Below are 144,179 nucleotides of genomic sequence, written 5' to 3' on the forward strand. Positions count from 1 at the left end.
GGCCCCACACAGAGTTCAGCTACAAAGGGACAGCCCTGGGAACAGGCCCAGCTGTGGAACCTTCTGCAGGAGAATGGCGGTCAGGGCAAGGACCGATGCCCTCAGGCACAGAAGGGCGGGGCAAGCATCAAGTGACATCAGGCAGCAAAACAACAAAGAGGAAGGCATCAAAATTGTGAGCGTGACATCTCTGTCCAAAGGAAACCCGTCCCTCGAGCCACCAACCAGTGCCCCAAGGACAGTGCCGCAAGGTCAGACGGCGCCACAGTGTCAAATGGCGCCACAAGCACAGACGGTCCCACAGAGTCAGACGGCGCCACAAGCACAGACGGTACCACAGACACGTGAGTCTTTTTGTACAAAAACTAGTCTACATATGGCCAATGAATTAACGCACATTATAGGTAATTTACAAACTGCAAAATTGGAAAAGAACTACCCAAATGCCCTGCAGTGTCGCCCCCCCCCCCCCCCCTTATTTTTGCTCCGTTGCACCATATTTTACAGGGAAGCCCTGGGAATTACTAGACCGATTTTCATGGTTGCAAAAGCTTGCTCCGGCCAATGGGAGGAGATGTGCAGATCGTAGCCGGTCCTTACTTTGCACTTTATGTGGTTTGCAAATCATCCTTGTTGCATAAACCAATCCAGGAAAGTACGTTCAGATGCAGCATGGCTGTTTTAGGCCACTCTCCCAGCTCTAAACTGGTATACTCCCCAAGATTTGCCTCACCCTAGTGACATACATTCTTTATTGTGCATGCTTAGTGATTAGCTACTGTCCACACCATTACCATAACCGTGGGTCCCCTCTGCACTGAAAATTGGGCCCTCACACAGTCCTAACTGGGGTCATTGTAGACTCTGGGGACGATTTACTTAAGCTTTTAAAGATGAAGAGTGATGATGTTGCCCATAGCACCAATCAAGTTCTGTCTATCTTTTCTAGGATACAATAGGGAAATGATAGCTAGTTTATGATTGGATGCTATGGTCAACAGCAGCACATTTCATTTTTAGAAGCTTTGGAAATCTCCCCCTTGGTCTGCTGTCCCTGTCATCAGGCCACCAAGACAATGATCCCAACAGAATAATGATTGGCACTTTCAGCTGGAGTTGAGATTGGGCCCTACTTCCAGCCTCTAGAGCTAAGAGGGGGTGGGGTGGATGTATTTGTGAAATTATCCTATACAATGTAATGTCCGCTGACGGACTCTCTCTGCCTATTAGAAGCCTGCACGGTGCGTCCGGCCCAGCATCCCACAGTGAATGGGCCACGTCCCAGCCCCGCTCAGCCAACTCTTCATTATCAGTTGCATGGGAGGGCGAGGACGCCCCTCCCCAACGCTAAGAAACCCAGCACTGCTGGTCACCAAGAAGATAGTGGACAGAGCCATCAGCTTGCAGAAGAGGGTAACAAGTTAGCAGTCCCAGCTGTGGGCACTTTATAACTTACGATAGAGGACGCATGTAATATATATAATAATTTATCCCGTTGGTTTACTAACAGGTGATATCTCAAAACGGAGTTCAGCTTCTGAATCACGGAGGACAATACCCGCTTCCTGCTACCGGCCAACATGCTGCCAGACCGGTGGCCAAACCAAGCACTCAGGTATGGGGGAATAGCGAGGCCACTGACTCTGTGGGCAGTGGGGCACCTTCACTGTGAGCTGAGGTTACCCAGCGTGTACTAGGGCCAGATACCCCAAAACGTCCTCCCATTGCCAACATTACATGAGGAGTAACCTGTGGCCAGGGGAGCGGTAACTGCTGACCTAATATGAGAAATGCAGCTGTCGGAGACATGTAGGGGCTGACACAGGATTAAACGTATACATGTCTGCATAGGGTATCCCATGTGTACACGCACTGTGATTCTCTGGAGATGGGCGCACAGAAGTTTCAGCCGAGTAGCAATCATTTGCCACAATAAAAATTGGTGTATCTCTTTAACAAAATATAGAACCATTGCAAGTGCCCCCTTGGTAGTACCGAGCATGCCCACATATGGGCGTCTGGAGAAGCATACAGCACTGAATGTCGTCCAGTATGTGCATTTTTATTTTCCATGTGCCCTTATTTTGAGCAAACTGCGCTCATTTTACTTCCAGATCCACATCGGGTTCTTACTCCTTTGCTACAGCTGTTACTTCTTTATTTTTAGGCTGTATTAATATTAGTGGGTAACTGCAAATTGTCATTGTTATCCAATACCCACCTCTACTGCCTCTGCACATAATTCTGAGGGTTCCATACCAGGGGCTCAGCAGTGCCGGAGAGCTCACTCAGAGCAATGATGCTTTTTGTCCCAACGTCGGCAACCAGAAACCATTTTTCTCTATCGTCCTAGTGGATGCTGGGGTTCCTGAAAGGACCATGGGGAATAGCGGCTCCGCAGGAGACAGGGCACAAAAAGTAAAGCTTTTTCCGATCAGGTGGTGTGCACTGGCTCCTCCCCCTATGACCCTCCTCCAGACTCCAGTTAGATTTTTGTGCCCGGCCGAGAAGGGTGCAATCTAGGTGGCTCTCCTAAAGAGCTGCTTAGAAAAAGTTTAGCTAGGTTTTTTATTTTACTGTGATTCCTGCTGGCAACAGGATCACTGCAGCGAGGGACTGAGGGGAGAAGGAGTCAACTCACCTGCGTGCAGGATGGATTGGCTTCTTGGCTACTGGACATCAAGCTCCAGAGGGACGATCACAGGTACAGCCTGGATGGTCACCGGAGCCACGCCGCCGGCCCCCTTGCAGATGCTGAAATCAGAAGAGGTCCAGAATCGGCGGCTGAAGACTCCTGCAGTCTTCAAAAGGTAGCGCACAGCACTGCAGCTGTGCGCCATTTTCCTCTCAGCACACTTCACACGGCAGTCACTGAGGGTGCAGGGCGCTGGGAGGGGGGCGCCCTGGGAGGCAAATGATTACCTATAAAGGCTAAAAATACCTCACATATAGCCCTAGAGGCTATATGGAGATATTTAACCCCTGCCTAATGTTTCTAAATAGCGGGAGACGAGCCCGCCAGAAAAGGGGCGGGGCCTATCTCCCCAGCACACGGCGCCATTTCCTCTCACAGCTCCGCTGGTCAGGACGGCTCCCAAGTCTCTCCCCTGCACTGCACTACAGAAACAGGGTAAAACAGAGAGGGGGGGGCACATTTATGGCGATATTTTGATATAACAAAGCAGCTATAAGGGAGCACTTATTATAAGGCTATCCCCGATATATATATAGCGCTTTTGGTGTGTGCTGGCAAACTCTCCCTCTGTCTCCCCAAAGGGCTAGTGGGTCCTGTCTTCGTTAGGAGCATTCCCTGTGTGTCTGCTGTGTGTCGGTACGTGTGTGTCGACATGTATGAGGACGATATTGGTGTGGAGGCGGAGCAATTGCCAAATATGAGGATGTCACCCCCTAGGGAGTCGACACCAGAATGGATGCCTTTATTTATGGAACTACGGGATAGTGTCAACACGCTAAAGCAGTCGTTTGACGACATGAGGCGGCCGGACAATCAATTAGTGCCTGTCCAGGCGACTCAAACACCGTCAGGGGCTGTGAAACGCCCTTTGCCTCAGTCGGTCGACACAGACCCAGACACAGGCGATGACTCCAGTGGTGACGGTGACGAATCAACCGTATTTTCCAGTAGGGCCACACGTTATATGATTTTGGCAATGAAGGAGGCGTTACATTTAGCTGATACTACAGGTACCACTAAACAGGGTATTATGTGGGGTATGAAAAAACTACCTATAGTTTTTCCTGAATCAGAAGAATTAAATGATGTGTGTAATGAAGCGTGGGTTGCCCCTGATAAAAAGCTGATAATTTCAAAGAAATTATTGGCATTATACCCTCTTCCGCCAGAGGTTAGGGAGCGCTGGGAAACACCTCCTAGGGTGGACAAGGCGCTAACACGCTTATCTAAACAAGTGGCGTTACCCTCTCCTGAGACGGCCGCACTTAAAGATCCATCAGATAGGAGGATGGAAAATATCCAAAAAAGTATATACACACATGCAGGTGTTATACTACGACCAGCTGTAGCGACTGCCTGGATGGGCAGTGCTGGGGTAGTTTGGTCAGAGTCCCTGATTGAAAATATTGATACCCTGGACAGGGACAATATTTTACTGTCGTTAGAACAAATAAAGGATGCATTTCTTTATATGCGTGATGCACAGAGGGATATCTGCACACTGGCATCACGGGTAAGTGCTATGTCCATTTCGGCCAGAAGAGCTTTATGGACGCGACAGTGGACAGGCGATGCGGATTCAAAACGGCATATGGAAGTTTTGCCGTATAAAGGGGAGGAGTTATTTGGAGTCGGTCTATCAGATTTGGTGGCCACGGCTACAGCCGGGAAATCCACTTTTCTACCTCAAGTCACTCCCCAACAGAAAAAGGCACCGACTTTTCAACCGCAGCCCTTTCGTTCCTTTAAAAATAAGAGAGCAAAGGGCTATTCATATCTGCCACGAGGCAAAGGTCGAGGGAAGAGACAGCAACACGCAGCTCCTTCCCAGGAACAGAAGCCCTCCCCGGCTTCTACAAAAGCCTCAGCATGACGCTGGGGCTTCTCAAGCGGACTCGGGGACGGTGGGCGGTCGTCTCAAAAATTACAGCGCGCAGTGGGCTCACTCGCAGGTAGATCCCTGGATCCTGCAGATAATATCTCAAGGGTACAGGTTGGAATTAGAGACAGATCCACCTCGCCGTTTCCTGAAGTCTGCGTTACCAACGTCCCCCTCCGAAAGGGAGACTGTTTTGGAAGCCATTCACAAGCTGTACTCTCAGCAGGTGATAGTCAAGGTACCTCTTCTACAACAAGGGAAGGGGTATTACTCCACTCTTTTTGTGGTACCGAAGCCGGATGGCTCGGTAAGGCCTATTCTAAATCTGAAGTCCTTGAACCTGTACATAAAGAAGTTCAAGTTCAAAATGGAGTCACTCAGAGCAGTGATAGCGAACCTGGAAGAGGGGGACTTTATGGTATCCTTGGACATCAAGGATGCGTATCTCCACGTTCCAATTTACCCCTCACACCAGGGGTACCTCAGGTTCGTTGTACAAAACTGTCACTATCAGTTTCAGACGCTGCCGTTCGGATTGTCCACGGCACCTCGGATCTTTACAAAGGTAATGGCCGAGATGATGATTCTTCTTCGAAGAAAAGGCGTATTAATTATCCCATACTTGGACGATCTCCTAATAAGGGCGAGGTCCAGAGAACAGCTAGAGATGGGATTAGCACTGTCTCAAGAAGTGCTAAAACAGCACGGGTGGATTCTGAATATTCCAAAATCCCAGTTAATGCCGACAACTCGTCTGCTGTTCCTAGGGATGATTCTGGACACGGTTCAGAAAAAGGTTTTTCTCCCGGAGGAAAAAGCCAAGGAGTTATCCGAGCTTGTCAGGAACCTCCTAAAACCAGGAAAGGTGTCTGTACGTCAATGCACAAGAGTCCTGGGAAAAATGGTGGCTTCTTACGAAGCAATTCCATTCGGCAGATTCCACGCAAGAATTTTCCAAAGGGATCTGTTGGACAAATGGTCAGGGTCGCATCTTCAGATGCACCTACGGATAACCCTGTCTCCAAGGACAAGGGTGTCTCTTCTGTGGTGGTTGCAGAGTCCTCATCTATTGGAGGGCCGCAGATTCGGCATACAGGATTGGATCCTGGTGACCACGGACGCCAGCCTGAGAGGCTGGGGAGCAGTCACACAAGGAAGAAACTTCCAGGGAGTATGGACGAGCCTGGAAACGTCTCTTCACATAAACATTCTGGAACTAAGAGCAATATACAATGCTCTAAGCCAGGCAGAACCTCTGCTTCAGGGAAAACCGGTGTTGATCCAGTCGGACAACATCACGGCAGTCGCCCATGTGAACAGACAGGGCGGCACAAGAAGCAGGAGTGCAATGGCAGAAGCTGCAAGGATTCTTCGCTGGGCAGAGAATCATGTGATAGCACTGTCAGCAGTGTTCATCCCGGGAGTGGACAACTGGGAAGCAGACTTCCTCAGCAGACACGATCTTCACCCGGGAGAGTGGGGACTTCATCCAGAAGTCTTCCACATGCTGGTAACCCGTTGGGAAAGACCAATGGTGGACATGATGGCGTCTCGCCTCAACAAAAAACTGGACAGGTATTGCGCCAGGTCAAGAGATCCGCAGGCAATAGCTGTGGACGCGCTGGTAACGCCTTGGGTGTACCAGTCGGTGTATGTGTTTCCTCCTCTGCCTCTCATACCAAAAGTATTGAGAATTATACGGCAAAGAGGCGTAAGAACGATACTAGTGGTTCCGGATTGGCCAAGAAGGACTTGGTACCCGGAACTTCAAGAGATGATCACGGAAGATCCGTGGCCTCTACCTCTAAGGAGGGACTTGCTTCAGCAGGGTCCCTGTCTGTTTCAAGACTTACCGCGGCTGCGTTTGACGGCATGGCGGTTGAACGCCGGATCCTAATGGAAAAAGGCATGCCGGAAGAAGTCATTCCTACTTTGATTAAAGCAAGGAAAGAAGTAACCGTGCAACATTATCACCGAATTTGGCGAAAATATGTTGCGTGGTGCGAAGATCGGAGTGCTCCGACGGAGGAATTTCAACTGGGTCGATTCCTACATTTCCTGCAATCAGGATTGTCTATGGGTCTCAAATTGGGATCTATTAAGGTTCAAATTTCGGCCCTGTCGATTTTCTTTCAAAAAGAATTGGCTTCAGTCCCTGAAGTCCAGACCTTTGTTAAGGGAGTGCTGCATATACAGCCCCCTGTGGTGCCTCCAGTGGCACCGTGGGATCTCAATGTAGTTTTGGATTTTCTAAAATCTCATTGGTTTGAACCACTAAATAAGGTGGATTTGAAATATCTCACTTGGAAAGTGACCATGCTTCTAGCCCTGGCTTCTGCCAGGAGAGTGTCAGAATTGGCAGCTTTATCTTACAAAAGCCCATATCTGATTTTCCATTCGGACAGGGCAGAACTGCGGACTCGTCCGCATTTTCTCCCTAAGGTGGTGTCAGCATTTCATCTGAACCAGCCTATTGTAGTGCCTGCGGCTACAAGTGACTTGGAGGACTCCAAGTTACTGGACGTTGTCAGAGCATTAAAAATATATATTGCAAGAACAGCTGGAGTCAGAAAATCTGACTCGTTGTTTATATTGTATGCACCCAACAAGATGGGTGCTCCTGCGTCTAAGCAGACGATTGCTCGTTGGATCTGTAGCACAATCCAACTTGCACATTCTGTGGCAGGCCTGCCACAGCCTAAATCTGTAAAGGCCCACTCCACAAGGAAGGTGGGCTCATCTTGGGCGGCTGCCCGAGGGGTCTCGGCATTACAACTTTGCCGAGCAGCTACGTGGTCAGGGGAGAACACGTTTGTAAAATTTTACAAATTTGATACTCTGGCTAAGGAGGACCTGGAGTTCTCTCATTCGGTGTTGCAGAGTCATCCGCACTCTCCCGCCCGTTTGGGAGCTTTGGTATAATCCCCATGGTCCTTTCAGGAACCCCAGCATCCACTAGGACAATAGAGAAAATAAGATTTTACTTACCGATAAATCTATTTCTCGGAGTCCGTAGTGGATGCTGGGCGCCCATCCCAAGTGCGGATTATCTGCATAAATTGTACATAGTTATTGTTAACTAATTCGGGTTATTGTTGAAGGAAGCCATCTTTCAGAGGCTCCGCTGTTATCATACTGTTAACTGGGTTTAGATCACAAGTTGTACGGTGTGATTGGTGTGGCTGGTATGAGTCTTACCCGGGATTCAAAATCCTCCCTTATTGTGTACGCTCGTCCGGGCACAGTACCTAACTGGAGTCTGGAGGAGGGTCATAGGGGGAGGAGCCAGTGCACACCACCTGATCGGAAAAAGCTTTACTTTTTGTGCCCTGTCTCCTGCGGAGCCGCTATTCCCCATGGTCCTTTCAGGAACCCCAGCATCCACTACGGACTCCGAGAAATAGATTTATCGGTAAGTAAAATCTTATTTTATGTCAAGTAGCACTGTGGGGCAGATTTATTAAGCCTGGTGAAGTGATAAAGTGGAAGGTGATAACGCACCAGCCAATCAGCTTCTGACTTCCACGTTCCAGGCTGGGTTTGAAAAAATAAGAATTTACTTACCGATAATTCTATTTCTCGTAGTCCGTAGTGGATGCTGGGGACTCCGTAAGGACCATGGGGAATAGCGGCTCCGCAGGAGACTGGGCACAAAAGTAAAAGCTTTAGGACTACCTGGTGTGCACTGGCTCCTCCCCCCATGACCCTCCTCCAAGCCTCAGTTAGGATACTGTGCCCGGACGAGCGTACACAATAAGGAAGGATTCTGAATCCCGGGTAAGACTCATACCAGCCACACCAATCACACCGTATAACCTGTGATCTGAACCCAGTTAACAGCATGATAACAGAGGAGCCTCTGAAAGATGGCTCACAACAATAATAACCCGATTTTTGGTAACAATAACTATGTACCAGTATTGCAGACAATCCGCACTTGGGATGGGCGCCCAGCATCCACTACGGACTACGAGAAATAGAATTATCGGTAAGTAAATTCTTATTTTCTCTGACGTCCTAGTGGATGCTGGGACTCCGTAAGGACCATGGGGATTATACCAAAGCTCCCAAACGGGCGGGAGAGTGCGGATGACTCTGCAGCACCAAATGAGAGAACTCCAGGTCCTCCTCAGCCAGGGTATCGAATTTGTAGAATTTTACAAACGTATTTGCTCCTGACCAAGTAGCTGCTCGGCAAAGTTGTAAAGCCGAGACCCCTCGGGCAGCCGCCCAAGATGAGCCCACCTTCCTTGTGGAGTGGGCATTTACAGATTTTTGGCTGTGGCAGGCCTGCCACAGAATGTGCAAGCTGAATTGTACTACAAATCCAACGAGCAATAGTCTGCTTAGAAGCAGGAGCACCCAACTTGTTGGGTGCATACAGGATAAACAGCGAGTCAGATTTTCTGACTCCAGCCGTCCTGGAAACATATATTTTCCGGGCCCTGACAACGTCTAGCAACTTGGAGTCCTCCAAGTCCCTAGTAGCCGCAGGCACCACAATAGGTTGGTTCAGGTGAAACGCTGAAACCACCTTAGGGAGAAACTGAGGACGAGTCCTCAATTCCGCCCTGTCCGAATGGAAAATCAGATAAGGGCCTTTACAGGATAAAGCCGCCAATTCTGACACGCGCCTGGCCCAGGCCCGGGCCAACAGCATGACCACTTTCCATGTGAGATATTTTAACTCCACAGATTTAAGTGGTTCAAACCAATGTGACTTTTGGAACCCCAAAACTACATTGAGATCCCAAGGTGCCACTGGAGGCACAAAAGGAGGCTGTATATACAGTACCCCTTTTACAAACGTCTGAACTTCAGGTACTGAAGCTAGTTCTTTTTGGAAGAAAATTGACAGGGCCGAAATTTGAAACTTAATGGACCCAAATTTCAGGCCCATAGACACTCCTGCTTGCAGGAATTGTAGGAATCGACCCAGTTGAAATTCCTCCGTCGGGCCTTACTGGCCTCGCACCACGCAACATATATTTTCGCCAAATGCGGTGATAATGTTTTGCGGTTACATCCTTCCTGGCTTTGATCAGGATAGGGATGACTTCATCCGGAATGCCTTTTCCCCTCAGGATCCGGCGTTCAACCGCCATGCCGTCAAACGCAGCCGCAGTAAGTCTTGGAACAGACAGGGTCCTTGCTGGAGCAGGTCCCTTCTTAGAGGTAGAGGCCACGGATCCTCCGTGAGCATCTCTTGAAGTTCCGGTTACCAAGTCCTTCTTGGCCAATCCGGAGCCACGAATATAGTGCTTACTCCTCTCCATCTTATAATTCTCAGTACCTTGGGTATGAGAGGCAGAGGAGGGAACACATACACTGACCGGTACACCCACGGTGTTACCAGAGCGTCTACAGCTATTGCCTGAGGGTCCCTTGACCTGGTGCAATACCTGCCGAGTTTTTCCCAACGGTTTATAATCATGTGGAAGACTTCTGGGTGAAGTCCCCACTCTCCCGGGTGGAGGTCGTGTCTGCTGAGGAAGTCTGCTTCCCAGTTGTCCACTCCCGGAATGACTACTGCTGACAGTGCTATCACATGATTTTCTGCCCAGCGAAGAATCCTTGCAGCTTCTGCCATTGCCCTCCTGCTTCTTGTGCCACCCTGTCTGTTTACGTGGGTGACTGCCGTGATGTTGTCCGACTGGATCAACACCGGCTGACCTTGAAGCAGAGGTCTTGCTAAGCTTAGAGCATTGTAAATGGCCCTTAGCTTCAGGATATTTATGTGAAGTGATGTCTCCAGGCTTGACCATAAGCCCTGGAAATTCCTTCCCTGTGTGACTGCTCCCCAGCCTCGCAGGCTGGCATCCGTGGTCACCAGGACCCAGTCCTGAATGCCGAATCTGCGGCCCTCTAGAAGATGAGCACTCTGCAACCACCACAGGAGGGACACCCTTGTCCTTGGTGACAGGGTTATCCGCTGATGCATCTGAAGATGCGACCCGGACCATTTGTCCAGCAGGTCCCACTGGAAAGTTCTTGCGTGGAAACTGCCGAATGGGATCGCTTCGTAGGAAGCCACCATTTTTCCCAGAACCCTTTCATTGATGTACTGAGACTTGGCTCGGTTATAAGAGGTTCCCGACTAGCTCGGATAACTCCCTGACTTTCTCCTCCGGGAGAAACACCTTTTTCTGGACTGTGTCCAGGATCATCCCTAGGAACAGAAGACGAGTCGTCGGAATCAGCTGCGATTTTGGAATATTGAGAATCCAAACGTGCTGCCGCAACACTACCTGAGATAGTGCTACATCGACCTCCAACTGTTCCCTGGATCATACCCTTATTAGGGGATCGTCCAAGTAAGGGATAACTAAAATTCCCTTCCTTCGAAGGAGTATCATCATTTCGGCCATTACCTTGATAAAGACCCGGGGTGCCGTGGACCATCCCTACGGCAGCGTCTGAAACTGATAGTGACAGTTCTGTACCACAAACCTGAGGTACCCTTGGTGAGAAGGGTAATTTTGGGCATGAAGGTAAGCATCCTTGATGTCACGAGACATCATGTAGTCCCCTTCTTCCAGGTACGCAATCACTGCTCTGAGTGACTCAATCTTGAATTTGAACCTCCGTATGTAAGTGCTCAAGATTTTAGATTTAGAATCGGTCTCACCGAGCCGTCCGGCTTCGGTACCACACAGTGTGGAATAATACCCCATTCCCTGTTGCAGGAGGGGTACCTTGATTATCACCTGCTGGGAATACAGCTTGTGAATGGCTTCCAAAACTGCCTCCCTGTCAGAGGGAGACGTCGGTAAAGCCGACTTTAGGAAACGGCGAGGGGGAGACGTCTCGAATTCCAATTTGTACCCCTGAGATATCACCTGAAGGATCCAGGGGTCTACTTGCGAGTGAGCCCACTGCGCGCTGAAATTCATTGAGACGGGCCCCCACCGTGCCTGAGCTTGTAAAGCCCTAGCGTCATACTGAGGGCTTGGCAGAGGCGGGAGAGGGCTTCTGTTCCTGGGAACTGGCTGATTTCTGCAGACTTTTTCCTCTCCTTCTGTCACGGGGCAGAAATGAGGAACCCTTTGCCCGCTTGCCAACGAAGGACTGCGCCTGATAATACGGCGTCTTCTTATTTTGAGAGGCGACCTGGGGTACAAACGTGGATTTCCCAGCTGTTGCCGTGGCCACCAGGTCTGAAAGACCGACCCCAAATGACTCCTCCCCTTTATAAGGCAATACTTCCAAATGCCACTTGGAATCCGCATCACCTGACCACTGTCGTGTCCATAACCCTCTACTGGCAGAAATGGACAACGCACTTATACTTGATGCCAGTCGGCAAATATTCCGCTGTGCATCATGCATATATAGAAATGCATCTTTTAAATGCTCTATAGGCAATAATATACTGTCCCTATCTAGGATATCAATATTTTCAGTCAGGGAATCCGACCACGCCAACCCAGCACTGCACATCCAGGCTGAGGCGATTGCTGGTCGCAGTATAACACCAGTATGTGTGTAAATACATTTTAGGATACCCTCCTGCTTTCTATCAGCAGGATCCTTAAGGGCGGCCATCTCAGGAGAGGGTAGAGCCCTTGTTCTTACAAGCGTGTGAGCGCCTTATCCCCCCTAGGGGGTGTCTCCCAACGCACCCTAACCTCTGGCGGGAAAGGATATACTGCCAATAACTTTTTAGAAATTATCAATTGTTATCGGGGGAAACCCACGCATCATCACACACCTCATTTAATTTCTCAGATTCAGGAAAACTACAGGTAGTTTTTCCTCACCGAACATAATACCCCTTTTTGGTGGTACTCGTATTATCAGAAATGTGTAAAACATTTTTCATTGCCTCAATCATGTAACGTGTGGCCCTACTGGAAATCACGTTTGTCTCTTCACCGTCGACACAGGAGTCAGTATCCGTGTCGGCGTCTGTATCTGCCATCTGAGGTAACGGGCGCTTTAGAGCCCCTGACGGCCCATGAGACGTCTGGACAGGCACAAGCTGAGTAGCCGGCTGTCTAATGTCAACCACTGTCTTTATACAGAGCTGACACTGTCACGTAATTTTCAACAGTTCATCCACTCAGGTGTCGACCCCCTAGGGGGTGACATCACTATTACAGACAATCTGCTCCGTCTCCACATAATTTTTCTCCTCATACATGTCGACACAAACGTACCGACACACAGCACACACACAGGGAATGCTCTGATAGAGGACAGGACCCCACTAGCCCTTTGGGGAGACAGAGGGAGAGTTTGCCAGCACACACCAGAGCGCTATATATATATGTTGTAACACTGTAGGGGTGCAAGGCGCCTTTTCCTGGGGAATATGGCCGCACGCAGCAGCTGAGGAACAACACAAGTCCAGTTTCTGGTACAACTGACCCCGGCCAGTTTTATTGAAACAGAAAATAAAACAAACCCCAAAATAAAAATACCTTGCCTGTCCGGCACTAACTAAACATAAGATGTTACTAACTGTCACTAAACAAAACACAGAGTTCTTCAGTACATACTGTATAGCTTACTTGCATCAGAAAGCGTGTCTCTCACACACAGATCCTCCAGCCTTCCCAGGCAGTCTGCCCATACTAATCAGGTTAGAAGCACTATATCACTCTTACACAGCTGAAACCCTGATTAGCCCTCTGTGAGGCCAAAGACCCGAACTGGGCCCAATGTCTAGAACTCGCCTTATCTCTCTCTCAGAGCCTTTACCCAGCTTTTACAGCAAACTGAAAAGGTTCAGACAAAACAAAAAGCATTTTTCCTAGAAGTTAACATTTTCTAAAACATGTAAGACAAGAACCTGGGACAAATATACCTGCCCTCAAACACTATCCCAGTGTTCTTGTCACATATCCCCCTCCCCTGTTTCGACCTAGGGGCCGGAACACTTGTAGCCCACAAACAGAAGATGCGAGACAATGCATCTGCGTTGGCCAATTGTGTTCCCGGTCTATGTTCGACAGTAAACTTAAAGTCCTGCAACGCTAGAAACCATCTAGTTACACGAGCATTCTTGCCTCTATTTACATACATCCATTTTAAAGGGGCATGGTCTGTCACTAGTCTGAATTGTCTACCCAAGAGGTAATATCTCAAGGTATCTAGTGCCCACTTAATGGCCAAAGCCTCCTTTTCCACAATGGCATACCTTTTTTCATGCTCATTGAGTTTCCTACTCAAATAAATGATAGGGTGTTCGTCCCCATCTCTGGTTTGGGACAGCACAGCACCTATCCCTACCTCTGAGGCATCTGTCTGTACCACAAATTCTTTTGAAAAATCTGGTGTTATCAACACCGGTTGTGAACACAAAGCCACTTTTAACGCTTGGAACGCCTTTTCTGCATCAGGGTTCCATTTCACCACATTTGACTGCTTCCCTTTGGTAAGGTCTGACAACGGCACCGCTGTGGTCGCAAAATTAGGAATAAACCGTCTATAGTACCCAGTAATTCCCAAAAAAGCCCTTACCTGTTTTTTATTCACTGGACGAGGCCAGTTTTGAATAGCATCAACTTTATTCAATTGGGGCCTAATCAGACCTCTGCCTATGGTGAAGCCCAAGTATTTGACCTCCTCCATTGCGAGGCAGCACTTCTTTGGGTTAGCAGTTAACCCTGCCTCTCTGATTGAGTCCAGTACTGCTTGTACTTTAACCAAATGTGACCCCCAGTCTGTACTGTGAATTACCACATCATCCAAATAGGCAGCTGCATATTTTCTATGGGGCCTCAAAATTTTATCCATCGCCCGTTGAAAGGTTGCTGGAGCCCCATGCAACCCAAAGGGTAACATCTTATACTGGTACAGCCCCTCCGGAACCGAAAAGGCTGTTTTTTCTTTGGCGCTATCAGATAAAGGTATTGGCCAGTAACCTTTGGTCAGGTCCAATGTGGTGAGAAACCTGGCTGTTCCCAGCCTTTCTACAAGCTCATCCACACGGGGCATGGGGTATGCGTCAAACTTGGACACCTCATTTAACTTACGAAAGTCATTACAGAAGCGTATGCTACCGTCTGGCTTCGGGATGAGCACTATGGGACTGGACCACTCACTGTTAGACTCCTCTATGACTCCAAGTTCTAACATGGTTTTAACTTCCTTAGAAATAGCTTCTCGCTGAGCTTCAGGAATCCTATATGGCTTTAAATGAACCCTGACCCCTGGTTCTGTGACAATGTCATGTTTTATTATGGTCGTTCGGCCAGGCAGCTCTGAAAATACCTCCCTATTTTGGATGAGAAATTCTTTAACCTGATTGTTCTGATCAGCTGATAATGTCTCTGACACCTTCACTGCGGGAAGCAACCGGGGTGAAGACACCGAAGGGCAAGGCTCCGCTGACAGAGACAACCTATCTTTCCAGGGTTTGATTAAGTTAACATGGTAGATCTGTTCGGGTTTTCTCTTTCCCAGCTGGTATACTTTGTAATTAACCTCATTCACTTTTTCCCTAATCTCAAATGGACCCTGCCATTTAGCTAGGAATTTGCTTTCCACAGTGGGTACCAAAACAAGAACTCTATCTCCAGGAGCAAATTCCCGTATCTTGGCACTCCGGTTATAGACCCTCTGTTGAGCACTTTGGGCCTGTTCCATGTGCTCTCTGACAACAGGTACCACGGCTGCAATCCTATCCTGCATTTGTGTTACATGCTCAATAACGCTTCTATAAGGAGTGGGCTGTCCTTCCCACGTCTCTTTGGCAACATCCAACAGCCCTCTGGGGTGTCTACCATACAACAAATCAAATGGAGAAAACCCCGTAGAGGACTGAGGAACTTCTCTGATGGCCATTAACAAGTAGGGCAACAAACAATCCCAGTTTTTTCCATCTCTCTCAACAACCTTTTTTAACATACTTTTTAATGTTTTATTAAACCTTTCCACCAACCCGTCAGTTTGGGGATGGTAGATGGACGTCCTGAGGTGAGTGACCTTAAATAACTTGCACAATTCTTTCATGATCCTTGACATAAATGGAGTACCTTGGTCAGTCAAAATTTCTTTTGGTATTCCCACTCTACTAAATACCTGCACCAGCTCCCTAGCTATCGCCTTGGTTGTGATAGTGCGTAAAGGGACAGCCTCAGGATATCGAGTGGCATAGTCCATAATTACCAGGATATACTGATGGCCCCGAGCAGACTTTAACAAGGGCCCCACGAGATCCATGGCTATTCTGTCAAACGGGACCTCTATAATAGGCATGGGAACTAGTGGGCTCCTGAAATGGGGTCTAGGGGCATGATACTGGCATTCAGGACAGGAAGAACAATATTCAGACACTTCTTTATAAACCCCTGGCCAAAAGAACCTTTGTAAAACTCTTTCAGTGGTTTTTTCTGCCCCTAAATGTCCTGCGGTAACGTGACTATGAGCTAAATCTAGTACCGTTCTCCGATAAGGCTGGGGAACTACCAGCTGTTCCACCACATCCTCACCCCTTTTGACAATGTGGTACAAGAGCTCATTACAGATGGCCATGTGGGGATACGTAACCCTGTCACCTGGTACCACAGGTTCCCCATTAACAATCTTAACATTCTCTCTAGCCTTTATTAAGGTAGGATCCTTTAACTGTTCAGACGCAAACAGATCCTTCTTTACCTCCAGGTCAGGCACGCTTTCAGTTCTAACTACTATGTCTCTGTTCCCGGCAAGAGGGTCCTCACTGGACTCCCCATCTGTCACTTCCCCAGCCAAACTAGCAAAAGGCAAAGGGCCAGAAAGTTCCGAAGACCCACGTACATCCAAAAAATCACCGGTATTATCAACTGGCTTTTTACTTCTCACATCTGTTGATAACCGTGATTCCCACAGTTTCCAAAAATGAGGAAAATCCCTCCCTATTATGGCCTCATGCACCAAGGTAGGGACCAGTCCCACTTTAACCATTGCTGACCCACAACAAGTTTCTATATTCACCTCAGCAGTGGCATAATATTGGGTATCCCCATGTATGCAAGTTACCCCAATAGGTATTTGCTGGACCTTTAAGGGGTTCACTAACCCAGCTTTCACGAGGGTAACTAAACTTCCTGAATCTAGCAAGGCCTCTACCCGGTTACCTTCTAAGAACACATCACACATTTGTTTTTCCAGCTCAGGTGAAGGTACCACAGTACAGGCTAACCTAGCAAAGAAAGACATTCTGCGACATTCAAAGGCAGCATCACATTGCATGGGTTCTTGCGTGACTGGGCAATTGGCAATAACATGACCTGGCATACCACACCTAAAACATTTAACCACACGATTACCAACCCATTTGGGCAGCATAGACCGTTCTAGCCCCATTGGCCTGTTTCCAGGGCCAGTGTTTACAGTCTCTCCAGCCTTGCGTTCTCTTAACCGCCCAGCAACGTTTTCCCACGGAACAGTCTTACCAGTCTTTACTGAAGGGCGCTGTCGAGGATCTATGGGTTGCTGGGTGGTCATCAGTAGTTCCTCTGCTGCCAAATACCTCTCTACCATGTCCACTAATTGGTCAGCAGTACCCGGGTTTCCATGGCTCACCCACTTGCGCAGGACCATGGGCAAAGATCTCAAGTAGCGGTCCATGACGACTCTTTCCACCATCTGGGGACCAGTTAATGTCTCTGGCTGCAGCCATTTTTTTGTTAGCTGAATAAGGTCGTGCATCTGGGAGCGCGGAGGCTTCTCCATGGCGTACAGCCAACGGTGCACCCGTTGCGCTCGTACTGACAGCGTGACTCCCAGGCGGGTCAGGATCTCAGTCTTTAGTTTATCATAGTCCCGAGCCTCAGCAGGGCTTAAATCAAAGTAAGCTTTTTGGGGCTCACCTGACAGGAAAGGTGCCAGCAGACTGGCCCACTGTGCTTTCGGCCAGTTCTCACGCTCGGCAGTCCTTTCAAACGTGGTCAGATAGGCCTCCACATCATCAGCCTCTGTCATTTTCTGCAGGAAGTGACTGGCCCGTATAGAACTAGAGCTGGTTGGAGCACTGACGGCCACATCTCCAACCCGAGCTGCAAGTCTCTGCACCACTTCTGCTAAGGCCTCTCTATCCTGACGCTGTAGTCTCCAATTTTCCTCCATTGCCACCTGCTGCTGTCGGTTGGCCTCCTGCTGAGCCGCTGTAGCTTGCAGCAAGGCTTTAAGCAGATCCTCCATGTCAACAGATTTTTCAGGCGGCTTTGCAGCTGCTTTCACCCAGGACATATATCAAACCCTCAGGGGTGAGTCTCAGTAACTTCACACTGGGCTGTATCTGCATAAACCACCGTTTTCTGCAGGCCTCACAAAGCTGCTGCTTTCACTTATGCGCAGAACGGCCTGCTCGCATTCTCCACCAAGTTGTAACACTGTAGGGGTGCAAGGCGCCTTTTCCTGGGGAATATGGCCGCACGCAGCAGCTGAGGAACAACACAAGTCCAGTTTCTGGTACAACTGACCCCGGCCAGTTTTATTGAAACAGAAAATAAAACAAACCCCAAAATAAAAATACCTTGCCTGTCCGGCACTAACTAAACATAAGATGTTACTAACTGTCACTAAACAAAACACAGAGTTCTTCAGTACATACTGTATAGCTTACTTGCATCAGAAAGCGTGTCTCTCACACACAGATCCTCCAGCCTTCCCAGGAAGTCTGCCCATACTAATCAGGTTAGCAGCACTATAACACACTTACACAGCTGAAACCCTGATTAGCCCTCTGTGAGGCCAAAGACCCGAACTGGGCCCAATGTCTAGAACTCGCCTTATCTCTCTCTCAGAGCCTTTACCCAGCTTTTACAGCAAACTGAAAAGGTTCAGACAAAACAAAAAGCATTTTTCCTAGAAGTTAACATTTTCTAAAACATGTAAGACAAGAACCTGGGACAAATATACCTGCCCTCAAACACTATCCCAGTGTTCTTGTCACAATATATATATAGGGATAACCTTATATAAGTGTTTTTCCCCTTATAGCTGCTGTATTTTTAATACTGCGCCTAATTAGTGCCCCCCTCTCTTTTTTAACCCTTTCTGTAGTGTAGTGACTGCAGGGGAGAGCCAGGGAGCTTCCCTCCAACGGAGCTGTGAGGGAAAATGGCGCCAGTGTGCTGAGGAGATAGGCTCCGCCCCCTTCTCGGCGGCCTTTCTCCCACTTTTTTAAGGAAAACTGTCAGGGGTTAAATGCATCCATATAGCCCAGGAGCTATATGTGATGTATTTTTTGCCATCTAAGGTGTTTTTATTGCGTCTCAGGGCGCCACCCACAGTGACCGGAGTGTGAAGTGTGCTGAGAGCAATGGCGCACAGCTGCGGTGCTGTGCGCTACCTTATTGAAGACAGGACATCTTCTGCCGCCGATTTCCCGGACCTCTTCAGTCTTCTGGCTCTGTAAGGGGGCCGGCGGCGCGGCTCTGGGACCCATCCATGGCTGGGCCTGTGATCGTCCCTCTGGAGCTAATGTCCAGTAGCCAAGAAGCCCAATCCACTCTGCACGCAGGTGAGTTCGCTTCTTCTCCCCTTAGTCCCTCGATGCAGTGAGCCTGTTGCCAGCAGGACTCACTGAAAATAAAAAACCTAACTTAAACTTTTACCCTAAGCAGCTCAGGAGAGCTACCTAGTATGCACCCTTCTCGTTCGGGCACAAAAATCTAACTGAGGCTTGGAGGAGGGTCATAGGGGGAGGAGCCAGTGCACACCAGGTAGTCCTAAAGCTTTTACTTTTGTGCCCAGTCTCCTGCGGAGCCGCTATTCCCCATGGTCCTTACGGAGTCCCCAGCATCCACTAGGACGTCAGAGAAATGACAGTTAGGAGCTGATTGGTTGGTGCTTTATCACCTTCCACTTTATCACTTCACCGAGCTTAATACATCTGCCCCTGTGTCCGTAACGCAGACAGTGATTGGACGGAGCTGAGGCGCAGCCTACCTCTTACGTATCACCACTCTGTACATTCAGCCCATGATAGATTTTACATTTTAGGGGCAGTACTTTTTTATTTTTATTTTTTTATAAACTTTATAGACATTGTTCTTCTCTGTCCTGCAGTTGAAAGATGTGAGTACTCAGACAGCGCCGGCTCCCTTCCTGCCAGCAATGCCGGATGCTAGCGTGAAGCAATTGGACTCTGTAAGAGGGGAACTTCACAGACTGACGCAGGTCATGCAGACTCTAATCGAGAGGCAGGGCCGGTGGGAGCAGGAGCAGATGAGGCAACGGCAGTGCAACCACCAGGAGGTGCTGACACAGATCCAACAGCTGGGAGCAACACTGGTGACAAAGCTGTCTCAGAGCTGCATGCCCTTTGGCAGCGCCCAGGAGCCCGAGGCTCCACTTCCCGACTTTGGACATTTCAAGATGGAGCTTCTGTGAAGGAGCAGGGACGTTATTATCCTGGCACATATACAGTCTGTCCAAGTATTGTTTGCCTGACCTGGGAAGATGACAGGCTACAGAGACACCATGTTTGTGTACGGTTACCCTCCTATGTAAGGGTATTTTGCCGTTGTGGGGGGATCACTTTTGCAATGGGCCTTTAGTGCAGGAGTGGGCAGTAAGTGACCCTTCAGCTGTTGTGGGACTACACAGCCCAGCATGTCCTGCCAGAGTTTTGTTATCAGGGTATTTTAAAACTGTGACAGTGCATGCTGGGATGTGTAGTCCCAGAGCACATGGGGTGCTGCTTATTGCCCATCTCTGCTTTAGTGGGTGTGGCTTGTTTGTATGGTGCGTAGACCAATTTGCAAAACAATTGTTGATTATTTACTTCTTCTTTTTTTATATATATATATTTTATAAATTCAACAGGGCCTGCACGTTGCACACCACCTGAAGCACTTATTTTGTACCTGAGTGCATTCAGATGGTTACCCAGCACAACTTCACAGTGCACACCTGATCTTTTTGCCCTCAGGAGTAACTGCTGCAGACAGAAGTATGCCTAGGCAGGAGGAGAGGTGACAACATATAATACACAGGCACATTGCAGCCTAACCTCTCAATAAAATGTTAATATTCTCCGCTTTTTCCCCACAGTGTAGCCTCATTTGTAATTTAAATGAACGAGGAGACCCTGAGACAGCCTTTATTATATCTGACGAACCAGGCCATCTTTAAAGGGCTTTTGCAACACGGAGGACCTGTTTTTGCTCTATGAAAATAACCCTAGATATCTAGAAGCCATTCAGTAGATCACGTGACTTCCAGGTCAGATCATGTGACCCATTTCCTGCTACAGTACAATATATTCACATTCCTGAACTGGAAGGGAAAAGAAAAAGACATTGTAAAATTTTTGCAGACATCGATTTTGTATGATGAATTATCTGAGGGTTTAAATGACTATCTCTATTCACCAATCACTGACAGAACGCCAAATTGTTGAGCAGTAATATTGTTAGAGCTTTTTATTTGTTTAATTATAAACTCTTACCGCATTTTATTAATGTTATGTTACAATAGGGTAAGCTATAAAATATATACTTTTACTTTTGGCGCCGCAAGTCACGGTGTTGGACGTGTACTGGCTGGTTTTCACCCACCTATTACTAAATCTTGGAAATGTAATTGAGGTTTTTATTTCCCTGTCTATGAAAAATGAGGAAACAAAATCTAAAATATATTTGGTGCTTTTTCTTTTTTTCTTTTCTGGCCTGCTAGAGATTGAAAGCGGTTACTCATAGGGTCGTACCAAGCACTGGGGGTGATTCAGACATGGTCGCTGCTGTGCATTTTCGCGATCAGATCCAGACTGCGTATGCACCGCAATGCGCAGGTGTGTAGGACGGCTGCAAAGCGGATCGCCGGTCCGCGACGGGTTTGTGCGAAGGATCATTCGCATGGGCGTTCGCAAGGAGATTAACAGGAGGAGGGCGTTTGTGGGTGGCAACTGACCGTTTTCAGCGAGTGTTTATAAAAACGCAGGCGTGTCCAAGCGTTTGCAGGGAGGGTGTCTGATGTCAAATCCGGTCCCAAACAGGCTGATGTGATCGCAGCGGCTGAGTAAGTCCTGGGCTGCGCAGAGACTGCACAAAATCAGTTTGTGCAGCTCGGCTACACATGGAATCGCACACTTGCACAGCGAAAATACACTCCCCCTGGAGGCGGCGACTGTCTGATCGCAGGGCTGCAAAAATCGCTGCCCGGTGATCAGGTCTGAATCACCCCCACTGTTTCAGAGATGTGTACCGGCTTTCTGGCACGCTTTCAAGTGGACCACAGGAGCCATGCAGCATTAAATGCAAGTCAGCCATAATTGCAACTGATTGCGTGAATATAACGACGTGCCTGATTCACACGCAAATGGTTATGTGGTTGAGATGTGGAGGAAATGTGATGGGAGGTGGCTAGTAGTGCACGCAAAAATCTTTCAGTCCGTGGGCGTGTCAATGAAAACGGCTGCGTTCCCAGCTGCAAGAATAGGAGGCCATGGTCAGACGGATAAACTGCACTTGCCATAGGCTGGGTCAAGTGGGGATGGTGCATCTGATGGTGGGGTATCAGGGCGCACCAGTCGGTATACAGCGTGCATGGGAGCTTAATAGTGTTTACCTCAGTCCTTGCACATTCGGGTGACTGGATGTACTCCTGGGAAGGTATGCAGAGACTCGCAGACGGGCCACTGCCAATACACGCTTCTACCTGCGCTTTGCATGTGACCCAGAATCACCCCCTAAAGGCAGATATTTGCTGAGCTCTATATATTTCAGGACCATCTTTGGGTCTAATTCAGACCTGATCGCTGCTGTGCGTTTTCGCACAGCAGCCGATCAGGTCTGAACTGCGCCGGTGTATGCCAGACAGCCGACGCTCATCTAGGCCCTGCGATCGCCTCTGCCTGATTGATAGGCGGAGGCAGTCGCTGGACGGGAGGGGGCGTGCCGGTGGCGTTTGGCCGCCATTTTAGAGGCGCGGGCCGGGCAACGCAGACGTGAGGCGGGCCGCAGCGGCTGCATGACGTCGCACACAGCCGCTGCAACCCGGACAGCGATGCTTTTGCACCTGTGCGGGGGGGGGGGGGGGGGGGCCTGTGCTGGGTGTCCCCCCGCATGTCTGTGTGACTGATCGTAGATGTGCTAAATTTAGCACATTACAATCCGGTCTGAATTAGGGGTGTGCACGGGCCCCTACCCCTAGTGCATAAAATAAAAAATCTTCCTGCAATTCCTACGTCACGCGTTCTCAGAGCTTTGCCTACAAGCCCCATTACAGCCCAGTCACGTTCCTTCAGCCGGAAGTGGGGGCTTGACAGCAATGTGTAATTGTTCTGTATTTACTGTATCTGTGTACGGTCCCCGACGGAGCACAAAAACACGCAAGCTGCATTCGGAGAAGTGACTTGCGTTTCACTTTGTCCCCAGTGCAGCTCGGCTTTCCACAGTTTATTTATGCTCAGTTCATATTTGAAAAAGCACAAAGCATCACCAAGCGGGCACGGAGAGTTGTACTTACCCCGGGGGTGAAACAGGATTAAACCAAAGCCACAACGTTATAATAAATAGTTGTACGTGTAGAACCTTACATCTCAGCTAGCTCAGTCATATAAAGGAAAGTGGAAATGGGGATGAATCTCTGCACCAGTATAATAAACTCAATAAATTAACAAATACCCCGACCTGTATTTATCAGAAGGGACTTATATCCATCTATAGAGAGTTCCGGCGGTGCTGCCAGAGACCAGATACAATATGGATATAGAAAAACCAAAGAAAAAGAATGTCTCTTTGTTGTGCGCCAACAAAGAGACGTTCTTTCCTCTTTGGATTTTCTATCTCAGCTAGCTCTAAATAAAATATACTGGGCCTGATTGAAGGATGGACGCGGTAACGCAATAGCTGACCTTTAGATGCAGCTGCTGTGCAAAAATATGCTGATGGCACAGGAGGCGTCTTGTGTAAATAGACACCACCTCCATGATCCGCCTGCGTTTTTCCAACCACTCCCTACAAATACCATGTAACCTCCCACAGGCGGACACTTCTCAGCACATGCGCAGTCAACTGATAATCGACCAATTTGCATTTTTGCTAAATTACAACTGAAGCTGAATCAGGCCCTTAATCTATGAAAGAGACACCGTGTGTCATGACGTCATCAGGCAAACCAGCAAGTGATACACTTCTTTGAAGGGTAAAATGTTGGCATAAGATATTTGGGCCCACCCTACGGTTATACTGCTCAGACCACACAAAGAGGAGGCTGGACATGTCACTGGTCAGTGATGGGGAGGTGAGATATAAAACAGGTAATATGGTAACCACATCCAACATATATACACATATAAGTCTTCCCCATATTACAGAAATGCAAGTATAGGGGCCGAATTCTGAAATGGCCACATCCCCTGGGTTTCTAGACGACTGTGGGGGTCATTCCGAGTTGACCGCTCGCTAGCAGTTTTTAGCAGCCGTGCAAACGCTAAGCCGCCGCCCACTGGGGAGTGTATTTTAGCTTAGCAGAAGTGCGAACGAAAGGTTCGCAGAGCGGCTACAAAAAAAATTGTGCCGTTTCAGAGTAGCTCCAGACCTACTCAGCGCTTGCGATCACTTCAGACCGTTCAGTTCCGGATTTGACGTCACAAACACGCCCTGCGTTTGGCCAGCCACGCCTGCGTTTTTCCTGGCACGCCTGCGTTTTTTCGAAAACTCCCTGAAAACAGTCAGTTGACACCCAGAAACGCCCCTTTCCTGTCAATCACTCTGCGGCTGGCATTGCGACTGAAAAGCATCACTAGACCTTGTGTAAAAATACATCGGCCGTTGTGAAAGTACGTCGCGCGTGCGCACTGCGCCACATGCACAGAAGTGCTGCATTTTCACTTACTCGCTGCGCAGCGAACATTTTTCACTAGCGATCAACTCGGAATGACCCCCTGTATGCGGGAGTCATGTGTACTGGGAAGGGAAGCCTCTTATTGATGGATGTCTAGCACATAGCCTGTTGCTGGGGCAAGTGTGTACGTTAGGAGGATTGCACTTTCAGACGCACAGATGTGTGACTTAGTTTGGAGATTGTCACATTAGCATATGAAAGAGTACAATGCCGCAGCTGCAGAAGCCTACGACTCAGAACCAGATACATAAGTCTGCACCATGGTAGAGGACAGGAGCAGTTTCCCATAGGCCACCTTGCCTGCTCCCTGGCAGTGGGCTGAGATGCGGTGAGGAAACTCCTTAGGTAGAGATAGAAGCTGCCTAAGGGGTTCCTGGGCATATAAATCCGCAGCATATTAGAGAAATCTACATAAAAATCTGCACAATAGGCTTGATGCAGAGCTGGGCGCAGTCATTACAGACGCGGAAACAGCAGGAGGCATCTCAAGTTAATAACCTGCTGCTGAGACTGACCATCGGCCATCCAATAACTCTCCGGTCACGCAGGACGGCCCGGCTGTTCACGTTGCTGGGGCCAGGAGATCTGTGTCTGAAAACGCAGACTCCGGTATCACCATGCCTAGGAAATGGCAACAAACCCCATTTATGGGAACGTTGGCCGGCTCTGTGCCTTGTGTATGGGGAAGGGAAGCATCTTTCTGATGGATTTCTGGCAGCTAGCATGGTGCACGTGGCGCACGTGGTAAACTCCGCGATCATGGGGGTAGCAACTGGCGTAAAATCAACGGGTGGCATGGGTTACCACTTGCAGATACATGGACACTGGCTGAATGGATTCCCATGTCGGCATAAGGTAGCAGATATGGATTCCGTGGCTGCCCTCAACTACAGCCACTTTGCCTGTGACCCAGAAGAAGCCCCAGTTTCATCGTTGATTTGTAATATGGCACAGATTGGGGGTAATTCCAAAGTGAACGCAGCAGGAATTTTGCTAGCAGTTGGGCAAAACCATGTGCACTGCAGGTGGGGCAGATATAACATGTGCAGAAAGAGTTAGATTTGGGTGGGTTATTTTATTTCTGTTCAGGGTAAATACTGACTGCTTTATTTTTACACTGCAAATTAGATTGCAGATTGAACACACCACACCCAAATCTAACTCTCTCTGCACATGTTATATCTGCCTCCCCTGCAGTGCACATGGGCCCTCATTCCGAGTTGATCGGTCGCAAGGCGAATTTAGCAGAGTTACACACGCTAAGCCGCCGCCTACTGGGAGTGAATCTTAGCTTCTTAAAATTGCGACCGATGTATTCGCAATATTGCGATTACTAACTACTTAGCAGTTTCTGAGTAGCTCCAGACTTACTCTGCCTGTGCGAGCAGTTCAGTGCTTGTCGTTCCTGGTTGACGTCACAAACACACCCAGCGTTCGCCCAGGCACTCCCACCGTTTCTCCGGCCACTCCTGCGTTTTTTCCGGAAACGGTAGCGTTTTCAGCCACACGCCCCTGAAACGCCGTGTTTCCGCCCAGTAACACCCATTTCCTGTCAATCACATTACGATCGCCGGAGCGAAGAAAAAGCCGTGAGTAAAAATACTTTCTTCATAGTAAAGTTACTTGGCGCAGTCGCAGTGCGAACATTGCGCATGCGTACTAAGCGGATTTTCACTGCGATGCGATGAAAAATACCGAGCGAACAACTCGGAATGAGGGCCATGGTTTTGCCCAACTGCTAACAAAATTCCTGCTGCGATCAACTTGGAATTACCCCCTATCTCACAATGCTGAACAGTGGGGAAAACAGGACATACATACATACATACATACATACACAAAACACGGGCATACCAACATAGAAACAGGGTAGGGAGGGCCTTGCTCATGAGAGAGTTTACAATCTAATGGGAAGAGAGCACAGCTGAGGGGTTGGGTAGGAAATCCCCGCTATCAGAATGCCGATGAGCAGAATCTCGACGGGCAAAATCCTGGCACATCCCGGTATTTTCTCCCTACCCCTTATTATATCCTTGACCCACCCCTCCCACAGCCTAACCCTGTACCTTCAACCTATCCCTATCCTCCCTTCCTGCAGCCTAACCCTAACTGTTCCCGCCTGCTGTATAAATAGCTGTGTAACCATGGAGTCTATTTACTAAACATTGGACGGTGGTAAAGTACCAGCCAATCAGCTCCTAACTGACAAGTCACAGGCTGGGTTTGAAAAATGACAGGTACTGGTTGGCTGGTAGTTTACCTCCGTCTACTTTAGCTTAGTAAATAGACCCATTGGCGTTTCTATAATGGGTGCAATGGGAGCGGGCCCCTGGGTCCAGGGGGGCCCACACCGCACCTATTGCACCCATTTGATACTTGCCTTTCCGGAGTCCAGCGCCGGAAATCACAACCCAAATGGCCGCCGCGCATTCGCGGTAGCCAAATTGGTCTCTGGACCATGGCGGGCGCCATGTTTCCGGAGACCTGCGCATACGCAGTAGACTCCGGTACAGTGCCAGAGTCTACAGCGCCGTGCAGAGGAGGGGGCCCACCCGGAGGTGCACACGGGCCCCCTCCTCTGTAGAAACGCCACTGAATAGACCCCTATACCCTCCCCAACCCCTTAGTGGCTGTCCTTGCCTCTGGGATGTGTCAGGATTCTGGCAGTTGGGATCCCTCTGTCAGTCTCCGATATTTTGACCGCATCCCCAGCTGAGATGAGTGTGCTTCCCACCTCCAAAGCAAGATCGATCAATACACCCAATACACCCTATAATATGAAGAAAATTCCAAGTAATACGCTCAGCAATAGGGGAGGGGGGGGGTTCAGGATAGTAATTTGCACAGCTGTAGTAAAACATCACATGAAATGCCCGCGTGCCGTAATATAGCCATTAGTAACGCCATTTTACCGTGTCCGGAAACCGTGTTAGCATGTCAGGAAATCCCCTTACCAACAGAATTTTTGTCAGTCACATCAATGTCTCTGAGAAATCTTATGAAGTGCCTCAATAACTCTATATAAATAATAATAGCTATATTAAATTCCTGACTCCTGCTGTACATGAGCTATTGGGTCTTACAAGCTGCGGCCTCTCATGGCAGGTGATGTCACTGCGCAGCGTTCCTGCAAGTCTCTCAATGCAAAGCAAACAATCTGGAGCTAAACACACTAAAAACAGTTGAGGTCATTGGTGTGCGCAGGGGGGGTGCCTGGTGCGCACGGGCACCCCCTAATGTCCAGCACCCCGATCTCACATGCCTGATGCAGCGATCGCCGAGCAGGCTGATTACTATCCCCACTGCGCTGCACCCTGTCAGGACTGCATTACTGACTGGACGCCTAGGTTTATCAAGGGTGCCACTGCCACCGGCTTTCAAATACCCAGCTCCACCTCCATGTACAAAACCATAGTGATGTGACGTGATTATGTCATGCTGCTCGCACGCCCACCCGCCACACGCCCACCTCTCTCCTTCTATGCTATGTCAACGCCAGCCACTGATGAGGATCATAAGTCGGGTAAATGGCGCTCGTGTATCTGGATATTTTGTGTGGGCTGCAACCTGTAAATTAAGCACCTCCAAAATGACTTCACATAAACAAGATAAATAATGGGTTTTTACAGGTGCGCCTGAGAAGGATTATGTCTGAAAAGAAATGTATAATGGCCTCTTTCCTAATTAGTAGTGCATTCGGTAAGTTAATACTGCCGACCAATGAAAGCTATGGTATAGATAATGACAATAAACAGTAGTATTGAAATAAAAACCTGTTTTTTATTCTTGTAAATATAATGCAATATCTATTGCTAAAGGATATACGGGGGGGGGGGGAGGGGTGGTGGGCTCGGGACAGGTTCCTCTGCTACCAAATATAGCAGTGATAAAGTTCCTGGATGGATATAGGTGAGAATAGGAGTAATGCTGTTTCACTTCAGAAAAGGTGGCGTCCCACCTCTGAGTGGAGTCTGAATTAAATGCAAAAATGTCCAGAGCTGGTAATGGGGCTGTAAATGTCTTTTGGTACCGGTGGGATCCAAAAAAAGAAAAAGAAAGAAAGCAAGGGATACCGCTGAGTTGCCGCTGGCGATAAGGGCTCAGGATAGAGCTGGTGCTAAGGTAATAAGGACTCCGGACAGACCGTACCCCTCTACGCCCTGGACCACCCCGATGTCGCTCTAATGAGCGCAGCGTGGTGTCCCGGGCAGAATGGGATCGGTCGTGAGTCTTGGAGAGGAAGGTAGGGACTGCTTCTAGCACTGTTAGTGCTGTCCGCCGCGCCTTCTCCTCTCCTACAGAGTCCCTTACCTTCTAGCTTCTCCGTCTCCTGTCCCTCCGCCAGCGGTCTGCTCCGTGTCTGTTGCGCCCGGCGTCCTCCCGCACTTCCGGGTTGGTCCGTCCACGTGACCAGGCTCAGATCTCACCGGGTCCCGTCTCTTTCTCTTCTCTTCCTTCCTCCTCCAGGTCTCTGATCGTTCGCTCTGTTACAGTGCTAGAAGCCGTCCCTACCTTCCTCTCCAAGACTCACGACCGATCCCATTCTGCCCGGGACACCACGCTGCGCTCATTAGAGCGACATCGGGGTGGTCCAGGGCGTAGAGGGGTACGGTCTGTCCGGAGTCCTTATTACCTTAGCACCAGCCCTATCCTGAGCCCTTATCGCCAGCGGCAACTCAGGGGTATCCCTTGCTTGCTTGCTTTCTTTCTTTTTCTTTTTTTGGATCCCACCGGTACCAAAAGACATTTACAGCCCCATTACCAGCTCTGTACTGATGAGGATCACCATGCAGCCAGCGTTCCCGTTAGGAAAACAAATTAAATACCGGCAGGCGGTTGGCAGCAGCATTGACACGTCACTCATTTTTTCAGCAGCAGCAGCAGTACTAGTCTGCGACTGTCAGTGTCAGTGAGTGAGTGACTTGTAAGTAAGCTGCTGCAGCTTGCAGGGGAAAGAGAGGGGGAGCCAGACCAGGCTGAGGAGGAGCAGTGTAATTGCAGTGAGTGCCATCAGGGGTGTTTGTTTGGTGCACACCACAACATCTAACAATGTATCTGCTTTATTAGGATTGGTACAAGGGTGGATATTTTATATTGCGTTGACCTTCAATAGATGGTGCTAGACACGCCCAAAAGGTGGTGCTAGACACACCCCTCCGATGGTGCACCTCCTAATAAAATGTGCTGCGCACGCCTATGGTTGAGGTGATTGTTGATTTTAGGAAGCACCCCCCTGCAATCCCTCTTTCATTCTGAGTTGATCGCTAGCTGCCGTTGTTTGCAGCGATCAGGCTGAAAACTGGCTTTTCTGTGCATGCGTATGCACGCGCGTCGTACGGGTACAAAGCCCGTTGTGGTTGTGCACAGGTTCTAGCGAAGTTTTCAGTCGCACTGACGGCTGCAAGAAGATTGACAGAAAGGGGGCGTTTCTGGGTGTCAACTGACCGTTTTCAGGGAGTGTTTGAAAAACTGCAGGCGTGTCTGAAAAAACGCAGGCGTGGCTGGGCGTTCGCTGAGCGGGTGTATGACGTCAAATCCGGACACGAATAGGCTGAAGTGATCGCAAGCGCTGAGTAGGTTCAGAGCTACTCTGACACTGCACAAACTGTTTTTGTAGAGCTCGGCTGCACAAGCGTTCGCACTTCTGCTAAGCTAAAATACACTCCCCAAATCCAACTCTCTGCACATGTTATATCTGCCCCCCCCCCCCCCCCCCCCCCGCAGTGCACATGGGTTTGCCCAACTGCTAACAAATTTGCTGCGACGATCAGGTCTGAATTACCCCCTATGTTGTAACTGTGGTGAAATCCTTCATATTCCTGGCCTCCACGATCTCTAAGGATCTGAGGTGGAGCTCTAATATAGATGGCATTGTGGAGACTGTACTTCTTACGCCAACTTAGGAAGTTGAAACTGCCACAGAAACTTCTGATCCTTTTCTACTCTGCAATCATCCAATCTGTTCTCTGCACCTTGATAATAGTGCGGTTTGGCTCTGCCTCAATCCACAACAGAAACAGGCTACAACGAGTTGTAAGGGCAGCGGAAAAAATCATAGCGACAAAACTTCCGTCAGTCGTGGATATTTACTGGGCAAGGGTCACGAAGCGAGCAGGGAGGATCATCGATGACCACTCCCACCCTGCCTATGACCTGTTTCGGCTGCTGCCTTCGGGTAAACGGTACTACTCAAGGCTCATGAGAACAGCCAGGCACAGAAACAGCTATTGGTGATCATTCCGAGTTGTTCGCTCGGTAATTTTCTTCGCATCGCAGCGATTTTCCGCTAACTGCGCATGCGCAATGTTCGCACTGCGACTGCGCCAAGTAAATTTGCTATGCAGTTAGGAATTTTACTCACGGCATTACGAGGTTTTTTCTTCGTTCTGGTGATCGTAATGTGATTGACAGGAAGTGGGTGTTTCTGGGCGGAAACAGGCCGTTTTATGGGTGTGTGTGAAAAAACGCTACCGTTTCTGGGAAAAACGCGGGAGTGGCTGGAGAAACGGGGGAGTGTCTGGGCGAACGCTGGGTGTGTTTGTGACGTCAAACCAGGAACGACAAGCACTGAACTGATCGCACTGGAAGAGTAAGTCTCGAGCTACTCAGAAACTGCACAGAGAAGTCTTTTCGCAATATTGCGAATCTTTCGTTCGCAATTTTGCTAAGCTAAGATTCACTCCCAGTAGGCGGCGGCTTAGCATGTGCAAAGATGCTAAAAGCAGCTTGCGAGCGAACAACTCGGAATGAGGGCCATTGTCCTCAGGCAACTAACTCGGTTCATTCAACAAATGCTTAGTCATATTCACAAATCTGTTCTGTACTCAGCTCATGTACTCAAACTATTCCTTCATGTGTTCTTACTTCCTTTATATTTCTCTTACGTCCTAGAGGATGCTGGGGTCCATTTTAGTACCATGGGGTATAGACGGATCCGCAGGAGCCTTTGGCACTTTAAGACTTTTCAACAGTGTGAACTGGCTCCTCCCTGTATGCCCCTCCTCCAGACCTCAGTTTAGAAAATGTGCCCAGGAGACTGGATGCACACTAGTGGAGCTCTACAGAGCTTTGCTGGAAAAAGACTTTCTTAGGTTTTTTGTTTTACAGGAAAGCTGCTGGCAACAGCTTCCCTGCTTCGTGGGACTTAGGGGGGGAAGTAGGAACCAACTTCTCAATTAGTTAATGGTTTTGCTTCCGCTGATAGGACACCATTAGCTCCTGAAGGGTACTGAACACAGCCCAAGCCTGGCCAGCGTTCACTCCCACAGCACTGCCGCCACCCCCTAACAGAGCCAGAAGTCAGAAGGCTGGTGAGTATATTACTGGAGTCCTGCAGAGAGAGGATTCTCCGGTCATCGTTGGCGGCATACAGGTACACGCGCAGCGGAGGGACGCTGCGCGCCATGTCTCTCAGCACAATGGTGCAGAGTGCGGGGGGGGGGGGGGGCGCGCTCTGAGGGCATGTTTTAAAACAGTACTCTCACTGGCAAAAAGGGCACATACGTGTACAGCCGCTGATGTGCCTTCCCCAGCCAGTATAAATATTACATTGCTGTGGCTGAAGGGCAGGGCTTCTCCTCAGGCTTGCCAGAACACTCACTGGGTGCCATTTTCTCCTGACAGAAACTCCAGTGTGAAGCTCCTGAACGCTGTTTCTCCTCATGACAACGCTGATACAAGTACAGGGTGTTATAGAAGGGGCAGAGAGTGTTAATTATAATTAGGTCTGTGTGCCTATTATTGGTATATGCGCTGTAAGTAAATATTTCCACAATTCACAATAAGGCGCAGTGTGTGGACTGGCTAATCCCTCTGTGTCTCTCTGACAGACTTTAGTGTGGGTCTGTCCCCAACAGCGTGTGTGTGTGCGTGTGTGTGTGTGTGTGTGTGTGTGTGTGTGTGTGTGTGTCAGTCATACTTGCCTACCCTCCCGGAATGGCCGGGAGGCTCCCGAAAAACGGGTGAACCTCCCGGCCCCCCGGAAGCGCAGGCAAGTCTCCCGACTTACGGGGGTCACCCCTGCCCGCCGCCCAATTAACAAGTAAAGTGAGCGGTCCGGCCAGGCGATGACGCGATTCTTGTTTAATTGCTTCATCGTAACCACGCCCCCTGCTGTATAATGCCTGTAATCGCGGCATTACACATCGGGGGGGGGGGGGCTTAAATTATGTGGCCCTGAAGCCGCGCCCTGTCCCGCCTCTGTGGGTGAGAATGTTGCAAAAGAATATGTCAATTCTCACAAAGAAATTCTCTGAGTCTGAACAACAGACCAAATATTGGAGGCAGTCTGTGAAGGATGCACTGTTTACTGACCCCTCCATATCATTCACTTGGGTCCCATCCTGTTCCCAGAAAAGGTCTCTAGCCCTGATAATGCAAGGGGGATACAGAGTCAGACACAGATCAAGAAGTACTCCTTCACATAAACATTCTGGAATTGAGAGCTGTGTACAACAGCCTTCATCAAGCGGCACACCTTCTTCAAGGTCGTCCCATACAGATCCAATCAGACAATGTAACGGCAGTAGCTTACATAAACCGCCAGGACGGAACAAAAAGCAGAGCGGCAATGGCAGAGGTGACAAAGATACTCCTCTGGGCAGAAAGACATGCAAAAGCTCTGTCGGCAATTTTCATTCCGGGAGTGGACAAGTGGGAAGCAAACTTCCTCAGCAGACACGATCTCCATCCAGGAGAATGGGGCCTCCACCCAGAAGTCTTTGCAGAGGTAGCAAATCGTTGGGGCGTTCCTCAAGTAGATATGATGGCATTACGTCTCAACAAGAAGCTTCAGAAATATTGTTCCAGGTCAAGAGACCCACAACAAGTAGCGGTGGATGCACTGGTGCATCCAGTGGGTGTTTCAGTCGGTGTATCTGTTCCCTCCACTTCCACTAATACCAAAAGTTCTCAAAATCATCAGAAGAACAAGGGTTCGAGCAATTCTCATTGCTCCAGACTGGCCAAGGAGGGCTTGGTATCCAGATTTTCAGGAGTTATTACCGGAAGATCCTCAGCCTCTTCCTCTTCGCTTCAGCAGGGCCGTTTGTTTATCAAGACTTACCGCGGCTGCGTTTGGCGGCATGGCTGTTGAGCGCCAGATCCTAGCCCGTAAGGGTATTCCCAATGAAGTAATTCCCACACTTATTCTGGCCAGGAAAGGGGTAACGTCCAAACATTACCATCGTATTTGGAGAAAATATGTATCTTTGGGGGTAATTCCAAGTTGATCGCAGCAGGAAATGTTTTAGCAGTTGGGCAAAACCATGTGCACTGCAGGGGGGGGCAGATATAACATGTGCATAGAGAGATAGATTTGGGTGTGGTGAGTTCAATCTGCAATCTAAATTGCAGTGTAAAAATAAAGCAGCCAGTATTTACCCTGCACAGAAACAAAATAACCCACCCAAATCTAACTCTCTCTGCAAATGTTATATCTGCCCCCCCCCCCCACCCCCTGCAGTGCACATGGTTTTGCCCAACTGCTAAAAAATTTCCTGCTGCGATCAACTTGGAATTACCCCCTTTGTGTGAATCCAAGAAGTCTCCTGCGGTGGAGTTTAAATTAGGACGTCTTCTCCTATTTCTACAGGCTGGCTTGAGATTAGGGTCTATCAAGGTCCAAATTTCGGCCTTGTCCATTTTCTTTCAGAAACAGTTGGCTTCTCTTCCTAAGGTCCAGACGTTCATGAAGGGTGTTCTGCGCATCCAACCTCCCTTTGTGCCTCCTGCGGCGCCATGGGATCTTAATGTGGTGTTGCAGTTCCTTAAATCGGACTGGTTTGAGCCTCTACAAGAGGTAGAGTTGAAGTTTCTCACTCGGAAAGTGGTCATGCTGTTGGCCTTGGCCTCAGGCAGTCGAGTGTCTGAATTAGGGGCTCTGTCACAAAAGAGTCCTTATTTGATTTTTCATGAAGATAGAGCTGAACTGCGGACGCATCAGCATTTTCTTCCAAAGGTTGTGTCTTATTTCCATATCAACCAACCTGTGGTTGTGCCAGTGGCTTCTGACACCTCAGCCGTTTCAAAGTCCTTGGATGTCGTCAGAGCGTTGAGGACTTATGTTGCAAGAACGGCTCGGATAAGGAAAACAGAATCTTTGTTTGTCCTCTATGACCCCAACAAGATTGGGGGTCCTGCTTCTAAGCAGACTATTGCGCACTGGATCAGAGGTATCATTCAGCACACTTATTCCACGGCAGGATTGCCGTTACCGAGTTCGGTATAGGACCACTCTACAAGGAAAGTGGGTTCTTCCTAGGCAGCTGCCCGGGGTGTCTCGGCGTTGCAAATTTGCCGAGCAGCTGCTTGGTCAGGGGCAAACACGTTTGCTAAGTTTTACAGGTTTGACACCTTAGCTGCTGACGACCTTCAGTTTGGTCAGTTTTGCAGTAACATTAGCACTTTCCCCGCCCGTACTGGGAGCTTTGGTACATCTCCATGGTACTAAAATGGACCCCAGCATCCTCTAGGACGTAAGAGAAAATAGGATTTTAATTACCTACCGGTAAATCCTTTTCTCGTAGTCCGTAGAGGATGCTGGGCGCCTGCCCAGTGCTAATTTTTCCTGCAGAATTACATTTTATCTTTTTACACAGGTTCTCATGTGTTAAGATGTTCACAGCTGTAGCTGTTGCATTATGTATGCACGTTAGCATGGGTTATGTTGAAAGCCATGTTAGGCATGTTTTGTATGGTGTGAGCTGGTGTGAATCTCACCGCTAGTTTAATGTAAATTATTCTCTCGAAGTTGTTCGTCTCCTCGGGCACAGTTCCTATACTGAGGTCTGGAGGAGGGGCATAGAGAGAGGAGCCAGTTCACTCTGTTGAAAAGTCTTAAAGTGCCGAAGGCTCCTGCGGAACCGTCTATACCCCATGGTACTAAAATGGATCCCAGCATCCTCTACGGACTACGAGAAAAGGATTTACCGGTAGGTAATTAAAATCCTATTTTCTTGTCGTATGTCATATTCTATATGGGAGCTGTGGTTATCGGAAACAATTTCTTTGTATATCATGTACTGATATACTTGGCAACAGTGACGGACTGGGCCTCCATTTTCGGCCCAGGCACTCGTGAACGCGCGTGCTCGTCACGGAGGGGCGTGCACACATCACAGGGGGGCGCGCCATCACGTATTATGGAGGCGTGCTGCGAGTCATGGGAGCGTGGACTCATGGCACGCCCCCATTACCATGGCGACGCTTACTGGGGGCGGTTCAACCAGAGAGCCAGAGGCTGCGTCTGCGCACGGCCTTCCGGGATCTCTGAGGGACCGGACCAGCCAACCCGCCCTTTGGCCCTTCTTTCATATGCCAGAAGTGCCAGATGGCCAGTCCAGCCCTGCTTGGCAATAAACTGATTCTGATGCCATGGCAGACACTGGAGCTAATATATGAAAGTGGTATAGACATGGTGGCCAGCAGTACGGATGGGTGTAATGGTGGTTAGCATTACTGCCTCACAGCACTTAGGTTGAAACATAAGGGCAGAATAAAGGCAGTAAACACTGGACACATGGACATGGGCCAACCAGTAGCCGGCTGGCAGTAAACAAAGGTAGGATCCTGTGCAGAGAGGTGACCTCTGACCTGCACCGCCTGTGCATGCGCAGTCAGCAGTGAGCAGCCGTACCCCTGAATAACTCCATGTGTGGGAGCACCATAGAGACCCCAACGAACACTGTGCCGCCACCTCAGCATATATTCCTTACAATCCCGCTGTCACCTAATTAAGCTGCATACAGTGAGCAGGCCCGGCGACAGGGGGGGTCAAAGGGGACAATCGTCCCGGGCCCCAACGTTGTGAGGGGCCCCGAGGTCCGGCTGCGGCAGTGTGGCGGCTGCAAGCTCATCATGGATGGAAGTAATTATATACATCGCAGCAACGAGCCGCCGCACCGGCCGCCCGCTGTGTAGTTAATAGCAGCATGATGCTGCTATTAACTATACAGCGGGCGGCTGGTGCGGCATCGCATTGCCGCAATGTATATAATTAGCCAGCACTACAAGAACAGCGGGACCCCTGTGGTAAATACCCTCTGCCCCAAGGTCAGCTGTGCAATGACGTCGCTCTCCTCCCGGCCCGCCCTGTCTCTGCTGTGGCAACTACCTGAGAGGAGCGGCCGTGCAGTCTGCAGAAGCAGTACTGCAATTAAAATGACTGCCAGGCTGGCGAATATACAGAATAAAACAGCCTGAGGCAGGCAGGCTAGCAGCTTGTGGGGAGACTGGTCTGAATAGCGGCGGCTGTGTGCTGGTAAGTGTGCGCTCTTCTGGATTTTGGGGCTTTGGGTTTGGGCACATGTCATAGATGCATGAATGCAGGCCTGGCGAAAGGGGGGTTGGTCAAAGAGGACACCCTTACCGTGCCCCGAGGGTCAGAGTACTTTCAGTACTTTTACAACTAACTGCCTGTCTGTCACCAATTTAGTTAACTAAAGCGTAGTACACACTAGGCGATCCCCGCCGACATTGGCGGCGGCGGGGACCCGGCCGGGTGCCGGCATTGGCAAGTGCATACACACTTGCCGATGCCGGTGAGGAAGGGAGCGATGGCGGGGGGGAACAACGGCAGCATGGCTGTCGTTAACGAGGACCTTCCTCATCTGTACAAGTTCAGACGAGGGAGGGGGGGCGTTAACGATGTGCGCATCGATAGCGACATTGAGTGTACACACTAGGCGATATTGTGAAAGATCTTGCTCAAATCAGCCCTTCTGAGCGAGATCTCTCACTTTCTCGTCTAGTGTGTATGGGGCTAAAGTGTCTGGCCGCAGAGTCCTCCCTTCCCCCCTCACTTGGTCCCGTCCCAGTGGTGCATGCAGCCGTCACGACATCATGACTATGACGCTGCATCGCCTTCCATGTCTCTTGCCATTGAGGAGCATGCCTGAACCAGCCAAGCCTCCTGCCAGTGTTGGGCACAGGTGTGTGACAGTGCATTTACAGACTGAGGGGGTGGGGGGCCCCAGAGATATCAGTGTATGGGGCCCCAAGATTTCTGTTGCCGGCCCTGACAGTGAGTATAACCCGGCGCACTGCAACAACCAGCAAACCCTACAAACGTTGCTGGCTACAACTGGAGACACCTGTTAAATCTGTACCTGCTATTAACCCTGCGTTTACCTGTTCCTGTTTCTACCTGGTTAATAAACATTCACCTAGTTAAGTCATTTGCTGTGTGGATTAACCCCCATATGCCCATTGTGTGGACTCCTGGAACGACACATCCCAGCATTTTAGCAGTAAAGCTGTGACAGGGCATGCTGGGATGTGTAGTTCCACAGCAGCTGGAGTGTCACACACTGGATTCATTCAGATGCAGTTTGAGGTGCTATCACTGCTGCTTCCTGTACGATGATGCAGCAGTAGGCGTCTATTGCAAGCATTAGTTATTCGAGCTGCGTCCTGGGACACAGGCATCAATAATCAAAGCACCCACCATGGGATGGCTTGCGGAACCCATGCTGCCGTGCAAACCTCCCGTCACGGGCCAGGAAATCTCTGTCATATGACCGAGATCCCTGGCCTCTTCCCACCCCCTAAACGGCTGCGACATGCCTCAGTTTTCCAAACGGAGCCTGTCACCGCCCCTCCACACCCCTGAAATGGCTCAGACTGATGCCGGCCTGCATCGAATGCCACAGGAGCTGTTCACGCACACAAAGAATGGGTTCTACGCATGCGCAAAGTACCAACAATCTGTACTTGACAACGAGGGGTGCATGTGCAACTGCACCTGAAAGAACTCCGCATTGCCTACGCCTGCTATAATGGATGGAGATGAAGTGTTGCATCCAGGATGGAAAGATCATAATCCACACTTGCCAGGCGCAGTAGTTACACTGCAAGCAGACCTCACAGAGGACCTTCATTGATGCATTACCCGACCTGTCCCCTGTTTGGCAGCATCAAATCACAAGGCAGAACATGAAATGGGCTCCAACTTTACGCTGGTTACACACGGGCCTACTTAACAGTGGATGCAACGCCGCACAGATGGAGCGGCTGATTCAGGTAAGCATATACACTTACTCGGCCTTACTTTGATCGGCCACTTGATGTGTAGTCCTGATGGTACAGCTGAACGGCCATTTTAATCTTCCAGTCCCTGCAACCAGTGTCCGACCGCCCGTACACACAGCCAGATGCTCCGATATATCTTAAGATACTGTATATCGGAGGTCATTCCGAGTCGTTCGCTCGGAAAATTTCTTCGCATCGCAGCGGTTTTCCGCTTAGTGCGCATGCGCAATGTCCGCACTGCGACTGCGCCAAGTAAATTTGCTATGAAGTTAGGATTTTTACTCACGGCTTTTTCTTCGCTCAGGCGATCGTAGTGTGATTGACAGGAAATGGGTGTTACTGGGCGGAAACAGGCCGTTTTATGGGCGTGTGGGAAAAAACGCTACCGTTTCCGGAAAAAACGCGGGAGTGGCTGGAGAAACGGAGGAGTGTCTGGGCGAACGCTGGGTGTGTTTGTGACGTCAAACCAGGAACGATAAGCACTGAACTGATCGCAGATGCCGAGTAAGTCTGAAGCTACTCTGAAACTGCTACGAGATGTGTAATCGCAATATTGCGAATCTTTCGTTCGCAATTTTAAGAAGCTAAGATTCACTCCCAGTAGGCGGCGGCTTAGCGTGTGCAATACTGCTAAAATCGCCTTGCGAGCGAACAACTCGGAATGAGGGCCCTCGTTCATTGGCTTTTCTGCTCAGTGTGTACCCAGCTTTATGTAAGGGACTACATTCTCACAGCAGAACACATCATAAATAAAGCTGACCACTTGACCTGAGAACTAACCCTGCTCAGTAATTCCTGTTAGTTTTAAAGAAACATCAGAACAAAAGTAGACAACACTCGTATTTATTACAAACATATATACAAAATTTTATTGCAACTCCTTTTCAGTCAAACGCAAATTTACAAGGAAGTAATATTGACACTGGTGGTCATTCCGAGTTGTTCGCTCGGTAATTTTCTTCACATCGCAGCGATTTTCCGCTAATTGCGCATGCGCAATGTTCGCACTGCGACTGCGCCAAGTAAATTTGCTATGCAGTTAGGAATTTTACTCACGGCATTACGAGGTTTTTTCTTCGTTCTGGTGATCGGAGTGTGATTGACAGGAAGTGGGTGTTTCTGGGCGGAAACTGGCCGTTTTATGGGTGTGTGTAAAAAAACGCTGCCGTTTCTGGGGAAAACGCGGGAGTGTCTGAAGAAAAGGGGGAGTGTCTGGGCGAACGCTGGGAGTGTTTGTGACGTCAAACCAGGAACGAAACTGACTGAACTGATCGCAGTTGCCGAGTAAGTGTGGAGCTACTCAGAAACTGCTAAGAAGTGTCTATTCGCAATTCTGCTAATCTTTTGTTCGCAATTTTACTATGCTAAGATTCACTCCCAGTAGGCGGCGGCTTAGCGTGTGCAAAGCTGCTAAAAGCAGCTTGCGAGCGAACAACTCGGAATGAGGGCCAATGTTCCAGTCAGATTTCTGCCAAGTTCCTTCTGGTCAGCACAGAACGAGGTAAGAAGGGAGGTCCCTCTATCCACGCAGCTGGAGACTCTTGTCACCTCTGTGGTTATGCTTTACCCATACCTCCCAACATGAACCATTGTAGGAGGAACAAAATGCTCTGCTCCTGGACTTCCATCTTCATTTATGCCTTACATCTCCTGGGGTGAAACACCTTTCATATCAATTAACCTGTTCAACACATGTGACGGCAATCATAAATTAAGAGGGAAGGCCAGGAACAGAGCATTTTGTGCCTCCAGGAATGGATTATGTTGGGAGGTATATTTACATTGTGGCTTCAAGGTGTTGCTGTACCACAAAATCCAGCACTTGCAAGCAGGGGATTATACATTGTGCAATGTAATCTAGTGTTGGTGGACTGGTTGTAGTAGACAGGGCCGCCATTAGGGGGGAACTGCCGGGACTATTTTCCTGGGCCCAGACAGAGGTGTGTGGGGTGGGTGAGAAATTTGCCTATTTTGTCAGTCTCTGGACCCACAATTTCTGATGGCAGCCCTGGTAGCAGAGCAGCTGTCTTAATAGTCTTCAACTTTCTAGGCCTTTTTCTACATTTAATAGATACATTGCAAGCACTGTGCTTTATATAGTCTTTTATAATTCCATTAGTTTGGGTTTCCTTGTAGAGATATAGAAAATACTAACTTGTACTGTAGTTTTGTGCTGCCAGTCTCTAATCTGCAATATAAATGGACTGTTGTTTACAGACCATCTCATGGCAGGAGAGTTGCAGTTAAATAACAGCTAAGCATGCTGGGATATGTAGTTCAAACAGTAGATTCATATCATTGATAACGAATGATGTCCCTTTTATCAAAATAACACTGTTTAAAATAAATTGCATAATATTAAACCATTTTGAACCCTTACATTTATTGAATAAGGTAAACATGTAGTTTATAGAAAGGCACTTTCAAGACACATTGGGGTAAATTTAAATGCTGGACCATGGGCTGAAGAACCATCCAAGGCAATCCTGTTCGTTGTGCGCACATTGTATAATTTTCATTTTAAAATGAACATATTGAATACTCTGTATTCACTTAGATAATACACACCACCGATAGCGAGACAGCGCTGAGTTATTACAATATTATGCCGCTGTTTTCATTTGCTTTAGGGTAGGTACACATTACGATGATATAAGCCCGAATGCCCGTCATACAAGCATGTACCCACCCTCAGAGCTGTTTGTAGGCCGGAGTGAGGAGCAGTATTGAAGAAAAAACACCAATATGGTAATTTTCAAGACAAAAACCAGCAGACCTTCAGTGGTCCCTTAGGTGCGCATGTTGCACCTATTTTCTGCAACCCACCTTACATTTGATAACACCTCCCGTAGTGTCAACCAGAGTGCCTTGGTTTGCAAGTTGGCATAATAGGAATCAGTAATAAGTCACATCAATGTCTATATTACAACCAGTTAGAGCAGGCCTGGCTGGCTCGCCAGCTGTTGTAAAACAACACATCCCAGCATGCCCTTCCACAGTTTTAGCATTCGCCAATAGCTGGGACTTGTAGTTTTACAACAGCTGGCTAGCCGCAGGCAGGTTGGCTGGGCCTAGTTTAGAGCCAAACCCTGTTATTCTGTTTTGTACATATTTGTATGTGTCTTGGTTTATAATCTTGAGTGAGGAGAATAAGGGAATGCCTTTAGTTCACGTCTTTATAATGTGTCACTTTTGTGAGGTTGAAGTTTTCTATTATATTGACCAAAGTGCGCAATGAATTACAACTGGAAGTTGCGAAATGCGTTCCATGAAACGTATGGGGTGAAACGCGTTAACCAGCATGTGAGAAGTTCAAGTTCATCTGAAAATTGATAAACAGGCCGCATATTCCTCTTTATTGCACCTATGTGACAATTCCATGATCAGCAAGGAACTCTCCAATACTTCCGAATCCTTCCATCGGCTCGTCTAACAGACCTAGAATGACCTTTAAAAAATAAAATCCACTCTCCATGAATAGCAATTACGGCTTAGATAAAAGTTGCCTTTTGTAATGCTGAAGACCCATTTACTGCATAGAAAAATATATATGAATTTGAATTTAAAAAAGTGCAATCTCAAGGATTTAGAAAATAAAACAATTCTATTCTATAGTTTCTTACTTCATACAGAAGACGGTGGCAGAACAATGACAAGGACCTGTATTCATTAATCCTGTAAAAGGAGGCGTATCAGGGATCTAAATTACAAGTTAGAGTTCCTCATAGTAAGAACTATGGGTGATATAAGAAGGGTTATGATATAAGGTCGACGTGGAAATGGTTGACACGTGAAAAGGTCGACATGATTTTTTTATGTTTTGTTGGTGTCAGATTTTCCCTTCCAGCACATGGAACCCCAATTAGGAAACCTTTTCCCCTTGCTTGGTATGCTTCGCTTACCATGCTTCGGGCAAGGTTCCTCTCTTCACTACGGCTGCACTCGACACAGGACACCATTCCCAATAGTAGTCCATGTGGATGGTAAGGTATGAAAAAGTTGGGGAAAAAAAACCCCTCAAGTTGACCATATGCGTGTCGACCATTGTCATATCAACCATTGCCATAGCGACCATTAGAACATTTCAACCTTTTGACGATGTCGACAATATTGTGTTGACCTATTGACTGTTGACCTTTTAACTGTTGACCTATCAGCCATATACCTATAAGAACGAAGACAGAGGCGTCTACATAACTTGCCCGGAAAATCTAAAAGATCCTTTTCTGCTAAAGTAAGAATTTTTTTATACACTATTTAGCTACGGACATTATGTGGAACACAGAGTAAACCCGCCACGGCTATTCGTAAGCAGTTGTTCATTTCATACCCGAAGCATAGAACTTCTGAAGACAAAATAGAGCATGTAGTCTAGGACAGAAGTCTCAGCAGAAGAGATACTGGAATGTGACACCAGGACTAGAAAGGTTAATTTTTTTCACCAAGAACTTCTGTATTCTTCTTTCCTCTATATTGTACATTAGTACTGATAAATGTGAATGTCACAAAAATAATTTTCTTATAGAAACAATTGCATTATTCTGCTCCAAAGCTGCACCAATGCTATTCAGTCTCCATATTCTGGTGAGAATCCTAGTCCCCCTTCCATGAATGGAGCAATCACTTCCCTGCAGGAGAAACGCGTTTCACAGCCTTGTCACTGGATAGAGGTCACTCAGACATCTTCAGCTGCAGCACGATTTGTGTCTGTGAAGGTTGCACCTAATAGACAGGGCCTGTGCTGTGGCTGAGCCTGTAGGAAGTCCCACATCTTTAGTCCATATGTTCCTTACTACTCAGTAGTCAGATGTCAGGTCTGTCTGATGATTCATCTCAAAACTGGTGTAGTTCTGAGGAGTCCTGCAGGATAAACATGAAGACACTAGTTTAGTACCAGGGGTGGGCTGGTAAGGGAGGGATGACCTATCCTGTCAGTCCAGGCCAGACCAAATGCGGTCCTTGCGTTGTGGACTTAGCAGTCTAATGCTTATGACAGCTTTCATCATACCCAGCAGATGGCTCAATACACGGAATCATGGATAGCGAGTGTCAGGAGGTTCTATCAGTCTGATAAATGAACAGAATTATCACAGGTCTGGGAGCTGTATATCTGTCACTAGAATGGTCTCTGTATTGTATATATGTTACGAAAATATTCCCTTTTTTGTATATCTGTCACTAAAAAGTTCTCTGTTGTACATAAGTAATTTGCATGTTCTCTGTATAGTATATCACTTGAATGTTGTTTTTATTTTATATCAGTCAATACAATGTTATCTGTATTGTATGTCTGTAACTAGAATGTTTTGAGTATTGTAGATCAGTCACTTGAAGGTTCACTGTAATGTATGTCTATAACTTGAATGCTCTCTGCATTGTAGATTAGTCACTTGAATGTTCTGTGTATTGTATATCTCTACTGTGCATTGTATATCACTAGAATGATCTCAGTATTGTATATATGTCACTAGAGTGCTAGCTGTATTCTACTTCACTAGAATGTTCTCTGTTTTGTATGTCACTAGAAAGTTGTATTGTACATCAGTCATTTAAATGGTCTTTGTATAGTATATCACTTGAATGTTGGGGGTAATTCCAAGTTGATCGCAGCAGGAAATTTTTTAGCAGTTGGTCAAAACCATGTGCACTGCAGGGGAGGCAGATATAACATGTGCAGAGAGAGTTAGATTTGGGTGGGTTATTTTGTTTCTGTGCAGGGTAAATACTGGCTGCTTTATTTTTACACTGCAAATTAGATTGCAGATTGAACACACCACACCCAAATCTAACTCTCTCTGCACATGTTAAATTTGCCCCCCTTGCAGTGCACATGGTTTTGCCCAACTGCTAAAAATTTTCCTGCTGCGATCAACTTGGAATTACCCCCGTTGTCTTTACCAGGGCCGAAACTAGGCTTTTCGTCACTCGGGGCAAGACAGTAATTTGGTCCCCCCCCAAAAAAAAAAAACGTGCACCCACCCCCAAAAAAAGAAAACCCTGTCACACTAAAATAATTAGATTATCAAACATTTTGAAAAAAAGGGGATACTATTGGACAATATTCCCCTATGTGCCTCAAATACCCCATGCGTCACATGCCCCTCCAGCAGCGGGTTCAAATACATGCTCCTCTGTGTCTCCCCATACATTGCACTATATCACTGCACTATGGGGGTCATTCCAAGTTGATCGCTCGCTAGCTACTTTTAGCAGCTGTGCAAACGCATAGTCGCCACCCACGGGGGCGTGTATATTCGCTTTGCAAGTGTGCGAATGCGTGTGCAGCCGAGTAGGACGAAAAAGTTTGTTGCAGTTTCTGAGTAGCTCTGGACTTACTCAGCCCTTGCCATCACTTCAGTCTTTTTGGTCCCGGAATTGACGTCAGACACCCGCCCTGCAAACGCTTGGACACGCCTGCGTTCTTCCAAACACTCCCAGAAAATGGTCAATTGACACCCATAAACGCCCTCTTCCTGTCAATCTCCTTGCAACGATTCGCTTTGTACCTGTACGACGCGCCTGCGCATTGCGGTGCATACGCATGCGCAGTAGTAACCTGTTCGCTGCGCTGCAAAAAACGGCAGCGAGCGATCAACTCGGAATGACCCCCTGTATTATAACACTTCATCACTGCACTACATTCGCCTATCCACTGCACTACTATACTACATCAACCCTACTACATCACACCGAACTACATTACTACACTACATGCCCCTATACATTGCACTACATACCCTATATGCTACACTACATCACTACACTACATCCCCTTATATGCTACACCACATCAGTGCACTACATGCCCCTATATACTGCAACACATTACTACACTACACTACATACCCTATATGGTACACTACATCACTACACTACATCCCCTTATATGCTACACCACATCAGTGCACTACATGCCCCTATATACTGCAACACATTACTACACTACATACATCACTACACTACATCCCCCTATAAGCTACACCAAATCCCCCATCTGGGAGGCAAAGTGGAGGTTGATACTGATAACTGGGAGCACAGTGCCGATAGTCTGTCTGTAAACTCACCACAAAGCTGCTGTAGTGATACTCGGTGCGAGTTGGAGGTTGTCCAGGCTTTAAGTTTCCACTGTCAAGTGGATAGCTAGCAAAGTGAGCCTTTGATTTCTGTAACATCGGTGACTGCACCTGTTAACAAGCATAAGCCTAGGGCAGTGTGTTCTCTCAATGTGGTGTAGCCGGACGCTTGTTATTGGTTGCTGGGCATAGCTTGCTGAAAAACACCGCACCAACAGCTCGCTTCTATAGCTTGCATGGTGCACCGCACGCTAGTCGCAGCGCTGCATGGCAAAGACGAGAGTTTAAGACAGTAGCCGGCATAGGAGTGATCCCAGGTACTGGAGCTCACGCGCACAGCGTCGGAGCCAGCCCTGGGCAGGCAGGTGGGTCAGAGACACTGCTCACTGGAGCAGCACAGCACTGCCGGTTTACAAAAAAAACCTGCTCCTCTGTAACTCCTCAGCGCCCCCTCAAATCCTGCACCCGGGGCGCATGTCTCAGCGATCTCACAGGTGTCTAACTATTCTTGGTGACAGTTACACTTCAATAATCTGACCTACAGTAGGTTATAACAGATTTAGGGGTCTATTCATGAAGCAGTGAAAAGAGGGGAGAAGTGAGCCAGTGGAGAAGTTGTCCATTGCAACCAATCATCTTTGAGGAAGCATTATCATTCTATAAACTAATAGGTAGTTTCTGATTGGTTGCTATAGACAACTTCTCTGCTCTTTTTGATATTCATCCATCAATCACTAAGGGGCAATGGAGAGAGATAAAGTGGATGGAGATTAAGTACCAGCCAATCAGCTCCTAGTTGTCATTTTTCAAACCAGCCTGTAACATGGCAGTTAGGAGCTGATTGGTTGGTACTTAATCTCCATCCACTTTATCACCCTCCAAGGCTTAGTACTTAGGGACAGATTTATCAACGAGTGATATTCTTGTTAACACTCGTTGCTTGTGATAAATGGTGCTCCAGCCAATCAGCTCCTAACTGTCATTTTTCAAACACATGACAGGAGCGGATTGGCTGGAGCACCATTTATCATTCGTAACGAGCGATAACAAGAAAATGACTCGTTGTTAAATCTGCCCCATAGACCCCTAATAGTTTGTTAGGAGCACTGAAGATTTATTTCCCAATGTACCTCTTACGCAGGAAGAGAATAAATCCAGCCACTCCGCATATCACCAGCAGCAACAGCAGCACCAGGAGGGAGACCTGCCACGCCTTGAAGGCTCCTGTCAGGACAGAGACAACGTAGGTGACTCAAACAATCACGTACAGCAATGGGGGTTAGTTACTAACAGGTAAAAGTATGGAAAGCCGCACATCCAGGTTTTCTGTCCGCCTAGTATATACATATATACATCTTATTCGGTCTTATATTAATCAGGAATTTCAGGAACGATGGAGGCAGCCTTTAGTATGTGCGTCACTACTGTATCTTACGTTTGAATGTTTTCGTTACACTGACAGAACAACCTCTAGCACCCCATGCAGAACACTAGAAAACTCTGGCCCAGATTTATCAAGCCTTGGAGAGTGATAAATTGCACAACCAATCAGCTCCTAACTGTCATTTTCTTCAAACACAGTCTGTAACATGGCAGTTAGGAGCTGATTGGTTGGTACCTAATCACCGTGCTATTTATCACTCTCCAAGGGCAGGATGTACTTGAACTGATCGCCGACCCTCGCCGCCTACTACAGCGATGCTAATTGCATATGTACTAACATATGCCATTAACATCGCAATGCGGTATAGGAGGCCCCCGCGATGAGTCCCTGGGCTCCTCCCCCCCCCACCCCCCCCTGCAGCTGGAAGGAGACAAGGCTATGCTGCGGGGGAGAAGGAGGAGGAGGGACGCACCAGCATAGCTTACCGAACACACAGGTATGCCGTGGGGGGGTGGGAGGTCGTCGTGAGCGGCGCGGGGCGGCGGTAAGAAGCCCATAGGCTTCTATAGGGTATCGCCATAAAAAGATGGCGATATCCTAAGGGGCGAAAACGTGGAGGCCAGGGGTTAGTACATATGAAAATGCGGTAAAACAGGGGTTTTACTGCATTTTCCCTTTAGTACATCCCGCCCCGAGGCTTGATAAATCTGGGCCTCTGTGAGTAGCTGTTGACACATTGCGGGGAATTAATTTGTTATCGCCACCTGATCTCCCGTCTAAAGTGACGGGAGATCGCAGGGGCGATATTAAATAGATGCCCATTATCGTGCAGATAGCGCCCATTAGTGTCCGGTTTAGCCGGGTAAAGCAGCATAATCTACTGGGTGCGATCGCGAAAAGTGCCGTTTGGATCCATTTTCTCACATTTCACACCGCTCCACTGCATGGGGAGGGGGAGGTGGGTGGGGGGATTGGGCCACTGCAGCTGAAATGTGTCTCCCCAGACAAAGCAGCCATTTAGTGGCAGCCGCGGGGAGGAACAATTGATATTCCCCCATTGTGGTTGTAGAGGCTGCACCCTCAGAGTACAAAGCTTCTCATACAGGGGGAGATCTAGCACTGGCATAACTAGAATGGGTGCAGGGTGTGCAGTACATACAGTCCCCTAGGTCCAGGGGGCCCACACTGCACCCAAGTTCTTTACCCTTCCAGAGTCATGCGTCGGCATTGCACAAATCACTGGAAATATGGCCACCGCTCCATTTTCCCGAAGACCTTTGTATGCGTAGTGTTTGTTTTACAGTTGTGTGTAAGATTTTTGAATTAAGCTATAATGACTGCAGTGCAAATCTGGGCTGGCTACATTACAGCACACAGTTTCCTTCCCTTGCTGTACGTGATGTATCACCTGTGCAGTGATTACAAGCCAATAAAAAAGCTAAATGTCAGTGCCTGCCTTTTTGATAGATGACCAGGGAAGGGTGGGTGGGGGGAAGGCTCCAGAGAAGTGGAGCGGGTGGGCTTGTGATATCACCATCACTTGTGGCTGCGCTCTCCCCTGGGACGTCTTATTAATAGCCAAGTATCGTATGTCCTCCTCTGGCACCATACTGTACTGATGTTGAGACGAAAAGTCAGAGTTCAGGGACTACAGCCAAGTAAAAGACTACCTTCCATATTAAAGGTCAAACATAAAAAAGAGCCCGAGCCTCGATAAAATATGATCTTCATGTGTTGCGCATGCATGATTATCATGTTGCCGTGCACAACTAAGGATCCTGCAGAGCCTCACGTTGCATAACACAGTGGTGGGAGTATGAACAGAGGGTCAAGCTGAACAGTTCTAGCAACAAAATAATTAATGTCTGTTACTTAAGTACAGTTGCCATGTTTTGACTTCTCTTCCCCATAATCCTTCTGTTCTCTAAAACCCAGTAGACGTTCATCTACTGCCACTCTCATTCTTACATCAACTAGTTTTATTTAGATATTGTGTAGACCCCACATGAAAAGGCAAAAGGAAGTATGGAGATTCATGGCTCCAAGTTATACGATGGACCATACAGAACCACAGAATTAACCTTGCAGGCCAGCTCCGTCATATAGAGATCACACTGCTTTGTGGCGGGGCAGCATCTATGAAGGGGGCTTGTTATCCGCAATGCGGTGTGGTTTCTTTGCTACACCCCCTACAGTCCTGAGGCCGATTCTGTGTCGATATTACGAACAGATACAAAATCAGCTTGTGTGAATCAAGAAAGACATCACATGAAATCAGGATATTACTGATGGACGATATATATCGTGCTGTACATACGCAGCAGCAATATCGACTAACAGCTGGGTCGCATTTAAAGATATCTGTAGATTTCGAATCAATCCGCTCAATATAATCTCCCAGCGTATATCGATGGGAGTATCACAAAGAGTTGCTGGGAAATATCGTTGTGGCAGAGATATCGAGAATCGATGCCTATCCCTACAGAAGCTGGAGATCAACCCTTCCATCAACCCCGCAGCTACTTCCACAATGCGACTTCAGGGGCACTCATATCGTTTGGGAGTAATCATTCCTGGTCAGGCCTGCGTGTGTTACCTTGTCTCTTCTCCGTCATAAAACACCCTGTGTAATGCCCCAGGGAGCTGTCCTGTAAGGGCACGTCATGGCTGAGCAGCTCTGAGTTCCATCTCTGTATAAGGTGCTGGTCACTGTGAGTAGTCAGGACATTCCCAGAGAGGGCTATCTTCTCCTTCGTACACGTGCCATCCAGCTCTGATAACATGAAGATGGAGGTGGGATTCAGATTTTGGAATAATGATAAAGAACCACAAGGAATAAATGTTACATGACACAGGGTGAGATGTAGCAAACATTCAAGAGGGATATAGTGAAGTTGCCCATAGCAACCAATCAAATTCTAGCTATCATTTATCTTGCACAGTCTATAAAATGACAGAAGCTGATTGGTTTTGTCCAGCTTCTCCACTTTTTCTCTCTCCAAGGTTTGATACGTCTCCCCCACAATATAAACTGTAAGATCAGGACTGTCCCATTTAATATGTATGTCAGTAAAGAGTAGCCTAATCGATACCATAGCAACCACTACTTCCAATAACATAAGCAAGAGGAGAGTTATGAGCTAAACCCTACTCTATGCGACCCCAATCATAAAATCTCAGTCATCTACTTTAGTCTGGGAGCATTGATCTTTCCGTCAACCTGGGTGTAGCCGTGGAGCACATTCATTGGGCCATAAAGTCCCGTGACATAGATGTGATCCTTTAAACGTGACCCAATAATCGATGCAATATTGCCTAGAGTAGGACATTGAGCTCTTCCCATTCTACAGTGCCTTCATCTAGTAGAGGCAGCCATTTTGTGGCCTTATTGATGATGTCACTGGTTTCTGGGAAGTAGATAGGTTGCATTCTTGAATATTGATTCAACCCCTAGAATGGCTGCCAACAATGTGTATGAGCAATGTATATGATATCATTCTGGATAATGGGGGTCATTCCGAGTTGTTCGCTCGCAAGCTGCTTTTAGCAGCTTTGCACACGCTAAGCTGCCGCCTACTGGGAGTGAATCTTAGCTTATCAAAATTGCGAACAAAAGATTAGCAGAATTGCGAATAGACACTTCTTAGCAGTTTCTGAGTAGCTTCAGACTTACTCGGCATCTGCGATCAGTTCAGTGCTTGTCGTTCCTGGTTTGACGTCACAAACACACCCAGCGTTCGCCCAGACACTCCTCCGTTTCTCCAGCCACTCCCGCGTTTTTCCCAGAAACGGTAGCGTTTTTTCACACACTCCCATAAAACGGCCAGTTTCCGCCCAGAAACACCCACTTCCTGTCAATCACATTACGATCACCAGAACAAAGAAAAAACCTCGTAATGCCATGAGTAAAAAACCTAACTGCATAGCAAATTTACTTGGCGCAGTCGCACTGCGGACATTGCACATGCGCATTAGCGACTAATCGCTCCGTTGCGAGAAAAAAATAACGAGCGAACAACTCGGAATGACCCCCAATGGCAGTATGGCAGTGATTGCTGGATAAGCTAGTTACAGGGCATGTGAAACCTGAGTAAAGGCAGGGAAGTGGGGGTGGAATTGACCTTGTATATATGATGGGGGTGTAAAACACAAGCAGTATTTTTCCATGGATTGGCTGAGGGTGGTTTTCAGCTTATCCAGTGTGTTCTTTTTCATTGTCTCCCATCCGGAGCAATCTGCAAGAGGAAATATTTGTCAGTCACACTACATGCATGGTGCGGCTTTGCGCATCAGTCCCCATTAGATGCAAATTGGAATACATGGTCTAGAATTACCCATTGTGGAGCCTTTCACACAAAGGTCAAGCTGTACTGAGGTCACGGTGGAGGGACAAAAGTTTTCTCTGCCCGGGCTGGGGTGCTGGACAGGCAGCAACTGGGCGTTGGATCCTTTGGGAACAGCGCAACGACTCACAGACACCAACCTTAAATAGGATAAAAGCACCATGTAGACATGATAATACAACATAACCATTGATCAGTGCCTGACTTCTATGCTAATATATGGATGAAAAAAATGTATTCCCATACAAAAGTGCCACAACTGGCCGCAGTGTTAGTAAATAAATACTAATAGTGCAATTGTAATAGAGAGTGATTTTGCAGTGCTGCAGCTAGAGGGCGCTCTATAACATTATTGTATGGAGGAGTATGTACTGTTGGCTAACACGTTTACAAGAGATTACCACAATCTACATACAGGAGTTACTGTACGCAGCTACTTCTTTACAAATACAATTATGCTTGTCCAAACAACTTGTGTCTTTGTCATATGATTTTTTTTTTTTTTTTATTCAATAGTTTTTATTTGAGTTTTTGATTTTGCATTAACAACTTACACAAAAAGTAAACTTAAGACTACAAACATACACAAAGAACATATAAACAGCTGTACATACATAAGACCCATGGTACAACAAGCGGATGAAATGTCTCATAAATTATACATTCGCAAAGCGTCGGCGTCTGGGAGTAAAACAACCCAAACAAGCCACTTCCAATATAAGCACAAGCATAGCAGGGTAAGCACAGTATATCGAAATACAACATAGCAAGACCGGCCGCGGGGTATCCACTTCCAAAACATCCCAGAAGACAATAAGGAAATAAATACAAATCTGAACTTTATTTATCCTTAAAATATCTAGAGTCCATCCACCTGCCCCATATTGTAAACAATTTTCTTTCCACCTTCCTAGCCAGGAACACAAATTTTTTCGTGTGCAATAGTTTCGTTGACCAGAGATATCCAAGCCTTAGGTGCCGGGGCCTCACCAGCCAACCACAGCCGGGCTATGCAGACCCTAGCCAGGGCACATAAATTGATGACATATCGCCTGCTGAGCGGATCTACAGCCTCCTCGTCCACAACCAGCAGTGCTCACAGCACAGGCGTAAATATGGGAGAGGGAATACCTGTATCAATTATGGTACGTATAACTGCCTTCAAGAACAAAGATATGCTAGGGCACAACCAAAGCAGATGCCAAAAGTCGGCACCCATGGCTCCACACTTAGGGCACCGTGAGTTATGAGACTCCCCAATATGCGCTAACCTCACCGGGGTCATATACACCCTATGCAGTATGTATAATTGTATCTGCTGGTATCTAACAGAGGAAGTGGAGATCCAATGGGATCCCAAAGCAGTGTTCCATGCATCATCCGATAACTGGCCCACATCCGACTCCCACCTACCCCGAAGAGAAGCTAGAGGGTCAGTATGGTGCATCTGGAGAATGCGACCATATATCTTAGAAACCAGGTGTCCTGAGTCCAACGTCCGCAGCATTAATTTGACCGGGGAATTAACGAGGACCAGAGGGCCATTCAGGAACTGGGCAGCCAAAGTGTGTCTCAGCTGAAGGAACCGAAAGAAGAACCCTGAGGGGACATTGTGCGCTTGTTGAAGTTGCTGGAATGAGTTAAGGGTCCCACCACTATAAAAATGGCCCAAAGAGTACACTCCCCAGTTTCCCCAGACTTCCCGGACTTGAAGTTGACACAGTTCCGGCAACCCGTAAGCATTATCCAGCGGGGTATCAGGATCAACACCGTGACCATGCATCACAGAGTGCACCAATTTCCATATCAGGATGGACTGTTTAATCAGTGGCAATGTGGACATTTTGACGCTACCGCAAAGGAGTAGCTGTAATGGGGAGCCACCAGGATAGTCATGGTGCATCATCAGCGAATGCAAAGCCAGGGCATCGAGGTCGTTAACCCACTCCCAGACATGTGTCAGTTGTGCCGCATAGTAATAAAAACGGAAGTTGGGGAGAGCCAAACCCCCCAGTTCCCGTGACCGGGTCAGGGTATCCAGTCTCAAACGTGCCCGCTTACTAGCCCACACCAGGGAGGAAAGCAACCCATTTATTTGTTTAAAAATCTTCTGAGGAATATAAATGGGAGAGTGCTGCAAAATATATAGAAGTTTGGGCTGGAAAACCATTTTTGCCATGGTAACTCTCCCTGTGACCGTTAAAGGTAACTTCCCCCAGGCCTTCACCCTACTACGAAGATACGTTATTTGTGGAGTAATATTCAGGGAGGAAAATTTCTGAGGATAATTAGACACCCAAATGCCCAGATATTTGAAGGAGTCCACCCACCGCAACGGGAGAGCTACCAACGGGGAGGCAGGAACTTCGCCCCGGAGTGAGGTAATAAAGGATTTCTCCCAATTAATCAGGAGCCCAGAGTATCGCCCGAACTCATTAATAATTTCCAAAATCCTAGGCATAGACTCAGCATAGCGATCCACAAACAACAAAACGTCATCGGCATATAAGGCCACCCTATCCTCTCGGGCACCCACCTTAAAGCCAGAGATCTCCACGTCCGCCCTCAGGAGACATGCAAGGGGTTCAATGGCCATAGCAAACAGAGTAGGGGACAGTGGGCATCCCTGTCGCGTACCCCTAGATAGGGGAAAGGAGTGAGATACGAAACCATTTACCGCCACCCTAGCCGAAGGAGAAGAATACATCAATCGAACATATTTAATAAAGTTTGGGCCTATACCAAATCTACGCATAACTTCCCACAAATAATCCCACTCCACAGAATCAAAAGCCTTAGCAGCATCCAATGAAACAACTATGGAGGAGGAGGGGTCCTCGCGGGGGATTTGCAGGTGAGTAAACAGACGTCTAAGATTAATGGAAGTCGATTTATTGGGCATAAATCCCGTCTGATCCGGGTGTATTATGTGAGAGATAACTGCATTTAATCTACCAGCCAGCACCTTAGCCAAAATTTTAATATCAGTGGGTAAAAGGGATATAGGGCGATAGGACTCAACTTTCCTAAGATCCTTGTCAGGTTTAGGGAGAACCACAATCACTGCCTCCGCCATAGATGGGGGGAGAGACTCCTGTGCAAAGATTTGGCCATACAACTTAAGTAGGTGAGGGACGAAGAAATCCAAGTGCTGCTTATAGACCTCAGAAGGTATGCCATCCAAATTCGAGGCTTTACCACTAGGGGAGGCCTTAACAGCGGCCATAATTTCTTCAGGTGAGATAGGTGCCTCCAAAAGGTCGTAAGCCTCACTGGATAGAGTGGGGAAACAAACACTGTCTAAATAATCGTTCAGCTGCGACGAAGTACAGTCCAGTTTGGAATCGTACAAGCGTCTGTAATAGGATACAAATTCAGACGCAATCTGTGGAGTCTGTGTCAGGGGAACACCATCAGGGGTCACAATCTCAACCACAACACTAGTAGGTCTATCACCCCGGGCCAGGGAGGCCAGGTATGTCCCTGGCCTATCACCAGTAGCGTAAAAGGTATGGGAGGAGAAAAGGAGTCTATGCTGAGTCTTTTCCATTAAATAATCTTTCCATTCTCTCTGAGCCGATAGCCAGGCTAGTTTAGAACTGTTCAAAGAATCCTGTAAATATTGTAATTCTGCAGCGACACTCTGGGCCTCCAGCTCAGCCTCCCATCGCCTATAAAAGGACTTCAAATTAGACACCCGTTTAATCGAACTCCCCCTCAGAAACGCCTTGAATGTGTCCCATAAATTAGAGATAGCTTTTTCGGCACTGTTCATTACAAAGAATTCCCGCCATGCAGCCACCAAATCAGAGCCGTCCCCCATGTGTACGAGCCAAAACAGATTAAATTTCCATACGGCCTGGCCCCTAGAGCAGTTAAAGTCTAAGGTCAAGGTCAAGGGGGAGTGATCTGATATACCCCTAGTCTCATATCTGATACCACTAACCCGGGGAACCATGTCGCTCGAGAGGAGGGCCAGGTCAATCCTGGAGAACGAAGAATGAGAGTGAGAGAAACAGGAGTATTGTTTAAGAGACGGATGTCTCAACCTCCAAGGATCGACCAGGCCCAATCCCGACACCACATCTGCAAAGGTGGACTTCCCAGGATACGCAGCAGATGGAGATATAGAGAACCTGTCCTTCGCCGCATCTAGCACATTATTGAAGTCCCCAAGGCAAATAACAGATATCCCGGGAAATGAGGCCATGAACCCAGCAGCCTTCTTAAGTACATCAGGAGAGTAAGGAGGGGGCACATAAACAGCTAGAAGGAGAACAGGAACATAAAATAATCTACATTTCAAAAACACATATCTCCCCAGGGATCCGTTTGTATAGACTCCAGCACAAAGGGGACGGTCCTCCTAATAAGAACCGAAACTCCACGAGAGGCAGAAGTGTGCATGGAGTGGTACGCCCATCCCACCCAGGGTCTTTTCAAAGAGAGAATCCTACCACCCACCAAGTGAGTTTCCATAAGACAGACAATATCAGCGGCATAATGTCTAATCTTTCGGAGTAACAGGGACCTCTTAACTTTATCATTGAGCCCTCTCACATTCCACAATAACACTTTAAGCCCAGCCATAGGACGTCAGAAGTATAAAAAGCACAACACCCCGCGGCCAACCAAGTCCGCCATGCATAAGTTCAGTTACCGGACACCATTGCTTAAGTAGTACAGCAGCAAACCACATGCATTCAAAACATAAACTTCCACACAAAAAGTAAGTACAGCCCAAAACCTTCCCTCGCCCTCCACCCTGTATACCACCCCCAATATGCAGCATACTTGGATCCCAAAACTGAGTGCAAATACCTAGAAACAAAAATAAACAAAACTTCGTAGCACCATTGACTAGTGCAAACACACCTTAATCGGGGCCAAGAATATAATGACTCTCGGGAGAAAAAAAAGAGGTAGCCCCCAGCCACCAACCACAGCCCCCCCCCCCCCCCCCCCGAAAAAATTGAGGGGAAATCATAGAGATCCACCCCCCAGGTCTATCCAATACACAAAATGAAACATACACGGATATCATAGAACCATATATATCAAGCCATATATATAACCCCCCCCCCCCCCCCCCAGAAAAGCAAAAACATAAAAGAGATATCAGAGCAGTCAAGCAAATAACCATATAACATGTCTAAACCGCGGAGGCAGAACAGCGGGGGATGAAATAGAAATCAAAATCAGTCAAACACTCCCGCATCCTGTCGCCCCGCAGTAAATGACTTATATAATCACAGCTAACAGAATAAATAACAAGGAAAACAAAAAAATAAGAGTTCTGCCTCCAGAGCTATACTGGAAAATCAAGGATCCGCAAGGGCACGCCTCGCCGGGAATCGTCTGTCCAGCCACACCATGGCCTCACGAGGAGTTGCAAAAAACTTTGTTTCTCCATCAGCCACCACCCGCAGTCTTGATGGGAAGAGCATGGCATATGACCGGTCAAGTTCACGGAGTCTCCTCTTAACAGGCAAGAATTGAACCCTATCTTTTGGTACATCCACCGCGAAATCCGGGAAAACCGATATGGGCGACCCATTCCATTTTAAAGGGCCTTTGGTACGAGCCAGCCTCAGAACTGTGTCACGGTCACGGAAGTGGAGGAACTTAGCAATAAAGGTGCGGGGTGGAGCCCCTGGAGGCAGCGGGCGCATCGGAACTCTATGAGCCCGTTCAACGGTGAAGTAAGGCGAAAATTCCTCAGATCCAAAGGCATCCCGGAGCCATTTTACGAGAAACTCTTGAGGAGCTGAGCCCTCCACCTTCTCGGGCAGGCCAATGAAGCGGACGTTATTGCGCCGCAGACGTCCCTCCATATCCGTCAGCTGTTTGCGCACATCAGTCATCTGAGAATCCAAAGCATCAGTACGACGACCCAGCGGGTCGACAGAGTCTTCAACATTGGATATACGGGTCTCAGCCTCTCCCACTCTCTCTCTCACCCGCTGAAGGTCCTGATGGATAATGGAGAGATCAGACTGCACTTGCCCGATTTTATCAGCCAGACGCGCCTCACTGGCAGTCACCGCATCCAATACTCTCTGCAGTGCGGCATCCGGAGGGACAGAGGAGGCGGAACTATACGCAGGAGATGGGGGCGATGCCTCAGATCTTACAGTCTCTCCCCTCTGCTGCTGAGGAACAGGGTTACGGACAAACTTATCCATCGCGCCCGCCGCCGCACTACTTTGGCGGCCTCTCACCATTTTGGACAACACGGTGTCGCTCCGTCCAGCCAACAGGATATATCAAAGCAAATACAGGCAAGAGGGGGGCGTCCGCACCAACACCCTACGGAGAGGCCAGTGGGTGCGAGAGGGTATATAGATATGTATAGATAGACAACATGACCAGAGTCTCCGGTTATAATGCAAAGTGTCCGCCTAATGGAGCAGGGGAATAGGCAATATCCCCCTTAAACAGAGCCGTGGGGTATAGAGGATCGGACCCCCAGCACTAACTTCCAGGCACAGCAGGGGAGCTCGCGCCACATAGGGTGAGGGCAAGGTCAGCGAGCCAGAGGAGTAAAGCAGGAGGAGGGGGGAAAGGGTATATGCAGCCCAATGGCCTCCCAGCCAGCTCAATTGAAGCCCCAAATATTAGTCCTCCCCGCAGCAGTAGACCCGCGCCCCGTGTACCTGGGTCCCAGTCAGGATGGAAACATGCAGCAGCAGGAGATCCAGCAAATGGCCGCAATGGCGGGCAGCAGAGGATGATCAGGGTGGCCACGCTGTGATCCCTCCAGGCTCGCTCACAGCTAGAGGGGCCGGTTGATGTAGTTCCCCACTCCCGCTCGTCAGCATCTCGGCTGGCTGCAGCGGGCGGCGGTAGATCGCGGGAGCCGCACTTCCGGTTTCCCGGGCAGCGCGAGTCCGCGGCAGTACAGGGTGACCCAGGCAGCCCCACACAGGACACCCCCCGGGCACTCCAGCAGGCATATGAGAGCACTTCACTCCCATTCACCAGGGACACGGCTGGCTGTAGCGGGCGGCGGCGGGTAACAGGAGCCGAACTTCCGGTTGGAGGAGAGCGCGAGGCAGCGGCTTCACACGCTGGCCCAGCGCAGATCAGGGCCCGCCAGGCAGACAGGGCTCCAGGAGCACGGGAGACAGCAGCAGCCGGATCAAACCCGCTCCGGGGGGGGGGCAGGAGACGTTTATAAAGCGATGGCCCCAATATCAGACCCAGGGGGGGGAGTACAGGATAATAAAACAGCAGACCCTCCAACATGACCCGCCCCACTAGGTACAAAATGCTCTGTTTCTGGACTTCTCTCTTAATTTATGATTTCCATCACCTGTGTTGAACTAGTTAGATGATAAGAAAGCTGCTTCTTCACAGGTGATGGCAATAATAAATTAAGAGGGAAGTCCAGAAACAGAGCATTTTGTACCTAGTGGGGCGGGTCATGTAGGAGGGTATGAAACAGGATTTGGTGGCTGGAGAGCTGCACAGTGCAAGTGCTACTCCATGCCCGTCCAGGCCACGCCCCCCGTCATGTGATTTTTACACACAGATTTTATATAGTGGTGAGGAAAGATACTGTAACATTCACGTAGATCTCATTCATACAACAACTATCTGGAAACAAAGAAGCCAGAGTGACCCATTTTTCCCAGCAAATGTCCCATTGCTCTCGCATTGACTTTTAAAATTATTTTTTCCTGGGATATATTAATTAACTCCCATAAACAAGCCTGCTAAATAATTTCATTCATTTGCTTCAGGATAATTTAATTATTAAATAGTTGCAAAAAAAGGCAGCAGATACATACAGTAAATCACTGGTTCTCAAACTCGGTCCCTAGGGCCCCAAACAGGTCACGTTTTCCAGGTCACCCAGCAAGAGCGCTGGTGTACTCATTACTCACTGACACATTTCCTAGGTCACCCAGCAAGAGCACAGGTGTACTCATTACTCACTGACACATTCCAAGCAGGAGCACAGATGTACTCATTACTCATTGACACATTCCAAACAGGAGCACAGGTGTACTCATTACTCACTGACACATTTCCTATGTCACTCAGCAGGAGCACAGGTGTAGTCATTACTCACTGACACATTACAAGCAGGAGCACAGGTGTAGTCATTACTCACTGACACATTTCCTAGGTCACCCAGCAAGAGCACAGGTGTACTCATTACTCACTGACACATTTCCTAGGTCACCCAGCAAGAGCACAGGTGTACTCATTACTCACTGACACATTCCAAGCAGGAGCACAGATGTACTCATTACTCATTGACACATTCCAAACAGGAGCACAGGTGTACTCATTACTCACTGACACATTTCCTATGTCACTCAGCAGGAGCACAGGTGTAGTCATTACTCACTGACACATTACAAGCAGGAGCACAGGTGTAGTCATTACTCACTGACACATTTCGCAGGTCACCCAGCAAGAGCACTGGTGTACTCATTACTAGAGATGAGCGGGTTCGGTTTCTCTGAATCCGAACCCGCCCGAACTTCATGTTTTTTTACACGGGTCCGAGCGACTTGGATCTTCCCGCCTTGCTCGGTTAACCCGAGCGCGCCCGAACGTCATCATCACGCTGTCGGATTCTCGCGAGGCTCGGATTCTATCGCGAGACTCGGATTCTATATAAGGAGCCGCGCGTTGCCGCCATTTTCACACGTGCATTGAGATTGATAGGGAGAGGACGTGGCTGGCGTCCTCTCCGTTTAGAAATTAAAATAGATAGGAGAGTGAGAGTGAGACACTTCATTTACTTACTGGAGCTTAGGAGGAGTTATACTAGTGACTGATGACCAGTGACCTGACCACCAGTGCAGTTTTATAATTTATTATTATTTAATAATCCGTTCTGTTCTTGTTCTCTGCCTGAAAAAAACAATACACAGTGACTCAGTCACACTCACATACCATATCTGTGCTCAGCCCAGTGTGCTGCATCATCTATGTATAATATCTGACTGTGCTCACACAGCTTAATTGTGGGGGAGACTGGGGAGCAGTTATAGGTTATAGCAGGAGCCAGGAATACATATTAAACAGTGCACACTTTTGCTGCCAGAGTGCCACTGCCAGTGTGACTGACCACTGACCACTGTGACCAGTGACCTGACCACACTGACCACCAGTATAGTATATTGTGATTGAATGTCTGCCTGAAAAAGTACACTCGTCGTGTGACTTGTGTGGTGTTTTTTTATTCTATAAAAATTAAAAAACTCATTCTGCTGACAGACAGTGTCCAGCAGGTCCGTCATTATATAATATATACCTGTCCGGCTGCAGTAGTGATATATATATATTTTTTATATCATTATTTATCATCCAGTCTATACTAGCAGCAGACACAGTACGGTAGTTCACGGCTGTAGCTACCTCTGTGTCGGCACTCGGCAGTCCATCCATAATTGTATACCACCTACCCGTGGTTTTTTTTTTTCTTCTTTATACATACTACATCTCATTATCATCCAGTCTATATTAGCAGCAGACACAGTACAGTACGGTAGTCCACGGCTGTAGCTACCTCTGTGTCGGCACTCGGCAGTCCATCCATAATTGTATACCACCTACCCGTGGTTTTTTTTTTTCTTTCTTCTTTATACATACTACATCTCATTATCATCCAGTCTATATTAGCAGCAGACACAGTACAGTACGGTAGTCCACGGCTGTAGCTACCTCTGTGTCGGCACTCGGCAGTCCATCCATAATTGTATACCACCTACCCGTGGTTTTTTTTTTCTTCTTTATACATACTACATCTCATTATCATCCAGTCTATATTAGCAGCAGACACAGTACAGTACGGTAGTCCACGGCTGTAGCTATCTCTGTGTCGGCACTCGGCAGTCCATCCATAATTGTATACCACCTACCCGTGGTTTTTTTTTTCTTTCTTCTTTATACATACTACATCTCATTATCAACCAGTCTATATTAGCAGCAGACACAGTACAGTACGGTAGTCCACGGCTGTAGCTACCTCTGTGTCGGCACTCGGCAGTCCATCCATAATTGTATACCACCTACCCGTGGTTTTTTTTTTCTTTCTTCTTTATACATACTACATCTCATTATCATCCAGTCTATATTAGCAGCAGACACAGTACAGTACGGTAGTCCACGGCTGTAGCTATCTCTGTGTCGGCACTCGGCAGTCCATCCATAATTGTATACCACCTACCCGTGGTTTTTTTTTTCTTTCTTCTTTATACATACTACATCTCATTATCAACCAGTCTATATTAGCAGCAGACACAGTACAGTACGGTAGTCCACGGCTGTAGCTACCTCTGTGTCGGCACTCGGCAGTCCATCCATAATTGTATACCACCTACCCGTGTTTTTTTTTTCTTTCTTCTTTATACATACTACATCTCATTATCAACCAGTCTATATTAGCAGCAGACACAGTACGGTAGTTCACGGCTGTAGCTACCTCTGTGTCGGCACTCGGCAGTCCATCCATAATTGTATACCACCTACCCGTGGTTTTTTTTTTTCTTTCTTCTTTATACATACTACATCTCATTATCATCCAGTCTATATTAGCAGCAGACACAGTACAGTACGGTAGTCCACGGCTGTAGCTACCTCTGTGTCGGCACTCGGCAGTCCATCCATAATTGTATACCACCTACCCGTGGTTTTTTTTTTCTTTCTTCTTTATACATACTACATCTCATTATCATCCAGTCTATATTAGCAGCAGACACAGTACAGTACGGTAGTCCACGGCTGTAGCTACCTCTGTGTCGGCACTCGGCAGTCCATCCATAATTGTATACCACCTACCCGTGGTTTTTTTTTTCTTTCTTCTTTATACATACTACATCTCATTATCATCCAGTCTATATTAGCAGCAGACACAGTACAGTACGGTAGTCCACGGCTGTAGCTACCTCTGTGTCGGCACTCGGCAGTCCATCCATAATTGTATACCACCTACCCGTGGTTTTTTTTTTTCTTTCTTCTTTATACATACTACATCTCATTATCAACCAGTCTATATTAGCAGCAGACACAGTACAGTACGGTAGTCCACGGCTGTAGCTACCTCTGTGTCGGCACTCGGCAGTCCATCCATAATTGTATACCACCTACCCGTGGTTTTTTTTTCTTTCTTCTTTATACATACTACATCTCATTATCATCCAGTCTATATTAGCAGCAGACACAGTACAGTACGGTAGTCCACGGCTGTAGCTACCTCTGTGTCGGCACTCGGCAGTCCATCCATAATTGTATACCACCTACCCGTGGTTTTTTTTTCTTTCTTCTTTATACATACTACATCTCATTATCAACCAGTCTATATTAGCAGCAGACACAGTACAGTACGGTAGTCCACGGCTGTAGCTACCTCTGTGTCGGCACTCGGCAGTCCATCCATAATTGTATACCACCTAGTCCTACCCGTGGTTTTTTTTTCTTTCTTCTTTATACATACTACATCTCATTATCATCCAGTCTATATTAGCAGCAGACACAGTACAGTACGGTAGTCCACGGCTGTAGCTACCTCTGTGTCGGCACTCGGCAGTCCATCCATAATTGTATACCACCTACCCGTGGTTTTTTTTTTTCTTTCTTCTTTATACATACTACATCTCATTATCAACCAGTCTATATTAGCAGCAGACACAGTACAGTACGGTAGTCCACGGCTGTAGCTACCTCTGTGTCGGCACTCGGCAGTCCATCCATAATTGTATACTAGTATCCATCCATCTCCATTGTTTACCTGAGGTGCCTTTTAGTTGTGCCTATTAAAATATGGAGAACAAAAATGTTGAGGTTCCAAAATTAGGGAAAGATCAAGATCCACTTCCACCTCGTGCTGAAGCTGCTGCCACTAGTCATGGCCGAGACGATGAAATGCCAGCAACGTCGTCTGCCAAGGCCGATGCCCAATGTCATAGTACAGAGCATGTCAAATCCAAAACACCAAATATCAGTAAAAAAAGGACTCCAAAACCTAAAATAAAATTGTCGGAGGAGAAGCGTAAACTTGCCAATATGCCATTTACCACACGGAGTGGCAAGGAACGGCTGAGGCCCTGGCCTATGTTCATGGCTAGTGGTTCAGCTTCACATGAGGATGGAAGCACTCAGCCTCTCGCTAGAAAACTGAAAAGACTCAAGCTGGCAAAAGCACCGCAAAGAACTGTGCGTTCTTTGAAATCCCAAATCCACAAGGAGAGTCCAATTGTGTCGGTTGCGATGCCTGACCTTCCCAACACTGGACGTGAAGAGCATGCGCCTTCCACCATTTGCACGCCCCCTGCAAGTGCTGGAAGGAGCACCCGCAGTCCAGTTCCTGATAGTCAGATTGAAGATGTCAGTGTTGAAGTACACCAGGATGAGGAAGATATGGGTGTTGCTGGCGCTGGGGAGGAAATTGACCAGGAGGATTCTGATGGTGAGGTGGTTTGTTTAAGTCAGGCACCCGGGGAGACACCTGTTGTCCGTGGGAGGAATATGGCCACTGACATGCCTGGTGAAAATACCAAAAAAATCAGCTCTTCGGTGTGGAAGTATTTCAACAGAAATGCGGACAACAGGTGTCAAGCCGTGTGTTGCCTTTGTCAAGCTGTAATAAGTAGAGGTAAGGACGTTAACCACCTCGGAACATCCTCCCTTATACGTCACCTGCAGCGCATTCATAATAAGTCAGTGACAAGTTCAAAAACTTTGGGCGACAGCGGAAGCAGTCCACTGACCAGTAAATCCCTTCCTCTTGTAACCAAGCTCACGCAAACCACCCCACCAACTCCCTCAGTGTCAATTTCCTCCTTCCCCAGGAATGCCAATAGTCCTGCAGGCCATGTCACTGGCAATTCTGACGAGTCCTCTCCTGCCTGGGATTCCTCCGATGCATCCTTGCGTGTAACGCCTACTGCTGCTGGCGCTGCTGTTGTTGCTGCTGGGAGTCGATGGTCATCCCAGAGGGGAAGTCGTAAGCCCACTTGTACTACTTCCAGTAAGCAATTGACTGTTCAACAGTCCTTTGCGAGGAAGATGAAATATCACAGCAGTCATCCTGCTGCAAAGCGGATAACTGAGGCCTTGACAACTATGTTGGTGTTAGACGTGCGTCCGGTATCCGCCGTTAGTTCACAGGGAACTAGACAATTTATTGAGGCAGTGTGCCCCCGTTACCAAATACCATCTAGGTTCCACTTCTCTAGGCAGGCGATACCGAGAATGTACACGGACGTCAGAAAAAGACTCACCAGTGTCCTAAAAAATGCAGTTGTACCCAATGTCCACTTAACCACGGACATGTGGACAAGTGGAGCAGGGCAGGGTCAGGACTATATGACTGTGACAGCCCACTGGGTAGATGTATGGACTCCCGCCGCAAGAACAGCAGCGGCGGCACCAGTAGCAGCATCTCGCAAACGCCAACTCTTTCCTAGGCAGGCTACGCTTTGTATCACCGCTTTCCAGAATACGCACACAGCTGAAAACCTCTTACGGCAACTGAGGAAGATCATCGCGGAATGGCTTACCCCAATTGGACTCTCCTGTGGATTTGTGGCATCGGACAACGCCAGCAATATTGTGTGTGCATTAAATATGGGCAAATTCCAGCACGTCCCATGTTTTGCACATACCTTGAATTTGGTGGTGCAGAATTTTTTAAAAAACGACAGGGGCGTGCAAGAGATGCTGTCGGTGGCCAGAAGAATTGCGGGACACTTTCGGCGTACAGGCACCACGTACAGAAGACTGGAGCACCACCAAAAACTACTGAACCTGCCCTGCCATCATCTGAAGCAAGAAGTGGTAACGAGGTGGAATTCAACCCTCTATATGCTTCAGAGGTTGGAGGAGCAGCAAAAGGCCATTCAAGCCTATACAATTGAGCACGATATAGGAGGTGGAATGCACCTGTCTCAAGCGCAGTGGAGAATGATTTCAACGTTGTGCAAGGTTCTGATGCCCTTTGAACTTGCCACACGTGAAGTCAGTTCAGACACTGCCAGCCTGAGTCAGGTCATTCCCCTCATCAGGCTTTTGCAGAAGAAGCTGGAGACATTGAAGGAGGAGCTAACACGGAGCGATTCCGCTAGGCATGTGGGACTTGTGGATGGAGCCCTTAATTCGCTTAACAAGGATTCACGGGTGGTCAATCTGTTGAAATCAGAGCACTACATTTTGGCCACCGTGCTCGATCCTAGATTTAAAGCCTACCTTGGATCTCTCTTTCCGGCAGACACAAGTCTGCTGGGGTTGAAAGACCTGCTGGTGAGAAAATTGTCAAGTCAAGCGGAACGCGACCTGTCAACATCTCCTCCTTCACATTCTCCCGCAACTGGGGGTGCGAGGAAAAGGCTCAGAATTCCGAGCCCACCCGCTGGCGGTGATGCAGGGCAGTCTGGAGCGACTGCTGATGCTGACATCTGGTCCGGACTGAAGGACCTGACAACGATTACGGACATGTCGTCTACTGTCACTGCATATGATTCTCTCAACATTGAAAGAATGGTGGAGGATTATATGAGTGACCGCATCCAAGTAGGCACGTCACACAGTCCGTACTTATACTGGCAGGAAAAAGAGGCAATTTGGAGGCCCTTGCACAAACTGGCTTTATTTTACCTAAGTTGCCCTCCCACAAGTGTGTACTCCGAAAGAGTGTTTAGTGCCGCCGCTCACCTTGTCAGCAATCGGCGTACGAGGTTACATCCAGAAAATGTGGAGAAGATGATGTTCATTAAAATGAATTATAATCAATTCCTCCGCGGAGACATTGACCAGCAGCAATTGCCTCCACAAAGTACACAGGGAGCTGAGATGGTGGATTCCAGTGGGGACGAATTGATAATCTGTGAGGAGGGGGATGTACACGGTGATATATCGGAGGATGATGATGAGGTGGACATCTTGCCTCTGTAGAGCCAGTTTGTGCAAGGAGAGATTAATTGCTTCTTTTTTGGTGGGGGTCCAAACCAACCCGTCATATCAGTCACAGTCGTGTGGCAGACCCTGTCACTGAAATGATGGGTTGGTTAAAGTGTGCATGTCCTGTTTATACAACATAAGGGTGGGTGGGAGGGCCCAAGGACAATTCCATCTTGCACCTCTTTTTTCTTTAATTTTTCTTTGCGTCATGTGCTGTTTGGGGAGGGTTTTTTGGAAGGGACATCCTGCGTGACACTGCAGTGACACTCCTAGATGGGCCCGGTGTTTGTGTCGGCCACTAGGGTCGCTTATCTTACTCACACAGCTACCTCATTGCGCCTCTTTTTTTCTTTGCGTCATGTGCTGTTTGGGGAGGGTTTTTTGGAAGGGACATCCTGCGTGACACTGCAATGACACTCCTAGATGGGCCCGGTGTTTGTGTCGGCCACTAGGGTCGCTTATCTTACTCACACAGCTACCTCATTGCGCCTCTTTTTTTCTTTGCGTCATGTGCTGTTTGGGGAGGGTTTTTTGGAAGGGACATCCTGCGTGACACTGCAGTGACACTCCTAGATGGGCCCGGTGTTTGTGTCGGCCACTAGGGTCGCTTATCTTACTCACACAGCTACCTCATTGCGCCTCTTTTTTTCTTTGCGTCATGTGCTGTTTGGGGAGGGTTTTTTGGAAGGGACATCCTGCGTGACACTGCAGTGCCACTCCTAGATGGGCCCGGTGTTTGTGTCGGCCACTAGGGTCGCTTATCTTACTCACACAGCTACCTCATTGCGCCTCTTTTTTTCTTTGCGTCATGTGCTGTTTGGGGAGGGTTTTTTGGAAGGGACATCCTGCGTGACACTGCAGTGCCACTCCTAGATGGGCCCGGTGTTTGTGTCGGCCACTAGGGTCGCTTATCTTACTCACACAGCTACCTCATTGCGCCTCTTTTTTTCTTTGCGTCATGTGCTGTTTGGGGAGGGTTTTTTGGAAGGGACATCCTGCGTGACACTGCAGTGCCACTCCTAGATGGGCCCGGTGTTTGTGTCGGCCACTAGGGTCGCTTATCTTACTCACACAGCTACCTCATTGCGCCTCTTTTTTTCTTTGCGTCATGTGCTGTTTGGGGAGGGTTTTTTGGAAGGGACATCCTGCGTGACACTGCAGTGCCACTCCTAGATGGGCCCGGTGTTTGTGTCGGCCACTAGGGTCGCTTATCTTACTCACACAGCTACCTCATTGCGCCTCTTTTTTTCTTTGCGTCATGTGCTGTTTGGGGAGGGTTTTTTGGAAGGGACATCCTGCGTGACACTGCAGTGACACTCCTAGATGGGCCCGGTGTTTGTGTCGGCCACTAGGGTCGCTTATCTTACTCACACAGCTACCTCATTGCGCCTCTTTTTTTCTTTGCGTCATGTGCTGTTTGGGGAGGGTTTTTTGGAAGGGACATCCTGTGTGACACTGCAGTGCCACTCCTAGATGGGCCAGGTGTTTGTGTCGGCCACTAGGGTCGCTTAGCTTAGTCATCCAGCGACCTCGGTGCAAATTTTAGGACTAAAAATAATATTGTGAGGTGTGAGGTATTCAGAATAGACTGAAAATGAGTGGAAATGATGGTTTTTGAGGTTAATAATACTTTGGGATCAAAATGACCCCCAAATTCTATGATTTAAGCTGTTTTTTAGGTTTTTTGGGAAAAAACACCCGAATCCAAAACACACCCGAATCCGACAAAAAAAATTCGGTTAGGTTTTGCCAAAACGCGGTCGAACCCAAAACACGGCCGCGGAACCGAACCCAAAACCAAAACACAAAACCCGAAAAATTTCCGGCGCTCATCTCTACTCATTACTCATTGACACATTCCAAGCAGGAGCACAGGTGTACTCATTACTCATTGACACATTCCCAGCAGGAGCACAGGTGTACTCATTACTCACTGACACATTTCCCAGGTCACCCAGCAGGAACACAGGTGTACTCATTACTCAATGACACATTTCCCAGGTCACCCAGCAGGTGCACAGGTGTAGTTATTACTCACTGACACATTTCCCAGGTCACCCAACAGGAGTACATGTGTACTCATTACTCACTGACATATTTCACAGGTCACCCGGCAGGAGCACAGGTGTAGTCAGTACTCACTGACACATTTCCCAGGTCACTCAGCAGGTGCACAGGTGTACTTAGTACTCACTGACACATGTTCCAGGTCACACAGCAGGTGCACAGGTGTAATCATTATTAACTGACACATGTCCCAGGTCACCCAGCAGGAGCACAGATGTAGTCATTACTCACTGACACATTTCCCAGGTCACCCAGCAGGAGCATAGGTGTACTTATTACTCACTGTCACATTTCCCAGGTCACCCAGCCAGTGCACAGGTGTAGTCATTACTCACTGGCACATGTCCCAGGTCATCCAGCAGGAGTACAGGTGTACTCATTACTCACTAACACATTTCCTAGGTCACACAGCAGGTGCGCAGGTGTACTTAGTACTCACTGACACATGTCCCAGGGCACCCAACAGGAGCACAGGTGTAATCATTATTAACTGACACATGTCCCAGGTCACCCAGCAGGTGCACAGGTGTACTTATTACTCACTGACACATTTCCCAGGTCACCCAGCAGGTGCACAAGTGTAGTCACTACTCACTGACACATTTCCCAGGTCACCCAGCAGGTGCACAAGTGTAGTCACTACTCACTGACACATGTCCCAGGTCACCCAGCAGGTGCACAGATGTAGTTATTACTCACTGACACATTTTCCAGGTCACCCAGCAGGTGCACAGATGTAGTTATTACTCACTGACACATGTCCCAGGTCACCCAGCAGGAGCACAGATGTAGTTATTACTCACTGACACATTTTCCAGGTCACCCAGCAGGTGCACAGGTGTTGTCATTACTGACTGACACATGTCCCAGGTCACCCAGCAGGAGCACAGGTGTACTTATTACTCACTGACACATGTCCCAGGTCACCCAGCAGGAGCACAGGTGTACTCATTACTCACTGACACATGTCGCAGGTCACCCAGCAGGAGCACAGGTGTACTCATTACTCACTGACACATGTCCCAGGTCACCCAGCAGGAGCACAGGTGTACTCATTACTCACTGACACATGTCCCAGGTCACCCAGCAGGAGCACAGATGTAGTTATTACTCACTGACACATTTTCCAGGTCACCCAGCAGGTGCACAGGTGTTGTCATTGCTGACTGACACATGTCCCAGGTCACCCAGCAGGAGCACAGGTGTACTTATTACTCACTGACACATGTCCCAGGTCACCCAGCAGGAGCACAGGTGTACTCATTACTCACTGACACATGTCGCAGGTCACCCAGCAGGAGCACAGGTGTACTCATTACTCACTGACACATTTCCCAGGTCACCCAGCAGGTGCACACATGTAGTTATTACTCAGTGACACATTTCCCAGGTCACCCACCAGCTGCACAGGTGTAGTCATTACTCACTGGCACATTTCCCAGATCACCCAGCAGGAGCACAGGTGTACTCATTACTCACTGGCACATTTCCCAGATCACCCAGCAGCTGCACAGGTGTACTCATTACTCACCGACACATTTCCAAGGTCACCCAGTGGGAGCACAGGTGCAGTCATTACTCACTGACACATTTCCCAGGTCACCGGTGTACCCATTACTATCTTATACATTTCCCAGCTGCACAGGAGTACCCATTACTATCTTACACATTTCCCAGGTCACCCGGCAGGAGCACAGGTGTAGTCAGTACTCACTGACACATTTCTCAGGTCACCCAGCAGGTGCACAGGTGTACTTATTACTCACTGACACATGTCCCAGGTCACCCAGCAGGAGCACAAGTGTACTTATTACTCACTGACACATGTCCCAGGTCACCAAGCAGGAGCACAAGTGTACTCATTACTCACTGACACATGTCCCAGGTCACCTAGCAGGAGCACAGGTGTAGTCAGTACTCACTGACACATTTCTCAGGTCACCCAGCAGGTGCACAGGTGTACTTATTACTCACTGACACATGTCCCAGGTCACCCAGCAGGAGCACAAGTGTACTTATTACTCACTGACACATGTCCCAGGTCACCCAGCAGGAGCACAAGTGTACCTATTACTCACTGACACATTTCTCAGGTCACCCAGCAGGTGCACAGGTGTACTTATTACTCACTGACACATGTCCCAGGTCACCCAGCAGGAGCACAAGTGTACTTATTACTCACTGACACATGTCCCAGGTCACCCAGCAGGAGCACAGGTGTACTCATTACTCACTGACACATGTCGCAGGTCACCCAGCAGGAGCACAGGTGTACTCATTACTCACTGACACATGTCCCAGGTCACCCAGCAGGAGCACAGGTGTACTCATTACTCACTGACACATTTCCCAGGTCACCCAGCAGGTGCACACATGTAGTTATTACTCAGTGACACATTTCCCAGGTCACCCACCAGCTGCACAGGTGTAGTCATTACTCACTGGCACATTTCCCAGATCACCCAGCAGCTGCACAGGTGTACTCATTACTCACTGGCACATTTCCCAGATCACCCAGCAGCTGCACAGGTGTACTCATTACTCACCGACACATTTCCAAGGTCACCCAGCGGGAGCACAGGTGCAGTCATTACTCACTGACACATTTCCCAGGTCACCGGTGTACCCATTACTATCTTACACATTTCCCAGCTGCACAGGTGTACCCATTACTATCTTACACATTCCCAGGTCACCCGGCAGGAGCACAGGTGTAGTCAGTACTCACTGACACATTTCTCAGGTCACCCAGCAGGAGCACAAGTGTACTTATTACTCACTGACACATGTCCCAGGTCACCCAGCAGGAGCACAAGTGTACCTATTACTCACTGACATATTTTAAAAGATCCACAGGTGGAGATAATTATTTCACTTGTGATTCTGAGATGCGTTCAGCATCCCGGCTGTCGGGATGCCAGCAGGCATGTGACCGACGCCGGAATCCTGACACCACTCAGGAGACCGGCGTCTGATCACCGACACCAACCAGGAGGCCGGCGCCAGATGACCGACAGTCAATATCCCGAAGATGATTATCAGGCTTGGAGTTAGGGCCCGAGGGGAAGGGTTAGGCACTCGGGGAGATTATCTGTGGCCACTGGATAGCTCCGATATTACATAAAGTCTGATACTCACGCCTGATCCCCGTACAAAGTGACAATGGGTGTTCTCAGATCTCTGAGAACCTCTGTGCTTGCGCTCCTTTCCCATGTGTAAAGAATGACGTCCAGTAGATCTTTCTGAGTCAGGGAGGATCCCAGCGGAAAAGACTCGGGGCGCCCTCTGTACAGCGCTAGGGCCTCTGTGGTGAGATTGTAGGGGCGGAAGTGCAAAGGGAGCTTCTGATCTGTGGACGGAAAGCGACAGACATCAGAAATGTTTTGCGGCTACAATTTAAGATGTAAAATTCCTATGGCAATTCCAGGACAATCGTCTACTGACAGCCAGACAGATTTTTTTGCTTTATCGGAAACCACTCTTCATTAAAAAGTTCAGTATAAAGTGTATCAAAATATAATTACGCTCAAAATATTTCTGATCGCAATGAATGAAAGCGCCTTGCAGAAATACTTGTTCTTTTGTTGTATCTTAGCATGGGTATTGATTTGATTTCAGACAGTAATTAATGGTGGCTACAAAGTGATCTGGCAAGCTGATGCCAACATGGCCCCATGCCATATTGTATATTTTGTCTGACCCACACATCACTTGTACCCGTTTTTCACCTAAATCCTGGTTTAGATTTGGGTTTTTGAACATGGTTCCAACCCAAGTGAGACCCAGTTCACAACACACCTTCAACCAGAGTCATTCCTGGGCTGGTTCCATTTACACTGCACCCGTGTGCAGTCTTTCTGTTCTACTGGGACTTGTAGATGACATCATCTCCAAGCGTCGGTGATTTGGCTCTCTATAGGCTTGTAACGGGACCCGTGTCGGATGACCCAAATCACCTGTTTACACTGCATCGTTACCTGGGTCCTTCCTGTGTCTGACTCTGGTAGCTACCGGGTTATTTTCCCAGGTAACTGGACCCAGGTTATTTTTTTAGACCCTTTTCCACTGAACCGCGACCCAGGTTGACCCGCGTTATTGCAGCAGTGGACGGGTCCCTGTGTGCAGGGTCCGTCTGGGCCCCCTCCTCTCTAGCTGACCACGCATTAGTGAGCGCTAGTAGACTGCTGCGCATGCACAGGTCTCCGAGTATACGGTGCGGCAGCCATTTTCCCGGTGATTTTCCTACTGCGTATGCACAAAACATTGGTAAAAATGCGCTGCCGAGACTCCGGAGAGGTAAGTATTGAAGAAATGGGTGCAGGGTGTGTGGTGTGGGCACCCATTATAGATAAGCCACTACACAGAAGTGTTGCTGATAACAACCAATGAGCATCTAGCTATCTATCTATTACAGCCTATAAAATGAGAGCTTGAATCTGATTGGCTGCTATTGGTAATTTCTCCACGTGTCCTCTTTATAAGGTTTGCTGGGGCTCAGCATAGACACTGAGTACCTCGTCACTGCTAGGCACCGGATGTGATCAGCAGAGAGGGGGTGCTTGCCTTTCCTCTTTTTAGAACAGGCCCTGATGATAGCCCACCTTAGCGTATACTGTAAGAATGCTGACCACTTGTTGAGTATATACGTCACGCCAATGGCCGTCACTTCTGCCACAGCCAACACGCCGTACATCCCAACCGAGGTTGTCGCTAGGACTGGAATCATCTCCTGGCTTGTAACCAAAACGAGCTAAGAATAGGGCACTTGCAGGACATTAAGAATATGTGAACCCGATACCCTGACCTCGTAAAACCTCTCCACACTTCTCTGCGTTCGTGCACGCCGGAGATATTACATTATTACAGCGGAGGTACAGTCGCTGATCTACAGAACAATGACTACACACAAAGAAATGACACTTTGCAGATGTGGTGCTTACTCAGACCAGACTTTCCATTGTGGCCATGTTCAGATAACAGTGCATTGTAGTATCTCCTTCCTTTTTAACAAAAGCAAGAAAGAAAAAAACATAAAAGACAATTGGGGGAGATGTATCAAAACTTGGAGAGAGATACCAATCAGCTCCTAATTGATATTTTTCAAACACAGCCTGAAGCATGACAGTTAGGAACTGATTGGTTGGTTCTTTAGCCCTGTCTACTTTATCTCACTCCAAGCTCTGGAAAATCTCCCCTTTTATCTCTGCCGCCCTTTGATAAACCTCCCCCAGTGAGATAATACATTTTAATTTATCGGAGAAAAAAAAAATATTCTCATAAAAGTGCAGCTATAATACAAGGGCAACTTACCGCCCGTATCATTGACGCTAATCAGGTATAAGCCGTTAGCTCCTATTACGCCTTTCAAACCGAAGCGATCATAAACTTTCCCGTCTCTGTTATACATGACCAAGGTGTGGTCCCAAATTTGGTCTCCGGGGGGTCCTTTCAACTCAACAAAGACGTATGGTACAGAGCCCTGCATTACGCCCACCTCACTGATCAGAAGTGTGGTGGGCAAAGAAGATGTTCCAGGAGGGGAAGAGGCTCTGGGGTGGCCGGAGGTCACGGATGTAGGTGTGGAGGGAGGCACAGCCTCACAGTTGTTCTCTATGAGAGGGGTGGTCTTGGTGATCTGAAAACAAAACAGAATGGAATACAATATGTGACATATAGATTATTGAATAATAATTAAGAATTAAGATTCAGCTTAATTAAATCAAGTATCTTACAGAGTGCAAAGAATACTAGGACCTAGAACATCGAAGGAAGTGGAAAAATCGGTCTTCTAGAAAGAAGTTTTAAAACTTATAGGGTGGACTTCAATTGTTTGAAAAGTCAGTTGGGTGTCTGTTTTTTTCCTGTCTATTAGATAGGAAAAAACAGACACCCAACTGACTTTTCAAACAATTGAATACCCCCCTATTGTGTCACTAGTTATTACAAGTGACAGCGATATTTGGACATTGCTCGTATTTACAGGGCCCGCCGTGTAATGCCGCAACTGTTTGTCCAATTAAATCGAGGAATTAACATTCATGGCCAAATTTGTTTCTCTTCTCCCAGTGGTCTTGTGATACTGACCCCTCATGTTCTGGATTCTTCCTCGGTCATTAGAGAACTTTAACACGCTAGTAAGCTAATACCCCACAAATCAGTAACTTTCAACAGAACAGAGATGTGGAAAGAGCAATTTGTGTGCATGCTTGCACCAAAGGAAATATATTATAGTTCAAATAGCGTTCAAACAATGAAGACCAATGATTTTATATTCTTATATATATATATATATATATATATATATATATAGGTGCCTGATGAGCTTGGTTAATTGAATTCTCTTTACAGCAAACAACACATCTCCCTTATGAAGTTTATTGTGGTGAAACACGTAGGTTGTGGTGAAACGCATAGGATCAAGAGCGCTTTTTCCTGGATGTTGACATTATCTTGGGTAGTCCTTTGCTGCTTTTTTTTTATTGCTAATTGGTTTGGACTTTTAGTGGCAGAACCATCATGACAGATAAATTGTTCCTCGTTTTATGTATGCAATCTGCTCCATGAGAATAACATTTCTTACTTAATAGCATACTGCACCACTTGTGTTTCACGATCGAATCATTTTATTTTGAGGTCAAATGCAGTAAGTTTTATTTGGAGGTCAAATGGAATACCTGTGACACACCTTTGATGTAACTCAGCCACGCCCCTGAGGAACCACAAAGATACTACCGTTCTCTTTGAGCCTCTGGTAGCTAGCTATACTAACAGCTCTATACCAGCTCATGTATTAGATACCTGGTGGATACACTGTACGTCACTATGTGCCACCTCCTGTTACTTCTCACACACCTACTGTAACATGTCATGCCAATTCACCTGAAAAGTGGAGTGGTCCAATGGCACCAACCCATGGCAGCGACTTAAAGACTCATCCTCCTCAATAAATTGTTCATTTTCATGTACTGCATCCTGTCCTGGGGTTAAGACAGCCAAGAGCCCTGAAGCATCATCCCTTGCCTGTGATACATACACCACAGCATCCACCAGGCCATCTTCTGTCAACTGCATGTTTGCAAAGTAAGGCTTCCCTGGGCGATAGTACAATGCCACTGCATCCGCCCCATTCTGAATGGTGTTAGCCCGTAGCGGGATGTGCGGCTGTGGGGTCATCTTTGCGCTGCCAACCAGGAAGAAGCCATTTTTGTCAGTGTAGAAGCCTTTGAGGTTGAGTGCAAAATAAGCCATGTTGTTCCTCCCATTGTAGAGGACCAGCCAGTAGCCATCCAGGCTGGCAGAACTGTTGCTTGTGTGGTAGAGTTCCACATATTCAGTGTCCTCAGCTGATCCGGGGTTATTCGGGTTCACTTCACTGATTAGAAGGACGGGAGCGTTAGAAGACGGAGAGGTGTCTCCAGCGAATTCTGCAGGAACGGAAGTGAGAAACTATTAATAACACAGAATACAGGAACGTACAGGGGGACATGTGTCAAGCCTTGGAGAGAGATAACGTAGAGTAGTTGGCCAAAGTAAGCAGATTCTTACTGTCATTTACCTAGCACAGTCTTTGAATTGAGTTTGAAGCTTATTGGTTGCTTCGTGCAACCGCTTCACTTTAGCTCTCTTGAAGACTTGATATATCTCCATGTGTGATAGAACATCCAATCTGAATATAGCAAGACACAACAGGCCACACCTCCATCTACCCAAGCCATGCCCATTCCACCCCATCATGTCCATTTAGCAGCACCCCCGACCTCAGACTCAGTAGGCCACATCGTTCAGTCCAGGAGAAACCAGTTATGTCTCAGGTCAATGAGGACTGTGAATGTCAGCAAGAAGAAACCAGCAAGGAATAACAGGACAAGCTCTAATTGTACATAGCATTCACTATCCGGGCTCTACGCCAACCATGATAAAGGTCGACAGTCATTAGGTCGACCACTAATGGTCAACATGCATTAGGTTGACATGGTCAAAAAGGTTGACATGGACAGTAAAAAAGTTGTGTCGACCTTTTATCAGGTTGACCTTTTCATATGTCGACCTTTTCACCTTGTCGACCATTCCTTCTGTCTTCCTTTTGTCATGTCAACCATGTCGACCTTTTCTTTTGTCAACCTTTTGGCCCTGTTGACTTAATGATGATCCATACCCGTCATTTTTCAAACACAGCCTGTAACATATCAGTTAGGAGCTGATTGACTGGTACTTTATCTCTATCCAAGGTTTGCTACATCTCCCCCATAGTAAGTAAAGTCGACGTGATGGGGGTTTTAGTGCCCCACGGTTCATTCAAGGTCAAAGCAGTGGTGTAGGTGACACACTTGCAAACTATTGGAATATGTTGGCAGCTAAGAGTTAACATGGATTTATTGCAGAATTATCAGAATAGAGGGAAAATACCACAAGGATGGGGTAAGTGTAACATTCCAGCGAAGGAAGAAACTCCCACGTCTGGGAACAAGATTTGATGCCAGTTAGGTTAGGATTGGAATAAGCACTGGGAAGAGACTACGTAAATAAGCTTGTCCCCAGAGGGCCAGTAGTGAGCAGCGGTGCCAAGAGAGGAGGGGGGGGGGGGGGGGGGGGAGAGGGTACAAATTACCTGGGCCCAGGTCTGATGGAGGGGCCCAGTGAGGGTCCAGTAGGGGCCCAGAGCCCCTCCCCCTCACCTGGCGGCTGCAGCTCTTCTCCTCAGCCCAGCACATGCTGATGTGTACTGGGCTGCAGCGTGGCCATGGAGGTGCTTAAAATACCATTTTTTTCAGTATTTTTTTCTAAGGGTACATGGCCACACCTCTTGTGATTAGGCCACGCCCAGGCTTGGACTGGCCCACAGGGGTACAGGGGAAACCACCGCTGGGCCCCACTGCCTGGGGGCCCACCTCCTGCTCTAAGGATCAGGTTCCAGACTGTGCACTTGAATTATACATTATCTATACAGTATGTTACCTTATACTGGACTATGGTGTATTTTCTACAGTGCATTGCTGTTATTAATCTGTTATTAATCTGGCACATTATCATGCATGCAGCAGCTGAATTTACTGTCTATAATTATGAAGGGGCCCAGACGTTGCACTCTCTAATGGTTAATCAAACCAATAAGGTGGCAGGCCACACCCCCTCTGCAGACTGACCACACTCCTAAACATGGGCCCCTACCACTGCATTCCCCCGGTGGGCTCTACGTGCCCCAGTCCGACACTGGCCACGCCCCTTGAAAAGTACCTGGGCACAGCCCGGCTCTCGACTGCCCTGGTAGTGAGATGGATAGTAGTGCAGACTTCACGCTCAGTCGGCATTGTAGAAACACAGTTTGGATAGTGCATTACTGTAGTTGGGGAATATCAATGGGTTTGCTGAGGCAAGATCTTGGGCTGTGAGATCCATATAGACATCTGCGCTACTGGGCAATGAGATAGCGGGAAAACAGGACATGAGCGCCGTGAAATAGGATTATCTGCATGTTCAGGGACTTCCCGGTGCACTAAATGGCCACACGTGTGTCCAATCAGATGTCGGAGGGGGATGATGATCCCACTTTAGGTACAATGATTGGCTAAAGTGGTGGAATTGATGAAACTGATCAATTGACAATAATAAAATCACATCTGCCGGGGCAGCACTTACTATGGCAGTAACGCAGTAAGGGCCTGATTTGCCGGTTCATGCCAGCCAGCCGCAGATGTGTGCTCAGATATAATTGTGGCTCTTCGCCTGCTACCAGAGTTGGCTGCATCTCTGAGGTCACGCCACTAGAGCTATCAATAGCCACCATCTCTATCAGTGCCCATCTGCAACGGTCCTATACCGTCAGCTCTAGTGCCACCCCCCCCCCCACCCCCCCACACTGGCTTCCTCACGTTACCGCCAGGGCAAAATGAGAGAAAACTCAAGGTCCAGTGCCAGCAAAAGCCTAGGGAGGTGTGACTGCTCAGTCCCGGCCATTCCTCCTGCCATAATCTATAATACATCACACACATTGGGGCAGATGTATTAACCTGGAGAAGGCATAAGGAACCAGTGATAAGTGCAAGGTGAAAGACACCAGCCAATCAGCTCCAATATGTAAATTAACAGTTAGGATCCGATTGGCTGGTTCCTTTATCACCTTACACTTTTCACTGGTTTATCACTTCCTTATGCCTTCTCCAGGTTAATACATCTGCCCCATTATTCCAGAAGACGTTATCACTTTAGTCCCTGGCACCTAATACACTTCCTGAGAAGACCGCAGAGATTACACCATGTGCTATAACGTCCTGGGTTATAGGGGGAAGTATCACAAAACTACCACTTTTTGCTTTTGTTTTGTGCGCAAAAATACAGTGAATAGGATTTATATATCCGGTGATAATACTTTTTTTTGTAATGGTTCCTCAGTGGCAGAGTTTGGTATCCCGTGACCAGTCACTAAGGAATTATAAATCCCAGCATGCCCTATCACTCATTCTATCGCCAATGATGGAGAGTGACAGGTTGTCTCGCCCTTCTGTAAGGTATATGAGATCCAGTGTACGTACATACACCGCTACTGACTGAGGGGAAATTACGCAGGATGCGCCTCATCGTCTCACATTATATACATGGCACCTCAAATTGCAGCCTTTTGTTTCTTCATATAGGGGTTCTCACAATTGGGGCATTTGTTCACTATTTGATAGTTAGTGACTTAGGGGTCTCTTCATGAAGCAGTGAATAGTGTGGAGAAGGGAGCCGGTGGAGAAGTTGCCCATGGCAACCAATCAGCTGCTCTGTATAATTTTATAGTATGCAAAATATAAATGTTACTTCAATGCTGATTGGTTGCCATGGGCAACTTCGCCACTGGGTCACTTCTTCACACTTTTCACTGCTTCATGAATAGACCCCTAAGTCACTAACTATCAAATAGTGAACAAATGCCCCAATTGTGTCTACAGACTTTTTCAACAAGCGTCTTTTACCTGGAGACTGCGTTGGGAAGGCGGTCGGCTGCGTGCAGGTTGGCGTCACTGTAGCGATCTTGTTGCGCACAGTGAGAAGACTTCCCATCCTGGCATATTGCTCTATATCGCCTAGAGCCGATGTTACATTCTGGCTGGCGTGCAGCGTCAGCAACCGCGGCTGGCAGGTGAGACTTGCGTCTGTGCACAAATAAATACATTCAGTGAATTTAGTTTATACAAAGAACGGGATAACTCCAGAATATATTCTATGGTTCCTACTCAAGTCCTTCCACCTACTGAAAGCTGGCAGCTGGTAGCAACCTAGCGCCTCTGCACAAATCAAGCCAGGACTTATTGGGAGGACCATGGTAAAGAAAGCGACTCATTTGGAAGAGGAAGCTTCTTGTCATCTCTGGTCTTCCCAGGACAACAAAGATGGCTTTGACCAGTCACTTTGCAACACCTCCTAACCGCTCCACTTTCAGCGTTACAGTCCTGATTATGAAGGACTGTCCCGCCACCCGGCATTGGGAGCTTCGTCCCAGTTTGCAAGAGTTTGGCGGTACTTCCTTCACATAATAACTTTTTCTCCCCCATAAAGGGTGGGTGGCCTTGCTTACTAGGTAGTGGCCATGCCCCAGCGTGCCACAGCTATGCCCCATGGCCTACTTTGGTAACCCCCCCCAATGTTGGCAGGTATGCTTTGCATCTGTATGAAATTGCCCCTGATCTCTTTCCAAACCCTCTTTCAGCTTACAGTATATCTCACCTGAGAAGAAGCTTGTATGTACATCACATCTGCAGAAGGACTGGAGAGACTGGACCACAGCTTTCAGAAGCTCAGAGAGGACCTCATCTCCAAGCCAGACGGAGCAGTCTGCAATCAGAGAGGCGAACGCATTGGAAAACACCTGCGGAGGTCTCAGCCCAGGCATTCATATACTAATGCCCAGTGGGCCTGATTCATGTTTGTAAGTAAAGCAAAAAAAGCAAGCAACTGGGCAAAACCATGTTGCACTGCAGGTGGGGCAGATAGATTTAGATTTGGGTGGGTTATATTGTTCTGTGCAGGGTAAATACTGGCTGCTTTTGCATGTATGCCACAAATGTTAGACAGCTTTATTTTTACACTGTCATTTAGATTTCAGTTTGAACATACCCCACCTAAATCCCAACCATCCGCATTTCAGCAGGACAGTCCCGATTCGGCAGGGTACAGTCCAGCGATCAGAATCTTTGTCCCGATATGCAGATATGAGGTATTTATAACAAAATAGCAAATTATGTTTTAAGGTGAAAAATGCAGGCAGTAGACGTGGGCAGAGAAAACAGATGTGTAGTTACCTGTAAGTATCCTGAAGCACAGTGTGACATTGTGGCGGGTGATCACTGGCGGGCATTCATTAACCTGTCCAGGAGTGTTTTCTGCAAGTATGAAAGCTGTCAGCCCATCCTGGCCCTGGGCGCAGAGGCTGGCGGAGATGTTTACATCCCTGAGGACATAAAAACAAATTCTAGACGAACAGCTGTACTGTTATACCCCTGCCCAAGCCTGACCTACTCAAAGGGTAAATTAAAATGTTTTATAATGGACACTAGCGGCGGGGTGTAATGCAGTCCGAGATCGCCGGAGGTGCGGGATGCCGCCTCATCTCTGATGGTTTTTTAAAGGGGCAAAACCATGCCTTGTAAGTGATTACCCCTTTAAAAAAAAACGTACGAGATCGACCGTCATCCCGCACCAACAGCGATCTCGGACTCCATTAAATCCCGCCGCATGTCCATAAGCAAGGAAACGTTAATGGACTAAAGTGGAAATGTCTTAATTTTTAAAATAAGTGGAGAAGTGGAGAAATGAAGAAGTTGGTCATAGCAACCAATCAGCTTTAAGCTAGCATTTACCGGGATCAAGCTATAAAATGATAGGTATAAATTGATTGGTTGTTAGGGAAACTCCTCCAGTTGTCCACTTCTCCACTCTTTAGAAGGTTTGATACAATTCCCCCCATGATTCCAATTATAGGAGACAGAAGTTTCCTCTCTTACCAGTTGTGCCAGTAAATTATATTATTGCCCATGACCAGGTCCTGAAGGTTATGAAATGCCATGTCCTCATAGTCACCGTACACTAAGGCATTAACCAAACCGCTGGTGGTATACCGGCTCTTTTGGAAAGAGTCACTGCTCTTCCCCATGTACAGGGCTACCGCGCCACCCCCCTTGGTGTGTAATCGGGCTGCGTCGGCCAGTGTCTGCTGGGCTGGTGAGAAAACAGAGAAGAAAGACGTTGCTTGTGACAGACACAGCACCAAAAATGATGCTACATATTATTCATAAAACAAGATAAAGCTATAAACTAGTGTTACAAAAATGTACTTACCTCTATTATCATGCTTCTCATTCACAAGCAGAAACAGCCCACTGGCATCGGTTTGACCCCTAATGTCCGTAGAGTAATAAACCTCTTTATCCATCCCACTGATAAATGCTAGGGTCAGGCCAGAGAGAAGAAAAGATGGTGGTCCACGGATTTCTACATACAGATCCGTAGCATAAGGTGAGGACACTTCGTTTATCATTACTGGAAAGACCTTGCAGTGATTTTCAGTCCCTGGTGACAGATGCGTCATATGGAAGGTCCACCGGCCATCTATGTCCAGACATCTTCCCATGGACTCATCTGAGGTGTGGAAGCTGGCGTCCTCTAAGAAGGCCTCAGCCCCGGGAGTGAGGGAGCTTAGAAGGACATCCGCCTGATCAAAGCTCTTGGACTTATGCACCAGGACATCCACTAATCCATCACGGGTTACATACATGGATTCTTTGTAGGGTCCCTTTCCAAAATAAAGCGCTATGGCATCAGGTCCGTTCTGGATGCTGTTGGGAGGCAGGATAACGGCGGGCTTAGGTTTGACATCCGAGGACCCAATTAAGAAGAACCCTTTTTTGTCTGTGGAGTACCCTGTTAAGTTTAACACTTTGTAGGCAGTGTTCGTTTTGCCATTGTAGAAGACTAACGTGTAGCCATTGAGTGAGAAATTTTGTCCGCTAGTATGGCGGAGCTCGATGAACTCAGATGTGTCATGACCAGGGTTGTCCGGGTTCACCTCACTTATCAGGAGTCGTCCTTCCAAATTTATCTCCTTGGGGTTCTTAATAAGGTTCTGGCCGTTGACCACACAAAGGGTCCATGCCAACACTATCAGCAGGGACTTTGAAGATACCATATTGGTGCCTCTGCCTGGGACTTAGCAAACCCTCACCCTCTCTTGTAATAAAGGTGGGGAGATGGTTTTGAATAGGAAGTTAGTGTCATTCAGTGGAATGGTGGAACATGGGAATACAAAATGGAGCATCACACAGGAGCGGTGGTCCAGCAATGGGTTATCTGCTATAAGCAGCGGCGTGTCTGGGGATATCACAGATCTGAGAAAAAAATAATTCATTTAAATCAACAAATTTTCAGATTTCCACCTTTAACCTTAAATTAAGAAAGCTAAGTTAAGCCTGAAGAAGGATACTAAAAAAGTGCTGTCTTTCAAAATGTACGTAGAATGAAAATGTATATAAAAATAATTATATATTCTTCTTGTATATAACAAAAGTTTGGTCCATGTTTTAGGGACATCATGAAATGTCTGACACATTGGTTCGGTATGTTCCGTCAACACACCATAATGACACGGTAATGTTGACAGGTGCAAAATGTCGACAGACAAAATGTCAACATCTTATCGGGACTATGTACTAAGCCTTGGAGTGTGATAAAGTGGAGTGAGATAAACTACCAACCAATCAGCTTCTTATTGTCATTTTTTAAACCCAGTCTGTAATATTGGAGTTAGGAGCTGATTGGCTGGTACTTTATCTCTGTCCACTTTATATTTCTCCAAGGCTTAGTACATCTCCCCCACAATATGACAAAATGATGAAATGTCGACTTGTTGAAAATGACGACAGTCAAACTGTAGACAGGTATATAACGACACCAAATATTCCGCCTAACCCTAACTTTAAGCCCTATCTCTAAAATGTATCCTGTTGACATTTTGACGGTGTCGACATTTCATGTGTCAACATTTTAAGTTAGTGGAAATTTTGAAGGTGTTGACATTTTAATCACGTCAGCATTATACCCGTCGTCATTACAATGTCGATCTGTGTGACTGTTGACATTGTGGCAGCCGACAAAATGACTACATATTGTCGCGCATGACTGACAAAGCCAGGTGCCGGTGTCAGGCATCAGCAGCAGATGTCTTTCAAAATGTAACATTTGTCTGACAATGACAAATGACAACAATGTAAGGGAAAGATGATGGTGACAGAGGGGCAAGGAGGGAAAGATGATGGTGACAGAGGGGTAAGGAGGGAAAGATGACGGTGACAGAGGGGCAAGGAGGGAAAGATGATGGTGACAGAGGGGTAAGGACGGAAAGATGATGGTGACCGAGGGGCAAGGAGGGAAAGATGATGGTGACAGAGGGGCAAGGAGGGAAAGATGACAGTGACAGAGGGGCAAGGCGGGAAAGATGATGGTGACCGAGGGGCAAGAAGGGAAAGATGATGGTGACAGAGGGTCAAGGAGGGAAAGATGATGGTGACAGAGGGGCAAGGAGGGAAAGATGATAGTGACAGAGGGGTAAGGAGGGAAAAAATAATAATTTACTTACCGATAATTCTATTTCTCGGAGTCCGTAGTGGATGCTGGGGTTCCTGAAAGGACCATGGGGAATAGCGGCTCCGCAGGAGACAGGGCACAAAAGTAAAGCTTTCCGATCAGGTGGTGTGCACTGGCTCCTCCCCCTATGACCCTCCTCCAAGCCAGTTAGGTACTGTGCCCGGACGAGCGTACACAATAAGGGAGGAATTTTGAATCCCGGGTAAGACTCATACCAGCCACACCAATCACACCGTACAACTTGTGATCTAAACCCAGTTAACAGTATGATAACAGCGGAGCCTCTGAAAAGATGGCTCACAACAATAATAACCCGATTTTTGTAACTATGTACAAGTATTGCAGATAATCCGCACTTAGGATGGGCGCCCAGCATCCACTACGGACTCCGAGAAATAGAATTATCGGTAAGTAAATTCTTATTTTCTCTATCGTCCTAGTGGATGCTGGGGTTCCTGAAAGGACCATGGGGATTATACCAAAGCTCCCAAACGGGCGGGAGAGTGCGGATGACTCTGCAGCACCGAATGAGAGAACTCCAGGTCCTCCTCAGCCAGGGTATCAAATTTGTAGAATTTAGCAAACGTGTTTGCCCCTGACCAAGTAGCTGCTCGGCAAAGTTGTAAAGCCGAGACCCCTCGGGCAGCCGCCCAAGATGAGCCCACCTTCCTTGTGGAATGGGCATTTACATATTTTGGCTGTGGCAGGTCTGCCACAGAATGTGCAAGCTGAATTGTATTACACATCCAACTAGCAATAGTCTGCTTAGAAGCAAGAGCACCCAGTTTGTTGGGTGCATACAGGATAACAGCAAGTCAGTTTTCCTGACTCCAGCCGTCCTGGAACATATTTTCAGGGCCCTGACAACATCTAGCAACTTGGAGTCCTCCAAGTCCCTAGTAGGTGCAAGGCACCACAATAAGCTGGTTCAGGTGAAACACTGACACCACCTTAGGGAGAGAACTGGGGACGAGTCCGCAGCTCTGCCCTGTCCGAATGGACAAACAGATATGGGCTTTTTTGAGAAAAAAAAAAAACCACCAATTTGACACTCGCCTGGTCCAGGCCAGGGCCAAGAGCATGGTCACTTTTCATGTGAGATGCTTCAAATCCACAGATTTGACTGGTTTTAAACCAATGTGATTTGAGGAATCGCAGAACTACGTTGAGATCCCACAGTGCCACTGGAGGCACAAAAGGGGGTTGTATATGCAATACTCCCTTGACAAACTTCTGGACTTCAGGAACTGAAGCCAATTCTTTCTGGAAGAAAATCGACAGGGCCGAAATTTGAACCTTAATGGACCCCAATTTGAGGCCCATAGACACTCCTGTTTGCAGGAAATGCAGGAAACGACCGAGTTGAAATTTCTTTGTGGGGCCTTCCTGGCCTCACACCACGCAACATATTTTCGCCACATGTGGTGATAATGTTGTGCGGTCACCTCCTTTCTGGCTTTGACCAGGGTAGGAATGACCTCTTCCGGAATGCCTTTTTCCCTTAGGATCCGGCTTTCCACCGCCATGCCGACAAACGCAGCTGCGGTAAGTCTTGGAACAGACATGGTACTTGCTGAAGCAAGTCCCTTCTTAGCGGCAGAGGCCATAAGACCTCTGTAAGCATCTCTTGAAGTTCCGGGTACCAAGTCCTTCTTGGCCAATCCGGAGCCATGAGTATAGTTCTTACTCCTCTACGTCTTATAATTCTCAGCACCTTAGGTATGAGAAGCAGAGGAGGGAACACATACACCGACTGGTACACCCACTGTGTTACCAGAACGTCCACAGCTATTGCCTGAGGGTCTCTTGACCTGGCGCAATACCTGTCCCGTTTTTTGTTCAGACGGGACGCCATCATGTCCACCTTTGGTATTTCCCAACGGTTTACAATCATGTGGAAAAAACTTCCCGATGAAGTTTCCACTCTCCCGGGTGGAGGTCGTGCCTGCTGAGGAAGTCTGCTTCCCAGTTTCCATTCCCGGGATGAAACACTGCTGACAGTGCTATCACATGATTTTCCGCCCAGCGAAAAGTCCTTGCAGTTTTTGCCATTGCCCTCCTGCTTCTTGTGTCGCCCTGTCTGTTTACGTGGGCGACTGCCGTGATGTTTTTCCCACTGGATCAATACCGGCTGACCTTGAAGCAGAGGTCTTGCTAAGCTTAGAGCATTATAAATTTACCCTTAGCTCCAGTATATTTATGTGGAGAAAAGTCTCCAGACTTGATCACACTCCCTGGAAATTGTTTTTTTTTCCTTGTGTGACTGCTCCCCAGCCTCTCGGGCTGGGCTCCGTGGTCACCAGCATCCAATCCTGAATGCCGAATCTGCGGCCCTCTAGAAGATGAGCACTCTATAACCACCACAGGAGAGACACCCTTGTCCTTGGATATAGGGTTATCCGCTGATGCATCTGAAGATGCGATCCGGACCATTTGTCCAGCAGATCCCACTGAAAAGATCTTGCGTGAAATCTGCCGAATGGAATTGCTTCGTAGGAAGCCACCATTTTTTACCAGGACCCTTGTGCAATGATGCACTGTTTTTAGGAGGTTCCTGACTAGCTCGGATAACTCCCTGGCTTTCTCTTCCGGGAGAAACACCTTTTTCTGGACTGTGTCCAGAATCATCCCTAGGCACAGCAGACGTGTCGTCGGGATCAGCTGCGATTTTGGAATATTTAGAATCCACCCGTGCTGTTGTAGCAGTATCCGAGATAGTGCTACTCCGACCTCCAACTGTTCCCTGGACTATGCCCTTATCAGGAGATCGTCCAAGTAAGGGATAATTAAGACGCCTTTTCTTCGAAGAAGAATCATCATTTCGGCCATTACCTTGGTAAAGACCCGGGGTGCCGTGGACAATCCAAACGGCAGCGTCTGAAACTGATAGTGACAGTTCTGCACCACGAACCTGAGGTACCCTTAGTGAGAAGGGCAAATTTGGGACCTAGAGGTAAGCATACCTGATGTCCCGGGACACTATATAGTCCCCTTCTTCCTGGTTCGTTATCACTGCTCTGAGTGATTCCATCTTGATTTGAACCTTTGTAAGTGTTCAAAAAAAATTTTTTTAGAATAAGTCTCACCTAGCCTTCTGGCTTCAGTACCACAATATAGTGTGGAATAATACCCCTTTTCTTGTAGTAGGAGGGGTAATTTAATTATCACCTGCTGGGAATACAGTTTGTGAATTTTTTTTTTTTTTTTCCATACTGCCTCCTTGTCGGAGGGAGACCTTGGTAAAGCAGACTTCAGGAGCCTGCGAAGGGGAAACGTCTCGACATTCCAATCTGTACCCCTGGGATACTACTTGTAGGATCCAGGGGTCCTGTACGGTCTCAGCGCCATGCTGAGAACTTGTCAGAAGCGGTGGAACGCTTCTGTTCCTGGGAATGGGCTGCCTGCTGCAGTCTTCTTCCCTTTCCTCTATCCCTGGGCAGATATGATCTTATAGGGACGAAAGGACTGAGGCTGAAAAGACGGTGTCTTTTTCTGCAGAGATGTGACTTAGGGTAAAAAACGGTGGATTTTCCAGCAGTTGCCGTGGCCACCAGGTCCGATGGACCGACCCCAAATAACTCCTCTTCCTTTATACGGCAATACACCTTTGTGCCGTTTGGAATCTGCATCACCTGACCACTGTCGTGTCCATAACATCTTCTGGCAGTTATGAACATCGCATTTACTCATGATGCCAGAGTGCAAATATCCCTCTGTGCATCTCGCATATATAGAAATGCATCCTTTAAATGCTCTATAGTCAATAAAATACTGTCCCTGTCAAGGGTATCAATATTTTTAGTCAGGGAATCCGACCAAGCCACCCCAGCTCTGCACATCCAGGCTGGGGCGATCGCTGGTCGCAGTATAACACCAGTATGTGTGTATATACTTTTTATGATATTTTCCAGCCTCCTGTCAGCTGGTCCTTGAGGACGGCCCTATCTATAGACGGTACCGTCACTTGTTTTGATAAGCGTGTGAGCGCCTTATCCACCCTAAGGGGTGTTTCCCAACGCGCCCTAACTTCTGGCGGGAAAGGGTATACCGCCCATAATTTTCTATCGGGGGGAACCCACGCATCATCACACACTTTATTTAATTTATCTGATTCAGGAAAAACTATGGTAGTTTTTTCACATCCCACATAATACCCTCTTTTGTGGTACTTGTAGTATCAGAAATATGTAACACCTCCTTCATTGCCTTTAACGTGTGGCCCTAATAAGGAATACGTTTGTTTATTCACCGTCGACACTGGATTCAGTGTCCCTGTCTGTGTCTGTGTCGACCGACTAAAGTAAACGGGCGTTTTAAAACCCCTGACGGTGTTTTTGAGACGTCTGGACCGGTACTAATTGTTTGTCGGCCGTCTCATGTCGTCAACCGACCTTGCAGCGTGTTGACATTATCACGTAATTCCCTAAATAAGCCATCCATTCCGGTGTCGACTCCCTAGAGAGTGACATCACCATTACAGGCAATTGCTCCGCCTCCTCACCAACATCGTCCTCCTACATGTCGACACACACGTACCGACACACAGCACACACACAGGGAATGCTCTGATAGAGGACAGGACCCACTAGCCCTTTGGAGAGACAGAGGGAGAGTTTGCCAGCACACACCAAAAACGCTATAATTATATAGGGACAACCTTATATAAGTGTTTTCCCTTATAGCATCTTTTTTATATATTTCTAACGCCAAATTAGTGCCCCCCCTCTCTGTTTTAACCCTGTTTCTGTAGTGCAGTGTAGGGGAGAGCCTGGGAGCCTTCCCTCCAGCCTTTCTGTGAGGGAAAATGGCGCTGTGTGCTGAGGAGATAGGCCCCGCCCCTTTTTCGGCGGCCTCGTCTCCCGCTCTTAACGGATTCTGGCAGGGGTTAAATATCTCCATATAGCCTCCGGAGGCTATATGTGAGGTATTTTTAGCCAAAATAGGTATTCATTTGCCTCCCAGGGCGCCCCCCTCCCAGCGCCCTGCACCCTCAGTGACTGCCGTGTGAAGTGTGCTGAGAGGAAAATGGCGCACAGCTGCAGTGCTGTGCGCTACCTTAAGAAGACTGAGAAGTCTTCTGCCGCCGATTCTGGACCTCTTCTTACTTCAGCATCTGCAAGGGGGCCGGCGGCAAGGCTCCGGTGACCATCCAGGCTGTACCTGTGATCGTCCCTCTGGAGCTGATGTCCAGTAGCCAAGAAGCCAATCCATCCTGCACGCAGGTGAGTTCACTTCTTCTCCCCTAAGTCCCTCGTTGCAGTGATCCTGTTGCCAGCAGGACTCACTGTAAAATAAAAAACCTAAGCTAAACTTTTCTAAGCAGCTCTTTAGGAGAGCCACCTAGATTGCACCCTTCTCGGCCGGGCACAAAAATCTAACTGGCTTGGAGGAGGGTCATAGGGGGAGGAGCCAGTGCACACCACCTGATCGGAAAGCTTTACTTTTGTGCCCTGTCTCCTGCGGAGCCGCTATTCCCCATGGTCCTTTCAGGAACCCCAGCATCCACTAGGACGATAGAGAAATTATGGTGACAGAGGGGCAAGGAGGGAAAGATGATAGTGACAGAGGGGCAAGAAGGGAAAGATGATGGTGACAGAGGGGCAAGGAGGGAAAGATGATAGTGACAGAGGGGCAAGGAGGTAAACATGCTGGTGACAGAGGGTCAAGGAGGGAAAGATGATGGTGACAGAGGGGTAAGGAGGGAAAGATGATAGTGACAGAGGGGCAAGGAGGGAAAGATGATAGTGACAGAGGGGTAAGGAGGGAAAGATGATGGTGACAGAGGGGTAAGGAGGGAAAGATGATGGTGACAGAGAGGTAAGGAGAGAAAGATGATAGAGACAGACGGTTAAGGAGGGAAAGATGATGGTGACAGAGGGGCAAGGAGGGAAAGTTGATGGTGACAGAGGGGCAAGGAGGGAAAGATGATGGTGACAGAGGGGTAAGGAGGGAAAGATGATGGTGACAGAGGGGTAAGGAGGGAAAGATGATGGTGACAGAGAGGTAAGGAGGGAAAGATGATAGAGACAGACGGTTAAGGAGGGAAAGATGATGGTGACAGAGGGGCAAGGAGGGAAAGTTGATGGTGACAGAGGGGCAAGGAGGGAAAGATGATGGTGACAGAGGGGCAAGAAGGGAAAGATGATGGTGACAGAGGGGCAAGAAGGGAAAGATGATGGTGACAGAGGGGCAAGGAGGGAAAGATGATAGTGACAGAGGGGTAAGGAGGGAAAAATTATGGTGACAGAGGGGCAAGGAGGGAAAGATGATAGTGACAGAGGGGCAAGGAGGGAAAGATGATAGTGACAGAGGGGCAAGAAGGGAAAGATGATGGTGACAGAGGGGCAAGGAGGGAAAGATGATAGTGACAGAGGGGTAAGGAGGGAAAGATGATCGTGACAGAGGGTCAAGGAGGGAAAGATGATGATGACAGAGGGGCAAGAAGGGAAATATTATGATGATAGAGGGGCAAGGAGGGAAAGATGATAGTGACAGAGGGGTAATGAGGGAAAGATGATGGTGACAGAGGGGTAAGGAGGGAAAGATGTTGGTAACAGAGGGGTAAGGAGGGAAAGATGATAGAGACAGATGGTTAAGGAGGGAAAGATGATGGTGACAGAGGGGCAAGGAGGGAAAGATGATGGTGACAGAGGGGTAAGGAGGGAAAGATGATAGAGACAGATGGTTAAGGAGGGAAAGATGATGGTGACAGAGGGGCAAGGAGGGAAAGATGATGGTGACAGAGGGGCAAGGAGGGAAAGATGATAGTAACAGAGGGGTAAGGAGGGAAAGATGATGGTGACGGAGGGGTAAGGAGGGAAAGATGATAGTGACAGAGAGGTAAGGAGGGAAAGATTATGGTGACAGAGGGGTAAGGAGGGAAAGATGATGGTGACAGAGGGGCAAGGAGGGAAAGATGCTGGTGACAGAGGGGCAAGGAGGTAAAGATGATGGTAACAGAGGGGTAAGGAGGGAAAGATGCCTGTGACAGAGGGGCAAGGAGGGAAAGATGATGGTGACAGAGGGGCAAGGAGGGAAAGATGCTGGTGACAGAGGGGCAAGGAGGTAAAGATGATGGTGACAGAGAGGTAAGGAGGGAAAGATGATGGTGACAGAGGGGTAACGAGGGAAAGATGATGGTGACAGAGGGGTAAGGAGGGAAAGATGATAGAGACAGATGGTTAAGGAGGGAAAGATGATGGTGACAGAGGGGCAAGGAGGGAAAGATGCTGGTGACAGAGGGGCAAGGAGGTAAAGATGATGGTGACAGAGGGGTAAGGAGGGAAAGATGCTGGTGACAGAGAGGTAAGGAGGGAAAGATGATGGTGACAGAGGGGTAAGGAGGGAAGGATGATGGTGACAGAGGGGTAAGGAGGGAAAGATGATAGAGACAGATGGTTAAGGAGGGAAAGATGATGGTGACAGAGGGGCAAGGAGGTAAAGATGATGGTGAAAGAGGGGTAAGGAGGGAAAGATGCTGGTGACAGAGGGGTAAGGGGGAAAGATGATGGTGACAGAGGGGCAAGGAGGGAAAGATGCTGGTGACAGAGGGGCAAGGAGGGCAAGATGCTGGTGACAGAGGGGCAAGGAGGTAAAGATGATGGTGACAGAGGGGTAAGGAGGGAAAGATGATGGTGACAGAGGGGTAAGGGGGGAAAGATGATAGAGACAGATGGTTAAGGAGGGAAAGATGATGGTGACAGAGGGGCAAGGAGGGAAAGATGATAGTGACAGAGGGGCAAGGAGGGAAAGATGATGGTGACGGAGGGGTAAGGAGGGAAAGATGATGGTGACAGAGGGGCAAGGAGGGAAAGATGGTGACAGAGGGGCAAGGAGGTAAAGATGATGGTGACAGAGGGGTAAGGAGGGGAATATGATGGTGACAAGAGGGGCAAGGAGAAAAAGATGAGATAAGTACACATTTTCATACTAACCATAAACAGATTTTCCCAGGTTAGGATGTCTCTAGAGAGCAGCGTAGAGAAGCTTTACATGTCTGTCCCGATCTGTCACTCCTCCACAAATGCAGCAACAACTCTGCAATTCAGATGCCTCAATGGGAATGACTCACAGGATATCTACTAATTATCACAATGTTTGCAAGAAAAATAAAAAATTATATATATATATATATATATATATATATATATATATATATATATACATTAATAGGGAAGATAATGCATGAATGAGAACACGACCAGAGGGTGCTCGCATAGTTCATCATTCAGACATACTCACTAGATGATATAATTTTTTTTTTTAGATAGATACATAGTAACATAGTATCTAAGGTTGAAAAAAGACAATTGTCCATCGAGTTCAACCTATTTGTGGTCTCCTATGCACGATTATTTTGTATAAAATTTTGACTGAAGTTGATGACTGCCGTTACGTTTTACCCCTCTTTTTTATAATAACCATAGTGCGTGACTATGCCCCGTAACCCTGGATGTCCTTATCCATTAGGAATTTATCTAACCCATTCTTAAAGATGTTGACTGAGTCGGCCATTACAACTCCCTCAGGCAGGGAATTCCAAACACGTATCGTCCTTACCGTAAAAAAGCCTTTATACCGTATTGTGCAGAATCTCCTCTCCTCTAACCTGAGCGAGTGTCCACGAGTTCTCTGTGTTGATCTAACCTAAAACAGGTACTGCGCAAGATCTGTATATTGTCCCCTTATATATTTGTAAATGTTGATCATGTCCCCTCTTAATCTCCTCTTTTCCAGTGTAAACATGCCTGGTCTTGCAAGCCTTTCCTCGTATTCCAGTGTCTCCATACCCTTAATTAGTTTGGTCGCCCGCCTTTGAACCTTTTCTAGCTCCAGGATATCCTTTTTGTAGCAAGGTGCCCAGAATTGTACACAGTATTCAAGGTGTGGCCTCACAAGTGATTTATATAATGGGAGTATAATACTCTTGTCCCTAGCATCAATTCCCCGTTTTATGCATGCTAATATCTTATTAGCCTTCTTTGCTGCAGTCCTACTTTGGGTACTACTGCTCAGTTTGCTATCTATGAGGACACCTAAGTCCTTTTCCAGTACAGAATCCCCTAATTTTACCCCATTTAGTAGGTAGGTGTTATTTTTGTTCTTGTTACCACAGTGTTACCCAAGGGCCCATGTGCACCGCACCCATTGCACCCAGTATAGAAACGCCAATGATTGTAAGCTCCACTGGGGCAGTGACTGATGTGAATGGCCAAATATTCTCTGTAAAGCGCTGCAGAATCTGTGTACACTATATAAATAACTGGTAGTGATAATGAGGTAGATAGATAGATATGAGATCTTGAGTTAGATAAATAGATCAGGGTTGCTGACATTCCGGCTGCCACTCTGGGATTGGGCAGTCATCTCGGAGCAGCAAGGGGCTGGGTGGGCGAGTGTGATGTGCCATAGGAGGCATGTCTCAGAGTAGGAGGCAGCACAGGGGTATGGCAGTAATGTCATCGTGGCCACGCCCCTGCTATACAATGCTGATATTACAGCAATGCTGATATGATGCAATCCAGCACAAATCATGTAAATTGTCCTTTTGAACTGCCCACTTGTGCTGTGTAATTGGGTGGCAGCCAGGGGGGCTGCATTGCTGCGGCAGACTAGCCAACCTGTTGGGGAAGGAGGGGGGGCTCCAGGCCGATCCGGGAGGGTAGGCAAGTATAAAATAGATAGAGATGACATTTCTAGATAGATAGATAGATAGATAGATAGATAGATAGATAGATAGATAGATAGATAGATAGATAGATAGATAGATAGATAGGAGGTATTGAGATAGAATATATTTAAATAGATATTAGATATTCAGATAAATAAATAAACACATATTAGATTTTTAGATAGATAGCTATTAGATAGACAATAGATCGAAAGATAGCTAGAAAGATAGATAGATAGATAGATAGATAGATAGATAGATAGATAGATAGATAGATAGATAGATAGCTATAAAATAGATAGATAGATATTACAGTTTTAAATAGATAGCATATAGACAAGATAGATAGATAGATAGATAGATAGATAGATAGATAGATAGATAGATAGATAGAGATAGATAGATAGATATGAAGTATTGAGATAGAATATATTTAAATAGATATGAGATATTTCAATAAATACATATTAGATTTTTAGATAGATATTAGATAGACGATAGATCGAAAGATAGATAGATAGATAGATAGATAGATAGATAACTATAAGATAGATAGATAAATAGATAGATATTACAGTTTTAAATAGATAGCATATAGACAGACAGACAGACAGACAGACAGACAGACAGACAGACAGACAGACAGACAGATAGATAGATAGATAGATAGATAGATAGTCTTCTGATTAAGGTAACCCTGATGTGTAGATGTGGCAGGAATAATATATTGAAAGCTCCACTGTGTCAGGGAGAGATGTGAGTGATTAGTCACTGTGAAGCGCTACCTACTAAGTAGGTTAAGTAGGTACAATATACATACTGGTAACGAGAGAGAGAGAGAGAGAGAGAGAGAGAGAGAGAGAGAGAGAGAGAGAGAGAGCGCACACTATATGAGACACTATATAATAGACAGACAGAACTTCTGTACATGTGAGAAGCGCACTGGTGCACAGATGAGACACAGTAATGTGACATCAGAGCGACGCTGCCCCTTACACGCCGCAGCCTAAGCAATAAGACAAGGCAAGCTGACTGTGTCCCCACTCACTGAGCCCAGCTATTGCTGATAACTAGCAATGCAGCCGGACTGTCTTCTGTACCCTGCCCTGTGTAACAGTGTCCTGTGAGCTGAGCAGGGTCTGGCTGTGTCCTATCACTGCTACCCAAGTCTGCAGACTGTGCATCATCCTCACCGCCCCACCACCACCATACAGAACTATAGGCCCCTGCTGGAACTTACTGAGCATCCTGTCTCCTCCAACGCATGTCTGGCCTAATTTCTGTGAAGGCCACAGCCCAGCTTCCTCTTCTCCTCGCTCTCATTCCCAGAAAGCCAGCATAGAAGAAGAAATGTCTCTTACTTTCCTCTGAAATCCGAAACCTTTAATGTGCACGCTGCTATAAAACACCCTGATCGGCTTTAGGATCCTTCCCCACTGCAGGGATTAGGGATGGGGGTAGAGAGAGGCCCTGATCATTACCAGATGTTGGTCACTGCGGATAGGAGAGGGGTTAACCCTTCTCTGTCACACATGCTGACCCCTGGGCTGGGAAATAACATACCTATTTATTTATTTCCATTGCAGCTTTACAACTGGACACAATGATAAAACCAACTGGATAATAACAGACAGTCATAGAGGTAGGAGGGCCCTGCTCGCAAGTTTACAATCTATGGGGAAATAGGCATTGATACACAAGGATAGGTGTTATCTACTGCCATACCCTCCAACATTTTAAACATAAAAATCGGTACAAATTAGGAAAGGGGGCGTGGTCACGGGTAAAGGGGGTGCAGCCACGCCCCTTTTCCTATACTTTCAATGGAAGTTTGGAGAGCCAAAAATCAGTACAGACCATAAAAAAAAGGTCCTGTACCTGCCAAAAAGGTACAGTTGGAGGGTATGAGTTGCCCACCAGATAGCAAAGGTTCCCGGTGGGCTGTATGATATGGCTACATAGGAGGATGGGAAAGTGAAGGAAGAGAAGATATGTGAGGATATGTGTGGACTGTACAGAGGGGATATAACTGGATAGGAAAGGTATGAAGGTAATGTGAGCGGTTCTGGAATTTAATAATCTTTTCTGAATAGGTGAGTTTTCAGGGAACGCTTGAAGGTTTGTAGACTAGAGGACAGTATTATTGTACGGTGGTAGGTCATTCCACAGAGTGGGTGCAGCCCGAAGAAAGTCCTGTAATCGTGCATGGGAGCGAGTAATGAGTGTGGATGAGAAATGCAGGTCTTGTGAAGATCGGAGAGGTCGGGTTGGGAGATATTTTGAGATGAGCGAAGAGATGTACATAGGTGTAGTACAGTTAATAGCCTTGTGTGTGAGTAAAAGTATTTTATATTGAATATGGTAGAACGGGGCAGTACGGATGGTGTAATGGTTAGCAATACTGCCTCACAGCACTGAGGTCATGGGTTTGATTCCCACCATAGCCCTAACTGTGTGGAGTTTGTATATTCTCCCCGTACTTGCGTGGGTTTCCTCCGGGTACTCTGGTTTCCTCCCACAATCCAAAAAAATATACTGGTAGGTTAATTGGCTCCCAACAAAATTAACCCTAACGTGAATGTGTACATGTGGTAGGGAATATAGAGTGTAAACTCCATTTGGGCAGGGACTGATGTGAATGGCCAAATATTCTCTGTAAAGCGCTGCGGAATATGTGTGTGCTATATAAATAACTAGTAATAAATAAAGAATAATAATAATAATAATGGGACTGACAGAGCGGATCAGCAGATGATAAACGTCTAGCGAGGAAGATTAGCCTCGCAGCTGCATTTAGAATGGATTGTAGTGGTTAGAGCCTGTGTTTGGGAAGACCGGTCAGGAGACTATTACAATAATCAATGCGGGAGATAATGAGAGCATGGATTAGAGTTTTGCTGCGTCTTGTGTAAGATATGGTCGTATTTTGGATATGTTATTTAGATGCATGTAACATGATCTTGAGACAGATTGAATGCAGGGTACAAGGGACAGGCCAGAGCCAAGTATGACACCTAGGCAGCGAGCTTGTGGGGTAGGGATGATTGCCGAGTTATCAACAGTGATAGAGATATCAGGTTGGTAACTACTATTGGCCGGTGGAAATATAATTAATTCTGTTTTGGAAATATTAAGTTTGAAGTGGCGAGACGTCATCCAAGATGAAACAGCAAAAACATTCAGTGACACGGTCCAATACAGATGGTGACAAATAGGACAGGTAGATCTGAGTATCATCTGTATACATACGACATAAGATCGACATTGCTAAAAGGTTGACATAACAATGGTCGACACAGGAAAAGGTCAACCTGGGTCTTTTACAACAATGTTTTATTTTCAACCTTTTCATACTTTACCATCCACGTGGTCTATTGGGAATAGTAACCTGTGGCGAGCGCAGCAGAAGCAGAGTGAGTCAACTTGCCCGCAGCATGGCGAGTGAACCGAGCCATGCAAGCGGACACGGTGCGCTAATTGGGATTCACAGTCATATTCAGGAGAAAACGACACCAATCTCTCTCGTGTCAACATTTTTACTATGTCGACCCTTTTCCTGTGTCGACTTTGGCCCTCATTCCGAGTTGTTCGCTCGCAAGCTGCTTTTAGCAGCATTGCACACGCTAAGCCGCCGCCTACTGGGAGTGAATCTTAGCTTATCAAAATTGCGAACGAAAGATGATCAGAATTGCGAATAGACACTTCTTAGCAGTTTCTGAGTAGCTCCAGACTTACTCGGCATCTGCGATCAGTTCAGTCAGTTTCGTTCCTGGTTTGACGTCACAAACACACCCAGCGTTCGCCCAGACACTCCTCCGTTTCTCCAGCCACTCCCGCGTTTTTCCCAGAAATGGTAGCGTTTTTCGCACACACCCATAAAACGGCCTGTTTCCGGCCAGAAACACCCACTTCCTGTCAATCACATTACGATCACCAGAACGAAGAAAAAACCTCGTAATGCCGTGAGTAAAATACCTAACTGCATAGTAAATTTACTTGGCGCAGTCGCACTGCGGACATTGCGCATGCGCATTAGCGACTAATCGCTCCGTTGCGAGAAAAATATAACGAGCGAACAACTCGGAATGACCCCCTTTGTGCATGTTGACCTTTTTTAGGTCGACCCATTGATCCATAACCCTATGTATCTATCCATCCATCCATCCATCTATCCCCCCTCAACCATCCACATTTTGTCGGGACAGTTCTGCCTTTCGGGCACTGAGGTCCACCTGGAGGTGACTGGTTGGGGGGAAGGACTTTCCCACTGCTGCTCTGCGTGTGTGCAGAATCTAAACGAGGGGGGAAGGGGGGGGGGAAGCACCCCCCCCCCCCCTCTTTGTCTGCTGTTTGTCTGTGACTCCTCCCCCTTTCTAGCACCTGATATATAATTATCTCCAGGAATGATTGAGTAGCTACCACTGTTTGTTTGCATGTGTGAGAAGGCATTAAATGGGAGCAGCATTTGGAAGGCATGCTGTTCCTTGTAGTGCTAATGGGAGATACTGGGGGTGGCTCCCAGGTAAGCTTGCCCTCTGTCTGGATGCGTTTTAGTATGATCCTTTATCATGAGGCCTTACTGTAGTAGACAAATCACATGGCCCTATGTGGGCACTACCATTATGTAGTGTTAGGACTGCTGATATCGGGGAAGCCTTGACGCAGCTCAGCATCTATACATGGCTTTGCAAACGCATGCGACCAATTTCTCTGAAATTCTATTACCAGATAGGTTCAGGTATGGTTACAGGTAATTTTAGTGTGCTGGGGGGATACCGGGGGGGTAGACCCCTCTGTCTTTTTGTTTGTGACCCCTCCCCCTTACTAGCACCTGATATATAATTATCTCCAGGAATGTTTGAGCAGCTACCATTTTTTGTTTGCATGTCAGAATCTAAACATACGTGCGGAAACACCTACTTGATGGGAGGCCACACCCATTTTTCATGTGCTTGCATAGAGCCCTGCTCCAAGAAGTTGGGAAGTATGGTCCATTTGTGTATAATATTTATATATCTTATAGCTTTCTCTCATATCTATCTATCTATCTATCTATCTATCTATCTATCTATCTATCTATCTATCTATCTATCTATCTATCTATCGTGTCAGTTTTTGTCTATGGGGAAGATGTATCATAGCTTGGAGACAGTGCCGTTTCTTGCGGCGGGCGAGCCGTGCAAGCGCACGGGACGCCCGCCGCGGCACTTCCTGAGCACTTTCAAACCCCCCTCCCCTCTCCTCCCGAGTGCCCAGCTTCGGGGGGCGGGGTTTTGCGGAATGATGCGTTTTCGTCGTGACGTCACGACGCAATCGCGTCATTCCGCAAAACCCCGCCCCCCGAGCTGGGCACTCGGGAGGAGGGAGAAGGGGGAGCCAAGCCGGCCAGCGCTGCGCAGACGAGAGAGAGGCGGCAGAAGAGCGGGAAGAACCGCTTCAAATGTAAGTCAGCCCCTCTCCCTCTCTGTCTCTCCCTCCCCCCCCAACCACCACCTGCCGTGCTGTGTAAAATGGGGACACCTGTCTGCCGGAATGTGTAAAATGGGGACGCTTGCCTGCCGGAATGTGTAAAATGGGGACACCTGTCTGCCGGAATGTGTAAAATGGGGACACTTGCCTGCCGTAATATGTAAAATGGGGACCATTGTCTGCCGGAATGTGTAAAATGGGGACACTTGCCTGCCGGAATGTGTAAAATGGGGACACCTGTCTGCCGGAATGTGTAAAATGGGGACACTTGCCTGTTGTACTATGTAAAATGGGGGCACGTGCCTGCCGAAATGTGTAAAATGGGGACACTTGCCTGCCATAATGTGTAAAATGGGGACACTTGCCTGCTGTAATGTGTAAAATGGGGACACTGGCCTGCCGTAATGTGTAAAATGGGGACACTTGCCTGCCGGAATGTGTAAAATGGGGACACTTGTCTGCCGGAATGTGTAAAATGGGGGCACGTGCCTGCCGTACTGTGTAAAATGGGGACACTTGCCTGCCGTAATGTGTAAAATGGGGACACTTGCCTGCCGGAATGTGTAAAATGGGGGCACGTGCCTGCCGCAATGTGTAAAATGGGGACACTTGCCTGCCGGAATGTGTAAAATGGGGTCACTTGCCTGCCGCAATGTGTAAAATGGGGTCACTTGCCTGCCGTAATGTGTAAAATGGGGACACTTGCCTGCCGGAATGTGTAAAATGGGGACACTTGTCTGCCGCAATGTGTAAAATGGGGACACTTGCCTGCCGGAATGTGTAAAATGGGGACACTTGTCTGCCGCAATGTGTAAAATGGGGTCACTTGCCTGCCATGCTGTGTAAAATGGGGGCACGTGCCTGCTGCAATGTGTAAAATGGGGACACTTGCCTGTTGTACTGTGTAAAATGGGGGCACGTGCCTGCCGCAATGTATAAAATGGGGACACTTGCCTACCGTGCTGTGTAAAATGGGGACACTTGCCTGCTGTAATGTGTAAAATGAGGACTTTTTTTTTTTATACTGTGGTGGCCGTGATGATGAGATCAGATGAGGCCACGCCCATCTTAACAAACCCACGCCCATTTTGATGAGGCCACGCCCCCTTGCCGGGAGCGCGCATACTTTTCCTCTTTATATCAATGGTGGGGGGGGGGGGGGGGGGCGCATTTTTTCTTATGTGAATGGGGGGGGGGGGGGGGGCACATTTATAAATCTCGCACTGGGAGCCAAATTGGCTAGAAACGGCCCTGCTTGGAGAGAGATAAAGTGGAGAGAGAAAGTACCAATCAATCAATCAATCAATCAATCAACTCCTGTCATTTTTCAAACACAGCCTGTAACATGGCAGTTAGACACTGTTCGGCTGGTACTTTATCCCTCTCCACGGTTTGATACATCCCCCCCCATATGTGAGGTTGCCAGCCAACCAGAAAGTAGCACAGAGCACGTTCCCCCAATAGTTTTGATACCTACTGTGCAGTCCCATTTATATACAGCCATACTGGGCCTCACTACAAATGGGCGTGAAATTGTCGGGTCAGTGGCGTGGCTTATATAGTCCTATCTTCTATCAGGGCAGAGTTTCCCAAACGCCATATTACAGCCCAGGTTTTAAGGATATCCATGACTGAGTACAGATGGTTAAATCAAATTGACTGAGGTACTGTTTGCTCAGGTGTGGATATCCTTAAAACCTGGACTGTAATGGAGGATTTTGGGAAACTCTGCATTAGGGAATATTGGGAAGTATGACAGTGCCCAGATACACATTCACCCATGTACTCTATATTGCGCCTGTACTGCTTTGTGGCACCTCCTCCCTATTGCTATAAAATTCCTTGAGCTACACGGTGGAGCAGTGGTTAGTATCAGCGGCAAACGCAGGATTTCTAGAGGGGGGTTTCCAAATGTAATCCACAATCTCTCACTCTGCGGAACATCGGAGCAAGTGCAGGAGACTGGGGGAGCAGTAGAAGAACCTGTTACAGACCATGGGCATTAATGTACACACTGGACACTGTATGGAATATAGTATTTATATTTAACACTATATATGGTCTATACTAGTATAGTCTGTAACTAATATAAATAAGTGGTCAGGAAACATCCCATAATAAATAAATAAATACACAAACATAATAGAATCAGTAGAGACAGAACTGCAATTTCTAAGCACACATTCTCCCACCTCATTGTAAGTCACCTGTCTCTTCTTCCTGGCAGCTACTCTTTGGTCCAGTGCACTGATTGAGGGCTCAGATCCACACACAGCAAACTTGGTAGGAGAAGCTGCTACCAATGAGCATGTGCAGCAGCTCCGCTCTGTCCCTTAAAGTGCATGTTGTGACGGCGGTTTAAGGGACAGAGGAGGGGGTTCCAGGTAACTGGAAACCCCCATTGCGTTTGCCTATGAGTATTGGGGTCACAGTGCTGGGGTCAGATTTTAATTGCCATCCAAAGCCCTATTTGTGTGGAGTTTGTATGTTCTCCACGTGTTTGTGAATTTTTTTCGGGAGCTCCGATTTCTTCCCATACTTCAAAAACATATTGGTGGTTCCATAATACGATTGGCATTATATAAACCAACTCTTATAGTAATGTCCCAACCCTCCCCACTGACCATCTGTATAAAGAACCAAATTGATTCTAACAGTCATCTCCAATGCTCATTGCTGAAAAATGGAGCAAGCGGCTTAAGCAGTATTTTAGGGGCACCAGCCTGCATACTGACCAAGGTGTGGACACAGATATAGGCCCGTACACCCTTCCCTCCTATAACTTGTCCGGGCCCCTGAAAGGACAGATGTACAATTTAAATAATTATTCTTATGTTTATTTGCAAATGTTATACTGTCATGTCACCTATTATACAGTAAGCACAAAGGGGCTGATTATGAGTCGGACAGATATCTTTGTACTGACGCAAGTAGCACACAGGTTAGCACACAGCTCATGTATAGAAAACGCACGCACACACACACACTTACTTTGTGTTGGTCTCAGAAGCATCCCAGGATTGTGTACTGTCTGTGTGCTATTAATATGCTTATGTGTGACTGTGACAGACATGACTTCCGCATTGCTCTGTGTACTAGCATTATGTAATAAATCTTTATATACTTATACCATCAGCCTTCCAAACTAATTGCACATGGTTTTGTTCTTGTCTTCTGTTAATGGGGACTAATTAGTAACATTGGTAACTCAGCTATTGTCGCCCAGTAAGATAATTACTGCATTCAACATCTAAACTACTAATCTTGCTTAGAATAAATCCAGACAAGGCGCGTAATTATAGTAGTTATTATTATTGTGTGACTGTGATACATACCACTGTAGTATTTATCTCATAATCAGTGTGCTACAGACCAGGCATGGGGCTTAATTCAGAGTTGATCACAGCAGCAAATTTGTTAGCAGTTGGGCAAAACCGTGGGTTTCATTCCGAGTTGATCGCACGCTGCCGATTTTTGCAGCGCAGCGATCAGGTTACTACTGCGCATGCACCGCAATGTGCACGCGCGTCGTACGGGTACAAACAGCATTGTTGCTGTGCAATGCTTCTAGCGACTATTCCATTCGCACATCCGATCGCAAGGAGATTGATAGGAAGAGGGCGTCTATGGGTGTCAACTGACCGTTTTCTGGGAGTGGTAGGGAAAACGCAGGCGTATCCAGGCGTTTGCAGGGCGGGTGTCTGACATCAATTTCGGGACCGGACAGGCTGAAGTGATGGCAAGGGCTGAGTAAGTCCAGAGCTACTCAGAAACTGCAAAAAACTTTTTCGTCTCGCTCGGCTGCAACAGCGTTCGTACACTTGCAAAGTGAAAATACACTCCTCTGCGGGCGGCAACTATGCGTTTGCATGGCTGCAAAAAGTAGCTAGCGAGCGATCAACTCGGAATGACCCTCATATGCACTGCAGGTGGGGCAGATATAACATGTGCAGAGAGAGTTAGATTTGGGTGGGAGGTGTTCAAACTGAAATCTAAATTGCAGTGTAAAAAATAAAGCAGCCAGTATTTACCCTGCACAGAAACAATATAACCCACCCAAGTCTAAAGGTGGGTACACACTGGCCGATATATCGGCCGTTCTATTGAACAGCCGATATATTGCCGGTCCATCGGTCAGTGTGTACAGGCGATATGTCTGTGAACACCGTCGTTCACAGACATATCGCGTCGGCCCCGCAGCACAGTCGACAGCCAATATATCTACCGATATACTGGCGCATCGCTTTGTGTGTATGGGTGACCAGCCGCCCGCCAGTATACATGCTGCGGCGGCCGGCGGTGATTGACAGCTGAACTGGGCGGGTGTTTACACACGGCCGCCCAGTCCATGACGTCAGTCCCAGACGGATCGGGCAGTGTGTATGCACAGCACACTGCCCGATGCGTCCATAGATATATCTGCAGATATATCCATCAGTGTATACCCACCTTAACTCTCTCTGCACATGTTACATCTGCCACACCTGCAGTGCACATGGTTTTGCCCAACTGCTAACAAGTTTGCTGCTGCGATCAACTCTGAATTACCCCCATAGTAACATGAAGACTAATCAGACTGTTTTATAGCAGGAACGTATGAACACTGGCCCTCATTCACAGTTGAACATAGTGCCCTTGCACAACCCTTCACCATGCGTAATTGATAGGCGACGGGGGTCCAGGGGTGTCGACACAGCGTTGGGGGGGGGGGAAGGGGGATCGGGAAACGCAGATGTGCGTAGGCAGGGGTCAACCTCTATATGATGCGATTGCAACTGATTTGCAGCGCCACACATGCTGGGCAGGCATAGAGCTGGGGACAGTTATATGGTGCAAACCATGGTGGTGTCTAAAGATGCACCAAGCACGACTGCAGCTTCTGGAGATGCTCCAAGTGGGTGTCTCAGTCCTTGCACAGTCATACGCACGGATGTACACCAGGGGTTGGCTTGTAGCGGTATAGCAGTGTGTACGGACTCTGATAGCGGATGTCTCATTCAGTTGATTACTAAGCCTTGGAGAGAGATAAAGTGGAGAGATAAAGTACCAACCAACCAGCTCCTGTCATTTTTAAAACACAACCTGTAATATGGCAGTTAGGAGCTGATTGGTTGGTGCTTTATCTATTTTTACACTTAATCTCTCTCCAAGGCTTAGTAAATAGGCCCCAAAATCCAAAATTCTTTCGCATCTGTCTCTTCTCCTTTTCCTTTTCTACCTCTGCCTTCTTCTTCCTCGCTCCCTTTTTCTTTGCTCCTGTTCCCCCTCTGCCCCCAGTCTCATCCATTCATTTATCCCTCTTATTTCTTCTATAGAATCAGCTGAGACTGCCCTGACATTGCAGATGTTTAAGAAAGTTCAAAGCAGTCGCGTTTTCCTCTCCCCCTATCCCCCTCCCTGCCTGTCTCTTTTCTTCTCCCCTTCCACACCATACATCTTTATCTTGCCCCATTGACACCTCCGTCATTTCCCGTTCTGTATTCTTTGACACCTATGTTTCCTCAGTCCCAGGCTTGCAGGGTTTATTCTGCTCTGGTTCTAATTTCACGAGCACCCTTTCATTCATTTAGGAATACTCCTCTATTTGACAATGCTCATGATGAACCCTTGCATGGTCCCCTCCTCCAAGAGAATCAAGCTCACTACACGTTCTCTCCTCTCCCTTGTTGTCATCTCCCTGCAAAATGACTCTTTCTTTTCCTTCTCTTTTGCCTTCCCTTTCCTTTGATCTAAGTGGGTGTTCTCCTTTTTATATACTGGTGTCTTTGGTGAGCATTCTTGTCAATAGTTTCCTTAATTGTAAAATGACCCTGAAGATCTTCTCAATTACTCGGTCTCAAATTACCCCTTCGGCTGGTGTTAGGGTGTTGTTGACTTGCAAAAAAGGAGAAGGTTGGACCCAACCCCAACTTCTTGGTAAACAACTTTCTGAAACAGTCTTCACCTCTTCTGAATGTAAACACGTGGTCATCCACCATACAATCCCATCTACTCCTTCTAAGGTTATCCTGGACCCAGGAGGCCATTATCCATTTGTGACCAGCACCCTCCGTTTTGAAATACTCAACCTCCACAATATGCCCCAAATCAAGGACAGGGCTCTTTCTTTTCTAAGTTCTACAGATACATTGGGTGTGTGAGACAGGGCATCTCTTACCATGGGGCTATTAATATACTGTTATGTAGACTAACCTAGAAGTTGCACTTTTAACCATTACTCCAACCAACCTAGATCATCAGTAATTTTGGTCACTCACCCTGGTATGTCTCCAGAACTTTGGGTATCCGGTCTTTAGGTCGACAACATTTAGGTTGACACTCATTAGGTTGACCACTATTGGTCGACATGACAAATGACAACACATGAAAAGGTCAACATGAGTTTTTCACTTTTTTAATTTTTTTTAACTTATTCATACTTTACGATCCACGTGGACTACAATTGGGAATAGTAACGGTAGGAGCAAGACATTTGCTTGCCATGCGAGGGGACATGGTGCACTAATTGGGGTTCCTGGTCAAACGAAGAAACAACAACAATTTATTTTTACTCATGTCGACCTTTTCCCATGTCCATGTCGACCTAATTCAGGTGTCAACCTAGTCACTGTCGACCAATAGTGATCAACCTAATGACTGTCGACCTAGTTCCTGTCGACCAAACGATCCACACCCAGAACTTTGTGCCATCTTCAAAAATGCATGTGTTCTCTTCAATGCCATTATAATTGTCTTCAGAAAAGACAGAAAAGAGTACAGCTCATTGACTACACGACTGATAACCTCTGACACTTATATCTCCTATATATTAGCCCTGTGACTCTGTGGCTGCATTTCTAACGCTGGGTGGAGTCACAGACCTGGGCGGACTTAGCAGCTCCTGGCCTGTCCCAGTGTCAGCACAGCACACACCAATAGCAGAAGGGAGCACCAGCCAGAGATTCCACCCACCATTCCCTGCCACAAGCCAGCAGCGCACTTACGCCCCACACTGCCAGGTAAGCATGGCCACCTAGCCAGGCGCACCCCACACCACCCTTCCCCTGCAAACACCCACCTTCCTCACCACGGTGGGACACACACCCGCAACCGAGGCCGCCGCTAACCCCCCTACCATCTTTAAGATTGCAGACGCGGCCACACACTCACAACTAAACGCCCTCCACACCCCGGCCGCACACACCGCTCCCCCCTCCCCACTACTGCTGCACACACTGGCCGGCGGTGGGGGGAGCAGAGGCCGCTGCGGATGTATGACCCGGGGATCGGGGCCGGTGGTGGGGAGAGCAGAGGCCGCTGCGGCTGTGTGCCGCGGGGATCGGAGCTGGCGGTGCGGGGGAGCAGAGGCCGCTGCGGCTGTGTGCCGCGGGGATCGGAGCCGGCGCTGCGGGGGAGCAGAGGCCGCTGCGGCTGTGTGCCGCGGGGATCGGAGCCGGCGGTGCGGGGGAGCAGAGGCCGCTGCGGCTGTGTGCCACGGGGATCGGAGCCGGCGGTGTGGGGGAGCAGAGGCCGCTGCGGCTGTGTGCCGCGGGGATCGGAGACGGCGGTGCGGGGGAGCAGAGGCCGCTGCGGCTGTGTGCCGCAGGGATCGGAGCTGGCGGTGGTGGGAGCAGAGCATCCAGCCACCGATGCCACAGACGGGACACACTGCCCGGGAGCCCACTGACACCCGCACCCCACACCCCTCTCTCTGCATCAGCCTGTTGCCTGTTCCCACATGCAGCCACTGACACGCTGCCCGGGACCCGCCGTCCGCAACACGGGGTAACACAGGCCATAGCTGTACATGCGGCATTACCCTGACAGCACGCCGCACCTGACTCTGTACCAGCGTTATCTCTCTCACCGCTGCTGCCTCCGACCCCACGAATCTGTCTGTTTCCAAACGTCCAGCAGGGTCGTCGGGTCCGAGCCAGCAGCAGCGACAGAGATAGCGCTGGTACAGAGTCAGGTGTGGCGTGCTGTCAGGGTGATGCCGCATGTACAGCTATGGCCTGTGTTACTGTTACCCCGTGTTGTGCAGACAGCGCCCCCACTCACCCACTTGCGTATGACGTGCCCACCATATCACCCATCCTACAACTTGCACCAAGCCCCACTCGCACCCTGTCCATCACAAGGGGGGAAACAAGTAGCAGCCTCATGGCCCCACACATACCAACACCTATCACCACATACACTGCAACCACTTCTACCTTACACACACACTTCTAACAATGCGCACGCACCCTCCACTTCACTTCACTTTCCCTACCCCCCCTACACACACACTCTCACCCTCCACAATCCTACCAACACGCACGCACCCTCCACTTCACTTTCCCCTCCCCCCAACACACTCTCACCCTCCACAATCCTACCAACACGCACGCACCCTCCACTTCACTTTCCCCTCCCCCCAACACACTCACCCTCCACACTCCTACCAACACGCACGCACCCTCCACTTCACTTTCCCCTCCCCCCAACACACACACACACACACACACACTCACCCTCCACACTCCTACCAACACGCACGCACCCTCCACTTCACTTTCCCCTCCCCCCAACACACACACTCACCCTCCACACTCCTACCAACACGCCCGCACCCTCCACTTCACTTTCCCCTCCCCCCTACACACACACACATACCCTCCACACCCTCCACTTTCCCCTCCCCCCCTACACATGCACACACTCACCCTCCACACTCCTAACAACACGGCCGCACCCTCCACTCCTCCCCCCACGCACACACTCACCCTCCATACTCTTAACAACACGCACGCACCCTCCACTGCCCTTCCCCCCCCCCCCTCCCACAAAAACCCTCCACCATCCAACCACACCATCCTATGTGGACCTCCTCCACCCATGCCAACTTTAAACCCTCTCACCCATCCCCCTGCCACCCAACTCCATCCCACACTACACCTCCTATCACCACCACCATCCCTCACCCCTACGCAAAAACATATACAGGCAGTGACCCCTCTCCACACACTTGCCCAAGGACCATAAATCATTACCCACAGCATTTCATAAAACCACACGCCAAACTACGTACCCTTCACAAAAAACACTCCACCACACACATTCCCTTCAACACCCTCCACAATCCAGCCACACACCACCCTAACCCTATCGCACACCCACCGCCCTCCCTCTGCACCCAACTAATTCAGTCAAACCATTAAAACACCAGCTACCCCACAAGACTACCCCCATAGCCTAAAGCCACTAATACGCCAATTCTAACTCCAACATCTGCTAACATAACACACCTCTACCCCCAACAAACACCCTAACACCACATCACCTTGCCACACACATAAACAATTCACCCACCGCTACCACAAAAACACAATAGACGCACCCTCCAAACACACCCCAGATCCCACAACAACAGTTCACCGTACTCCCTAAACCCCCACCCACCAACAACTTTGCAAACAGTAACACTCACAGCTAAGAACACAACCCTCCCACACCTACGACAACACACAACAAACCCTGCCACTACAATTACACCACAACGCCTCACAAACACATCCATCTACCACCCAATCACAATATCAAACAACCACCTTTCAGAAAAACCTTGCACCTTGCACCTCAACACACACTTCCACATCCCCCTAACCTACTCACCACCCACCCTCCCATGCACACACCACACGACCCTACACAAATCTCCCTATGCAGACATCCCTTAGCCATGGCACCTTCGCCCACCGTACCCCTTATCCCCACGCCTACAACTCCACCAAGTGCAACCTCCCCAATCCCCCTGCCACATACACCCACAACTCCAACACGCCCAACACCTCCTACCCCCTCCACCATCCCTCAGCCCACAGGGGCGTAGCCCCTTACAACGGTGTGAAGAGCGCCCGTAGGGCGCGATGAATCACCTAGTTTACTATATCTGTCATGTATACTTCATCCAACATCCATAGTTGTCTACCCTCCCTCATTCTGCAGGAGACTCCCTGAAATAGTAGCAATCTCCCTCACTCCCTGAATAGTCCAGCAATCTCCCTGACTGCACCTTATCCCCATTATGTAGCTGTTATATTCTTGATGGGAAAAAAATAAATCAGAGATACATTCAAATGGGATCATCAGTACCATTTCCCACTTACAGTATATGGAACCTCTTGTAAAACACAAAACACAAACAAATCCTGCAAAATATCAGTGTCTTCTCTTCAACAAGTAGATTTACATTTGGATGATGTCAGTCATTTTCATGACAGGCCTCGCGGATGTAGCAGTACACATCCGCGCTGATAGGTGTTCCTTTCACATCTCCCTGAAATGCTTTTTCAAACGTAGGCAACAGGGCCGGTTCTTGCCCTTGTGGCGCCCCGGGCAAAAGTTAGGGGTGTGGCTTAATGTGGGGGCGTGGTCAGCCACCCCCCATTTGTAGCGCAGCTGAAAGGAAATTAAAAAACAAACAAACAAAGTATACTTACTATACCCCGCTCCTGATTCCAGACCTGCAGACCTCCCCCCGGCGCCGCTCTTCTCCTCGGATCTATGGGAGAGAAGTCAGTCATGACGTCTCCCCCATAGCACAGCATAGGCACTAGAGGTCAATTATGACCCCTAGCGTCTGTGCTACAATGCTGTGCGGTGCGCGATGACATCATCGCGCACCGCACAGCAAAGGTCCTCTCCATGAAGGGAAACTAGACGCTTAGCATCTGATTCCCTTCACAGCGGGGGGGACCAGCGCCACAAAGGGAAACTAGACGCGTAGCGTCTGGTTCCCTTCTCACAGCGGGGATAGGCACAGCGCGGGGGCACTGCTGGGGGGCACTCTGCACAGTGGTGGATCTTGCCATGGTGCGGCGCCCTCCGGATGGCGCCGGCGCCCTCCGGATGGCGTCGGCGCCCTCCGGAAGGCGGCGCCCCGGGCAAAAGTCCTGCTTGCCCGTGGCAAGATCTGCCACTGGTAGGCAAGTATGCCAACATCGCCTCCACTCAAACACCTTTCAATCCAATCACGAGCAGTCCTATGTATTTATCAGTCCGCTTAAGTAAATGTATATGAAATATCAGGAGGGGTGGGAATAACTACAGGAGTGCAGACAGGGGCGCTTTAAGAGAGGAGGAGGCCCGTGTGTTGCCTCCTCCGTACAGACCCCCTCCTCTCTGCAGGAGCGCTGTAGAGTCTGAGCACTAGAGGGCTCAGACTCTACTGCGCATGCGCAGATCTCCGGGAAAATGGTGCGGTGGCCATTTTCCCAGAGATTTCTCTACTGCACATGTGCAGAACTACGTGAAAATGGCCGCTGTGCCATTTTCACTGGTTTTTAACAGCGCCGGTGACGTCGACGCGGGACTCCGGAGGGGTGAGTATTAAAAAAATGGGTGCAGTGTGTGTGGTGTGGGCCTCCTCTGGACTCAGGGGCCCGTGTGCACCGCACACACTGCACCCATTATAGACACGCCAGTGACTGTGCAAGTATATCTGTATACCACAGCAGTGGCAAACGCAGGATTTCTAGAGGGGGGTTTCCAAATGCAATCCATAATCTCCCACTCTGCGGAGCAAGTGCAGGAGTCTGGGGGAGCGGTAGAAGAACCTAGTAATGACCCTGAGCATTGGTACTTTTTATACATTTGATACTGTATGGAATACAGTATTAATATTTAACGATATAGATTGTCTATAGTATAGGCAGTATCAAACATATTAAACAATATAAATAAGATAGGTGGTCAGGAAAAGGTTAAACATGCCATACTAAATAAATAAACATAATAGAACCAGTAGTAGACAGAAGTGCACTTTCTAAGCACACATTCTCCCACCTCATGGAAAGGCTTCTGTCTCTTCTTCCTGGCAGCAACCTTCATATTATATACCATTGCTATTGTTGTTATAATTTGAGCCACTTGCTAAGAGGAGGGGGGTTTCCAGGCAACCAGAAACCCCCCCTGCGTTTGTCTATGCACAGGTCATATAATGCAGTAACACCCTGGAGTAGATGTGCACATGTTTAAATGTTTAACTGGTTAGAATTTAACTCATTCTATAAAAACTTACCTAGTTTGCCTCAAAGCCAAACCGCAAATGTACGTGTGCATCCCCTACTGAACTCTGTATTAAACTTAAATTGCAGCAAAATAGCAATAAGTCAAATTAATAATTAATTAATCATCATCATCATCATCATCATCAAAATAATACAATTCTCACTTTGGTTACAACTGAATCAGAATCCCATAATACCTTACCTCTGCGCCCAACCTCACACTCACATCTGCACCAGGTAATCCTCTCTGTAGTAAATGTACAATTACAGCTAAAAGTATGTAAAAAAATATTCTTTTAGTCTGCTTTGGTCGGAAGTGAACGGTCAACCCCACGTTGCAAATACAACTCCATTACCTCTGAGCTAAACCTCAAGGTCACATTCTCAAAAAATTTTCATCTCTGTAATAAGCTCAATTAAAAAGAGGAAACAGCAAAGTACACAAAAGTTATCAAAAATAGTGATATCTTGTCTCATTGATAAATGCATAAATAAAAGTTTTTAATCCACGATTGTTACAGTCTGCGCTATGGTCTGTGGTACCGGAACACTCTTTTAGAATAAGGAGTCCAGGCATTGTGGATCCTGGGCATTTAACAACCTCACCTGAGATGGTGGCTGGTGAAGCAACATGTCCACCAACCAGGGCAGCCCTCAGGGGGGGACTGTGGGGACTTGTGTCCCGGGCTCATACCGCAAATATCTGTAGAGCTGCATCAGTCTGTGAATCAACAGCAGGCTGATGCAAAGGGAGGACTTCTTAAAACAAGTCTTATCTGCGCATTAGCTCTCTGTGATCCGTTCCTGTAATTCCACAAGACTCCACCTATATGTAACGTCACAATGTATGACATCACATAGGGGTGGAGCAGAGAAGCAGAATTTTTTGGGGGGAGGGAGGGGCCCTGTCTATTTTGTCAGTCCTGGGCTCCACAATTTCTGATGGCAGCCCTGCCACCAACACACAGATTGGAGACACCTGGCCAGTTACTGAGATACACGTCGTTTACCTATAAATGGAGAAGTCACCTGGCACTTTGGGCCCGATTCAGCATGGAACACAGGTACGATTGCATTCGCATGCTAGGGCCTTTTGAAGTGTGCGCACACGCAGAAGCCGCACTGCGCGTGTGCACACTGAGAGATGTGACGGCATCTCACGTCTGTGAACGCCTCTGCCCGATTGACCAGCAGAGGCACTCGCGGGGCGGGAGAGGCATTGCGGCGGCGTTGAGGGGGAGCTCGGTCCGACAATCATGGCATGTCCGGAATGTTTGCGGGACGAGTCGCAGCGGCTGCGTGACATCATATACAGCTGCTGCGGCCTGAAACATAGCGGGTAGTTGCCTGCCTTTGAAGCTAGACTGCGTAGGCAGAGAGCAACCCTAAACATGTGAAAGCATCACACGGTGGCTTTCGCATGTGTGCAGAGGGCTGGATCTGGCATGCTGGGCGGACTTGCCCGGTGCTGGTCATCCCCCTGCTTGTCAGAGTAATGGATTGTAGAGGTGCGATTTTTTTGCACATCTACGATCCATGCTGAATTCCAAAGTGATCAAGTTCTATTCTTGTACTCACCTAGCACTTAGTGCTAGGTGATGAAATTCCATTCATGGTTACTGCTCTGGGCCTTGCAGAATGCACTGCCTGATTCCCGTCATATATGCTAATGCTCAATATGTTATCTGCACTTTCACGTCTCTGCCAGTGAAGTTCACACTGCTATACATTGAGCACCCGACTATTTAACCCTTAGTATCTACCCTTTTTGCAGCATTTTGGTTAAGATTTAATTTTGGTGTTTTACACTGCATTATGGGGAAATCTTATCAAAGCTTGGTCGGAGACAGATAAAGTGGATAGAGGTAATGTACTAACCAATCAGTTTCCAACTCATGTTACAGGCTGTGTTTATAAAACGACAGTTAGGAGCTGACTGGTTGGTACTATATCTTGGGCCAAGCTATGAGAAATCTTCCCCTATATAAGGCAATGTGACAACAGGACTAGACAAGGCTCTCACTGTAATTGAACCCCTTGCTAGGAGATCCAGGCTAATCCAAACATTACCGAAGTTAGGGTGAGAGAGTCCCAGTATACAATCTCTCTGTCTGCCGACAATGTCCTCCTTACCTTGACCAAACCACTTACCTACTTCCCTAATCTCTTTGGAGAACTATCCCACGATGGAGAGGCTACAAAACCAAACATGGCAAGCCAGAGGTCCTCCCTCTCCACCTACCAGGATGTTTGAGAAAACTGCTCTAGTTAAATTTTGACTTGACATAGTGGAGGGACTCCCTGACATACCTCGGGGTCCATATCTGTTTAAAATGATAGCACGGGATCTATTACGGTGGTAGACACATTATATATTTGGGTTGGTCGAATACATGTGATAAAGATGAATGTCCTCTCTAAGCTACATTATTTTTTTCAGATGCTCACGATCACGGTGCCATCTTGTGGGTTCCACCTCCTTCAGACTTCGTACTGCAAATAAAGTTGGACTTACATTCCCATGTATGCTGAGATATCTTAACTAGGATATTGTGTGATGGGGGTTTGGGACTAGCTATACGCCTTCGTTACTATAATACCTCTTGCCTGAGCCAGATGGTCATCTGGAATTCTCCTCCTCATACTAAGTGTTGGGTTGATCTGGAGGGCGATATGGTGGGAGTGCACACCTGCCATGGCTATTGCGCAGGCATAGACCTTAGACTGCCCTCACCGTCCCTATGGTCACTCTCACACTTTCCAATTGGGATAGTCTCAACAAGAAATTTGAAAAAGGGTTTACAAAGGACTGCCGCGCCCCAGAGAGCAGCAGTAGTGATACCTGCAGGTGGTCACTCAACCCCCTAAAACATGGATACACAAAACAAAAAGAGAAATCACGTCTGCGCTCGTCTCGGAGTAAACACTAAGAGAGGTAGGGTTAATAGTACATAAGTCTCTAATGAAAGGATTGTTCTTCAATTAAGTGTGTCAACTTAATATATCCCGTAGAGTTATTGATGCGTATTTGGGCCTCTCTTTGTGTGTTTTTGTTTCTACTTCTCCAAGTTGGATCTTGAGTGGGTTCGTGTTGTTGGACTGTGGTGTATTCTTCTTGTACCGGTAAATTTGGTATTCGTTATCTGGATTTTCTCCTGTACTTCCCTCCGGGGTACCAAGATATTTCTTGTCCTCAAAAATTAGGGATAGAGAAACAGAGATAGCCGCTGATAGTGTAGTAGGCGTATTAAGAATGACGTTTATAGACTAGTAGGGGTGTCTTATGGGGAGATCTTAAAGAAGTGGCAGCTGTTGGTTGCGTACCGTACTCACGTGAGAGACGTGATGTACCCCTTGCATAAAGGTATCTTTAATGTTCTTATGCTGTTCTCCTCTTCCTCCAGACAGGATTCTATATGGTTCTTATCCTCGGGAGGGAGAGAGGAGATGGAACAATGGATAGTGTGATAGGTTTTTTATGTGAGGTGAGTATTTACTAAAGAGCAAATCACTCCTCTGAACTTATCGTTTTAAAGGGGGAGTGCGTACCGTACTCACATCCATACAGGAAAGTGCAAAACACATAAAGGTATCTTTTCTCGGATCGATATGTTGTCATACACGGTTACACTCATGCAGGTTAAATAGATGAGAGAAATGGTGGGCGTACCCAACTCACACTGTACAATGCGAGGACTTGTATATAAAGGTATTTTTAGAATGGTCCTGTTGGTTCTAGAAGTTCCTTGTTTCAGGATCCATTCCGCTCGTATTAAACATGAAGAAAAACGAAGCAGGGTGTCATGGGGTGACCCATTAAAATAATTTAATAGTACAAAAAACTTCTAAAACAACATAAAACTGCCAATGGACTCCAGATAGGAAAGGGGGGCATACACGGGTGAATAAAAGATGTTAATGTCCGGATCGTTCTCACCTTAGTAGATACCGTCCCAAGTATCCATCCTCTCAGATCCCTCTGTAGAATTACAACTCGTTTCCCCCAGGTCAATCGCCTGCTATGGCCCCTGTGTGGGTAGCTTCAGGCACTTCTTGTTTCCAAGTAATGGAAAAGTTTGACCCATAGTCCTTTGCATTCATTCAGGAAATGCACGGAATCCCCAACTCTCATTTCTATTAGTATCTAGAAGTTTGCCTCTTTGTAACTCCCTCATTGCCCTCTGTATCACAGCCCTTCCCCAATAGAAAGACATAGAGGGACCATCTTTTCCATCTACCATTCCATTCTGGCATTGGAGTGCCCCTCTCCAGCCACCCACAAACTTGCGTGGGAGTCACATTTGGGCATCTCTCTAGATGACAATAACTGGGACAAAATACAAACCACCCTGCTAAAAAGCATAAGGTCTTCACAATGTGGTATTTGTTCTCAGTGCATCCCACCAGATATATCCTCTCTGATCTGTGTTGGAGACAATGTGGACACATTTTTCCACCTATGATGGACCTGCCCAAAAATGATTCCATTCTGGAATATGATACACTCCATAATATTTTCTGTAACATTTCTTACCCCTTCTTGTCCTGTGCACCCCAGTCAGCAAGACGTCTAAACACACTAATAATCTCATGTACTGCTATGTATCAACTGGCCCATAATTGGAAGACACTAGGCAACCCACTTCGCTGCGACTGAACCTGGATAAAACAGAGGTCCTTATGATAGGACCGCAACATCAAAGGACAAGACTGCAGCATAGCCAACCAACTGGACTTACACTCTGGGATTCAAAATGACAAACCACTGATCGTGTGCGTAATCCTGGCGTTGTCCTGGATGGTGGCTTGACACTTAAACAGAATCAAGCACATAATTCCCTCAGATGATCTGCCAAAAGTCATACATGCATTTGTATCATCTCGATTAGACTACTGTAATGCCCTCTACCTTGGGCTCCCAGCAAAAGAATTGCACCGGTTACAGCTGGTGCAGAACACAGCTGCCAGTCTGTTAACCAACCAGCCCCATTCTAGCCACATAACACCCATCCTCTACTCCCTTCACTGGCTGCCTGTAAGATGGCGAATCATCTTCAAGATTGGCATACGGAGTTTCAAAGCACTACATGACAAGGGGCCAAGGTACCTGAAGCAGCTTCTGATCCCATACTGTGCCACTCGATTACTGCGATCTGTAGATGAAGAACTTTTAGCAATACTTAGTATCTCCCGTAATTCATCTGGGGGTCGAGCTTTTAGTCATGTGGCTCCGACTCTATGGAACTCACTTCCCCGCACAGTGCGAGAGGCCCCAACTATAGAATCCTTCAAAAGTAGACTCAAGAGTTTCCTGTTCATTCAAGCAGGTGTAGTATGGTATGCCGGCGGTCGGGCACCCGGCGACCAGCATACCGGCGCCGGGAGCCCAACCGCCGGCATACCGACAGTGTGGCGAGCGCAAATGAGCCCCTTGGGGGCTCGATGCGCTCGCCACGCTGCGGGCACGGTGGCGCGCTACGCGCGCCATGCTATTTTATTCTCCCTCAAGGGGGGTCGTGGACCCCCACGAGGGAGAATAAGTGTCGGTATGCCGGCTGTCGGGATTCCGGCGCCGGTATACTGTGCGCCGGGATCCCGACAGCCGGCATACTGAAGACCACCCATTCAAGCATTTCCATAATGTCCCTTTAGTATCTTCATGCCTCTGTATTTTATGAAAAGCTGATCTGTACTTCATTATTTATTGTACTGTATTATGCCATGTATCTGTTAAGCGCCTTGAGTCCTATTGGAGAAAGAGCGCTATATTAAGAAAATTATTCTTATTCTTATTGACCCAACTTTCCAGGAACTCTTGAACAGGATTTGGTTTGTGTCTCTAAATGGAGTACATAACTAGTCATCAGAACAATACACTGAACAAATTTCATTCTATTTGGTCTCCCTGGTACTCTTTTCAAAACATGACTCCCCCAGGTCTTGCGTGAAGATGTGACATCTAGCTAGGTACCTGTACCTTCCACTGCTTCCCCCGCCCCTTTCCTGGCTTGCTTGCTCCCCTGCCCCATTCCAACTCCCCCCCCCACCCCCACCCCCACACACACACACACCTTCTCTTCATATTTCTCATTCCCCTTCCCTTACTCCGATGCCCCAGTGGCTTCCGGCATGCTTCGGTTATTGATTCTCACTGCTCAGGTTGGCTAATAAGTCATTGGGAAACTCCTTTTCATATGTTCTAGTTTCTTGCATTGTTATGTTGTATATATATTTTTTTTACACTCCTCTTATTTTGTTCTATTTTTATTTGTGTATTGTTTATATTTGCTGTCTGCTTTATGCACATCATAAATGACGGGGAAAAACTATTTAAATATATATATATATATATATATATATTTTTTTTTTTCAAATACATTCTAAACGTAAACTTTATTAATAAATAAAAAATTAACTGTCTGGGGGTCCTGAGGATCAAATTTGAGAAACTATAATCTTTTATATGCCATCAACCATGCTCAATGTTTATGCTGTTACCTGTATGACTAAATGCTAAGATTAAAAAACAAAACGCATTCAACATAAAAAAAGTAAAATAGATTACATTCATAAAAAAATTCAGTAATCAAATAAAATACACTGTGTACACTATGTACATTATGTTTCAGGCTCACTGCAGATCCTCATTTCTAACGTGGTTTGTGGTCTGTGGCTGAAATTTATGCCGTGAAGATGGAAATGTGTTGCACAATAAATGGTGTTTAAACTAAAATGTCAAAAGTTTCCAGACATCGCTGCAAATGATGAAAGTAAAACATGAAATAAATAACAGGTACACTATAAAAACATAGGATAATAGTGTAAAAACAGAAAGATTATTCTTATAATGTATCCAGACATTTTGAATAAAAGCCCTGAAAGGCTATAGGAATACTTAAAGTATTTGTTTGACGATCTTACAAATAAGCGCAAGTGTAACAAGAGGAGGCAGGATTTAAAACTGTAATCATTTTAATTGCAGCGGTTTTGCATTTATTGAAATTGACTTTTTGGGAGGAATTCAAATGTTTGAAAAGTCGGTTGGGTGTCTGTTTTTTTCCTATTAAATAGGAAAAAAACAGACTCCCAACTGACTTTTCAAACATTTGAATCTCCCCCTTTAAATCCTATAGGGCAAAGCCTTAAAGAATCGGAGTCTTTGAAAACACACTGCTTAATAAATATAGTCCCTGGGGGATGAGTCACCCTCTTTCTGTTTTAATAAGGGTACACACACGGGCAACATGATGGCAGGCCCGCCATCGTGCCGATAGAGCGGCTGATCCAGGTAAGCATATACTCTTACCGATCGGCCGCTCGATATGTCGGTCCCTGTCATCCAGCTTGACAGGAAATTTGAATTTGCCAGCGTGGCTGTGACGTCTGTCCCCCACAGCAAATGTTCGAGCAGGCGGTGGACCGTCCGTATACACAGCCAGATGTGCCAATATACTGTATCGATACATTTCTGAGACTGTGCGTCGCAGGAGCTGTGTGGCTTATTAGCACCTTAGATGCATGCGCAGTTGAAAATAGGGTTAAAAAAGGTCGACATACAGTCGACACAACAAAAGTTGACACTATAATTTTAAGGTTAGGCCTGGGGTTACAGTAAGTACTTGGGGAGGGTTAGGATGCCCGAGGGGACGGTTGGGGTTAGGCACCAGAGGTAGGGTTATGGTTAGGCACCAGGGGTAGGATTAGGGTTAAGCACCAGGGGGAGGATTAGGGTTAGGCACCAGGGGTAGGGGGTTAGGCACCAGGGGTAGGGGGTTAGGCACCAGGGGGAGGGTTAGGGTTAGGCACCAGGGGGAGGGTTAGGGTTAGGCACCAGGGGTAGGGGGTTAGGCACCAGGGGGAGGGTTAGGCACCAGGGGGAGGGTTAGGATTAAGCAGTAGAAGGAGGATTAGGGTTAAAATAACACAAAAAAAAGTGTCAACCTTTATTGTGTCACCAATTTGCATGTCGATCGTTTGACCCTGTCAACCTAAATCCATGTTGACCATTTAAATGTCAACCTTTAGTCCCTGTTGACTGTCTATCTAGATGCCGTCGATCTTTTAATCCACACCATATCAAGCTTTGGATAGTGATAAAGTGGAGAAGTCGCCCAAAATCACCTTCTGTCATTTCAAAGATTGTGCTAGATACATGACAGAAGGAGATTGGATGCTTTGGGCAACTTCCCCACTTTACGTCTCTCCAAGACTTGATACATCTCCCTCAAGGTGGCATAAGCAAAGAGCGGCTTCACCTTTACATTGGACTTTGCAGAAAATCACACATTGGGCCTAATTCAGACCTGATCATAGATGTGCTAAATTTAGCATATCTACGACTCTGCACACTGACATGCGGGGGGACGCCCAGCACAGGGCTAGTCCGCCCCCCACGTCAGGCCCTCCCTTCCCGCAGAAGTACAAAAGCATCGCACAGCGGCGATGCTTTTGTACTTCACGATTACCACCCTGGCAGTGCAGCTCCTGTGCTCTGGCAGGGAGCTACCCGTCACTGTGCTGGTCGCAGTTGCTGCGTGTGACATCATGCAGCCGCTGTGGCCCGCCACGCGCACGGTCCGGGCACACTTGCGTTGCCCGGACTGAGCCCCCTAAACGGTGGCCAAACGTCCTCTCCTACCCAGCAACCGCCTCTGTCTGTCAATCAGGCAGAGGCGATCGCAGGGCTGAGGGCATTTCCACTTGGTTGGTGGGTCCACGCCACCAACTGAGTGGGAATATAACCTGTGGCGAGCAAAGCGAGTCACCGGGCCCGAAGGGTGGCCAGCTCAGCGAGCTCGCATGGGGACTCGCTGCAGGGATTCCGACAGGCGGGATGCTGTACTAAATCATACTAATTCCATGTGACTGCGATCGGGTAACCTTGCCTGAAGTGTGGCGAGTGAACACAGTAGACTAATTGGGGGTCCACGTGCTGGAAGGGAAGATTTGACACCAGAAAATCATAATAATCTCATGTTGACCATTTCTGTGTCTACTTTTTTACCCTGTCAACCTTATGCATGGTAACCATTTGGTGTCGATCTTTTAACTGTCGACCTATTATACCATAACCCAAATTAATCACATGTCCCTTGGGGGAAAGCAACTTTTATACACTGGGGAAATGCTAATCATGGTAGGCACAGCGGGGGCTATTCAGAGATGGATGCAGCCGCATCCCGGAAGGATGCGATCGCATGGTGACTGACAGCGGCGGCTGTTGGAGGGGCGTCGATGCGGCATTTGGTGGACGTGGTCCGGACAATGCAGGCATGTCTGGACCATTTTTCAGGGCGGCTGTGTGACTGCTCTGAGAAAAAAAAACAATAGAGTAGTAACGCCCTCAAATCGATGCATTCGCAATTAAATTGCCAACGTTTTGCAGGGCGGTGCAACACACATGCTGGGCGGCCTTGTCCTGTGCTGTGGAAGCAAGATCTGCGTCCATGTCTGAATAACCCCCAGTATCTCTACAGAGTGCCATTGTGCTATTTGCTACATTAAGGGGGTCATTCCGAGTTGATCGTAGCTGTGCTAAATTTAGCACAGCTACGATCAGGCACTCAGACATGCGGGGGGACGCCCAGCACAGGGCTAGTCCGCCCTGCATATCAGTGCCGGCCCCCCTCCCCTGCAGAAGTGCAAAGGAATCGCACAGCGGCGATGCCTTTGCACTTCAAGAGTAGCTCCCGACCAGCGCAGCTTTAGCGTGCTGGGCGGGAGCTACTCAACGCTCCTCAGACCGCAGCACCTGCGTGTGATGTCACGCAGCCGCTGCGGACCCCCCCCCCCCCCCCAACGGTCCGGCCACGCCTGCGTTGGCCTGACCGCTCCTCCTAAACGGTGGCTTAATGCCACCGCCCAGCCCCTTCCCACCCAGTGACCGCCTCTGCCTCAGAGGCGATCGCTAGGCAATGATTGCTGTCATGCGCTGGCACACTGCGGCACCGGCGCATGTGCATTTCAAACCCGGTCGCTGCGCTGCGAAAAACTGCAGCGAGCGATCGGGTCGGGATGACCCCCTATAGCCGGACTGTAGGTATTTAAGTTTATCTAAATTCTATATAATCATATACTTACAACACCTGTTTGTATACACTTTAATCACCTGATATGCATCACATACACTCATACAAGCACTGTATACACTTATTGTACAAGGCAGGCTTAAATACGTAGGCGCAGTTATTGTTGGTGTCTGATGAATATAAATTGTTGGAAATTTGAGGTTGGTGCACTTTTATTTGTGGGCTCTCTCTTTGTATACCCGAGATGACAATAACACATGAGGCTACAGTTCTGTACACTTTATATTTATATATGTACCTCATCCCACCTCTAAACGTGTCATCCTACATCTCCCTCCTACATGATCTTAGACTATTACTAAGGGGACCAGGGGCGTTTTAACAGAGGAGGAACATAGACTGCCCGAGTAGGTATATGGCTACGCAGACTGGCCGCAGCAGTAGCGGTGCAGGGGCCATGTTGCTCTGTGTACAAGATCGCAGTTGACATCAGATACATGCCCCGAAAACGTCCGTGACATGCCTGCGTTTTTGCCACCACTCCCCATTACCAACCCCAAATGGTGACTTCCTGTCAATCACTCTGCAAAGAAATTGTCATTGCGAGCGACATTGCAAAGGCACCTTTACACATGCGTGGTGCATAGCCAGTAGTGTAGATACAGCCCCCACAGACCACTCGGAGGCTTGAGTGCGCCTGTGTTATGCGATTCCATGTGGTCTGTCCATCCGCATGGAAATCTGTTGAAAATGTCCCTTCAAAAATGGCCACCGCCTAAAAGGAGATAGATGCCACAGGTCCTACTGGACCCCTAGCGTCTGTCAGAGAAGCACAGCATGTAAGGGTTACCCGGAAGTGTCGGGATTCCGGCAACGCTGAGCATGAAACCCCTGGCAATGAGCATGAAACCCTGAACATGAAACCCCTGGCAACAAGCATGAAACCCCTGGCAATGAGCATGAAACCCCTGGCAATGAGCATGAAACTCCTGACAAAGAGCATGAAACTCAGAGCATGAAACCTCTGAAAACATGCATGAAACCCCTGTCAACGAGCCTGAAACCCCTGTCAATGAGCATTTAGGTAAAAAATTTAATGAATGTATAGAAGGGGAATGGTGGGGCGGGGCTTAAAATGTATAGTTACGTCACTGGGCATAGCGTACAACTCTGGATTAGGCCCTTATTGGAGCCGGTTTATTGAGAAGCTAATTAATCTACCATTGTATTTTGGGAGTGTGCAATAAGCAGGAGCCCCTGGAGAAAACGGGAGGCAAGGCAGACAAGAGCAAGGGGAAGAACAAACTCTACCAAGCAAGCACCCTGTAAAAAAAAAACACACTAATGTATACGGACTTGTATGGCTATTGCATAAACAGAATCCTCAACAGCACAGCGCCAGATGTTTCCCTGTAGGAAAATAAAATGTAAATGCCGTTATTTTAGTCACCGCTGATACTGTATGTGTCCAGGCTGTGAGCTGGGTGCAGTCCGCTTTTCTGAAAACATTCCACTATTACTCCAGGAAACACATCAAAGAGTTCACTGTACTGCTTTATAAATAGCTGTCTACTAACGTGAGCAGATTGAGGACTATGGAACTGTACCACCTTGTTTCTCAGCAATATACCAAACATGTTCTAAGTCCAAAACTACTGTAAGGCCTGAGACGCATGCCTCCGCCATCCCCAGTGAGCCTGTGCAGGTGACCTGGATTACTCACTGTTGTAATGGGGTGTGTTCATACGGTAGCGTCTAGTTTACCTGCCTGCCCTCTCGTTTTGTCACGTCCAGGTCCTTAGCACGAAGGCAACATAGACACAACCGTGTTCATACTTGCTTACTTTTGAAAAAGCATGTCAGGGAGATGTGAAAGTAACACCTATCAGTGCGGCCGCGTAATGCTACATCTGGGAGGCGTGTCATAAACATGACTTACATCCAAATGTAAATGAGCCCCTAAGTTAGTAAGATCTACTTGTTGAAGAAAAGACACCGATATTTTTCATTGTTCGTGTATTGTGTTTTAGAAGAGCTTCCATATACTGTAAGTGGCCAAGAGAAACCTTATTTTAAATGCATGTAGTCATAGGGATCATTGTGCCTTATAACAATGCAGGGAAATGGCACAGATTAACTCATTTGAATGTATGTATCTATCTCTGATTTCGTTTTTTACCCCAAGAATGTAAAGTAAAATCAGGGAGATTGCTGATCTATTCAGGGAGTGAGGCAGATTGCTACTATTTCAGGGAGTCTCCTACAGAATGAGGGAGGGTAGGCAACTCTGGGTGTGTTATGTGGGCTTGTGTGAATATCTCGGATAGATACAAGTGTAATTACAGTATTTAGGTCCAGGACGAGCATTTAGCAGGTTCTGCTTAGGGATGTCCTGGTACTGTCACCTGATTCCAGCCTGCCCTGATAAACAATTGCAATGTCCTTTTTGGTATTTCGCTGCCGGAACTGTTGGGAAGTGGGCTGAGAAGTGACACCCACATATGAAGGCTATAGTATCAGGTATACGTTTGCAGAATGCAGTAATGCATACTGAGCATGAGTTTCAGTAACATTTAAGGCGGATGTAAACAACATTTATACTAAGCCTCCTTGTTATAGGAAAGCATCTGAGAGTGGTAAATGGGGAGAATACAGAATGATGACTGCGATCAGTCTGAGCTGACCATTCATCTAGTGCTCATGCGGATGAAGCAATACAAAGCCCACCAGCGGCTAGTAGCTACAGCTTTACCTCAGCAGGCCACTACGGCTCATTTATGACCATGTGAAGGTGCTAATCGCCAATGCAAACTCCACCTCAAAATCCCACTTCCGCTCTAGTCTGCACGGCGATGCTAAGATGAAGGCGGTTCTCACTGGCCGATGGCGGTGGTTCGGCAGACCAGGGCACACAGCGATAAAGTACGGATTAGGTGCACAAGTGAGGAAAGAAAGGGAGACATCCCTCTAAGGGAGGGGTATGGAACACTGGGTTGACCCTAATTAGGTCAACCACTATTGGTCAACATGGCAAAGGTAGACATGGACAACAGGTTGACGGGTACAAAAGGTCGACACTTGAAAAGTTCGCCATGACAAATGGTCGACACCATATTTTTTTTTTAAAGTTTTTTTTTCAGAAAGAGTACAGGGAACCACAATTAGGGCCTAATACAGCTTCCGACGCTGATCTGCAAAAATCGGTATGAAGCGATTTCTGTGCATGTGCGTATGCACGTACAGGCATGTCCGAGGTCTTAAATTGTTTAAGACCTGGAGGGGGGCGGGAATGGGACATCGACGCCTCATTTTGTGGGCGTCAATGCTTCGTTTTTAGGGGAGCGGTCTGGACAACAGAGACGTGTCCGGACCGTTGGAGGAGCGAGCTGCGAGGCCTTGCCCTGTGCTGGGCGGCTCCCCACATGTTACAGTAAAGGGTTGTAGATGTGTGTTTTTATGCACATCTACAACCCAAGCTGAAGTAAGCCCTTATTGTACCGCGTCCATTTGCAGCAGGTTACTATTTCCAATCGTAGTCCACGTGGATGGTAAAGTATGATAAAGTTTTAAAAGACAGAAAAAAAAAGCTGGGTCGACCTTTTGCACTGTCGACATTTACATGTCATCCTAATACCCATGTTGACCTTTTGATCATGTCATCCTTTCCCAATGTCGACCATTAGCAGTCGATATTAACTGTCGACCTAATTAAGGTAGACCTAGAGCCCGGATACCGTAAGGGAGGTGGCTATACAAGTGAACAGTCTCTTCCAGCAAAACAACATCTGACTATTACATGTGTGTATAAGGCTCAGCTCCGCCTCTTGCGCCCTTCATAACATAATATCTTTGCACGCTGCAGATTAGCAGCTTCCTTGTAAAAATGTTTGCTTCCTTGTAAAAATGGGGGCGCTGGCGCAAAACTAGCCACGTGATGTCACAAGCTCTGCACGTCTGCACTGTCATACATGACACATTGCCTCCATGGATTAATCTGCTAGACTTCCTTCTTAACGTGTCCCTACTGTCTACTTAACGTGTGATAAACCCAATTACCCAAAAACTTTTACTTCTGCTCGGCTGCAACAACAGAACTGCTGTATGAGAAGGAGCTGTATATGTACTTATAACAAATAGATTTTCCTAACCATAGATAATCTTTCACAATCGAATAAATGCACCATGAAGCCTTTAATCCATACTGTATACAAAGGTACAAGCCAAATAAGGTACACTGTAGTGGTGTCAGTGACGCAGGGGCTGTGATGCTACTCAGGAAGGGCACCGAGGTGCCCGGAGACTGGGAGGATGTGCTCTGGATTCCTGGCAAATTTCATGGCGGACTCTCTACAAGATAAAGGAAGAACGAGAAACATGATAAGGCTCCATCTACCACACAGTGATGTGACGCAGACTGGAAGGATATCCACTCACCAAGTCCATGGATCCCTTCACTGGTTGTCTGTCTCATTCCTGCCAAGCAAACACAAGCCAAGAGTTCCACGTTAAGTGGGTTACAAGTAAATATCTGTTGTGCGATCTATTTGCATTTGTGTTGTCGTCTAAATTTAATAATGATGGGGATACAATTTCCAGGGACATCTTGTGGCTGGACAGAAGTATTTTTATGGATGAGAATGACCAGGCGGTCCCGGCATCTGAGAGCAGTCCCCATGTTACTGCTGTCCCTGGCTGTAGTCTGTCCCTGTATCATTCCCAGCTCACCAAACGCCTATCAGGGTGCCCACCCCAACTTCCTGGTATAGTATAGAAGGAGAGTCCATCTCTGCCCTCTGGTACTGGGGCTGTGCCCCTCTTGACAAGCAGGAATCTCCCCCTAAATAAGCTGTTCCTGTTCCTCCTCTTTAATTTGTTTAAATTATTGAATCCAACATTACGGCAGTACGGCAGTACGGTTTAATGGTTAGCATTACTACCTCACAGCACTAAGGTCGTGGGTTCCATTCCCTTTAACTGTGTGGAGTTTGTATCTTCTCCCCGTACTTGCGTGGGTTTCCTCCGGGTACTCCGGTTTCCTCTCACACTCCAAAAATATACTGGTAGGTTAATTGGCTCCCAACAAAATTAACCCTAGTGTGAATGTGTCTGTGTACATGTGATAGGGAATATAGATTGTAAGCTCCACTGGGGCAGGGGCTGATGTGAATGGCCAAGTATTCTCTCTGTACAGCGCTGCGGAATATGTGTGCACTATATAAATAACTGGAAATAAATAATAATTAAGCTTTGTTTAAGCACGTGGGTGAAAAAGTAGATTCCGTCATGGGCCAAATTCACACTAACCTCACAGATCTGCCCAAGTATTTTTATTGAGTGGTGTGTATTGTACACTATCTGTCAGATTGAGGTCTGTATTGTACACTATCCGTCAGATTGAGGTCTGTATATTACACCAGCCATCATATCGAGGTCTGTATATTACAGTAGCCATCAGACTGAGGTCTGTATTATACACAAGACATCAGATTGAGGTATGTAATGTGTACTAGCAATCAGACTGGGATATGTATTGTACACTAGCCATCAGATTGTGGTCTGCATTGTACACTCGCCATCAGATTGTGGTCTGCATTGTACACTAGCCATCAGATTGTGGTCTGCATTGTACACTAGCCATCAGATTGAGGTCTGCATTGTACACTAGCCATCAGATTGTGGTCTGCATTGTACACTAGCCATCAGATTGAGGTCTGCATTTTACACTAGCCATCAGATTGTGGTCTGTATTGTACACTAGACATCAGATTGGGGTCTGTATTGTACACTAGCGATCAGATTGAGATCTGTATTGTACACTGGCCACCAGATTGAGATATGTAATGTGTACTAGCTATCAGACTGGGATATGTATTGTACACTAGCCACCAGATTGAGGTATGTATTGTACACTAGCCATCAGGTTGTGGTCTGTATTGTACACTAGCCATCAGGTTGTGGTCTGTATTGTACACTAGCCATCAGAATGAGATATGTATTGTACACTAGCCATCAGACTGAGGTCTGTATTGTACACTAGCCATCAGATTGTGGTCTGTATTGTACACTAGCCGTCAGATTGAGGTCTGTATTCTACACTATCCGTCAGATTGAGGTCTGTATTGTACACTATCCGTCAGATTGAGGTCTGTATTCTACACTATCCGTCAGATTGAGGTCTGAATTGTGCACTATCCGTCAGATTGAGGACTGTATTGTACACTATCCGTTAGATTGAGGTCTGTATTGTACACTATCCGTCAGACTGAGGTCTGTATTGTACACTAGCCATCAGATTGTGGTCTGTATTGTACACTAGCCATAAGATTGTGGTCTGTATTGTACACTAGCCATCAGATTAAGGTAAGTATCTATCTATTCTGCAGTTGTCTCCTTTTGGTTGCTATGGTGACATACAGACAGGAATCCAACCAGAGCTAAAATGCGCACATATGTCAGTAGGGTCATTACCAGCCTCCCCTCGATGTTTTCAGCAGACCTGTATTCAATGTAATACCCACATGCTGAATACAGATCCTCTCTTATCCATAAATGGAGCACCTTGTGTGCCCGTGTCCCTCATGAGTCACATTGATGTTTTGGGGTTTTTTACTTGCCATTGCCTTCCCCGAGCTGCGGCTCGTTCCTGTCTACGCCTGGCATAGTAGTCTGGCTCCACGGTCTCTTGCACAGCTTGTTCTAGAACAATATCATGAACATTAGTGCGTGGGTGTAGACACTGTTGACATTTCCCACTGATACACAGATGATAAGCCCCCAATTAGCAATAGGCATGTGTGACATCTTCTTTCTGTACAACGTATATGGAAATAAATGTTTTAAGTTAATAATTTAAGCAGCAAATAATAAGTAATTTAAATTGGGACTAAAAAAAATATAAAATAATATAAGTTTAACTGAAGTGTTGTAGTTATCAGGCAGGGGGGAGGTATAGCTGAGGTCTGGAGCAGGGGTTAACTGAAGAGGGGATACATTTTAGGGGGTGGCGTTCATGAGGAATGTTCTATGTATAAAGGGGTGTGGCTAGAGGATGGGGTGGAGCTTTAGGCATGAAAGTTGTGTGCCTATAGGTTCAAATAATAATAATAATAATAATAATAATAATAATAATAATACTACAGTAATAATAATTAATAATAATTTTATTTATATAGCGCTCTTTCTTCAATAGGACTCAAGGCGCTTAACAGACTTAACATAATACATTACAGAATCAAAAAAATTGACAGTATTTTACAGCAAAAAAACAAAACAAAAAAAAACTTCTATTATAACACAAGTTGCCTTGTATTGATCGAAACCGGGTTCTGTATAAATGTCAACACTGAACATGCCGACATGTTCATTATGTTATGTTGACAAATACCTCATTCCGAGTTGTTCGCTCGCTAGCTACTTTTAGCAGAAATGCAAACACAAAGCCGCCGCCCTCTGGGAGTGTATCTTAGCATAGCAGAATTGCTAACGAAAGATTAGCAATTCTGCTAATATTAGCAGAATTGCTAATGAAAGCAATTTTCTTGCCGTTTCTGAGTAGCTACAGCCCTATTCCTAGATTGCGATCACCTCAGTCCGTTTAGTTCCTGGTTTGACGTCACAAACACGCCCAGTGTCCTATCAGCCACTCCTCCGTTTCTCCAGCCACTCCTGCGTTTTTACCTGGCACGCCTGCGTTTTTTTAGCACACTCCCCGAAAACGGCCAGTTTCCGCCCAGAAACACCCACTTCCTGTCAATCAGCAGAGCGATTGAAAAGCTTTGTTCGCCTGTGAGTAAAATAGCATAGTTTTGTGTAAATTTGCTTAGCACGTGCGCCCTGAGATGCATACGGATGCGCAGAACTGCTGGATTTTAGCCTATTAGCAAATCTGCTAAAATTAGCAGCGAGCGAACAACTCGGAATGAGGTCCATTGTTAGAATGCTGACTTGCTTTTTTTTTGTAATTCTGTCCCTACTGGCAAGCCTAACCCTCAGTTTCAACCATCATCAATGTTGAGATTCTGCTGTCGACACTGGGAATGTCGACATGTTAAATGGCAGCACACAGCCTGCATACCTTTATACCAATGGAAGATATTAGCATGGGAAAATAATGACCAGCTAGCTGTCCCTCTACCTGCAGAGATGACGGGGTTGATGCAATAGGCTGAACGCTGCAGGTACAGACACAATTGCGGGGAGTCTGCCAGTATTTTTAAAGCAGCAACAAGAATTGCCCCCGTGCCTGCATCTCGCAGCTACATTACATTAACCCCTTTTTCCCGCACGTAAATCAGGGAATTGGGGTATCAGGTGGGTGCGGCATCCAGTGCTGAATAAGGAATTCCAATCTCCTTGCGTTGTCTGACATCTAAGGGAAGTAGGTTATGCCTTGTCACACATGATGTCCACAAGTAAACGGCTTTGCTTCCACGTTAATCAAGGCTGGATGTAAAAGTCTGTGCACTGAGCACGAATGTGTCCTGACAACCTGCTCAGAGACAGTTACGGTGCCTGTGAAACAGTGAAATAATGCAAGACAGCTACGCAGCTAATTTTAGAATTTCGCAATCCCTTGGGGCTTAGCAAGGCATCTGCAAAACGGGCAAAAGGTGCTGAGTTCTCTGATACGGAGACGTGAAGACAAGGCACCGCGCTTCTAACTTACCTATTTCATCCATAATGTTCTCCACAGGAGCTGGGGCAGATCTCTTCTACAAAATGAAAAACATTACAGTGAAACGCAGCAGGTGGTATCTGCTCTGATCCAATGCATTAGTAAATGTCACACTGCAGAACCAGAATTTATTGAACATATCCAGAAGATGAATATAGCAAAATAAATAAATTAATAAATATAATCATTATAGGTTTATACGTGCAATTTAACCAGAGGCAGTAAGTTCCTTTCTCACAGTTCCAGGGGTATCTGCAAATGTCAAGCGTATCTAGGTGGAGGCAGCTGAAACACCTCCCTCATGGGTTTCTACGAGTGACTGTTAAAGTGCCAGATTTACCAAGCTCCGGGAATCCTTTGCTCTTCGGATAGCAAAAAAGGTTGAGGGTTCTATTCATGAAACAGTGAAAAGAGTGGAGAAGTGAGCCTGTGGAGAAGTTGTCCATGGCAACCAATCAGCTGCTCTGTACAATTGTATAATATGCAAATTATAAATGTTACTTTAATGCTGATTGGTTGCCATGGGCAACTTCTCCACAGGCTCACTTCTCCACACTTTTCACTGCTTCATGAATAGACCCCTTAGGGGGACATTTACTAAGCAGTGATAAGAGTTGAGAAGTAAGCCAGTGGAGAAGTTGCCCATGGCAACCAATCAGCACTGAAGTAACACCTATAATTTGCATATTATAAAATTATACAGAGCTGCTGATTGGTTGATGGAGCAACTTCTCCACTGGCTCACTTCTCCGCTCTTATCACTTCTTAATACATGTCCCCCTTAGTCTCCTATACCTGAAATGCTTGATTCAGGAAGTACTTTGGGTATCGGCTTTTTCCATATTTTGGAATATTTGCATACCATAAGGAGTTATCTTGGGGATAGGACTCAAGTGTAAACACAGAATGCATACATTTTTTTGTATACACTTTATACGACATTCGTACACATAGCCTAAAGGTCATTTTATACAATATTTGACATAGATCCGTGCATGAAACAAAGGGCCTAATTGATGTTTGTACACAAATGCAATTGCGACTCTCTAGGCTACGGAACTGCTAATGTTACAAGTGACGCGTCACCCAGGAATGAAAAGAGACACCCACCGGAGCCTTCAAACACTTATTCACAATTGCGTACACATTCGAAGCCTATACGCAATAAAGGAGAACAGCGACTGCTACTATGGTCCTATGGCTACGCAGACTGCGCACAGTAGTAGTGACGCTGGCGCCATGTTCCTCTGCATACATAATCGCTGCTGACGGCAGATACACGCCCCATAAACGGCCATGACACACCTGGGTTTTTGCAGCCACTTCCCGTTACCTGCCTCCAAACAGTCCCTTCCTGTCATTCACACTGCGATTAAATCCTCCTTGCAAGCGAGATTGCAGCGGCACCTTGCGATCGCGGCACATGCGCAGTCTGCCGATAATAGCTCCACTGCGCGAACATCAGCCATTGCGTACAAACATGATTAAGGCCCAAAGTTTGTCTACAAGGAGCCATCAGGAAGCTATGGTGTCACTATATCAGCCGCGCTCAGAAAATTCCGTATTCCAGAATATTGGAGACGGGAGACTCAACCTGTATCCCATAGTAGCCTATAGGCTAGTTCAGTGCATTAGGATGACTGTATCCAAACCTGGCAGCAAAGTGATAGTGTAAGCCAGTGATTCTCAACCGCGGTCCTCATGTACCCCCAACAGTTCATGTTTTCCAGGTCACCTAGCAGGTGCACAGGTGTATTCATTACTCACTGACACATTTTAAAAGACCCACAGGTGGAGCAAATTATTTCACTTGCAGTCCTGTGAGGAAACCTAGAAAACATGAACTGTTGGGGGTACTTGAGGACCGCGGTTGAGAACCAGTGGTGTAAGCTATGATTCTGCTTCCAGATGGTAGCCCGGAACGGGCTCTTATCGCCTTATTGGAGCCTGTGTCCTGGCAAAAGAAATATGGTAAATTCAAGCCAAAATGAATTATCGCTGTGTGAGTTTACCCAAAGATTTCTCATCACAACCATGTTAAAAAGCAAATGGTGATTAAAGACCAGATTTATCAAGCCCTGGACAGTGATTAATAGCACGATGATAGAGTACCAGCCAATCAGCTCCTACAGGCTGGGTTTGAAAAATGACAGTTAGTAGCTGATTGGTTGGTACTTTTTCACTGTGCAATTTATCACTCTCCAAGGCTTGATAAATCTGGGCCATAAACTCCTAAGTGCGCTATTTACCAGACTGAGGGAACTGGGGAGGGGAATTAAAAAAGATCCCTTTGGTGACAGCTACTGTAATACAGACATAGAGGGTCATTCTGACCTGATCGCTCGCTGCTGTTCATCGTAGCGCAGCGATTAGGTCAGAAGTGTGTATTCGTCGGTGCCGCAGTGCGCCGGCGCATGGCTGACAGCCGACAGCTGTTGTTGCCTAGCGATCGCCTCTGCCTGATTGACAGGCAGAGGCGGTCACTGGGCGGAAGGGGGCGGGATAACGGCATTATGCTGCCATTTAGTGGGCCAACGCAGGTCTTTTGTAATATCGCCCAGTCTGTACGCTTCGAACGATGAATGATGAGCGCTCCAGCGCCTCGCTAACAACGTATTCTGTCGTGTGTCAATCTGACAATAGCGTCAGAACCTACATGTACTGGCCAGCGGCGGAGTGACATCACTGTACGAAATTGTTAGCGATATCATTCAGACCTGATTGCTGTTGTGCGTTTTCGCACAGAGGGCGATTATCGAATGACTGCTCATGCACCACAATGCGCACACGCGTCACCAAACAGCGACAGGCTGTTGCGAAAATTTCGATCACACAGGCGTTTGCAAGCTGATTGACAGGAAGAGGACGTTTGTGGGTGGTAACTGACCGTTTTCTGGGAGTGTCAGGAAAAACGCAGGCGTTCCCAAGCGTTTTCAGGGCGGGTGTGTGACGTCAGCTCCGGCCCTGATCAGCCTGTTTGTATCGCACTGTAGGAGTAAGTCACAGGCTGCACAGACTGGAAAAATCATTCGATGGTGAGTGAGTTGCGAACGGATTTGCAGATGTCCACTGTGTGGCGGAATTTTCGCACGCTGTACACATGCATTCGCACACTTGCACGGCCAGGTTTTCACTCTCTTTGGGCGGCGGCTATCTGATCGCAGACCGCTGCAAAAACGCACAGCAGCAATCAGGCCTGAATCAGGCCCTATATCAGCTGCCCGGGAGGGTTGAGAAAACACATTGATCATGGGGCCTAATTCAGACCTGATCGTTGATGTGCTAAATTTAGCACATCTACTATGGTCAGTCACACTGACATGCGGGGGGACACCCAGCACAGGGCTAGTCCGCGCTCCCGAAAAGGGGGCGTGGCCTGTGAGAAGGGGCGTGGCTTCGCGGGAGGACCCGCGATCGCGAGCCACGCCCCGTTTTCGTCCGTGAGGGGGCATGCCCAGCGCTCTGTGAGCCGCTGGCATGCTCCCTCTCCCTCTGACTCCACTGAATAGACGCTGTGCGCATGCTAAGCAGAGTAGCGATTGACAGAGCCTCCCAACTGCCCCCCCCCCCACCGCGGGACACTGTGGCCCGCGGGTGGGACAGCGGGACAGTCCCCAAAAAATAAGAATTTACTCACCGGTAATTCTATTTCTCGTAGTCCGTAGTGGATGCTGGGGACTCCGTAAGGACCATGGGGAATAGACGGCTCCGCAGGAGACTGGGCACAATTAAAGAAAGATTCAGGACCATCTGGTGTGCACTGGCTCCTCCCCCTATGACCCTCCTCCAGACCTCAGTTAAGATACTGTGCCCGGAAGAGCTGACACAATAAGGAAGGATTTTGAATCCCGGGTAAGACTCATACCAGCCACACCAATCACACCGTACAACTCGTGATATGAACCCCGGTTAACAGTATGATAACAACGGAGCCTCTGAACAGATGGCTCGCAATAACAACCCGATTTGTGGAACAATAACTATTTACAAGTATTGCAGACAATCCGCACTTGGGATGGGCGCCCAGCATCCACTACGGACTACGAGAAATAGAATTACCGGTGAGTAAATTCTTATTTTCTCTGACGTCCTAGTGGATGCTGGGGACTCCTTAAGGACCATGGGGATTATACCAAAGCTCCCAAACGGGCGGGAGAGTGCGGATGACTCTGCAGCACCGAATGAGCAAACTCAAGGTCCTCCTCAGCCAGGGTATCAAATTTGTAAATTTTAGCAAAAGTGTTAGACCCTGACCAAGTAGCCGCTCGGAAAAGTTGCAGTGCCGAGACCCCTCGGGCAGCCGCCCAAGATGAGCCCACCTTCCTTGTGGAGTGGGCTTTTACTGATTTTGGCTGCGGTAGTCCTACCGCAGAATGCGCAAGCTGAATAGTGTTACAAATCCAGCGAGCAATGGTCTGCTTAGAAGCAGGAGCACCCAGCTTATTGGGTGCATACAAGATAAACAGCGAATCAGTTTTCCTGACTCCAGCCGTCCTGGAAACATAAATTTTCAGGGCCCTGACTACGTCCAGCAACTTGGAATCCTCCAAGTCCCTAGTAGCCGCAGGCACCACAATAGGTTGGTTCAAGTGAAACGCTGATACCACCTTCGGGAGAAACTGAGGACGAGTCCTCAACTCTGCACTATCCATATGGAAAATCACAAAGGGCTTTTACACGACAAAGCCGCCAATTCTGATACACGCCTGGCCGAAGCCAGGGCCAACAACATGACCACTTTCCACGTGAGATATTTCAAATCCACGGTTTTAAGTGGCTCGAACCAATGTGACCTCAGGAATCCCAAAACCACATTGAGATCCCAAGGTGCCACAGGAGGCACGTAAGGAGGCTGAATATGCAGAACTCCCTTGACAAAAGTCTGAACTTAAGGCAACGAAGCCAGTTCCTTTTGAAAGAAAATCGACAGAGCCGAAATCTGGACCTTAATGGACCCCAATTTGAGGCCCATCGTCACCCCTGCTTGCAGGAAATGCAGGAAACGACCCAGTTGAAATTCCTCCGTTGGGGCCTTCCTGGCCTCACACCAAGCCACATATTTTCCGCCAAATGCGGTGATAGTGGGTTGCAGTCACTTCCTTCCTGGCCTTGATCAGGGTAGGAATGACTTCCTCCGGAATACCTTTTTCCTTCAGGATCCGGCGTTCAACCGCCATGCCGTCAAACGCAGCCGCGGTAAGTCTTGGAACAGGCAGGGCCCCTGCTGCAGCAGGTCCTGCCTTAGCGGTAGAGGCCATGGGTCCTCTGAGAGCATCTCTTGAAGTTCCGGGTACCAAGTTCTTCTTGGCCAATCCGGAACCACGAGTATAGTTCTCACTCTTCCCCTTCGTATTATTCTCAGCACCTTGGGAATAAGAGGCAGAGGGGGAAACACGTAAACCGACTGGTACACCCACGGTGTCACTAGAGCGTCCACAGCTATCGCCTGAGGGTCCCTTGACCTGGCGCAATATCTTTTTAGCTTTTTGTTGAGGCGGGACGCCATCATATCCACCTGTGGTCTTTCCCAACGGTTTACAATCAATCTGAAGACTTCTGGATGAAGCCCCCACTCTCCCGGGCAGAGGCGGAACTACCGGCAGTGCAGGCAGTGCACTGCACTGGGGCCCGCCTCTGTCCAGGGGCCCAAGCATGTAATGAGTCAAACTGACTCATTACATGCCGCTGTGCGCTGCGGGCAACCGCTGCCCGCAGCGCACAGCCGCCCGGCGAAGAGAGGAGAGGAGAGGAGCAGCGGTACTACAGACGGGGGAAGGAGGAGGAGGGAGGCTGAGAAGGGAGCCGCAGCAGCGATTTGTTACTGGTGGAGGCGCTGCTGCTGCTGCCCCTCTGCTTCCCTATAGGCTGTCTTCCGAGAACAGCCTATAGGGAAGCAGAGGGGCAGCAGCAGCAGCGCCTCCACCAGTAACACAGCGCTGCTGCGGCTCCCTTCTCAGCCTCCCTCCTCCTCCTTCTCTCCAGCCCGGGAATCGTCTCTGACGCTGCACCGAGGAGCCTGAGCCAGCGGAGAGGGTAAGTATAATTCTTCTTTCTTTCTTTCTTTCTTTCTTTCTCTTTCTTTCTTTCCTTCTTTCCTTCTTTCCTTCTTTCTTTCCTTCTTTCCTTCTTTCTTTCCTTCTTTCCTTCTTTCTTGTGCCTGCCTGCCGCAATGTGTAAAAATGGGGGACTACCTGCTGCACTGTGTAAAAAGGGGGGACTACCTGCCGCAATGTGTAAAAAGGGGGGCATACCTGCCGCAATGTGTAAAAAGGGGGGACTGCCTGCAGCAATGTGTAAAAAGGGGGGACTGCCTGCAGCAATGTGTAAAAAGGGGGGACTGCCTGCCGCAATGTGTAAAAAGGGGGGACTGCCTGCCGCAATGTGTAAAAAGGGGGAATCAGCCTGCCGCAATGTGTAAAAATGGGGGACTGCCTGCCGCTATGTGTAAAAAGGGGTAATCTGCCCGACGCAATGTGTAAAAAGGGGTAATCTGCCCGACGCAATGTGTAAAAAGGGGAATCTGCCTGCCGTAATGTGTAAAAAAGGGGGACTGCCTGACGCTATGTGTAAAACAGGGGGACTGCCTGACGCTATGTGTAAAAATGGGGAATCTGCCTGCTGCTATGTGTAAAAATGGGGAATCTGCCTGCCGTAATGTGTAAAAATGGGGACGCTGTCTGCCGTAATGTGTAACAAGGGCACGCTGTCTGCCGTAATGTGTAACAAGGGCACGCGGTCTGCCGTAATGTGTAACAAGGGCACGCTGTCTGCCGTAATGTGTAAAAAGGGCACGCTGTCTGCCGCTATGTGTAACAAGGGCACGCTGTCTGCTGTAATGTGTAAAAAGGGCACGCTGTCTGCCGTAATGTGTAACAAGGGCACGCGGTCTGCCGTTATGTGTAAAAAGGGCACGCTGTCTGCTGTAATATGTAAAAAGAGGAATCTGTTCGCTGTAAGGTGTAAAAGGGTCTCTACCTGGTGTAGTGGTGCTACTGTGCGGCGTAATTTGAATAATGGAGACTACTGTGTTGGTATTATTTTGTGGCCACACCCCTTCCCCACGAAGCCACGCCACTATGTATCTTTGCGCGCGCCTACGGCGCGCACTGCCCCTGGGGTGGACTTGGATGGGGGGGGGCAAAGCATTTTGTCGCACCTGGGCCCACCGCTTGCTTGTTCCGCCACTGCTCCCGGGTGAAGGTCGTGTCTGCTGAGGAAGTCTGCTTCCCAGTTGTCCACACCCGGAATGAACACTGCTGACAGTGCTAGCACGTGATTTTCCGCCCATCGGAGAATCCTTGTGGCTTCTGCCATTGCCCTCCTGCTTCTTGTGCCGCCCTGTCTGCTTACATGGGCGACCGCCGTGATGTTGTCTGATTGGATCAGAACCGGTTGTTTTGAAGCAGGAGACTTGCTTGGCATAGGGCATTGTAAATGGCTCTTAGCTCCAGGATATTTATGTGTAGTGAAATCTCCTGATTTGACCACAGCCCTTGGAAATTTCTTCCCTGTGTGACTGCTCCCCAGCCCCGAAGGCTGGCATCCGTGGTCACCAGGACCCAGTCCTGTATTCCGAATCTGCGGCCCTCTAGTAGATGAGCCCTCTGCAGCCACCACAGTAGTGACACCCTGGTCCTTGCCGACAGGGTTATCCGCTGCTGCATCTGGAGATGCGACCCGGACCATTGGTCCAACAGGTCCCACTGGAAAATCCTTGCGTGGAACCTTCCGAATGGAATTGCTTCGTACGAAGCTACCATTTTTCCCAGGACTCGCGTGCATTGATGTACCGACACCTGTCCTGGCTTTAGGAGGTTTCTGACTAGAGATGACAACTCCTCGGCTTTTTCCACTGGAAGAAACACTTTTTTCTGGTCTGTGTCCAGAATCATTCCCAGGAACAGAAGACGTGTCGTCGGGACCAGCTGTGACTTTGGGATATTGAGAATCCAGCCGTGCTGCTGCAGCACTTCCCGAGAAAGTGCTACCCCCACTAACAACTGTTCCTTGGACCTCGCCTTTATCAGGAGATCGTCCAAGTACGGGATAATTAAAACCCCCTTCTTCCGAAGGAGTATCATCATTTCGGCCATTACCTTGGTAAAGACCCTTGGTGCCGTGGATAACCCAAACGGCAGCGTCTGGAACTGATAGTGACAGTCCTGTACCACAAACCTGAGGTACTCCTGGTGAGGAGGGTAAATGGAGACATGCAGGTAGGCATCCTTGATGTCCAGGGAGACCATGTAATCCCCCTCGTCCAGACTCGCAATAACCGCCCTGAGCGATTCAATCTTGAACTTGAATCTTTTGATATATGTGTTCAAGGATTTTAAATTTAAGATGGGTCTCACCGAACCGTACGGTTTCGGTACCACAAACATTGGAATAGTGGAATAGTAACCCTTTCCTTGTTGAAGGAGGGGTACCTTATAATCACTTGCTGTGAATACAGTTTTTGGATAGCCACCAACACTGCCTCCCTGTCAGAGGGAGTTGCTGGTAAGGCAGATTTTAGGAAACGGCGGGGGGGGGAGACGCCTCGAATTCCAGCCTGTACCCCTGAGATACTACTTGAAGGATCCAGGGATCCACCTGTGAGATAGCCCACTGTGCGCTGAAATTTCTGAGACGGGCCCCCACCGTACCCGGGTCCGCCTGTGAAGCCCCAGCGTCATGCTGTGGACTTACCGGACGCGGGGGAGGACTTCTGCTCTTGGGAACTGGCTGTATGCTGCAGTTTTTTCCCTCTACCTTTGCCTCTCGGCAGAAAGGATGCGCCTCTAGCCCTCTTGTTTTTATGGGGCCGAAAGGACTGTACCTGATAATACGGTGCTTTCTTTTGCTGTGGGGTAGCCTGTGGCAAAAATGTCGATTTCCCAGCCGTAGCTGTGGAAACGTGATCTGAAAGACCATCCCCAAACAGTTCCACCCCCTTATAAGGCAAAACTTCCATGTGCCTTTTTGAATCGGCATCACCTGACCACTGCCAAGTCCATAACCCCCTTCTGGCGGCAATGGACATTGCGCTTATTTTTGATACCAGCTGGCAAATATCCCTCTGTGCATCACGCATGTATAAGACAGCGTCTTTTATATGCTCTATTGTCAGCAAAATATTGTCCCTATCCAGAGTATCAATATTATCCGACAGGGAGTCTGACCACGCAGCAGCAGCACTGCACATCCATGCCGATGCAATCGCTGGTCGCAATATAATGCCCGTGTGTGTATATATAGCTTTTAGGGTAGCCTCCTGCTTTCTCTCAGCAGGTTCCTTTAGGGCGGCCGTATCCGGAGACGGTAGTGCCACCTTTTTTGATAAACGTGTAAGCGCTTTATCTACCCTAGGGGGTGTTTCCCAACGTGACCTATCCTCTGGCGGGGAAGGGTACGCTGCCAATATAACCGTTTAGAAATGATCAATTTCTTATCGGGGGAAGTCCACGCTTCCTCACACACCTCATTTAATTCCTCAGATGCAGGAAAAACTACTGGTAGTTTTTTCTCACCAAACATAATACCCTTTTTTGTGGTACCTGGGGTACTATCAGAAATGTGTAATACATTTTTCATTGCCTCAATCATGTAACAGGTGGCCCTATTGGAAGGTACACTAGTCTCATCGTCGTCGACACTGGAGTCGGTATCCGTGTCAACATCTGTGTCTGCCATCTGAGGTAGCGGGCGTTTTAAAGCCCCTGACATTTGAGACGCTTGGACAGGCACAAGCTGAGTAGCCGGCTGTCCTATGTCGTCAAACCTTTTATGTAAGGAGCTGACACTGTCACGTAATTCCTTCCATAAGTCCATCCACACAGGTGTCGACCCCGCAGGGGGTGACATCACATTCACAGGCATTTGCTCTGCCTCCACATCATTATCCTCATCATACATGTCGACACAGCAGTACCGACACACAGCACACACACAGGGAATGCTCTGACAGAGGACAGGACCCCACAAAGCCCTTTGGGGAGACAGAGGGAGAGTATGCCAGCACACACCAGAGCGCTATATAATACAGGGATATCACTATACAGAGTGTTTTCCCCTATAGCTGCTTGTATTATATATACTGCGCCTAAATTTATTGCCCCCCCTCTCTTTTTTACCCTTTCTGTAGTGCAGGACTGCAGGGGAGAGCCAGGGAGCGATCCTTCCAGCGGAGCTGTGAGGGAAAATGGCGCCAGTGTGCTGAGGAAGATGGCTCCGCCCCTTTTTCGGCGGGCTTTCTCTCGCTGTTTGTGTAAATCTGGCAGGGGTAATTTACACCTATATAACCTCTAGGGCTATATATGGTGTCAGTTTTGCCAGCCAAGGTGTTAATATGGCTGCTCAAGGCGCCCCCCCCCCCAGCGCCCTGCACCCATCAGTGACCGGAGTGTGTGGTGTGCATGAGGAGCAATGGCGCACAGCTGCAGTGCTGTGCGCTACCTTGGAGAAGACAGAAGTCTTCAGCCGCCGATTTTCCGGACACTTCTTGCTTCTGGCTCTGTAAGGGGGACGGCGGCGCGGCTCCGGGACCGGACGACGAGGTCGGGTCCTGTGTGCGATCCCTCTGGAGCTAATGGTGTCCAGTAGCCTAAGAAGCCCAAGCTACCACCAGTCAGGTAGGTTCGCTTCTTCTCCCCTTAGTCCCTCGCTGCAGTGAGCCTGTTGCCAGCAGGTCTCACTGTAAAATAAAAAACCTAAAATATACTTTCTTTCTAGGAGCTCAGGAGAGCCTCCTAGTGTGCATCCAGCTCGGCCGGGCACAGAAATCTAACGGAGGTCTGGAGGAGGGTCATAGGGGGAGGAGCCAGTGCACACCAGATAGTCCTGAATCTTTCTTTAATTGTGCCCAGTCTCCTGCGGAGCCGTCTATTCCCCATGGTCCTTACGGAGTCCCCAGCATCCACTAGGACGTCAGAGAAAAGGGACTGTCCCGCGAAAATCGGGACAGTTGGGAGGTATGGTTTCTTCCTTTCTCGCATGCGCAGTATGCTGCAATCCGTGAGAAACATGCGTTTTCCCATTCACATCAGAATCAGGCCCTAGGTGAACTAAGACACAGGTTCTCAAACTCGGTCCTCACACAGTTCACGTTTTCCCGGTCTCCTCACAGAATCGCAAGTGAAATAAATAAGCTGCACCTGTGGACCTTTTAGAACATGTCAGTGAGTAATGACTACACCGGTGCACCTGCTGGGTGACCTGGGAAATGTGTCAGTGAGTAATACATACACCTGTGCACATGCTGGGTTACCTGGGAAATGTGTCAGTCAGTAATGACTACACCTGTGCATCTGTTGGGTGACCTGGGACATGTGTCAGTGAGTAATACATACACCTGTGCACCTGCTGGGTTACCTGGAAAACGATGACTGTTTGGGGACCTGAGGACCGAGTTTGAGAACCTATGTACTAGGAAACCCTATCAGCCACCACAGCCGCTACACTGAAAGCACCTGGAAATGGGAAAACTCTTGTCACATACTATAGGATTAGTCCAAACTCTTATCCTGATGTGTTTTGTGGGATGTAGGTAGATACATTTGTACCTTCATTTATGCTTTTGTCTGTTACAGCAATGGTATAACACGAGTTGTAGACATTTTTCTGCATGTAGACGTCTTGGGCCTTACTCAAAGTCAGACATAGGGGGACATGTACTAAGCAGTGATAAAAATGGCAACCAATCAGCTGCTCTGTATACTTTTATAGTATGCAAATTATAAATGTTATGTCAATGCTGATTGGTTGCCATGCGAGGGGACACAGTGGGGGACATGGTACACTAATTGGGGTTGCCGGTCACTGTACGGAGAAAACTACACCAAAAAAACATAAAAAACTCATGTCGACCTTTTGACCATACTTGCCTACCTGACCCTCTCCATGAGGGAGAAAATGCTCTGTTCCTGGACTTTCCTGGTAATGTATGATTGCCATCACCTGTGGTGAGCTAGGTAATTGATAAGAAAGGTGTTTCACCACAGGTGATGGCAATCATACATTACCAGGAAAGTCCAGGAACAGAGCATTTTCTCCCTCATGGAGAGGGTCAGGTAGGCAAGTATGCTTTTGACTTGTCGACCTAGACCCTCTGTCGAAATAGTTACTGTCAACCAATAGTGGTCGACCTAGACACTGTTGACCTAGTTACTGTCGACCCTCCATACCACATCCATAAATACGTACAGTATATTTTATTACTATTCATAAATGCATGCAACCCCAGATGCCTTGTTTGCTGTATGGTGATGTTGGTTTACAATATTACACTTATACATAATGGAGTAACTAAAGGGATTCTGGACTATGGACAACCCTCCAATTCCAATACATGTAGCCAAGAGATGCCAGCACCCCACGACCCGGTGACAGGGACTCTTTCCTCTGCCCTAGGACATAAAGGAAGTACACTGGCTTTAGTTATGAGGTTGGGCCCCAGCGGAGAGACTTTCCTAGCTTCCTTGCCGATTTGCTACACTGAAAGGGGACAGGTAGAAATGAGCATTCTAGTAAGGTATCCGGAACTGGACGTTCACTGTGACAGGAATTATAACATGAAGCCACTCTGTATAATGCAAAGCTAATTCTGGACTAAGGCACAAAAGGGTGCAGAACCCATAGGACTATTCTAATATTGATATCTGCTTATGTAATTAATGAGAGGAAATGCCACTGTCACCTACAGCTGCTATGAGAACACGCACCCATGACATTCAGGAGGAGGTCTCTGTGAGGGCAGGGTCCCGGAGCATCTGAGATTTTAGATATTGGATTGGATTACACTGCAGGGATAGATCAGGATTCCAGAGAACGTCTGTCTGCAACTCAATACGGTCATTACAGGTTTGTGCTATAATGGTCTTATGCAATGTGATGTTATTGCACTATGCTCCTAGCATATTCCATCAGCCAGCAGTCAGATATTCACTGTGCTTAATGCAGACATTTCAGACTCAATCCAGGTACATTTTTTTTTTTCAGACAGGGTAGCTGACCTCACTTTCTTCTTTCTTCTGTGCTGCCTAGAACCTTGCTCCTTCCACTGTCCCCATTCCCCTCCTGACATCATGTCACAAGCAGCCCTGTCCTCACTAGCACATCACTCATCTACTGATTTACTTTGTGCTGCTGGGGGACCCTGCTCCTTCTACTCTATTATTCTCAGTCTGTGGCTTCCTGCTGATTCCATTCACCTCCTCACATCATGTCATTGCCCCGTCACATACACTCATCTCCTGATATACTCTGTGCTGCTGGGGACCCTGCTCCTCCCACTATATAACTTCCCGTCCGTGGCTTCCTGCTGACTCCATTTCCCAGCGCTTTTTTATTTTATTAGCGTGTTTCCAGGCTTCATAACTTGCCTCACATTGCCGACACCTATTACATCTGGAGACTTCCAGTAAGTTCCAGTAAGTTTAATGTTACTGGCAACCAGCCTCCTATTACATTTCCCCCTTAGTCTATGGCTACCTACTGCCTCCACTACACTTCCATTCATGATTACACTGCCTCTGTTGGCAACGCTGTTTAGTCCTCTAGGGCATGATAAAATATAAAATAATATAATATATTTTTCTTTGGACCTAACCTTAAAACATACCTCCCAACTGTCCCGATTTCAGCGGGACAGTCCCGCCATTTGTCCCGCAGGCGGGGGGCAGTTGGGGGAACCAGTGATCACTGCTGAACAGTGCGGGGAGGAGAGGAAGGGGCTGCCCAGCTGCTCAAGGAGCGCTGGGCACGCCCCCAAAACATAAAAAAACAGGGATCGTAGTGTGATGCCCTGCCCCCATCACTCAAGGCCCCACCCCCTATCCTGAGGTCCTGCCCCCTTTCCAGCCGCAACCACTTCACAGATTCAGAAAGTTGGGAGATATGCTTAAAATACACACTGCCAGACAAGGTAATAAGGATGTCCACATAACACACACAGGCAGGATCACTGAGCTCCTCCTCTTATACAGTCACTGTGATGAGCACTGCTAGACAAGATAATAAGGATGTCACATAACACACACAGGCAGGATCACTGAGCTCCTCCTCTTATACAGTCACTGTGATGAGCACTGCTAGACAAGGTAATAAGGATGTCACATAACACACACAGGCAGGATCACTGAGCTCCTCCTCTTATACAGTCACTGTGATGAGCACTGCTAGACAAGGTAATAAGGATGTCACATAACACACACAGGCAGGATCACTGAGCTCCTCCTCTTATACAGTCACTGTGATGAGCACTGCTAGACAAGGTAATAAGGATGTCACATAACACACACAGGCAGGATCACTGAGCTCCTCCTCTTATACAGTCACTGTGATGAGCACTGCTAGACAAGGTAATAAGGATGTCCACATAACACACACAGGCAGGATCACTGAGCTCCTCCTCTTATACAGTCACTGTGATGAGCACTGCTAGACAAGGTAATAAGGGTGTCACATAACACACACAGGCAGGATCACTGAGCTCCTCCTCTTATACAGTCACTGTGATGAGCACTGCTAGACAAGGTAATAA

At 47.7% G+C, this 144,179-nt stretch overlaps 2 protein-coding genes across 4 annotated transcripts in view; both read right to left on the reverse strand.

Moving 5' to 3' along the window:
• Positions 1-13,142, reverse strand: part of RNPS1 (RNA binding protein with serine rich domain 1) — a 76,950-nt gene extending 63,808 nt beyond the window's left edge. Inside the window, exon 1 of the mRNA XM_063935000.1 lies at positions 13,088-13,142. The gene's annotated coding sequence lies outside the window, so the exon portion shown is untranslated. The remainder of the gene's footprint in view (positions 1-13,087) is intronic.
• Positions 13,143-39,214: 26,072 nt separating this feature from the next.
• On the reverse strand, positions 39,215-94,918 carry LOC134945606 (uncharacterized). Of its 3 annotated transcripts, XM_063935002.1 has the most exons (15): positions 94,696-94,918; positions 91,720-91,822; positions 81,485-82,530; positions 81,151-81,364; positions 80,449-80,597; positions 79,874-79,981; positions 79,123-79,302; positions 75,050-75,594; positions 73,481-73,805; positions 71,309-71,519; positions 51,179-51,327; positions 50,966-51,079; positions 49,441-49,617; positions 46,591-46,684; positions 39,215-43,247 (listed from the first exon to the last, which is right to left on the reverse strand). In XM_063935002.1, exons 3-15 carry the CDS (start codon positions 82,329-82,331, stop codon positions 43,184-43,186), a joined length of 3,177 nt encoding a protein of 1,058 aa, XP_063791072.1. In that variant the 5' UTR covers positions 82,332-82,530; positions 91,720-91,822; positions 94,696-94,918; the 3' UTR covers positions 39,215-43,183. The 3 variants fall into 3 exon arrangements, with proteins under 3 accessions (XP_063791072.1, XP_063791073.1, XP_063791074.1); XM_063935003.1 differs by lacking the exon at positions 91,720-91,822; XM_063935004.1 differs by lacking the exon at positions 79,874-79,981.
• Positions 94,919-144,179: the final 49,261 nt, after the last annotated feature.

Source organism: Pseudophryne corroboree, chromosome 7, assembly GCF_028390025.1.
Source record: "Pseudophryne corroboree isolate aPseCor3 chromosome 7, aPseCor3.hap2, whole genome shotgun sequence".
Taxonomy (NCBI): Eukaryota; Metazoa; Chordata; class Amphibia; order Anura; family Myobatrachidae; genus Pseudophryne; species Pseudophryne corroboree.

Excerpts from the sequence above, each read along its gene's own strand:
- LOC134945606 (XM_063935003.1), bottom strand. The coding sequence starts at position 82,331 with ATGGTATCTTCAAAGTCCCTGCTGATAGTGTTGGCATGGACCCTTTGT. Across the intron at positions 51,080-51,178 it reads TGTGAAAGGCTCCACAATGG|ATTGCTCCGGATGGGAGACA; the intron begins GTAATTCTAGAC and ends TTCCTCTTGCAG. Across the intron at positions 49,618-50,965 it reads ACCCCCATCATATATACAAG|AGCTGGATGGCACGTGTACG; the intron begins GTCAATTCCACC and ends TCATGTTATCAG.